At 43.9% G+C, this 144,179-nt stretch overlaps 2 protein-coding genes across 2 annotated transcripts; one reads left to right on the plus strand and one right to left on the minus strand.

The window, feature by feature from the left end:
* Window positions 1-39,399: 39,399 nt before the first annotated feature.
* On the minus strand, window positions 39,400-94,631 carry NOD2 (nucleotide binding oligomerization domain containing 2). Its single transcript, XM_069738467.1, has 12 exons — window positions 94,517-94,631; window positions 82,253-82,766; window positions 80,966-81,074; window positions 69,605-71,402; window positions 63,848-63,931; window positions 60,959-61,042; window positions 59,831-59,914; window positions 59,665-59,748; window positions 44,169-44,252; window positions 40,921-41,004; window positions 40,598-40,681; window positions 39,400-39,666 (listed from the first exon to the last, which is right to left on the minus strand). Exons 2-12 carry the CDS (start codon window positions 82,709-82,711, stop codon window positions 39,591-39,593), a joined length of 3,030 nt encoding a protein of 1,009 aa, XP_069594568.1. The 5' UTR covers window positions 82,712-82,766; window positions 94,517-94,631; the 3' UTR covers window positions 39,400-39,590.
* Window positions 94,632-97,860: 3,229 nt separating this feature from the next.
* On the plus strand, window positions 97,861-109,735 carry SNX20 (sorting nexin 20). The gene is made up of 4 exons (XM_069738468.1): window positions 97,861-97,985; window positions 100,078-100,390; window positions 102,223-102,371; window positions 107,046-109,735. The coding sequence occupies exons 2-4, from the start codon at window positions 100,084-100,086 to the stop codon at window positions 107,724-107,726; spliced, it is 1,137 nt and encodes a 378-aa protein (XP_069594569.1). The 5' UTR covers window positions 97,861-97,985; window positions 100,078-100,083; the 3' UTR covers window positions 107,727-109,735.
* Window positions 109,736-144,179: the final 34,444 nt, after the last annotated feature.

Genomic DNA, 144,179 nt, shown 5'->3' on the forward strand with positions numbered 1-144,179 from the left:
CTTTTTTTAGAGAGAGAAAAAATGGACAAAGCAGATCCAGGAGGAGGGGCCGTAGAGGCGGCCGGAAGCATAGAAAATCGAAGTATGCACAGGGAACAACGAGCAACGAGGAAGAACACGATGAAAATGAGGAACATGAAAGACAGTTAATTGACAATAGGAGCTTGGTGGTAAATATTTCTTCTGTTACGCTATCTGATATTGAACTTAAAGTATTGTCTAAAGGTCTGTCATTTTGCCCGTCCAGTAACCCTGATTGGTTTGCGTTGGAAGTTGATTTACATGCCTATTTTAGGAGACTGAGACTATCTGCATTTTTTGCTGATAAATGTAATGATATGTCATGCAACACGAGTATACCATCACAGGGCTTTGCCCTGCGTGAATTGGGGTTGTATACTAAAAGTAATTTCCAGCCGCCCAACAGGGATCATTTTGTGGAATCTTATATTGAATTGGTACAGAGAGATATTGATAAATTGAAAAAGACATTCAAATCTCCGGGTCATCATAATATGACATCAGTTGAGAAGAAGGTTTTGAGGGCCTTGGCAGACAATGCTTTGATAACCGTTAAACAGGCCGATAAGGGTGGGGCGGTTGTCGTGATGGATAGTGTAAAATACAAAGCGGAGATTTTGCGACAACTGGGAGACCAGTGTGTCTATGAGAAACTACCAAGTAATCCAACTAATCGTTTTCAGAAGGAATTGCAACTTGCGGTCAGTGACTCCCTAGCCATGGGACTCATTGACCACAAGTTGTCAGAATATTTGATTGTTGACGCACCAGTAATACCGGTTATTTACATACTACCGAAAATTCATAAGGACTTGCTTAACCCCCCCCGGGAGACCCATTGTGTCGGGGAGGGGTTCTCTCTTTAACAAAACAGCAATTTTTTTGGATAAAGTATTGCGCACGTATGCCATATCTGCTAAATCCTACATTCGTGACACCAATGACTTTCTTAACAAACTTGAAGGCATCACTGTATCTGAGACTACCCTGCTTGCATCGTTCGACGTGGTATCTTTATACACGTCGATCGAGCATGATAAGGGGCTCGATGCGGTTTCATGTGCGCTCTCCGGCTCTGACGTGGCCCCAGAGAGTGCACGACTTGTCCTCACACTGTTGGAGCTCATCCTCAGGAGGAATTATTTTCTCTTTGGGGATGAGTTCTTTTTACAGTTGAGGGGTACCGCCATGGGGTCCAATGTGGCCCCCACTTATGCTAATATCTACATGGCGGTATTCGAGGACAGGTTCGTGTACTGTTCTATCCTCTGGCGCCACGTCAGAGCTTGGTGGCGTTACATTGATGATATTTTTCTAATTTGGGATGGTAATGAGACATAGCTTAATGAATTCCATCAATATCTTAATGGAATATACGTGGAATTACAATTCACCTTGACATTCTCTACTTCTCAGCTCCAGTTCCTGGATACCCTTGTGTATAGAGAGGGAGATAGACTAAAGACAGACATCTTTGTGAAAGAGACTGACAGGAATGGCCTGTTGCTTTTTGATAGCAACCATCCTCGGAGAATGGTTAACTCCTTACCATGGAGCCAACTCCTGAGGGTGCGGAGAATTGTGTCGGATGACACTGTGGTTGATCGGAGGCTGGATGAGATGTGTCTTAAATTCTCCAACAGGGGTTATCCTAAGAAGGAGCTGAGTAGATTTAATCATAAGGTTCGTAACTTACCACGGGAATCCACTCGTGAGTCAGGTTCTTTTAAGCAGACTGGGGAGCGTATCCCTTTTGTATCCACATACACTTCAGCTAGTGGTCAAATTGACAGGATTTTGAGAAAACATTGGTTGGGCCTACAACGCGGTTTACCATTAATACCGGCGTTTAACAGTTATCCAATCATGTCTTACAGAAGGGGACGCAATCTGGGTGATAGTCTAGTAAGATCGGACATTGGGTCCTTTAAGAGCTCCTCAATTCAAACAACTCTGAGCACACCCAGACTTGGAAACTTTCCATGCCTGGGTTGTGCAAGCTGTAACAACATGCTTAAAGGAGAGTTTTTTTATCACCCCCATACGGGGAAGAAAATTTATCTAAAAGAACGCTATACTTGCTCTTCGAGCTTTGTTATTTACATGATTACGTGTCCGTGCGGGTTAGCCTACGTGGGGGAGACCACGATGGAGGTTCGGACGCGAATCAGTAAGCATAAAAGCACGATACGTACAGGACTTACAGATTTGCCAGTCCCCAAGCACTTTTTGGATAATAAGCATTCGGTCAATCAATTACGCTTTAGAGTAATAGACAGTGTGCCGGCTCTGAGGAGAGGAGGGGATAGACTATCATTGCTTAGGAAAAAGGAAATGAGATGGATTTACTCTTTGGGGACCTTACAACCTGGGGGTCTTAATTTAGATTTCAATTTACAGGTCTGTATTCCTAAATAGTTCTCTCTTCTCCCAGTTATGGCTTCTTTATCAGTATTTTGTTTTTAAGGTGTCTTCATTCATTTTTTAATGTTTTTTTTATTAAGGATTGAATATACAATGCCGGTTTTGTTGTCCTCCATTAGTGGAACTCTGTAGATTTGTATAACCAGTATGGATGCCTGTTTGCATTATATATTTGAGCTGTACTGCCTAGAGCTGGTTTATCCAATCTATTTTTGTTTTTTAGGTTACCGTGACAACCCACTGTGGCCGTGGCTACGTAGATCCTGTGACGGTTCGGGCGCCTGCGCATTGACATCTAGCTCGCCGGCTCCGTGACGTCGGGTTTGGGGCGTTCTGGCTGTGGCGCGTCGGCGGCCTCCCTGGGTGGGAGGAGTCGGGGGGTGTGGCATACGCGGTGCCGCTGGACCGGTTTGCATCGTGTTATGCGGTGCTGCGGTCTCCGGCGGTATCGCGCCTGCGCGTGCCCGCGGCTTCTCCTTTACTGGGGGGGAGTTTCGCGCCGCAGCGGGGCGGACCGTGCTCTGTGGTCATGTGAGATGGGCGGGCTGTTGCCATGGCGCGCAGCTACAGCCATCCGGGCGCTTCTAAGTCTGCTGCGGTCCTGTGGCTTGCCGGGATAGGACGTGGGATTGTGATGTAGCTATTATGTAAGTTGTAAGTGGCTGCCTGATTTGTTATTTAGGGCTCTTTGGAAGCGTGATGAACTCGGATAGGCTGGCTGAATTTTGGCGCCTAACATAGAGAGGACCTGGATTGGACATGAGGACTGTGATGATTATTGGACATTTGTAGCCTTGGTTACGGATATGCCGGAACCTAACTGGTTGGAGGATATATAAACACTGCAACAATGTTATGTGATATAAGCTCTTTTGCTTTGTTTTTTTTCTTTTTTGTGTTTTTCATGCTGCTGACATTGTATGTATCCATTTTAATGGGTGGGGTATTATTTGATTGATGTTATTTGTTATATGTATTTATGTAATTAGTGGCTAACTGGTGATTGGTGCCCTGTGTGGTATCCACACCATTTAAGCCGACACCTTGTATTATGTTACATGCTTGAAAAAGATCAGGATACTGGTCGAAACGTCGCTTTTACATGGATTAATAAAGACCTTTTTGTTACCACGACACCCGGCTGGAGCGCTGTTCATCCCTTCTTTTGCGCCATTCTGCTTCGTCCACCCTCAATTCTGCCTCCGTCCGTCCTCCATTCTGCCTCCGTCCACCCTCAATTCTGCCTCCATCCATCCTCCATTCTGCTTCGTCCACCCTCAATTCTGCCTCCGTCCGTCCTCCATTCTGCCTCCACCTTCAATTCTGCCTCCGTCCGTCCTCCATTCTGCTTCGTCCACCCTCAATTCTGCCTCCGTCCTTCCTCCTTTCTGCTTACGTCCACCTTCAATTCTGCCTCCGTCCATCCTCTATTCTGCTTACGTCCACCTTCAATTCTGCCTCTGTCCGTCCTCCATTCTGCTTACGTCCACCTTCAATTCTGCCTCCGTCCGTCCTCCATTCTGCTTCGTCCACCCTCAATTCTGCCTCCTTCCTTCCTCCTTTCTGCTTACGTCCACCTTCAATTCTGCCTCCGTCCATCCTCTATTCTGCTTACGTCCACCTTCAATTCTGCCTCCGTCCGTCCTCCATTCTGCTTACGTCCACCTTCAATTCTGCCTCCGTCCGTCCTCCATTCTGCTTCGTCCACCCTCAATTCTGCCTCCGTCCGTCCTCCATTCTGCTTACGTCCACTCTCAATTCTGCCTCCGTCCATCCTCCATTCTGCTTACGTCCACCTTCAATTCTGCCTCCGTCCGTCCTCCATTCTGCTTCGTCCACCCTCAATTCTGCCTACGTCCGTCCTCCATTCTGCTTACGTCCACTCTCAATTCTGCCTCCGTCCATCCTCCATTCTGCTTACGTCCACTCTCAATTCTGCCTCCGTACATCCTCCATTCTGCTTCGTCCACCCTCAATTCTGCCTCCGTCCGTCCTCCATTCTGCTTACGTCCACCCTCAGTTCTGCCTCCGTCCATTCTCCATTCTGCTTCGTCCACCCTCAATTCTGCCTCCGTCCATCCTCCATTCTGCTTACGTCCAGCCTCAATTCTGCCTCCGTCCGTCCTCCATTTTGCTTCATCCACCCTCAGTTCTGCCTCCGTCCATCCTCCATTCTGCTTAAGTCCACCCTCAATTCTGCCTCTGTCCTTCCTCCATTCTGCTTCGTCCACCCTCAATTCTGCCTCCATCCATCCTCCATTCTGCTTACGTCCACCCTCAATTCTGCCTCCGTCCGTCCTCCATTCTGCTTATGTCCACCCTCAATTCTGCCTCCGTCCGTCCTCCATTCTGCTTACGTCCACCCTCAATTCTGCCTCCATCCATCCTCCATTCTGCTTACGTCCACCCTCAATTCTGCCTCCGTCCGTCCTCCATTTTGCTTCATCCACCCTCAGTTCTGCCTCCGTCCATCCTCCATTCTGCTTCGTCCACCCTCAATTCTGCCTCCGTCCGTCCTCCATTTTGCTTCATCCACCCTCAGTTCTGCCTCCGTCCATCCTCCATTCTGCTTACGTCCACCCTCAATTCTGCCTCTGTCCTTCCTCCATTCTGCTTCGTCCACCCTCAATTCTGCCTCCATCCATCCTCCATTCTGCTTACGTCCACCCTCAATTCTGCCTCCATCCGTCCTCCATTCTGCTTACGTCCACCCTCAATTCTGCCTCCGTCCTTCCTCCATTCTGCTTACGTCCACCCTCAATTCTGCCTCCGTCCGTCCTCCATTCTGCTTCGTCCACCCTCAATTCTGCCTCCGTCCTTCCTCCATTCTGCTTACATCCACCCTCAATTCTGCCTCCGTCCGTCCTCCATTCTGCTTACGTCCACCCTCAATTCTGCCTCCGTCCGTCCTCCATTCTGCTTATGTCCACCCTCAATTCTGCCTCCGTCCGTCCTCCATTCTACTTATGTCCACCCTCAATTCTGCCTCCGTCCTTCCTCCATTCTGCTTACGTCCACCCTCAATTCTGCCTCCGTCCGTCCTCCATTCTGCTTACGTCCACCCTCAATTCTGCCTCCGTCCGTCCTCCATTCTGCTTACGTCCACCCTCAATTCTGCCTCCATCCATCCTCCATTCTGCTTACGTCCACCCTCAATTCTGCCTCCGTCCGTCCTCCATTCTGCTTACATCCACCCTCAATTCTGCCTCCGTCCTTCCTCCATTCTGCTTACATCCACCCTCAATTCTGCCTCCGTCCGTCCTCCATTTTGCTTCATCCACCCTCAGTTTTGCCTCCGTCCATCCTCCATTCTGCTTACGTCCACCCTCAATTCTGCCTCTGTCCTTCCTCCATTCTGCTTCGTCCATCCTCAATTCTGCCTCCATCCATCCTCCATTCTGCTTACGTCCACCCTCAATTCTGCCTCCGTCCTTCCTCCATTCTTCTTACGTCCACCCTCAATTCTGCCTCCGTCCGTCCTCCATTCTGCTTCGTCCACCCTCAATACTGCCTTTGTCCGTCCTCCATTCTGCTTACGTCCACCCTCAATTCTGCCTCCGTCCTTCCTCCATTCTGCTTACGTCCACCCTCAATTCTGCCTTCGTCCGTCCTCTATTCTGCTTACGTCCACCCTCAATTCTGCCTCCATCCTTCCTCCATTCTGCTTACGTCCACCCTCAATTCTGCCTCCGTCCGTCCTCCATTCTGCTTACGTCCACCCTCAATTCTGCCTCCGTCCGTCCTCCATTCTGCTTACGTCCACCCTCAATTCTGCCTCCGTCCTTCCTCCATTCTGCTTGCGTCCACCCTCAATTTTGCCTCCGTCCGTCCTCCATTCTGCTTACGTCCACCCTCAATTCTGCCTCTGTCCTTCCTCCATTCTGCTTCGTCCACCCTCAATTCTGCCTCTGTCCGTCCTCCATTCTGCTTACGTCCACCCTCAATTCTGCCTCCGTCCTTCCTCCTTTGTGCTTACGTCCATCTTCAGTTCTGCCTCCGTCCATCCTCCATTCTGCTTACGTCCACCCTCAATTCTGCCTCCATCCTTCCTCCATTCTGCTTACGTCCACCCTCAATTCTGCCTCCGTCCGTCCTCCATTCTGCTTACGTCCACCCTCAATTCTGCCTCCATCCATCCTCCATTCTGCTTACATCCACCCTCAATTCTGCCTCCGTCCGTCCTCCATTCTGCTTCGTCCACCCTCAATTCTGCCTCCATCCTTCCTCCATTCTGCTTACGTCCACCCTCAATTCTGCCTCCTTCCTTCCTCCATTCTGCTTACGTCCACCCTCAATTCTGCCTCCGTCCGTCCTCCATTCTGCTTACGTCCACTCTCAATTCTGCCTCCGTCCTTCCTCCTTTGTGCTTACGTCCACCCTCAATTCTGCCTCCGTCCGTCCTCCATTCTGCTTCATCCACCCTCAATTCTGCCTCCGTCCTTCCTCCTTTGTGCTTACGTCCATCTTCAGTTCTGCCTCCGTCCATCCTCCATTCTGCTTACGTCCACCCTCAATTCTGCCTCCGTCCTTCCTCCTTTGTGCTTACGTCCACCCTCAATTTTGCCTCCGTCCTTCCTCCATTCTGCTTACGTCCACCCTCAATTCTGCCTCCGTCCTTCCTCCTTTGTGCTTACGTCCACCCTCAATTTTGCCTCCGTCCTTCCTCCATTCTGCTTACGTCCACCCTCAATTCTGCCTCCGTCCGTCCTCCATTCTGCTTACGTCCACCCTTAATTCTGCCTCCGTCCGTCCTCCATTCTGCTTACGTCCACCCTCAATTCTGCCTCCATCCGTCCTCCATTCTGCCTACGTCCACCCTCAATTCTGCCTCCATCCGTCCTCCGTTCTGCATCTGTTCTCCCTCTATTCTGCCCCATTCTGCTTTCATCCACACTCCATTATGCCTCCGTCTGCCCTTTGCTCTGCCTCCGTCCATCCCCATTTTTGCCTCCGTCCGCCCTCTATTCTGCTTCAATCCGTCCTCCGTTCTGCCTCTGTCCGTCCTCTGTTTTGCCTCCATCTGCTCTTCATTCGCCTTCCATTCTGCCTCCATCTGACTTCTGTTCTGCCTCTGTCCATCCTGTGTTCTTCCTCCATTCACCCTCCATTCTGCCTCCGTCCATCCTCTGTTCTTCCGCCTGCCCTCAGTGTTGCATCCGTCCACCCTCTGTTCTTCCTCCGTTCCCCTCCATTCTGCCTCCGTCCACCCTCTGTTCTGCTTCCACCCACCCTCAGTTTTGCATCCGTCCACCCTCGGTTCTGCCCTCATTCTTCCTCCGTTCTGCTTCTGTCCACCCTCTGTTCTTCTTCCGTTCACCCTCCATTCTGCCTCCGTCCACCCTCTGTTCTTCTTCCGCCTGCCCTCAGTGTTGCATCCGTCCACCCTCTGTTCTTCCTCCATTCCCCTCAATTCTGCCTCCGTCCACCCTCTGTTCTGCTTCCACCCGCCCTCAGTTTTGCATCCGTCCACCCTCTGTTTTGCCTTCGTTCTTCCACCGTTCTGCCTCCGTCCACCCTCTGTTCTTCCTCCGTTCTTCGTCCGTTCTGCCTCCATCCGCCCTCTGTTCTGCTTCTGTCCGTCTTCTATTCTGCTTCCCTCCGCCCTCAGTTTTGCCTCTGTCGTCCCTCTGTTCTGCCTTCATTCTGCCCCCATTCTGCCCCCCTCCAACCCTCCATTTTGCCTCAATTCTACAACTTTTATGTTCAACCACAATATTGTGTCCACCTAAGGAATTCGGACACCGCCATAGCGGAGGCAAACAGAGAACATAATAACGCCATCCGTCTCAGTCGGGGCAAATCTGAATCTTATTATTCAGACGATCACATGAAAGTCGCAAACGTGCGACCCAAACATGGTGTTAACATGGCTTTACGCGATGGGCAGCCCCAAACAGCTCACATGTTGTTGGCAGTAGCTCCTCATTGCTCATCAGCCAATTGGATCATTAATGTGGACCCCAAAAATCATTGCTGTCAGATTTTTACCCTCCTCCTAGGATTTTGAGGAAAAGAAAAAATAAAAACCTCTTGAGGATTCAACAAACCTGAAAATCTGCACCAAACTCCCAAATCAAATCTAATTTGCTGCTTTCAGGTTTTTTTTGTGGATGGTGATGATTATTTGGTTATGGTTTTATTAAGTGCATGGCAATAGATAGGGCATGTGCCGATTAAAAGAGATAGCCACTTGAAGGATGTTTATTTTCATTTTAAAGGGAACCTGTCACCTTGGAACACACTTTACCTTGTGAGGCAGTAACAGGTGGTATATTCGAGGGTCACTATGCCCCCCAGGATGCGCATAGAAGTGTATTGAGACCACTGGAGTGTAGTGCAGTCACAGACATAGCTGTGGTTGCAATGCAAAATAAAAGTACGGTAAGTGTGGTCTCGGACAAGTTATATGCCCAAGGCAGATTTAACAATACTCAGCATGGGTTTTTATTTTTGGAGTGAACTACAGGATGGTAGTGGGGCAGTTCACTCCCTCCAGCCGGGTCTTACAAGTGGCCCGTGGCCACAGATCCTATTTAAAAACCCTGCAGCAAAGGGATGGGAGTGTCAGTGTTGGTTTGCAAACTGCAGAGCAGGTGACTCTGCAACATCCGGCTTAGGTGTGCAGTAACAGAGCCAAGGGAAATGAATAACTGGAGCCATCTCAGCGTTACACGGTGGTGCAGTCGCCCACTGCAAACGGTCTCTTATACGGACTGTCTGTGTAGTGAGCAGTGCTGTGAGTGGTGACTGAATCTGCTCCGTGCACGCCTTGATGACAGGTGACAGCTCCCAGGAGGAAAGAAGTTTGTTTTATCCCAGTAGCTGCCCTTTCAGTAAGGAAGTCAGGCAGCATTTTAACGGTGTTTACCTGCAGACTAGCCCTACATCTGCAGGCAAATAGCATTTTCAAAACTGACAGTTTCCCCTTTAATGCATGTATTTGTGGATCAAAATCATTTTTTAAACTGTGCTTCATTAAAACTTTTGCACCATTTTGCTTTTCCAGGCTTTTGTTTTCGTGCACATACAACATTGAACTGGTCATTAATCCGCTTAGAGGAAATCATAAAAAGACCAATGAAAGAGTTCCAAAATCTCTGATAGACCATCACACTCGGCTCACTGACAGATTTTCACTTAACTCATTCTACAGCTAGGAATAGTCAGTGCAACACAGAGGTTATAGAAGGCAAATGGTGCAAATATTTTAGCAAAACATAATTGAAAAAACATTTTTTTACCCCAAATACATGAATTTAATGAAAAATTAAACAAAAAATGTCTCGAAATTTGGACAACAACCTTTATATGACTGTGGTTGAGCTGCAATACTACACACAGCCTGTGGACAGCTGTGGCACTGTTTGCAGAAGAAATCAGCCATGATTTCCTAATCTTGGGGAATTCCTTTAAAGGTGGAATCATGATGGGTGGATATTGGATAAACTGTGAGTCTGTATGCCCAGGCATCTCAGAACATTTGGTGTGTAGTGCAGCGGTATCCACACTGTGCAGTGATGAGGCAGTGACCCAGCGAAGTTCAACGCAAAACGTGTTTTAATGTCCAACTCACAGAAAAATACACAGCACACGATATCCTCCGGATCGCAGCCGGGAAACAAGACAGTCCACATCCGAGACCTGGTTACCGTGGGCGACTGCACCACCGTGTACGCTGTTAGTGCCAGGCGTTTTGGCTCTGCTTGCCTGTATTGCCTCACACAGGGGGAGCTTTGCAGAGTCTTCTGCTTTGTACTTTTGCAAGAGCCAGACAGACACACACCTAACCCTCTGCTTCAGGGGTTTTAATAAGGAACCTGTGGCCTATGCCTGGGAAGGAACAGACCGCCCCACTACCATCCTGTATTCCGTTTCAAAAATAAAAGCCCAGAGCAGGTTTTCTTAAATCTGCCTTCGACAAATAGCTTTCCCAAGACCAACACCTTTATTGTGCATTGCAATCACAGCTATGCCTGTTACTGCAATGCACTCCCACAGCCTCAATACACCTCAGTGCGCATCCTGGGGGAAACACATAGCGACCCTCGAATGTGACACCAGTCACTGCCTCACAGGTGTGATAGATGCGAATAAATAGATGGTGCAGCACCCACGGATGACGGCTGAACGTTCAGATGCGTGTTTTACCAAAAACTGATGACTTGGTATAAGGAAAGGAGGCCACGCACCATCTCCGCTCATAGTGTCTCTGCTGTCAGCCTTATAACAATGACTCCATTCTCATGAAAAAAGCTAGTTATTATCAGAGCCATAATTACTATGTCACGGTCAGCATGTGCCTGTAGCAGCACCCACCCGTGTATCAGACGGCTTGATTAAAGTAGCATACGGCATCTGTTTAACCCACTCAGGAAAATGGAAACCCGATATCTCAAAAATCCCACAAAACGTTCACTAAAAGCAACATGGTGACCATAGAAAACAGTTCAATTTCTTCAGGTCTGTGTTATAAGGACATAACATCTGCCCATGGTCATAGGCCCATATGCTACTAATTGTAGGCTATAAATTACGGAAGCAGGTGCAGATGACTGTTTTCTCTCCATCCGAAAAAAAATCGGTCCGTTTATGCTAATCAGACTCTGATCAGAGGGGGATCTGATTTTCTTGGATGGGGAGAGAAGAAAAAAAGTTTCTCCTCCTTCCCCATTGTATCAGTCAAGTTGGTCTACACATGAATGGGCAAGGGTCAGCCAACTCACGGAGGCAAATCGTGCATCCAGTTGGTCCGTGATTTGGCCCCATATAATATCATAGGTATTGAGTGCTACCCATCAAAACCATGGATAGCATTTGTCTGATTAAAATGGTTGTTGGCACGAGCTCTTATGGGAAGCCATTGAGAATACTTCTAACATTGTAGGTCTAAGAAGTGAAGTTCCTACTTGTGAATAGCACATGATTTTTTTCTTATTGAAAGCATGCAATCGTGCTTTGCTTCACCCAAGTGCTCTGTAAAAAGTGATGGTGCCATTAGAATAAAGTGTACACTAGGACCCGGTCTATCACAGTCCACTCTTAAAGGAAAAGGCTCCCAACAAGTTACTTTCTATCCCTCAAGACCAGAAGGTCACTTCGAGGGACTAGGACAACTGATTCCCTTTTGCCAAAGAATAGGGAAATCCCTAGTCTTTCTCCCAACATCCACCTGCCACCCCAGTGAAACCAGGAGCTCAATCTAGATGGCTCATCTTCCAAAGGAGAGGAGCAGAACCTAATAGCCACACGCTTCCTTAAAAAGACCAAGCAAAGGGGAACCCATAAGGCAACCACATCCCAAAAAGTCCTTGTCAGAAGCTCCTGTTAAAAGCTTCTCACTTAGCCAAACCAGTTCTCGTGCTTTGCACTGATTAGAGGCAAACACCCAACTGTTGAACACTGTGCTGCAATGGGGCTGGAATGCTGGGGGACAGAGGATCCCACTACCCCGACCGGAAGAGTAACAGACAATACAGTATGTAGTACAAGGACAAATGTCCCGTACTAGATGGGACACCTCAGCGACTATGAACCAGTATCTGCAGACAGTCTGGGTAGAGGGCGTGTAGGCTGCGGGGCTCTGTGTCTCCGGAACATCAGTCACATTGATCAAAGAACATTTAGTACCATAGCAATGTATTGTATTCACCAGCAGTATGTTAGTCAATATAGCCAGAGAAGAATCTCTGAACATTTGAAGGGCCCGTCTACTTTTAGACTGGCATCACAGTCATGGAATGGTGGATGTAGGAGTAGTTCGGCACCTACTGGTAGATGCGTTGCTCGGAAACAACCTAGAAGCAGGGTTGGTGTGCCACTGGGCTAATGTCGTAACCTGAAGCCAAGAACATATTCGCACTGCATCAGCAGAGAGGGAACAGAGCGTTCTCAACATGTTGACTAATCCACCGCCAGTAGTAAGTAATGACCAAAATACAATATCTGTTTCCATGAAGGAACGTGACCTGTGGGAAGTAGATGACATCAGAAAGGAATCAGAGGGACTTCGGGACACTGAGTCTTCCATCACTCTAGCCAGCCCAGCTATTGTCCCACCAGTACACTATTTACCAGCCCGCCAAGTGACCATTCCACTAGCTGGGGGTCAGCGCTTTGGGGATTGGCTCATTTATGTGGGCAATTTACCAGCTGATGAACTGAAGAAGGACCTGGAGGAGTTGTTTAAATGGTGTAAATTTCTTTGGGTAGTGCAGGGGTTAATCTACTCTGTTGAGAGTTCTTGGTGCTAAGACTCTCAGCTGTGCACTGTTAGCCACTCGCATTCCCTAAATAATCTGGGTCCTGACAAACATACATTGTCAGAGCTAGCTTCTGCTGCATGGCTTGGATGATAGTTGGTGGTTATTGGAAAAGGCGGTTGGTGGTTTTATCTGTGACTGTTGCTTGGTTTTGTGAGTATGATAATTCCCTTTCTTCCCCTACTTTGGTTTAACGCCATCCTTCACTCTTCAGTGTATACCTCTGTTATATGTGAGTGTATATTATATGTATGTTTGGTATTTTCCGTTACCCCTATTCATATTACCTTGTTAGTCTGGTTGGTGTACTACGGTGCAATACTACTCCCTTCTTCCCTGGGTGGGATAAGGTACAGACTGAGTGTGGATTCAGGAGATAAGGCAAGGTATGTGGCCCTGGCGCCTTCACCTTCAGAAGTAACCCAGAGAACAGGGCGAGCTAGGGTGCCACCTAGCATTAAGGACAGGGAAGGAGCCCCTGGACACCTGACAACAGAGTTGTGACAATGCTGTGTATGGACTCAATGGATACAAGTTCAGTTATCAATAGTTACGTGTGGAGCTCCACAGGTCAAACCGATGATCGGGGGGTGGATATAAAGGACAGCGGAGGAACACCCCCTTCCTGGGGCACTGAATACAGAGCCCTCTATCCAGGACTCTCCCCATCGGGATCTGAAAGATCATATGAGAGAAGCTGGAGATGTCAGTGATGCTAAAGTACACAAGGATGGAGTAGGGATTGTAAAGTTTATATGCATGAGGAAGAGATAGAATATGCTTTGAGGAAATTGGATGATACAAAGTTTTGTTCTCAAGCAGGTGAAACCTCTTACATCTGTGTATGGTGTCTGTGCTGAAAAAGGGGGCATGAGATCCCTGAAACGCGTAGAATAAAACCACTGTGAATCAACTATACTCTCCTGAAATTCATCTTAGCGGCAGCGCGGAACTTTAACTACAAATCTCCCTTTGAAGACATTATTTTCTCTGGCCGGTGAAGACCTGTGGATCTGCAGCAGCCGCTATCTATATGCTCTAATCTCATCCTAACCAGGTGAGCAAATTTGTTGTATATTCTCCTCTGTGTAACGTGGATAAGACCCTATTGCGCTCTTTGTCTCCCCATTGTTTTGCAATAGTTACCTACTTTGCATTTAATAATGTCCCAAGTCTGCCCCCTTGTATAGCTCCCCTATACAGTATAATGACCCCTCACTGTATAGTACCATCCACACAGTATACTGACCCCTTAGCAGCCCCCAAACTGTTTGATGGCTCAAACACTGTATGATGGCCCCGTCACTGTAATCTCCACACTGTATGATGGCCCACTAGATGGCCTCCATATAGTATAATGCACCAGATCACCCTAAATATAGTATAATGCACCAGATCACCCTAAATATAGTATAATGCACTCCCCATAAGCCCCTATATAGTATAATGCACTCCCCATAGGACTCTATATAGTATAATGCACTCCCCATAGGACTCATTATAGTATAATGCATTATCTATAGGCCTACTCTATAGCACAAGGCAGCACTCATAGGAAGACTCTATAGCACAAGACAGCACCCCCATAGGCAGACCCTGTAGTATAAGACAGCACCCCATAGGCAGACCTTGTAGTATTAGGCAGCTCCCCATAGGCAGATCCTGCAGTATAAGGCAGCACCCCATAGGCAGATTCTAATGTATAAGGCAGCACCCATATAGGCAGACCCTGTAGTATAAGGCAGCCCCCCATAGGCAGACTCTAGTAAAAGGCAGCACCCCATAGGCAGACCCTGTAGTATAAGGCAGTAGCCCATAGGCAGACGCTAGTAAAAGGCAGCACCCAATAGGCAGACCCTGTAGTAAAAGGCAGTACCCCCATAGGCAGATCCTGAAGTATAAGGCAGCCCCCTGTTATGGACCTGGTGGTTAGGAGCACCCGAAATGACCTGATGGTTAAACTCATACAGGACAAGCTCTGGGAAGTGGGAACTCTGCTGACCGCAACCCCTAATCCTATCACACAACTAGAAATAGCCGTGGAGCGTACCTAACAGGACCTAGATGCCTCTTCACAGCCTAAGAGCTAACTAGCCCTAAAGATAGGAAATAAAGCCTACCTTGCCTCAGAGAAATTCCCCAAAGGAAAAGGCAGCCCCCCACATATATTGACTGTGAGTAAAGATTAAAGTCACAAACACAGAAATGAAACAGGTTTCAGCAAAGGGAGGCCAGACTTACTAAACAGACTGAGGATAGGAAAGGTATCTTTGCGGTCAGCACAAAAACTACAAAAGACCATGCAGAGTGTGCAAAAAGACCTCCGCACCGACTCACGGTGCGGAGGTGCCACTCTGCATCCCAGAGTTTCCAGCTAGCAAGGCAAAATCATGATAGCCAACTGGACAAGGAAACAAAGAACAAATAATTAACTAGCAGGGACTTAGCTTCTGCTGGAGTAGACAGGTCACCAGAAAGATCCAAGAGCGAACTAAACCAGTACAAGAACATTGACAGCTGGCATGGAGTTACGATCTGAGTGGAGTTAAATAGAACAGCCAACCAAAGAATAAACTACGTCACCTGTGGAAGGAATCTCAGAAGCAGCAGCTCCACTCACAGCCACCAGAGGGAGTCCATGGACAGAACTCGCTGAAGTACCATTCATGACCACAGGAGGGAGATCGAAAACAGAATTCACAACAGTACCCCCCCTCCTTGAGGAGGGGTCACCGAACCCTCACCAGAGCCCCCAGGCCGATCAGGACGAGCCAAATGAAAGGCACGAACTAGATCGACAGCATGAACATCAGAGGCAAAAACCCAGGAATTATCTTCCTGACCATAACCCTTCCACTTGACCAGGTACTGGAGTTTCCGTCTCGAAATACGAGAATCCAAAATCTTCTCCACCACATACTCCAACTCCCCCTCGACTAACACCGGGGCAGGAGGATCAACGGAGGGAACCATAGGCGCCACGTATCTCCGCAATAACGACCTATGGAACACATTATGGATGGCAAAAGAAGCTGGAAGGTCCAAACGAAATGACACAGGATTAAGAACTTCAGAAATCTTATACGGACCAATGAAACGAGGCTTAAACTTAGGAGAGGAAACCTTCATAGGAACATGACGAGATGACAACCAAACCAAATCCCCAACACGAAGTCGGGGACCAACACAGCGCCGGCGGTTAGCGAAACGTTGAGCCTTCTCCTGGGACAATGTCAAATTGTCCACCACATGAGTCCAAATCTGCTGCAACCTGTCCACCACCGTATCCACACCAGGACAGTCTGAAGGCTCAACCTGCCTTGAAGAGAAACGAGGATGGAAACCAGAATTACAGAAAAAAGGCGAAACCAAAGTAGCCGAGCTGGCCCGATTATTAAAGGGAACCTGTCACCTGAATTTGGCGGGACCAGTTTTGGGTCATATGGGCGGAGTTTTCGGGTGTTTGATTCACCCTTTCCTTACCTGCTGGCTGCATGCTGGCCGAAATATTGGATTGAAGTTCATTCTCTGTCTTCCATAGTACACGCCTGCGCAAGGTAAGATTACTTTGCGCAGGCATGTACTACGGAGGACAGAAAACGAACTTCAATCCAATATTTCGGCCAGTATGCAGCCAGCAGGTAAGGAAAGGGTGAATCAAACACCCGAAAACTCCGCCCATGTGACCCAAAACCAGTCCCGCCAAATTCAGGTGACAGGTTCCCTTTAAGGGCGAACCCAGCCAAAGGCAAGAAGGACACCCAATCATCCTGATCAGCAGAAACAAAGCATCTCAGATATGTCTCCAAAGTCTGATTAGTTCGTTCGGTTTGGCCATTTGTCTGAGGATGGAAAGCCGAAGAAAAAGACAAATCAATGCCCATCTTAGCACAAAAGGACCGCCAAAACCTCGAAACAAACTGAGAACCTCTGTCCGAGACGATGCTCTCCGGAATGCCATGCAAACGAACCACATGCTGGAAAAACAATGGCACCAAATCAGAGGAGGAAGGCAATTTAGACAAGGGTACCAAATGGACCATCTTAGAGAAGTGATCACAAACCACCCAAATGACCGACATCCTTTGAGAGACAGGGAGATCTGAAATAAAATCCATGGAAATATGCGTCCAGGGCCTCTTCGGGACCGGCAAGGGCAAAAGCAACCCACTGGCACGAGAACAGCAGGGCTTAGCCCGAGCACAAGTCCCACAGGACTGCACAAAAGAACGCACATCCCGTGACAAAGAAGGCCACCAAAAGGATCTAGCCACCAAATCTCTGGTACCAAAGATTCCAGGATGACCCGCCAACACCGAACAATGAACCTCAGAGATAACTCTACTAGTCCATCTATCAGGGACAAACAGTTTCTCCGCTGGACAACGGTCAGGTCTATCAGCCTGAAACTTCTGCAGCATGCGCCGCAAATCAGGGGAGACGGCAGACAAAATTACCCCCTCTTTGAGAATACCCGCCGGCTAAGGAACACCCGGAGAGTCAGGCACAAAACTCCTTGACAGGGCATCAGCCTTCACATTCTTAGAGCCCGGAAGGTACAAAACCACAAAATCAAAACGGGAGAAAAACAGCGACCATCGAGCCTGTCTAGGATTCAACCGTTTGGCAGACTCGAGATAAGTCAAATTCTTGTGATCCGTCAAGACCACCACGCGATGCTTGGCTCCTTGAAGCCAATGTCGCCACTCCTCGAATGCCCACTTCATGGCCAACAACTCTCGATTGCCAACATCATAATTGCGCTCAGCAGGCGAGAATTTTCTAGAAAAGAAGGCACATGGTTTCATCACCGAGCCATCAGAACTTCTTTGCGACAAAACAGCCCCTGATCCAATCTCAGAAGCATCAACCTCAACCTGAAACGGGAGCGAAACATCTGGCTGGCACAACACAGGGGCAGAAGAAAAATGACGCTTCAACTCCTGAAAAGCCTCTACAGCCGCCGAGGACCAATTGACCACATCAGCACCTTTCTTGGTCAAATCAGTCAACGGTTTAGCAACACTAGAAAAATTAGCGATGAAGCGACGGTAAAAATTAGCAAAGCCCAGGAACTTCTGCAGGCTCTTCACAGATGTCGGCTGAGTCCAATCATAAATGGCCTGAACTTTAACAGGGTCCATCTCGATAGTAGAAGGGGAAAAAATGAAACCCAAAAATGAAACCTTCTGAACCCCAAAGAGACATTTCGACCCCTTCACAAACAAGGAATTCGCACGAAGGACCTGGAACACCATTCTGACCTGCCTCACATGAGCCTCCCAATCATCCGAAAAGACCAAAATATCATCCAAATATACAATCATGAATCTGTCCAGGTACTCTCGGAAGATGTCATGCATAAAGGACTGAAACACAGATGGAGCATTAGAAAGCCCGAATGGCATAACGAGGTACTCAAAATGGCCCTCGGGCGTATTAAATGCTGTTTTCCATTCATCGCCCTGTTTAATTCGCACAAGATTAGAAATAGCCGTGGAGCGTACTTAACACGACCTAGATGCCTCTTCACAGCCTAAGAGCTAACTAGCCCTAAAGATAGGAAATAAAGCCTACCTTGCCTCAGAGAAATTCCCCAAAGGAAAAGGCAGCCCCCCACATATATTGACTGTGAGTAAAGATTAAAGTCACAAACACAGAAATGAAACAGGTTTCAGCAAAGGGAGGCCAGACTTACTAAACAGACTGAGGATAGGAAAGGTATCTTTGCGGTCAGCACAAAAACTACAAAAGACCATGCAGAGTGTGCAAAAAGACCTCCGCACCGACTCACGGTGCGGAGGTGCCACTCTGCATCCCAGAGTTTCCAGCTAGCAAGGCAAAATCATGATAGCCAACTGGACAAGGAAACAAAGAACAAATAATTAACTAGCAGGGACTTAGCTTCTGCTGGAGTAGACAGGTCACCAGAAAGATCCAAGAGCGAACTAAACCAGTACAAGAACATTGACAGCTGGCATGGAGTAACAATCTGAGTGGAGTTAAATAGAACAGCCAGCCAAAGAATAAACTACGTCACCTGTGGAAGGAACCTCAGAAGCAGCAGCTCCACTCACAGCCACCAGAGGGAGTCCATGGACAGAACTCGCTGAAGTACCATTCATGACCACAGGAGGGAGATCGAAAACAGAATTCACAACAGTACCCCCCCTCCTTGAGGAGGGGTCACCGAACCCTCACCAGAGCCCCCAGGCTGATCAGGACGAGCCAAATGAAAGGCACGAACTAGATCGACAGCATGAACATCAGAGGCAAAAACCCAGGAATTATCTTCCTGACCATAACCCTTCCACTTGACCAGGTACTGGAGTTTCCGTCTCGAAATACGAGAATCCAAAATTTTCTCCACCACATACTCTAACTCCCCCTCGACTAACACCGGGGCAGGAGGATCAACGGAGGGAACCATAGGCGCCACGTATCTCCGCAATAACGACCTATGGAACACATTATGGATGGCAAAAGAAGCTGGAAGGTCCAAACGAAATGACACAGGATTAAGAACTTCAGAAATCTTATACGGACCAATGAAACGAGGCTTAAACTTAGGAGAGGAAACCTTCATAGGAACATGACGAGATGACAACCAAACCAAATCCCCAACACGAAGTCGGGGACCAACACAGCGCCGGCGGTTAGCGAAACGTTGAGCCTTCTCCTGGGACAATGTCAAATTGTCCACCACATGAGTCCAAATCTGCTGCAACCTGTTCACCACCGTATCCACACCAGGACAGTCTGAAGGCTCAACCTGCCTTGAAGAGAAACGAGGATGGAAACCAGAATTACAGAAAAAAGGCGAAACCAAAGTAGCCGAGCTGGCCCGATTATTAAAGGGAACCTGTCACCTGAATTTGGCGGGACCAGTTTTGGGTCATATGGGCGGAGTTTTCGGGTGTTTGATTCACCCTTTCCTTACCTGCTGGCTGCATGCTGGCCGAAATATTGGATTGAAGTTCATTCTCTGTCTTCCATAGTACACGCCTGCGCAAGGTAAGATTACTTTGCGCAGGCATGTACTACGGAGGACAGAGAACGAACTTCAATCCAATATTTCGGCCAGTATGCAGCCAGCAGGTAAGGAAAGGGTGAATCAAACACCCGAAAACTCCGCCCATGTGACCCAAAACCAGTCCCGCCAAATTCAGGTGACAGGTTCCCTTTAAGGGCGAACCCAGCCAAAGGCAAGAAGGACACCCAATCATCCTGATCAGCAGAAACAAAGCATCTCAGATATGTCTCCAAAGTCTGATTAGTTCGTTCGGTTTGGCCATTTGTCTGAGGATGGAAAGCCGAAGAAAAAGACAAATCAATGCCCATCTTAGCACAAAAGGACCGCCAAAACCTCGAAACAAACTGAGAACCTCTGTCCGAGACGATGCTCTCCGGAATGCCATGCAAACGAACCACATGCTGGAAAAACAATGGCACCAAATCAGAGGAGGAAGGCAATTTAGACAAGGGTACCAAATGGACCATCTTGGAGAAGCGATCACAAACCACCCAAATGACCGACATCCTTTGAGAGACAGGGAGATCTGAAATAAAATCCATGGAAATATGCGTCCAGGGCCTCTTCGGGACCGGCAAGGGCAAAAGCAACCCACTGGCACGAGAACAGCAGGGCTTAGCCCGAGCACAAGTCCCACAGGACTGCACAAAAGAATGCACATCCCGTGACAAAGAAGGCCACCAAAAGGATCTAGCCACCAAATCTCTGGTACCAAAGATTCCAGGATGACCCGCCAACACCGAACAATGAACCTCAGAGATAACTCTACTAGTCCATCTATCAGGGACAAACAGTTTCTCCGCTGGACAACGGTCAGGTCTATCAGCCTGAAACTTCTGCAGCATGCGCCGCAAATCAGGGGAGACGGCAGACAAAATTACCCCCTCTTTGAGAATACCCGCCGGCTAAGGAACACCCGGAGAGTCAGGCACAAAACTCCTTGACAGGGCATCAGCCTTCACATTCTTAGAGCCCGGAAGGTACAAAACCACAAAATCAAAACGGGAGAAAAACAGCGACCATCGAGCCTGTCTAGGATTCAACCGTTTGGCAGACTCGAGATAAGTCAAATTCTTGTGATCCGTCAAGACCACCACGCGATGCTTGGCTCCTTGAAGCCAATGTCGCCACTCCTCGAATGCCCACTTCATGGCCAACAACTCTCGATTGCCAACATCATAATTGCGCTCAGCAGGCGAGAATTTTCTAGAAAAGAAGGCACATGGTTTCATCACCGAGCCATCAGAACTTCTTTGCGACAAAACAGCCCCTGATCCAATCTCAGAAGCATCAACCTCAACCTGAAACGGGAGCGAAACATCTGGCTGGCACAACACAGGGGCAGAAGAAAAATGACGCTTCAACTCCTGAAAAGCCTCTACAGCCGCCGAGGACCAATTGACCACATCAGCACCTTTCTTGGTCAAATCAGTCAACGGTTTAGCAACACTAGAAAAATTAGCGATGAAGCGACGGTAAAAATTAGCAAAGCCCAGGAACTTCTGCAGGCTCTTCACAGATGTCGGCTGAGTCCAATCATAAATGGCCTGAACTTTAACAGGGTCCATCTCGATAGTAGAAGGGGAAAAAATGAAACCCAAAAATGAAACCTTCTGAACCCCAAAGAGACATTTCGACCCCTTCACAAACAAGGAATTTGCACGAAGGACCTGGAACACCATTCTGACCTGCCTCACATGAGCCTCCCAATCATCCGAAAAGACCAAAATATCATCCAAATATACAATCATGAATCTGTCCAGGTACTCTCGGAAGATGTCATGCATAAAGGACTGAAACACAGATGGAGCATTAGAAAGCCCGAATGGCATAACCAGGTACTCAAAATGGCCCTCGGGCGTATTAAATGCTGTTTTCCATTCATCGCCCTGTTTAATTCGCACAAGATTATACGCCCCTCGAAGATCTATCTTGGTGAACCAACTAGCCCCCTTAATCCGAGCAAACAAATCAGACAGCAGCGGCAAAGGGTACTGAAATTTGACTGTGATCTTATTAAGAAGGCGGTAATCAATACAAGGTCTCAAAGAGCCATCCTTCTTGGCCACAAAAAAGAACCCTGCTCCCAACGGTGATGACGATGGGCGAATATGACCTTTCTCCAAGGATTCCTTTATATAACTCCGCATAGCGGCGTGCTCTGGCACAGATAAATTAAACAGTCGGCCCTTAGGAAACTTACTACCAGGAATCAAATTAATAGCACAATCGCAATCCCTATGAGGAGGTAAGGCACCGGACTTGGGCTCTTCAAATACATCCCGGTAATCTGACAAAAACTCAGGGACTTCAGAAGGAGTGGAAGGCGAAATTGACAGCAATGGAACATCACCATGTACCCCCTGACAACCCCAGCCGGACACAGACATAGATTTCCAATCCAATACTGGATTATGGACCTGTAGCCATGGCAACCCCAAAACGACCACATCATGCAGATTATGCAACACCAAAAAGCGAATATCCTCCTGATGTGCAGGAGCCATGCACATGGTCAATTGAGTCCAGTACTGAGGCTTATTCTTGGCCAAAGGTGTAGCATCAATTCCTCTCAATGGAATAGGATACTGCAAGGGCTCCAAGAAAAACCCCCAGCGCCTGGCAAACTCCAAGTCCATCAAATTCAGGGCAGCGCCTGAAGCCACAAATGCCATAACAGAATAGGACGACAGAGAGCAAATCAGAGTAACGGACAAAAAAAATTTAGACTGTACCGTACCAATGGTGGCAGACCTAGCGAACCGCTTAGTGCGCTTAGGACAATCGGAGATAGCATGAGTGGAATCACCACAGTAAAAACACAGCCCATTCCGACGTCTGTGTTCTTGCCGTTCAGCTCTGGTCAAAGTCCTATCACATTGCATAGGCTCAGGCCTATGCTCAGAGAATACCGCCAAATGGTGCACAGCTTTGCGCTCACGCAAGCGCCGATCGATCTGAATGGCCAAGGACATAGACTCATTCAGACCAGCAGGCGTGGGAAATCCCACCATGACATCCTTAAGGGCTTCAGAAAGACCCTTTCTGAAAATTGCCGCCAGGGCACACTCATTCCACTGAGTAAGCACAGACCACTTTCTAAACTTCTGACAGTACACCTCCGCTTCATCCTGACCCTGACACAAAGCCAGCAAGATTTTCTCTGCCTGATCCACTGAATTTGGTTCATCATAAAGCAATCCAAGCGCCAGAAAAAACGCATCTACATCACGCAATGCAGGATCTCCTGGCGCAAGGGAAAATGCCCAGTCTTGAGCGTCACCACGCAACAAAGAAATAATGATTTTACTTGTTGAACGGGGTCACCAGAGGAGCGGGGTTTCAAAGCTAGAAACAGTTTACAATTATTTTTGAAATTCAGGAATTTAGATCTATCCCCAGAAAACAAATCAGGAATTGGAATTTTAGGCTCTAACATCGGATTCTGAACCACAAAAAATTTTGAATGTTTTGTACCCTTGCAGTGAGATGATCCACACAAGAGGACAGACCTTGAATGTCCATATCTACACCTGTGTCCTGAACCACCCAGAGGTTAAGGGGAAAAGAAAGACAAAAAACACTGCAGAAAAAAAAAATGGTCTCAGAACTTCTCTTATCCCTCTATTGAGATGCATTAATACTTTGGGCCAGCTGTACTGTTATGGACCTGGTGGTTAGGAGCACCCGAAATGACCTGATGGTTAAACTCACACAGGACAAGCTCTGGGAAGTGGGAACTCTGCTGACCGCAACCCCTAATCCTATCACACAACTAGAAATAGCCGTGGAGCGTACCTAACACGACCTAGACGCCTCTTCACAGCCTAAGAGCTAACTAGCCCTAAAGATAGAAAATAAAGCCTACCTTGCCTCAGAGAAATTCCCCAAAGGAAAAAGCAGCCCCACACATATATTGACTGTGAGTAAAGATGAAAGTCACAAACACAGAAATGAAACAGGTTTCAGCAAAGGGAGGCCAGACTTACTAAACAGACTGAGGATAGGAAAGGTATCTTTGCGGTCAGCACAAAAACTACAAAAGACCACGCAGAGTGTGCAAAAAGACCTCCGCACCGACTCACGGTGCGGAGGTGCCACTCTGCATCCCAGAGCTTCCAGCTAGCAAGGCAAAATCATGATAGCCAACTGGACAAGGAAACAAAGAACAAATAATTAACTAGCAGGGACTTAGCTTCTGCTGGAGTAGACAGGTCACCAGAAAGATCCAAGAGCGAACTGAACCAGTACAAGAACATTGACAGCTGGCAAGGAGTAACGATCTGAGTGGAGTTAAATAGAACAGCCAGCCAAAGAATAAACTACGTCACCTGTGGAAGGAACCTCAGAAGCAGCAGCTCCACTCACAGCCACCAGAGGGAGTCCATGGACAGAACTCGCTGAAGTACCATTCATGACCACAGGAGGAAGTTTGAAAACAGAATTCACAACAGCCCCCCTATAGGCAGATCCTGAAGTATAAGGCAGCCCCCCTATAGGCAGATCCTGAAGTATAAGGCAGCCCCCTATAGGCAGATCCTGAAGTATAAGGCAGCCCCCGTATAGGCAGATTATGAAGTATAAGGCAGCCCCCCTATAGGCAGATTCTGAAGTATATGGCAGCAGCCCCCCTATAGGCAGATTCTGAAGTATAAGGCAGCCCCCCTACAGGCAGATCCTGAAGTATAAGGCAGCCCCCCTATAGGCAGATCCTTAAGTATAAGGCAGCCCCCTATAGGCAGATCCTGAAGTATAAGGCAGCCCCTGTTACGCCATCCTATACTTACCTTTCCGGCCGGCGCGCTCCCGACGCTCCTCCTCGCTCCTCTGTCTCTGCTTTCCGGGGTGCTCGTCCCTTTGCCGGTCCGCGCATGCGCAGACGAGCTTCTCGTACCGCTGGGGCTCCTGGGAGTTCGTGACCTGTTGGCTCCGCCCCCAATATGGCGGCGCCCATCGGGTATTTCACTCCTGCAGTGGCCCTGGTTAGACGCCTTTGCGTCTATCGTGTTTGTCGGCACCTTGCCGGCATCCCTTTCGTTTCCTTGGCTCCACCAGCGTTTTCTCTGTTTTGGTCCTTGTCTCATTGTCGCCTTCCTTGCCAGCCCTGTGTTCCTGCCTCCGTGCCAGTCCTGTGTTCCTATAAAGGCACAGATGATTGGCCTCGGGGAGACCAAAACATCCAACACCGCGGAGACACCATCACGTGTTTCTCAACGCAGTGATTCCAGAACACTGCCCCCATCCCTTATGGGAAATATGCAGATGCATGTAAAGAAGCTGTGGAGACACCATCACGTGTTTCTCGACGCAAGCAGTGAATAGCCAGGCCTTTCCCCGGGAAGGAACAACCATGGGAAGGGCAGCATCCTATGAAGGAAAGCCACCTATGCCAAGCATGGTATCCATCCACAGACAGCTGTTTCAAGGTTTTTGCCCCTCATCAGTGTGGAGTAGGAATCTGGCTATTAGGAGCAGTGCCTAGTAAAAAGGCTATAAAGGCACAGATGATTGGCCTCGGGGAGACCAAAACATCCAACACCGCGGAGACACCATCACGTGTTTCTCAACGCAGTGATTCCAGAACACTGCTCCCATCCCTTATTAGAAATATGCAGATGCATGTAAAGAAGCTGCGGAGACACCATCACGTGTTTCTCGACGCAAGCAGTGAATAGCCAGGCCTGTCCCCGGGAAGGAACAACCACGGGAAGGGCAGCATCCTATGAAGGAAAGCCACCTATGCCAAGCATGGTATCCATCCACAGACGGCTGTTTCGGGGTTTTGCCCCTCATCAGTGTGGAGTAGGAATCTGGCTATTAGGAGCAGTGCCTAGTAAAAAGGCTATAAAGGCACAGATAATTGGCCTCGGGGAGATCAAAACATCCAACACCGCGGAGACACCATCACGTGTTTCTCAACGCAGTGATTCCAGAACACTGCCCCCATCCCTTATGGGAAATATGCAGATGCATGTAAAGAAGCTGCGGAGACACCATCACGTGTTTCTCGACGCAAGCAGTGAATAGCCAGGCCTTTCCCCGGGAAGGAACAACCATGGGAAGGGCAGCATCCTATGAAGGAAAGCCACCTATGCCAAGCATGGTATCCATCCACAGACAGCTGTTTCGGGGTTTTTGCCCCTCATCAGTGTGGAGTAGGAATCTGGCTATTAGGAGCAGTGCCTAGTAAAAAGGCTATAAAGGCACAGATGATTGGCCTCGGGAAGACCAAAACATCCAACACCGCGGAGACACCATCACGTGTTTCTCAACGCAGTGATTCCAGAACACTGCCCCCATCCCTTATGGGAAATATGCAGATGCATGTAAAGAAGCTGCGGAGACACCATCACGTGTTTCTCGACGCAAGCAGTGAACAGCCAGGCCTTTCCCCAAGAAGGAACAACCACGGGAAGGGCAGCATCCTATGAAGGAAAGCCACCTATGCCAAGCATGGTATCCATCCACAGACAGCTGTTTCGGGGTTTTTGCCCCTCATCAGTGTGGAGTAGGAATCTAGCTATTAGGAGCAGTGCCTAGTAAAAAGGCTATAAAGGCACAGATGATTGGCCTCGGGGAGACAAAAACATCCAACACCGCGGAGACACCATCACGTGTTTCTCAACGCAGTGATTCCAGAACACTGCCCCCATCCCTTATGGGAAATATGCAGATGCATGTAAAGAAGCTGCGGAGACACCATCACGTGTTTCTCGACGCAAGCAGTGAATAGCCAGGCCTTTCCCCGGGAAGGAACAACCACGGGAAGGGCAGCATCCTATGAAGGAAAGCCACCTATGCCAAGCATGGTATCCATCCACAGACAGCTGTTTCGGGGTTTTTGCCCCTCATCAGTGTGGAGTAGGAATCTAGCTATTAGGAGCAGTGCCTAGTAAAAAGGCTATAAAGGCACAGATGATTGGCCTCGGGGAGACAAAAACATCCAACACCGCGGAGACACCATCACGTGTTTCTCAACGTGTTCCTGTCTCCGTGCCAGTCCTGTGTTCCTGCTGTCTCGCCAGTCCTGTGTTTCTGCCTCTGTGCCAGTCCTGTGTTCCTGTCTCCGTGCCAGTCCTGTGTTCCTGCTGTCTCTCCAGTCCTGTGTTCCTGCCGCCTTGCCAATCCTGTGTTCCTGCCGTCTTGCCAGTCCCGTGTTCCTGCCGTCTTGCCAGTCCTGTGTTCCAGCCATCCTTGCCGGTCCTGTGTTTCTGACGTTCCCCACCTATCGTGTGTCTCCTTCATACCGGTCAGTACATTTCCCTACATACTCTGCTCGTCCTGTGACTCCTCTGATCGGTTTGCCTCTGTGACACCACCTCTCCCTTGTCCTCTGACCCATCTCTGGTTCTTATATCAGTCGTCCCTTTGGCTCCGGCAGTCGCGGCTTCACCCTCCTTGGGCCTGTCCCAAATGCTCTCTGTATAGGGGATGGCTCCATCTGGTCCGCTCGCCTTCGGGGGCTCTGTAGCCGTGACCCAGAGGGTCCACTTCTTGGGTCGTAATAGCCCCCTATAGGCAGATTCTGAAGTATGAGGCAGCCCCCCTATAGGCAGATCCTGAAGTATAAGGCAGACCCCCTATAGGCAGATCCTGAAGTATAAGGCAGCACCCCTATAGGCAGATCCTGAAGTATAAGGCAGCACCCCTATAGGCAGATCCTGAAGTATAAGGCAGCACCCCTATAGGCAGATCCTAAAGTATAAGGCAGCCCCCATATAGGTAGATCCTGAAGTATAAGGCAGCCCCCCTATAGGCAGATCCTGAAGTATAAGGCAGCTCCCCTATAGGCAGATCCTGAAGTATAAGGCAGCCCCCCTATAGGCAGTTCCTGAAGTATAAGGCAGCCCCCATAAAAAACAATAAATAAATACTCACCTCTCTTCCTCCTTTTTCCAGCGGTGTTCCAACCTACCGCTCATCTTCTGACAGCGGGCGCCATGTGGTGAGACACTGACAGGGGGATGATGGGAGAAGGAGCGCTCTTCCCTCATCAGTGTGGGGATGGCCAGGAGGCCCACTACTGGCACCGGGCCCCCCGGCCTGCTCAGGGGCGCCATAGCGGGCGGCAGAGCAGGGAGATTGATTCTCCCTGCTCTGCGCAGAAGGTAACTGTATCAGGGCTCTGCGCACGCTGATACAGTTAAGGTACCTTCACACATAACGATATTGTTAACGATATCGTTGCTATTTGTGACGTAGCAACGATATCGTTAATGAAATCGTTATGTGTGACAGCGACCAACGATCAGGCCCCTGCTGGGAGATCGTTGGTCGCTGAATAAAGTCCAGAACTTTATTTCGTCGCTGGACTCCTGCTGACATCGCTGGATCGGCGTGTGTGACACCGATCCAGCGATGTCTTCACTGGTAACCAGGGTAAACATCGGGTAACTAAGCGCAGGGCCGCGCTTAGTAACCCGATGTTTACCCTGGTTACCATGCTAAAAGTAAAAAAAAACAAACACTAGATACTTACCTAACGCTGTCTGTCCTCCAGCGCTGTGCTCTGCACTCCTCCTGTACTGGCTGTGAGCCGGAAAGCAGAGCGGTGACGTCACCGCTCTGCTTTCCGGCTCACAGCCAGTACAGGAGGAGAGCAGAGAAGCAGAGCGCAGCGCTGGAGGACAGACAGCGGTAGGTAAGTATCTAGTGTTTGTTTTTTTTTACTTTTAGCATGGTAACCAGGGTAAACATCGGGTTACTAAGCGCGGCCCTGCGCTTAGTTACCCGATATTTACCCTGGTTACCGGCATCGTTGGTCGCTGGAGAGCGGTCTGTGTGACAGCTCTCCAGCGACCAAACAGCGACGCTGCAGCGATCCGGATCGTTGTCGGTATCGCTGCAGCGTCGCTTAATGTGAAGGGGCCTTTACAGTAGTGTAGCTCCGGGTGGGCCCCCTCCGAGCACCTGGCCCGGGGCGATGGCTCCCTCTGCCCCCCCCCCGGTAGCTACGCTACTGCTAGGTGATTATTGCAACCCACAACCTCAGATCTTCACCAACCTGTTACCCAAAACCGACGTAAACAAAGATAATAGAACTAAAACACCAAAAGAAGGGGTGCATCAGTTGTCGCTCAGCGGAAAGAGACAAAGACCATAGAAGAACAGGATCAAGGGTTCGAATCCAGAAACATGACACACACTTATCAGATAGAGCCGGACAACTCTAGAAAGGCTGTCTTCCTTCTTTTAGAACCAAGAAATTGGTTCTGCATTGTTCTATACTTTATTTTTTACTTAAATGCATATAATTTATATTAAAAAAATCCTTTTCGCAATTATTTTTTTAGTAAAAATTTTGCCCTGTTGGCCTTCTATAGCCTCTGTGTTGCCCAGTGTATTGCTGGCTGCAGAATGAGTTATCTGTATCTGAGCTCCTATCAGCTGATTTATGACCACAGACCACATCAAAGCTGTCTGTGCTGAAAAACAAAGAGGCTGTAAATTACAAACAGTGCAAACTTTGTAATGAAACCTAATTGCAAAAATAATTTTTATTTCCAAATATATGCATTTATGTGGAAACAATATCCCCAAAGGAAGACAATCCTTTTAATGGCGTTGTCCTCTACTGCACAATGCATTCTTAAAAACTACAATAGACCAGATGAAAAAGAAAATGTGGAAGGGGTCTTGGACAGCTGATTGTCAGGGGAGATGTTGATCAAACATGTCAGGTAGCGTCTTTCTCATAGTGAACACAGGAGTACACGGCTGAATGAATGTTCCAGTGTATGGGAGAGATGTCCGTGGTGGCTGCTGGCCAAATGAGCGTCAGAACCAACATTTGACCGACAGGCATCTTATGTGTATGGTGGTCTTTAGCCATGATTGTTATATATTGTAGAGTACCATGGGATTAAATGGAATCTGTCAGCCAGTTGAATCCCTTTAACCGTTTTTATGCTGGTGCATATCATTGAAAGATAAATATTATTTTTCAATATATAAATGAGGCATCCCGCACCTAATGGAAGTTTGTCTCCCAAGGTCATTTACATCCCAGCCCGTGTCATTTTTTTTTATTGATAGCTGAGATTAAGCACCAGGCAGGAAATCTCTCAACGACTCTATATACCCAGAGGTGTAAGCTGATGAGAGCAGGTTCCAGACTTCCTGGCAAGAAGACTTTCAGTTGGTGCTCTGGGTGGCATGAAGCATCTACCACCTCATTTCCATGTTGATATGATCTTGGATTTGTCCGGAATAACGCAATAGACAGCAAATAGAAGGGTATCTCTGCTTATCCAATGCATCTTTCAATGACCTATATAAGCATCTAAATGATTAATGGGGTGTAAATCCTTTCAAAGGGCACCTATTTTTGTCAGTATATGGAGCTCCCTTACTGTCAAATTCATCTTTTGCTCATACAGTCATGGCCAAAAGTTTTGGCACCCTTGAAATTGTTCCAGAAAATAAAGTATTTCTCCCAGAAAATCATTGCAATTACACATGTTTTCTTACACACATGTTTGTTTCCTTTGTGTGTATTGGAGCAACACAAACACCAGTGAAAAAAAAGGCAAATTGAACATAATTGCACTTATGGAGTATGAGAGTAAACAACTTTGTTTCAAGCATGTGATGCTCGTTCAAACTTACCTGTGGAAAGTAACAGGTGTGGGCAATATGAAAATCAATGTTAAAAAGGGGAGACGTTGACTCAATATTTGCACTGTGTGCCTGTGTGTGCCGCAGTAAGCATGGAGAGCAGAAAGAGGTGAAGAGATCTGTCTGAGGACTTGAGAACCCAATGTGTTAAAAGTTATCAACAGTCTGAAGGTTACAAGTCAATCCCCACAGATGTTGATGTTCATTTGTCCATGACGCGATGCGCAACATGATCAACAAGTTTACAACCCATGGCACTGTATCTAATCTCCCGGGATATGGATGGCAGAGAAACATTGAAGAAAGGATAGCCCAGATAGTAAATAAGCAGCCCCAATCAAGTTCCAAAGAAATTCAAACTGTCCTACAGGCTCAGTATACATCAGTGTAAACTATCCATCAACTTTTGAATGAAATGAGACGCTATGGCAGGAGATCCAGGGGGATCCCACTGCTGACATAGAGACATAAAGCTAGACTGCAGATTACCAAAATGTATCAGAGTAAGCCAAAATCCTTGTGGATAGATAAGACCAAGCTAAAGCTGTTTAGTAAAGCACATAATTCTACTATTTAATGAAAACGGAATGAGGCCTACAAAGACAAGGACACCATACCTACAGTCAAATATGGTGGAGGTTCAAAGACATTTTGGGGTTGTTCAGCTGCCTCGGGCTCTGGGTGCCTTCAATTTGTGCAAGGCATCATGAAATTTGAAGAATTCCAAAGAATTTTGGGTCGCAATGTAGTGCCCAGTGTCAGAAAGCAGGGTTTGCTTCCTAGGTCATGCGCCTTCCAGCAGGACAATTAAACCAAACATATTTCAAGAAGCACCAAAAAATGGATGGAAAAAAGCCTTGGAGAGTTCAGAACACCTGGGAGAGATCTTAGCATTGCTGTTGGGAGAAGTCACCTGCAAATACTGTATGAGAGACCTGTAGCAGTTTGCAAAAGAAGAGTGGTCCAAAATTCCAGTTGAGAGATGTAAGGAGCTTGCTGATGGTTATAGGAAGTGACTGACTGCATTTATTTATTCCAAAGTGCAACCAAATATTAAGTTGAGGGGGCCAACAATTTTGTCTGGCCCATTTTTGAGGTTTTGTGTGACACTATATCCAATTTACCTTTTTTTCTCTTTTTTTTTATGTGTATAACAGAACGTGTAATTGTGATAATTTTCTGGGAGAAATACTTCATTTTCTGGAACAATTTCAGTCGTGCGAACACTTTCGACCATGACTGTATAAAAATTATCAAATTAGCCCCTCGAGTGCATTAAAGGCCATATCAGTGCCCTTGCATTCTCCATTCCTCTTGGTTCCTCCCCACCGGCCCCCCTTCTGGATTGACAATGATGACAGAGGTTCTGCTGCGCAAATTCACTTCTGCTCTCGACTGTCAATCAAAAAGTACAGGATGTCTCCGACAAGGAGAAGTGAAGAGGAGCTGAGGTCTGCAAGTGCACTCGTAGGCCATGGTGAACTTGCAGTCCTAATTTGCATATGAATACAAATTTCCCAACAAGGGAACTCCAGATAGTGACAAAACAGGTATCAGTGGAAGGTTTTACACTGCCCTCACCTGCAGTATCTTTTCTAGCTTACAACAGATGCTACTCTTGGATTCCCTTGAAGGGTTTTTATGAAATAAATAATATTAATACCAGAAGAGTGCCCATAAGCAGAAGCAGCTACATTTAGGAACATTTGGTTAATGAGTATTTCTCATCCACTATCACATGTCAGTCGTCTTAATAAGAAAATTCTGCTACCACATTGGAATTCTTATGACATTTCTGAACCGGTGATGTCAGCATGTAAACAATTCCTGAACAAATGTCTGGAATCACTTCTGAGATCGCAGGTTATTGCTGTATATGGGATTTTAGGGAGGCATCAAGTGACTAAGGACGATGTCACCGGCTAACTAACAATACATATGGCCGCACCTACTGTATAATCCGCCCCATCGGAGACCGAGCTGTTCTCTTTTGGCATGTTAAGTATTTTGTGCATCATGGATTGAATTCCATATATACCGAGGAACAAATATGTTACAAACAGAACGAATCACATCTCTCAGAATCAAAATATTCCAAAATGAACAAGAGGTTCTTAGTTAACATTTTGATAACGATTACATAATCCCACTGCTGTTGTTTATTTAGTTTTACAATTCATATCAGAGATGATCTGATTCTTTGAACTGAACATTCTGCAGATTTGGCACATTTTTTTCAACAAAAATTGATTTATGGCACATTTTTCTAAGTGTCCTGAAAATCTGGATAATACTCTCCGGTCTCTTAGGACTTTATCCTTCCCCATTCAAGTTCTTTATCACAAATGCTTAGTAATGGCAAAGTGATTTCAACATATATATGGTCACTTGATATTCAGAGTTTTGGGTCCTTTTCTCCCTATTTCTATTGCTAAGCTGTGAAGTGTGATATCCTCACATTAAACAGATTCCCCCCAAAATGATTGCTGCACTGCATTCCCTGCCTTGGCTTTTATACAGGCTATGATAGGCAGTGCTATACCATTTATTGAGCTATACTATGTGATTTTCAAATGGTTCTGCAAGGCATTATGGGGAAGCCCATCCAGTCGCACCCAAGGTCTGGCTCATGCAATCTGCATTATGTAAAATGGGCACTAGCATTTTTGGTGAATGACAAATCAAAGCACAAATAGTTCAAATTCCTAAAAACAAGGTTTGGGGTAAAGGTGTTTAAAGAGATTATGATAAAATAAAATACATGTCCTCCATGAATCTGTTATTTTACACTTTTCCATTCAGTTTTTTTTTTTTAAATATACTTCAAAGTTTAAAATAAATTATGATATAATATTCCTATTTTCTACAAATTCTGTAATAAATTCTGTAACAAATTCTATAAAAATTCCAGCAAAGATAAAGAATACTTTGGTGATCAAGAAAAGAGCCGAAAATCATTCTCAAGTGACAGTAGAGGTACAATCACTACAAATGCCTGTGTCCCATGAATGATTCATGGTCTATTTCTTTTCTTCTAGGATCTCTGGTTTCACTGACTAATGAAATATAAATGGCAATGACCGTGTCCAGATCTAAATATGACATTAGCGGCTTCATCTCGGCCGAGGCCAGGGCAGTATAACATAACGTTCTGCATGTCTGAGTCTGCCGAGAGATATTAGTTGCTAGCCAATTGTATTTCTTTTTTTGTGAGATCATTGAAGCAAACAAATAATTGTCGTTAGGCAGAAATTATGATTATTAGAATTTTTCTAAGGTTTTGAATTTTCTAGCGATTAAGTAGAGATAGGCAATTTTTTTGCAGTCCGAATTCACCAGCAAATTCAAAATTGTCCACAATTTTTGACAAAAAATTGGAGTTTTACAGGGAAAAAAATGTTAAGAAACATTCTTTCCTGTATAATGTCTTGTATAGAAGTCAAAATTTAAAAAGGATTTAAAACAATTATAATTTAGGTAAACCAAAATTTCAGTGTAATTTATGAAGGAAACAAGAAGTGCCAAAAATTAGCGACTCAGAGGCACTCAGATATACCCTGTATTAGACATAAAGGAGGGTCTCACACACATTCTGTTCAAATTATAATGTAGTGATACTCTAAGACTCATAAAGGCTATGCATTAAGTGCAAATCCTACCAAAAAATTATAAGCAGGGTCATCCATACACCCTTGAAGGCACCAAAAAAATTATAAGTGGGGTTATCCAGTCATCCATAGACCCAACTGGAGTGCCTTATTCAAATATTAAACATTAAAAACACTTTATGTGCTGCTGTCAACTAGTATTGAGGAAAATTAGGGTCGAATCCAGGCTTTGTTCATTGTTATTTGAGTGAGCCTGCCAGCACTTTCTGTTGAGAGGCTATTGCGCTTGTCTGTTATGACCCATCCCACCCCGGTGGCATTATAATCCTGCTCAGACAAGATGCTAGAGGCAGGGCAGCACAACACCTCAAAGGCATAGAGGGACAGCTCATGCCAGGTGTCCAGCTTTGAGACCCAATAGCTTAAGGTAGCAGAGTAATTAGGGAGTACACTGTTTTTGTGGCCAGGTATTGCTTGACCGTCTTTAAAAACTTTTCCCTCATTACGGCATGGACGTTGGAAAGGTGTCATGAACTTGGCCCAGACCTTTGACAGTACTACTCACTTGTGAACGATCTGAGGTATCACAGAAATCATTTTTTTTAAAGTCCGGCTGGTTTATTTAAGCCCTCACTAACCACATCACAAGAAACCTTAAATATAACCTTTGCTTGGCACAGTAAAACATCAAGTAATATGTCCATACAATATTGCTGGTTAGCTCGCCTGGCTTAGAGTCCAGCTTCTTAGTCCTTTAGCAAAGGCACTCAATCCAGGAGATCTGCATACCTCTGTACACACAGCCATGTGTGAGACAAACAGGTCTCATTTTATCAATTGAACCACACCCAGGGGTGGAAATAGGTTGATTATGAGCAACTGACAGCTGCTCACCATACCATGGCCGATTAAACCCTTTTAGTCCTATATGTACTAAAGCATTACTCACGGTTTATCTTCCATCCACTAAGCAATGTGGATGTGAATCAAGATCTGATTGGAGTTAAAAGACTTGTTAGCACTCTCAGCAACATCTCCTTGCCTCTCCTCCTGCCTGTTTCTGCTCCCTGCTCCTCACTCCTCTTCTTACCTCCCCTCTTCATAGAGTAAAATGGGCTCTGTAACCTGCCACCTCACTGTGATGACAGTAAGTAAAATTTTAGCTGTTTTTTTTTCAGAGTGGATAATAAGTTCAGGGGGAAGGGAAGAAGTGGCTTATAAGTGGAGAAGGAAACAGATTTCTCTGAGAAGTTTGTTACAGTCACTTACTGATTAATTTATGGCAATTTTGTTGAAAGGACAGTTCCCATGTGAACTAGTACAGGGAAGAACTATGATAAAAGAGCAACTGCAGGGCTAGAAGAAAAGAAGAAATGACACATGTTCAGTATACAGCAAAGCAGAACAATGGGCATATTATTGTGTTTCCAAATATACCACTATATGTGGGTGTATATGTCATGCAAAGAGCAGGAAAAACAACAATTCAAACAATATTATCTCTCTCAATTGGCCATTAGCAGAACATATAAAAAAACCTTCAAAATGTAGAACCTTAAAAATGAAATTTTTATAGTTGGCCAGAGCTAATTTGTATATATAATATATTTACTGTAGTTGTTTTGGTCTCACACAATAAATAAATGAGGCAAACTATAAAGATTTAATAAGGTTGTTTTTTTTTAAATGTTATAACATGGACAAATGGGGGACAGAAAGTTTGAACTGTTGTGTCGTCTGCTCTATGCATGAAAGTGTATCATTTAACTTTCACAATAACCTCTCATGTTTGCTCTTGAGGAATAACATTGTCATTGGTCGTTATCTGTGTTGCATCCTGAATTCCTAGCAGATTTCACCTCAACGGGCTCTAACTCTAGTTTCACCTGTCTCTGAAATAGTAAGTATGGACTAAGGTACCCTGATGCTTCCCATAAACTCCATGGGACATGACGATGTCTGCTATCCTGTTTACATGTCACAGATGTTCAGCAGCAGACTGGAGAACATTATATAGCAGTACTGAGCATTGCAGCTGTGATTCCAGCACTGGGGTGAAGTGAAACACATAAATGTTTTTCCATTTATAATTTTTAAATGCGTATTTGATTGTTTGTAATACAAATAATAAATTCAGAATTGCAACCCTTTCTCCCGCCAGTGATCCCACTCTGTGGCTGCGCTGTGTCGCTGTTTGACAGGCTTCAGCGGTGATGTCATAACAACAGCGTATGATCATTGCAGCCAGTCACTGGATTAAGTAGCTCCATTGATGAAAATGGTATGAGTTGCTGAGTCCAGTGATTGGCTGCATGGATCACAAATGCAGTTGTTATGGAGGTTAACTCATTCAGAATGCAGATAGTCAGTAAGGAGTGAGGCCGTGCTGATACATGAGAGCTAGTGAGGATAGCAGCCTGCTTACTGGACATGCAGACGTCACATCCAGCATGTATTACTAGGAGGGACATGCCCACAAGAGAAAATCTGAAATGAGGAGAAGGTTGCAAACTGCTTATTAGGGAGTCTGAAAAGGAATATAGGGATGAACATTGCAAACTGAAAGATAATAGGTAGCTTTAGTTAAAACGTATGTAGATAAAGTATCATGGCTTCTATGTCAAATCTGTCCATAGCTAAAGTGGTTTTCCACCTGAAGCAAACTTTTGATAAACAGTGTAGCTGTCACTCTGTGGTGGTATTTGGTAAGGAAGGAAAGACCTCAAACTGTCCCTATTACTGGGACCCTAACTATCCCTGTTGCGGTGGTACTCTTAAAAGGCAGAGAGACCTGAGTCTCTGACCTTAGTATGCTCCTGTTAATGTCCTAAGCTGTCCTCTCCCTCAGGAGACCTGGGACAGATGTATTAGTGTATACACGTAAGACAAACAGGGGTAACAAAAAGCAATTTACATACAAAAACACTCAGCAAGGGTTGAGAGGAATAAAGGGAAGGATAGGAAGGTACAAACCAAAGAGGAAGGAATAAGATAATGGAGAACGCATACACCAAAATACAGCAGACAGCAACTATGAACTCCAACTTCAGCACACCAACTCCAGCAAACCAGGAAGTAAACTTTCACAGGCAGGGATGAGAAGATTTGGCCAGGTTTTATAGAGAGAAAAAATGAGTAGATCAGGAGCAGCTGAGTTGGAGTTGGAGCTGCATGTCTCTAACCAGCATGCAAAGAGTCATTAACCTTTTCAGTGCCAAATGAATAAAAAGTCCAATTATTATGAGGAACAGAGCACACAGGCTAAATGGAAGACCTGTGATTTACAGTACGTAAAGATCACCTAACCCCCATGAAAATTTGCCTCATGGTGAAAAATTTTAATCTTTTATATAATAGTATTGGAGGTTACAAAATGACTATTGGCACCATGCACCAAGACCCTCATATCCCTTTTAAAGTTTGTGTGTAAAGTAAATGATTTCATATTTAGAAAGTTTCTTAATACACATTCCATTGCAAATATGTATGATTCATGGATACAATGGATGGATTGCAATTTGGAGTCACGATATAAACCCATACTGCCGCTCATGTGATGCCTTCATGTTTTCTCTAAAAAGCAATGATTTTATTTCCATCAAACGACATAAAGGCAAAGCATCTGCGAGAAATACAGAGATGTAATACATAGATTATTATGAAGGGCCTATTGTGTATACATGCAACATACACAAGTTTCACCATATGTAGTCTGTAAAAAAGAAACATAAGCCCTCCATACACATGAGATGGCTTTCAGTCGAACGATGCTTTGACAGATCGACAGCCATCTCCATAAACAGGAGTGCTCATTCGGCTGAGCGCCCTTATGTTCTCTGTGAGAAAGCCACTAACTGATGTCTTTGCCAGTAGCTTATCTCCAGGAGAACAAAGCAATTGTATCTCTAAAATTGGGCATCACCAAATGGAGAACTCTCCCAACGATTTGTTGGCCGGAGCACCGTTGCACATTAGAGCGTTGGCTGAACACATTGAAATTGGCAGGTTAATCTAATGTGCATAAGGGGCCTTAAATTACAGCAAGGGTAAAATAGCAAATCACCTGTACAGTAACTTTACCATCATACATGCAACATACAATGTGTAAAACCCAACCAGACCATTGTCTAACATTCACACATTTTTCAGTGTAAGAAATTGTCTTCCTTTTGCCAATGCGAATTACTCATAGAGAAAACATTGGTTCTTCAATTTATACTTTACACTAAAAAAGTCTGCATATTTTGTTTTAGTATGTTCCTTAAAGGGAACCTGTCACCCCGTTTTTTCAGATTGAACTATAAATACTGTTAAATAGGGCCTGCGCTGTGCGTTACTATAGTGTATGTAGTGTACCCTGATTCCCCATGTATGCTGAGAAATACATTACCAAAGTCGCCGTTTTCGCCTGTCAATCAGGCTGGTCTGGTCAGGTGGGCGTGTTCACAGCGCTCTTTTCTTCCCCAGTTTTCCGTTGGTGGCGTAGTGGTGTGCGCATGTCCAGAGTTCCGACTTCCCTGCGCCCACGTGAAGACACAGCGCGCGATCTGCGCTGTAATCCCTTGCATCGGTGGGGGCGGCCATCTTCCTGGGGCCGCGCGTGCGCAGATGGAGTGCTCTGCTGCACGGGGCTTCAGGAAAATGGCCGCGGGATGCCGCGCGTGCGCATTAGAGATCGCGGCGGCCATTTTCCCAAAGCCTTCCCGAACTCGGCTTTGGGAAAATGGCCGCCGCGATCTCTAATGCGCACGCGCGGCATCCCGCGGCCATTTTCCTGAAGCCCCGTGCAGCAGAGCACTCCATCTGCGCACGCGCGGCCCCAGGAAGATGGCCGCCCCCACCGATGCAAGGGATTACAGCGCAGATCGCGCGCTGTGTCTTCACGTGGGCGCAGGGAAGTCGGAACTCTGGACATGCGCACACCACTACGCCACCAACGGAAAGCTGGGGAAGAAAAGAGCGCTGTGAACACGCCCACCTGACCAGACCAGCCTGATTGACAGGCGAAAACGGCGACTTTGGTAATGTATTTCTCAGCATACATGGGGAATCAGGGTACACTACATACACTATAGTAACGCACAGCGCAGGCCCTATTTAACAGTATTTATAGCTCAATCTGAAAAAACGGGGTGACAGGTTCCCTTTAAGACTTAACCGGGTCAGTTCACCAGGCTTTGATGGCATATTGGTAGGATATTCCACCATCTTACTACTTCGTTCTAGTGATCACTCGCATCACAGCGGTCAGACCCCCTCCTACAGTCTGTATCCAAACTCTTGGGCCAACAAACTTCTCTAAGTGCCTAACTACTTTATTTCTTTTTAGGCCTACTAACAATATGTTCCTAAATTGGCATGTGCCACCAAATTCTCAATTCCAAAATTACTAAATACTGTAATTCTCATGTTTCAAAGTACTTCCAAGTAAGGCATATTATTGCATTTTTTATTTTAATTTTTGTTTTAATGTCAGTAATCATTATTTCAGAAATTCCCAACTTTGAGACCTCTAGTACAATGAAGGTCTAATCCTAGTCATAGCATCTGAGGGAGTCACCACAATAGGCACATCAAGGAGCCCAAGAAAGTCACAATATATCTGCTCGTAGATTTTCGATAGGTTGATTATCCTTTAACAAATAGTCTCTCCAGCTGTTCAAATGTTTCCTGTTCTTCAGTTGTGAGTTTATTTCCTTTCATCCTAGCGAGAACAAAAAGACGAAATCACCGATTGATAAATTCAAAGCATTAGCAGAATTATTAGCTTTCGAAGCCAGAGTCAGATCATGCTTATATACTGTCTTGCTTCAGGGAAGCATAAAGAACTGGTTTATGACCAGTCACTCCAAAATTATATTCTTTAGTGTCTTTTATCCAAGGAAGACGCAGGGAGAATTATTGTTTGCCATTCGGGATAATCCCTAGTGATGAGCGAGCATGGGATGGTTGGATATGCTCGTCACTAGATTGAGTATCATTGGTGATTGACCGTCAAGCTCGAGTTCCCGCCCCGCCAATAAATATGAAGGGATTGCCTGCCACACGCGGTAATGTCGTAGCTATGTTGGCTACTGGCATTACTGCGTTTTGTCAGCACCATCGCTTGACTGGGTCACGCGATGCTCGGCACACTCTGCTGTAGAAGTAGCTCATAGAGAGTTGATTAGATTAGAGCAGGCATATAGGCAGGGTTTAATTTCTATTGCAGTATTTGTATACCACTGCCGCACCATTAAAAGAAAAGTCATTTTCAGGGCTACATACTGTCAGTTCTCTAGAAAAATTGTTGGTACCTGCATTCAGTCCTTTTCAGGGCTACATACTTTCTTTTCCCTATTACTGCAGGAAAGTTTGCTATCGTACCCAATTTAAAAGGCGCAAGGCGTGCGGTAAGGGACGGGGAAGTGGACGTGCTGCTGATGGTGCACGCAGAGGCCAAGGTTAAACTGTGCCTGCCGCGGTTTTGTATGTTTCATTGTCAGTCCATAAAAGTGCAGTAATACTCTGAAAACATTGTTCCCAGCAGCAAACTGGGAGTCAGAGACGCGTGCAGGCGTCTTCCCCATGCTGTTCCCAGTCATTTAATGCCACTAATCGGGTGATGTAAATGCACCTTCAGGTACCCAACTAACCAGATGGCAGTGATAATATTGTTGGACTTCAGTGCTTCAGCTAGGGCAGACACACCAGTTTTACTGAATCCATTGTTAGAAAATCTAAAAGAACAAAAACAGAAATTGTATCAGTTATGTGAAAGCGGACATGAATATTTGTATAATACTTTCATGCAATCTTTGACCTAAGGCATCCAATTATCCCAATTTCTATATAATATACAGTATATAAGTGTTTATTTAGCAGTCTCTCTTCTACTGCACGCATGAGAAATCTACATAGAGAACGGAGACTTTAACTACACATTTATTATGACTTCATATACTGAACATTTTCTTACTTTAAAACCTTCAAGGTGTGGTTTTTCTTAAGACTCTCTGCTATCAGAATGGCGTCACTATCCTGCAGTTTGTTGTCATCCAGCCTGCAAAATAAAACAGCAAGCACTAAAAATGTTTCGTATATAGGTTGTTAAAGAGGACTTGTCACCAGGTCTCGCTTTTATTTAATTCCTGCTGCTCCCCTGAGTATTGTTTTTTTTTTATCCAAAAATATGGGCTCACAGGATCCTCTGGGGCGTGTCGTTAGGTTGCTTTGTATAATTACCTATTGAGCACCACCCCTTTATAAAAATTTTAAAAAAAGTCACACCAAATAAAAAGGTTCATATCTCCGGAACCGTATGGAGGAAGGAAGCAGGAGGAATAAAATAAAAACAAAAACTGATCACTTTTGACCGGTGGCAGATCCTCTTTCAAGGAAACTTCTTAGGTCAGAATTCCCTATGTAAGTAAAAGTAGAGTTGAGTAGGGGTTATAATTAGTGATGAGCGAATATACTCGTTGCTCGGGTTTTCCCGAGCATGCTCGGGTGGTCTCCAAGTATTTGTGACTGCTCGGAGATTTATTTTTTGTTGACGCAGCTGCATGATTTACGGCTGCTAGCCAGCCTGAGTACATGTGGGAGTTGCCTGGTTGCTAGGGAATCCCCACATGTAATCAAGCTGTCAAAGAATACTAACTCACCGAGCAGTGCAAATACTCAGAGACCACCCGAGCGTGCTCGGGAAAACCCGAGCAACGAGTATATTCGCTCATCACTAGTTATGATTAGTGCGCAGATCATTTCAGTGTAATTGGTATCAGTTAGTGGTGGAACCAAAAAATAAGATTAAAATCATACATACTGTACCCTACCCCAATGAATGAAATGGAGAGGCGCAGGGATTTATTTGATGATAATAAATTCTGGTTCCACCTCTGAGCATTACCTAATAGACTGAAATCATTGGGCTGGTAAGTATAGCCCCCCATTCTGCTCTGTCGAGCAGGGCGCTTCCGAGGGTGAGTATATTCCTATTAGGTATATACTCACCCTCGGAAGCGCCCTGCTTCCTTCCGACAGCCTTCCTTCCTAAGAATCAGCGCTTGAAGGACCTTCGGTGACGTCACGGCTTCTGATTGGTCGTGCGAGCGGTCACATGGGCGGCCGCGCGGCCAATCACAAGCCGCGACGTCACCGCGACGTCACCGCCAGGTCCTGGAAGGCTGATTCTAAGGAAGGAAGACTGCCGGTTAGTACCAGGGCGCGTCAGAGGGTAAGTATTGCGATATTTTTTATTTTAATTCTTTATTTTACACTAAAATATGGATCGCAGGGCCTGAAGGAGAGTTTCCGCTCCTTCAGACCCTGGGAACCATGGAAACCCAATGCACTGCATTGGGTTTCGAGTTTCGGAAGACCCCGACCCCGACTTTTTTATAGGATCGGCCGATTTCACTCGACCCGACTTTTGAAAAAGTCGGGTTTCGTGAAACCCGACCCGATCCTATAAAAGTAAAGGTCGCTCATCCCTAGTCAAAACGATATTCATATTGGGGATACAGAGGTAATAATCACACTCAAGGCCTTGGTGCCTGAGGGCTCCATGCTGCTACAGTTGGGTGAAAGTGTTTGCCCCCTCCCTGATTTCCTATTCATTTGCATGTTTGTCACTTAAATGCTTCAGATCACCAAACAAATTTAAATATTAGACAAAGATAACACAAGTAATCACACAATGCAGTTAAGGGGCCTTATTCCTCAGCGCCGCTTTTTAACGACGCTGAGAAATAAGGGTAGAGCGTCCCCCAGCGTCAGAAAATCTCTGGGGTCTCAGCTACTGGGGGTAGGTGAGACCCCGGGGAACATGATTCGGGTCGGTTTTTTAAGCCTGCAGTGCATTTCTTTAAAAAAAGATTCCATATCTAATTCGTAGTCTGACTCTCCAGAATTAATAACCACTGAAAAAAAAGTTTAGATGTGGCATCAAAATGTTGTCCTGTAAAATAAGAATTCTAGCAGTATTTTTAATCTCTGTTTCTTATGACCTGAAGGTGGTAAAACCTTTTTTTTCATGCTGGCTCTTGTATGGAAGTGTAGGCACTCGGTGACATTTCATATGGTGTCTTAGTAGGGTGCTGTATTATGGAGGTATTCTCTGCAAACAGCGCTATCACTCAACTTTACGACATCTGATGGGATCAAACATGACTTATATGAAATATAGAGTTATATCTGGAACCCCAAGACTTCCATAAGTGCCGTACTTTAGCACCATAGAGATGTGATATGGGGAACTTACTATAATGATTATAATTATCTTTTCTCCATCTCGCACATCTTCCCTACCTGATCTATCTATCACAATAAATGAATTCACACTTTTCCACGTCCCGGTAATCCGCTGCCTCGGAGTAACCCTGGACTCTGTCCTGTCCTTTAAACCGCACATCCAAGCTCTCGCCATCTCCTGTCGCCTCCAGCTCAAAAATATCTCCAGAATCCGTCCTTTCCTCAACCGTCAATCTACCAAAATGCTTGTGCATGCCCTCATCATCTCCCGCCTCGACTACTGCAACATCCTCCTCTGTGGCCTACCTTCTAACACTCTCACACCCCTCCAGTCCGTCCTTAACTCTGCTGACCGACTAAATAATCTCTCTCCTCGCTACTCTCCTGCTTCCCCTCTTTGCAAATCCCTTCACTGGCTCCCAATTTCCCAGCATATCCAGTTTAAACTACTAACACTGACCTACAAAGCCATCCATAACCTTTCTCCTCCATATATTTCCACACTAATCTCTCAATATCTTCCCTCACATAATCTTCGATCCTCCCAAGACCTCCTTCTCTCCTCCACACTTATTCGCTCCTCACCCAATCGCCTCCAAGACCTCTCCCGAATATCCCCCATCCTCTGGAATTCAGTCCCCCAACACATCCGGTTATCCACCACATTTGGATCCTTCAAAAGAAACCTGAAAACCCACCTCTTCAAAGAAGCTTACAGCCTGTAAAGACCACACGGCCAACTCAAACCCATCGGAGCTACTGCAACCCTCGCCCTACTGTCTCCTTCCCCACAATCCTGTAGAATATAAGCCCGCAAGGGCAGGGTCCTCGCCCCTCTGTACCAGTCCGTCATTGTTAGTTCGTTTACTGTAAGTGATATTTGTATTTTGATGTAACCCCTTCTCATGTACAGCACCATGGAATTAATGGTGCTATATAAATAAATAATAATAAAATAATAATGATGACACTTACCATAGTTCCTCCAGAGCTGTGTTCCTCTCCAGCATGCCAGCCAGGGCTTCTCCACCAACACTTCCTATGTTGTTTCCCACCAAGCTGAAAATTAAAAGAAATAACTGGTTAGAAATAGAATAAAATAGATCTTAGAATTGTCATGGGATATTTATGTATGATTAATTTATTGATCTGTAATGACTAGAAAAGATTAGACCTTCAGACTTGTCTACCCACATTCCAGCGCCAGTCATTTGTCAGGCACTGAGATATTGGCTGCCACCTGTGCAATGTGCCCGGCATGGTCAGGACGAGGGGTAGGAAAGGTAGGCACCTGCTTAGGGCGCTACCTCCTGCCTACCCGAGGAGGGCGCAGTTAAAAAAAAAACACATGACCTTGCTGAATGCCTGCGGCCGACCATTACCTCCCTCTGGCAGCAGGCATTCAGAACAGCAACAGGCACACAGAGGAGCACTGACACCGCTAACCCTTGTGCCCTGGACAGAGTTACCTCCCAGCACACAATTGAATTTGCATCTGTCAGATGTAAATACAATTGCTGTGAGTGCCACCGTCACAGAAGCAGAGGAGCTGTAATCACCCACCTGCTCCCCCGTGATCTCCAGCAGAACGCAGGACTGCGTCCTGTTGGATTTGGCAGGCGGCATCGGATGGCGGGATGCAGTGGCGTCATCGCATGGTTCAGTGTCCACTGCTGTACCAGAGAGAGGGAGAGATGAAACTGCACTGGATGAGGGGCCTGGATTAGGTGACTATAAGCTTTTTTTTATTTTTCTTATATTGTATTAACACTGGAGGAATATTCCTGGAGAAGAACAATATTGTATCATACAATTATTAGGTTCTGTAGAAGGACGTAGATCTGGGGATTTATTATGATGGAATATAGGCTGAACTGGATGGACAAATGTCTTTTTTCGGCCTTACTAACTATTACTATGTTATTATGAATGCAGACAATCAAAAGATTGGCTGGCTGTAGGGATTGTAATACTGGGTGCTCCTGGCTGTGGAAACATTATACTGGGGGCTGCTGGCTGTTGAAGACATCGTACTGGTGGCTGCTGACTGTTGGGGACATAATAATGGGAGCTACTGACTGGGGGGGACATAATACTTGGGGCTGCTGTCTGTTGGGGACAATACTGGGGCTCCTGGCTGTGGGGGACATAATACTGGGGGCTGCTGACTGTGGGGGCATTATACTGGGGGCCGCTGGCTGTAGGGGACATTATACTGGGGCCTGGCTGTGGGGGACATTAAGGCACTGGCTATGTAGAACATCATACTGTGGGCATGCTGTGGGGGACTATCACACTAGGGGCTGGCTGTGAGGGACATTATACTGGGGCTGGCTGTGGAGACATTACACTGGGCACTGGCTGTTAAAACATCATACTGTATAGGGGAATGGGGAGATCATACTATTTAGGGGATGTGGGGGTATCATACTTTATAGGTGGCTGTGGGGAACATAATAATGGGAGCTGTGATGACCATGCTGTGTTAGGGGCTGTAGAGGACATACTGGGGTCTGTGGTGATGATACTTTAGTGGGGGCTGTTGTGACTAATCTGCATAGGTTGTTGTGGGGAACATTGTTCTGCATAGGTGGCTGTGGTGACCATATCGTATAGGGGGCTTTGGTGGACATAAAACTGTATATTGAGGTGGTTGTGGTGGATATTGTCCCTTGTGGGGTGCTGTGGGGGACATTATACTGTGTATAAGGGGCTGTGAGGGGCCATTACACTATATCAGTGCCTTGGAGCCCATAGTCCTGTATGGGGAGCTGTGGGGCCATCATTCTATATATGGGGCTGTGGTGATGACGACACTATATAATTGGGGGCTGTGGTGGACATCTTACAGCATGGGGGGCTGTCGTGGACATATACCATAAGAAGCTTACTGAGGGCATAGTATGCACAGATATAACACTCTTATTAAGGGCACCGTGTTGGGATGTGCTGCAGGAGACCGGAGAAGAGAGGAGTCTGCAGACACGGGATGTAGATGTCAAAAGTCATAAGGGAATCTAGACTAGACGGAGATGATAACAACATCAATCAGATAAGATGTCACTTAAAGGGTACCTGGATGTTTACTCGTTGATACTGACTTCGTCTAATCAGTAATGTGGTTCCTGTATCGTCTGATAATGACTGATAACAGCAACTCTCAGCATCTTCTTTTATTGTAAGGACTCACTGGAAGTTGTAGGTTCATGTGATACAAATATATATAGGGATTATGTGACATTATATATGATTGCTGTACTAAACTTGGTGATGTAGTCATTTACTGATGGTGGTTCTGGTGATGTCTTTGTGTACTGACAGTGGTTCTTGTGATGTATTAATACTCATTATGCTTCGCTTTGATGGTGGTTCTGGTGATGTATTTATGTACTGATGGTGGTTCTAATGAACTATTTATTTACTGATGATGGTTCTCATGCCATGTATAGGCACTTTTGATGGCTGTGGTGTTCAATTTATGTTCTGTTATTTTGGTTTCATAATCATGTACTGATGATCATTCTGCTGATCAATACAGCACCATAACCTTCATCACTACATGAATACATCACCAGAGTAACCAGTAGTACATGAAAACAGCATCAGAACCATCATCTGAACATAAAAAACCACCATCACTACATGAATACGCTAACAAAACCACTATCCGTTCAAGATTATGACACCAGAACCACCATCAGTTTTGTTGAAAACTGTATTTGTCCCGTGACGGATGCAAGAGCATCATACGTATCCTTTTATCTAAAATAGGGTCTGTTTAGTTTTCACTATATCATCTGCCAAATGCTGAACACCTTAATTGAAGCAAACCACCTCATTATACAGTAGTTAAAGGGAACCTGTCACCTCCAAAATCGAAGGTGAGCTAAGCCCACCAGCATCAGGGGCTTATCTACAGCATTCCGGAATGATGCTATAGATATGCCCCTGATGTATCCTGAAAGATCAGAAAAAGAGGTTAGATTATACTCACCCAGGGGCGGTCCCAGTCAGATGGGCGTCACGGTCCGGGGCCTCCCATCTTCTTATGATGACGTCCTCTTCTTGTCTTCACACTGCGGCTCCGGCACAGGCGTACTTTGCCCTGTTGAGGGCAGAGCAAAGTACTGCAGTGCGCAGGCGCCGGGCCTCTCTGACCTTTCCCGGAGCCTGCGCACTGCAGTACTTTGCACTCAACAGGGCAGACAAAGTACGCCTGCGCCCGAGCCGCAGTGCGAATACAAGAAGAGGATGTCATCGTAAGAAGATGGGAGGCCCCGGACCAGACCGTGACGCCTATTGTACCGGGACCGCCCCTGGGTGAGTATAATCTAACCTCTTTTTCTCATCTTTCAGGATACATTGGGGGCTTATCTACAGCATTACAGAATGCTGTAGATAAGCCCATGATGCTGGTGGGCTTAGCTCACCTTCGATTTTGGGGGTGACAGGTTCCCTTTAAGGCGTACTAGTTTCCATGCCCGTTCTTGTGTCTTACATATAAAATATAGTTTGTCAGCAATGACTTTCACTATTCATCCTTGGTGTTCTGTAAATCATACACAAACAATAAATGTTTTTATATCTAACTTTGAAATGTCACTCCCTGTTGAGCCTCCCAACTAAAGTACACGACTTTTTTTTTTTGCTCTTGCTGGTCTACTGTAGTGGAAGTGGTCATCAGAGCTTGTTATCTGACCAAATGTAGAAATCTGCAGGCCCAAGCAAAAATAAGGAGGAGCCACTGTTCCTGGATAAATATACAATGTAAACCTACTGCCAGCAATCCCAAACCATCCATCTTTTTGCAATATCTAGGAGAAACACTATTTAATAAAAGAAACTCTGACAATTGTTGTTTCATGAAGCCACATTTTTTTTTACAATTATCTCCCATATTAAATAGAATTTTTATATTAACCTATGAATTCAAATTTGTACAGTTAACATATGAATATGAAAATATTGAAAATATTAATATGAAGCCTAATTCATTATAGGTGAACTCCCTTTAATGAGTTTGGCGCATCTTATTTGTGGTGTGCTCCTCCATGAGCTGTGCCAGAAAAGTTCAGCAGAACCTGGAGTAACATTTCTGGTGTAAGATACGCCGCCACATTTAGTGAATTTGTTGGGAGATCATAGCCATGCTTTGTTCCTCCCCAACTAATTTATTTTGGCTGAAGTTGGTGTGAAAATGGCGAGTAAGAAATTTTTTTTGCCAATCTCTGTGTTGTGCAAATATTTTTTGATATTTAAGCAGTTTTACACCAGAAATCTGATTGGTGACTCAGAGCCTGTTTTATATTATTTATCTTTCATTTATACCAAGTGTAATACAGCAAATTTCTTGACACTGCGGTAAAGAGGCAGTAACCAAGGCTAGTTCAACTTAACCCCTTAAGCCCCATTGGTCGTTTGCACGTTAATGACCGAGCCAATTTTTACAATTCTGACCACTGTCCCTTTATGAGGTTATAACTCTGGAACGCTTCAACGGATCCTGATGATTCAGATAATGTTTTCTTGTGACATATTGTACTTCATGATAGTGGTAAAATTTATTCGATAAGACTTTTGGCGAAAATTTCGCAATTTTCCAACTTTGAATTTTATGCCCTTAAATCACAGAGATATGTCACAAAAAATACTTAATAAGTAACATATCCCACATGTCTACTTTACATCACAATTTTGGAACCAAACATTTTTTTTTGTTAGAGAGTTATAAGGGTTAAAAGTTGACCAGCAATTTCTCATTTTTACAACACCATTTTTTTTTTAGGGACCACATCTCATTTGAAGTCATTTTGAGGGGTCTATATGATAGAAAATAACCAAGTGTGACACCATTCTAAAAACTGCACCCCTCCAGGTGCTCAAAACCACATTCAAGAAGTTTATTAACCCTTCAGGTGTTTCACAGGAATTTTTGGAATGTTAAAATAAAAATGAACATTTAACTTTTTTTCACACAAAATTTACTTCAGCTCCAATTTGTTTTATTTTACCAAGGGTAACAGGAGAAATAGGACCCCAAGCTGTTGTACAATTTGTCCTGAGTACGCCGATACCCCACATGTGGGGGTAAACCACTGTTTGGGCGCAAGGCAGAGCTCAGAAGAGAAGGAGCGCCATTTGACTTTTCAATGCAAAATTGACTGGAACTGAGATAGGACGCCATGTTGCATTTGGAGAGCCCCTGATGTGCCTAAACATTGAAACCCCCCACAAGTGACACCATTTTGGAAAGTAGACCCTCTAAGGAACTTATCTAGAGGTGTAGTGAGCACTTTGCCCACCAAGTGCTTCATAGAAGTTTATAATGCAGAGCCGTAAAAATAAAAAATATTTTTTCACAAAAATGATCTTTTCGCCCTCAATTTTTGACACAGCAGTCACCCAAAGCACACCATCCGAGCAATCCCGGTTGGAGAAGTCACCAGACTAAAACACAACTGCAACAACGAAGCCGTCTTGCAACAAGATGTAGTTAAATCTTGTAATAGATTCAAACGTCGCGGCTATCCAAATTGGATGTTAAATCGTGCACTCAATATTGTGTCCCAGAAAAAACACGAGGATCTAATAAAATCTCCATTGGGTAGTAGAACTTCAGCAAAGAAAAATAAAGAGCAATATGCAGAGAGACCTTTTATATGTCTACAGTACAGTCCACAATTTAATTTAATTAAAAATATAATTCATAAGTCTCTACCAATCTTGTATGAGGATCCGATTCTTGCTGAAATTCTACACAGCGGCTGTAATGTTGTGGCAAGAAAAGCACCCACTTTGGGTAACATCCTGTCACCAAGTATTTTCATTTCAGATTGACTACAATCCACATGGCTTAAAAGTAAAGGCAATTTCAAATGCAACATAACTAATTGTTCTACATGTAGGCACATACTTACCAATAAGTCCTTTCAAAATCATATTAGATCAAATTCATTTAAGATAAATGACTTTATTAATTGTAACACCCGAAATGTTGTTTACAAGAACGATTGTGCTGCATGTGACAAATCATATGTGGGTTGCACCGGACGCAAACTAAAAAACCGCATCACAGAACATTTGTACGATATTTCCAATGTTAAAAACACCAACCGCAACATTTCATCTGCGGCCAGGCACTTTATTGACTATCACACACGTGACACAACATGTTTGCGGGTAATGGGTCTGGAAAAAATAAAACCACCGGGGTGGAGATATCCACAGAATGTTACTGACCCGGGAGGCGTACTGGATTTTTGTCTTGGGCACACGCTTTCCGAGCGGCTTTAATCGTAAAAATGAGATCATGTTCCATTATTAATTCTTGCCTAATGTTCAGCAATCATTATTATTAAGATTTTATGTGTTTTTGTTTACATGTTTATTTGTGTATACTTGTATATAGCATTTTAGGACCTGCACGTCATGTGACATGATATCCTTTTCTGATTGGTGTACGGTACCTTATATGTCCGTCATTACCTTGGATAGAGGAGCTTGGATAAAGACTGCGGCTGCAGTCGAAACGCATCACTTTCCTCCCGGGGCTATTGTGAGATCCGTGGAGCATGCACATATTTAAAATTTTTTCAATAAAAACTGCCATTTTATCTTCATGAAGCTGGAACATGTGTTTTTTCGTTGTGAATTTTTTATTTTCCCAAGGGTAAGAGAAGAAATTGGACCCCAAATGTTGTTGTGCAATTTGTCCTGAGTACGCTGATACCCCATATGTGGGGTAAACCACTGTTTGGGAGCATGGCAGAGCTCGGAAGGGAAGGAGCCCCGTTTGACTTTTCAATGCAAAATTGACAGGAATTGAGATGAGATGCCATGTTGCGTTTGGTGTTATGGCTGGCAATCAGGCAACACAGCGTGCAGTAATCAGCGCACATACAGAGATCGGGCAGTAACCAAAAACAATAGGACGAGCTCTGAGACGTGGAATCTCTGTAGACTGCAGTACCTGATCTATCCTCACACAACTATAAGCAGCAGTGGATTGCGCCTATCACTACCTATGCAACTCGGCACTGCCTGAGGAGCTGACTAGCCTGAAGATAGAAATACAAGCCTGACTTACCTCAGAGAAATACCCCAAAGGAATAGGCAGCCCCCCACATATAATGACTGTTAGCAAGATGAAAAGACAAACGTAGGAATGAAATAGATTCAGCAAAGTGAGGCCCGATATTCTAGACAGAGCGAGGATAGCAAAGAGAACTATGCAGTCTACAAAAAACCCTAAAACGAAAACCACGCAAAGGGGCAAAAAGACCCACCGTGCCGAACTAACAGCACGGCGGTGCACCCCTTTGCTTCTCAGAGCTTCCAGCAAAAGTTAATAGCAAGCTGGACAGAAAAAACAGAAAACAAACTAGAAGCACTTATCTAGCAGAGCAGCAGGCCCAAGGAAAGATGCAGAAGCTCAGATCCAACACTGGAACATTGACAAGGAGCAAGGAAGACAGACTCAGGTGGAGCTAAATAGCAAGGCAGCCAACGAGCTCACCAAAACACCTGAGGGAGGAAGCCCAGAGACTGCAATACCACTTGTGACCACAGAAGTGAACTCAGCCACAGAATTCACAACAGTACCCCCCCCTTGAGGAGGGGTCACCGAACCCTCACCAGAACCCCCAGGCCGACCAGGATGAGCCACATGAAAGGCACGAACAAGATCTGGGGCATGGACATCAGAGGCAAAAACCCAGGAATTATCTTCCTGAGCATAACCCTTCCATTTGACCAGATACTGGAGTTTCCGTCTAGAGACACGAGAATCCAAAATCTTCTCCACAATATACTCCAATTCCCCCTCCACCAAAACAGGGGCAGGAGGCTCCACAGATGGAACCATAGGTGCCACGTATCTCCTCAACAACGACCTATGGAATACATTATGTATGGAAAAGGAGTCTGGGAGGGTCAGACGAAAAGACACCGGATTGAGAATCTCAGAAATCCTATACGGACCAATAAAACGAGGTTTAAATTTAGGAGAGGAAACCTTCATAGGAATATGACGAGAAGATAACCAAACCAGATCCCCAACACGAAGTCGGGGTCCCACACGGCGTCTGCGATTAGCGAAAAGCTGAGCCTTCTCCTGGGACAAGGTCAAATTGTCCACTACCTGAGTCCAGATCTGCTGCAACCTGTCCACCACAGAATCCACACCAGGACAGTCCGAAGACTCAACCTGTCCTGAAGAGAAACGAGGATGGAACCCAGAATTGCAGAAAAATGGAGAGACCAAGGTAGCCGAGCTGGCCCGATTATTAAGGGCGAACTCAGCCAACGGCAAAAATGACACCCAATCATCCTGGTCAGCGGAAACAAAACATCTCAGATATGCTTCCAAGGTCTGATTGGTTCGTTCGGTCTGGCCATTAGTCTGAGGATGGAAGGCCGAGGAGAAAGATAGGTCAATGCCCATCCTACCACAAAAGGCTCGCCAGAACCTCGAGACAAACTGGGAACCTCTGTCAGAAACAATATTTTCAGGAATGCCATGTAAACGAACCACATGCTGGAAGAACAAAGGCACCAAATCAGAGGAGGAAGGCAATTTAACCAAGGGCACCAGATGGACCATTTTAGAAAAGCGATCACAGACCACCCAAATGACCGACATTTTTTGAGAAACGGGAAGGTCAGAAATGAAATCCATCGAAATATGTGTCCAAGGCCTCTTCGGGACCGGGCAAGGGCAAAAGCAACCCACTGGCACGTGAACAGCAGGGCTTAGCCCTAGCACAAATTCCACAGGACTGCACAAAAGCACGCACATCCCATGACAGAGATGGCCACCAGAAGGATCTAGCAACCAACTCCCTGGTACCAAAGATTCCTGGATGACCGGCCAGCACCGAACAATGAAGTTCAGAGATAACTTTACTCGTCCACCTATCAGGGACGAACAGTTTCTCGGCCGGACAACGATCAGGTTTATTAGCCTGAAATTTCTGCAACACTCTCCGCAAATCAGGGGAGATGGCAGACACAATGACTCCTTCCTTGAGGATACTCGCCGGCTCAGATAACCCCGGAGAGTCGGGCACAAAACTCCTAGACAGAGCATCCGCCTTCACATTTTTAGAGCCCGGAAGGTATGAAATCACAAAATCAAAACGAGCAAAAAATAACGACCAACGGGCCTGTCTAGGATTCAAGCGCTTGGCAGACTCAAGATAAGTAAGGTTCTTATGATCAGTCAAAACCACCACGCGATGCTTAGCACCCTCAAGCCAATGACGCCACTCCTCGAATGCCCACTTCATGGCCAGCAACTCTCGGTTGCCCACATCATAATTACGCTCAGCAGCAGAAAATTTCCTGGAAAAGAAAGCACATGGTTTGAGCACTGAGCAACCAGAACCTCTCTGTGACAAAACCGCCCCTGCACCAATCTCAGAAGCATCAACCTCGACCTGGAACGGAAGAGAAACATCAGGTTGACACAACACAGGGGCACAGCAAAAACGACGCTTCAACTCCTGAAAAGCTTCCACGGCAGCAGAAGACCAATTAACCAAATCAGCACCCTTCTTGGTCAAATCGGTCAATGGTCTGGCAATGCTAGAAAAATTACAGATGAAGCGACGATAAAAATTAGCAAAGCCCAGGAATTTCTGCAGACTTTTTAGAGATGTCGGCTGAGTCCAATCCTGGATGGCCTGAACCTTAACCGGATCCATCTCGATAGTAGAAGGGGAAAAGATGAACCCCAAAAATGAAACTTTCTGCACACCGAAGAGACACTTTGATCCCTTCACGAACAAGGAATTAGCACGCAGTACCTGGAAAACCATTCTGACTTGCTTCACATGAGACTCCCAATCATCTGAGAAGATCAAAATGTCATCCAAGTAAACAATCAAGAATTTATCCAGATACTCACGGAAAATGTCATGCATTAAAGACTGAAAAACAGATGGAGCATTGGCAAGTCCGAACGGCATCACCAGATACTCAAAATGACCCTCGGGCGTATTAAATGCCGTTTTCCATTCATCTCCCTGCCTGATTCTCACCAGATTATACGCACCACGAAGATCAATCTTTGTAAACCAACTAGCCCCCTTAATCCGAGCAAACAAGTCAGAAATCAATGGCAAGGGATACTGAAACTTAACAGTGATCTTATTAAGAAGGCGGTAATCAATACACGGTCTTAGCGAACCATCCTTCTTGGCTACAAAAAAGAACCCTGCTCCCAATGGTGACGACGATGGGCGAATATGTCCCTTTTCCAGGGACTCCTTCACATAACTGCGCATAGCGGTGTGTTCAGGTACGGACAAATTAAATAAACGACCCTTAGGGAATTTACTACCAGGAATCAAATCGATAGCACAATCACAATTCCTATGCGGAGGTAGGGCATCAGACTTGGACTCTTCAAATACATCCTGAAAGTCCGACAAGAACTCTGGGATGTCAGAAGGAATGGATGACGAAATAGACAAAAATGGAACATCACCATGTACTCCCTGACAACCCCAGCTGGTTACCGACATAGAGTTCCAATCCAATACTGGATTATGGGTTTGTAGCCATGGCAACCCCAACACGACCACATCATGCAAATTATGCAGTACCAGAAAGCGAATAACTTCCTGATGTGCAGGAGCCATGCACATGGTCAGCTGGGCCCAGTACTGAGGCTTATTCTTGGCCAAAGGTGTAGCATCAATTCCTCTCAACGGAATAGGACACCGCAAAGGCTCCAAGAAAAATCCACAACGTTTAGCATAATCCAAATCCATCAGATTCAGGGCAGCGCCTGAATCCACAAACGCCATGACAGAATACGATGACAAAGAGCACATTAAGGTAATGGACAAAAGGAATTTGGACTGTACAGTACCAATAACGGCAGAGCTATCGAACCGCCTAGTGCGTTTAGGACAATTAGAAATAGCATGAGTAGAATCACCACAATAGAAACACAGTCTGTTCAGACTTCTGTGTTCTTGCCGTTCTACTTTAGTCATAGTCCTGTCGCACTGCATAGGCTCAGGTTTACTCTCAGACAATACCGCCAGATGGTGCACAGATTTACGCTCGCGCAAGCGACGACCGATCTGAATGGCCAAGGACATAGACTCATTCAAACCAGCAGGCATAGGAAATCCCACCATTACATCCTTAAGAGCTTCAGAGAGACCCTTTCTGAACAAAGCCGCTAATGCAGATTCATTCCACAGAGTGAGTACTGACCACTTCCTAAATTTCTGACAATATACTTCTACATCATCCTGACCCTGGCATAAAGCCAGCAGATTTTTCTCAGCCTGATCCACTGAATTAGGCTCATCGTAAAGCAATCCCAGCGCCTGGAAAAATGCATCAACATTACTCAATGCAGAATCTCCTGGTGCAAGAGAAAACGCCCAGTCCTGTGGGTCGCCGCGCAAAAAAGAAATAATAATCAAAACCTGTTGAATAGGATTACCAGAAGAATGAGGTTTCAAGGCCAAAAATAGCTTACAATTATTTCTGAAGCTCAAGAACTTAGTTCTGTCACCAAAAAACAAATCAGGAATCGGAATTCTTGGTTCTAGCATCGATTTCTGATCAATAGTATCTTGAATCTTTTGTACATTTACAACGAGATTATCCATTGAGGAGCACAGAGCCTGAATATCCATGTCCACAGCTGTGTCCTGAAGCACTCTAATGTCTAGGGGAAAAAAAAGACTGAAGACAGAGCTAAGAAAAAAAAATGATGTCAGGATTTCTTTTTTCCCTCTATTGGGAATCATTGGTGTGGCTCCTTGTACTGTTATGGCTGGCAATCAGGCAACACAGCGTGCAGTAATCAGCGCACATACAGAGATCTGGCAGTAACCAAAAACAATAGGACGAGCTCTGAGACGTGGAATCTCTGTAGACTGCAGTACCTGATCTATCCTCACACAACTATAAGCAGCAGTGGATTGCGCCTATCACTACCTATGCAACTCGGCACTGCCTGAGGAGCTGACTAGCCTGAAGATAGAAATACAAGCCTGACTTACCTCAGAGAAATACCCCAAAGGAATAGGCAGCCCCCCACATATAATGACTGTTAGCAAGATGAAAAGACAAACGTAGGAATGAAATAGATTCAGCAAAGTGAGGCCCGATATTCTAGACAGAGCGAGGATAGCAAAGAGAACTATGCAGTCTACAAAAAACCCTAAAACGAAAACCACGCAAAGGGGCAAAAAGACCCACCGTGCCGAACTAACAGCACGGCGGTGCACCCCTTTGCTTCTCAGAGCTTCCAGCAAAAGTTAATAGCAAGCTGGACAGAAAAAACAGAAAACAAACTAGAAGCACTTATCTAGCAGAGCAGCAGGCCCAAGGAAAGATGCAGAAGCTCAGATCCAACACTGGAACATTGACAAGGAGCAAGGAAGACAGACTCAGGTGGAGCTAAATAGCAAGGCAGCCAACGAGCTCACCAAAACACCTGAGGGAGGAAGCCCAGAGACTGCAATACCACTTGTGACCACAGAAGTGAACTCAGCCACAGAATTCACAACAGTTTGGAGAGCCACTGATGTGAATAAACATTGAAACCCCCCAGAAGTGACACCAATTTGGAAAGTAGACCCCCTAAGGAACTTATCTAGATGTGTGGTGAGCACTTTGACCCACCAAGAGCTTCACAGTCGTTTATAATGCAGAGCCGTAAAAATAAAAAATCATAACAAGATCATCACAAAGATGATCTTTTCGCCCCCAATTTTTCATTTTCCCAAGGGTAAGAGAAGAAATTGGACCCCAAAAGTTGTACTGAGTACGCTGATACCCCATATCTGGGGGGGGGGGACCACCATTTGGGTGCATGGCAGAGCTCAGAAGGGAAGGAGCGCCATTTGGAATGCAGACGTCACGTTGCATTTGCAGAGCCCCTGATGTAACTAAACAGTAGAAACGCCCCAGAAGTGACCCCATATTGGAAGCTAGACCTCCCCAAGGAACTTATCTAGATGTGTTGTGAGAACTTTGAACCCCCAAGTGTTTCACTACAGTTTATAACGCAGAGCCGTGAAAATAAAAAATAATTTTTTCCCACAAAAATGTTTTTTTAGTCCCCCAAATTTTTATTTTCCCAAGGGTAACAAGAGAAATTGAACCCCAAAAGTTGTTGTCCAATTTGTCCTGAGTACGCTGATACCCCATATGTTGGGGTAAACCCCTATTTGGGCGCACGGGAGAGCTCGGAAGGGAAGGAGCACTGTTTTACTTTTTCAACGCAGAATTGGCTGGAATTGAGATCGGACGCCATGTCGCGTTTGGAGAGCCCCTGATGTGACTAAACAGTGGAAACCCCCCAATTCTAACTGAAACCCTAGCCCCAACCCTAACCCTAGCCCCAACCCTAGCCCTAACCCTAGCCCTAACCCTAACCCTAGCCCTAACCCTAACCCTAGCCTTAACCCTACCCTTATCCCTACCCTTAACCCTAGCCCTAACCCTAGCCCTAACCCTAGCCCTAATCCTAACCCTAGCCCTAACCCTAGCCCTAACTCTAATGGGAAAATGGAAATAAATACATTTTTTTAATTTTATTATTTTTCCCTAACTAAGGGGGTGATGAAGGGGGGTTTGAGCTACTTTTATAGCGTTTTTTTGCTGGATTTTTAGGGTTGGCAGCTGTCACACACTAAAAGACGCTTTTTATTGCAAAAAATAGTTTTTGCATCACCACATTTTGAGAGCTATAATTTATCCATATTTTGGCCCACAGAGTCATGTGAGATCTTGTTTTTTGCAGGACGAGTTGAAGTTTTTATTGGTACCATTTTCGGGCAGATGACATTTTGTGATCGCTTTTTATTCTGATTTTTGTGAGGCAGAATGACCAAAAACCAGCTATTCATGAAATTCTTTTTTTTTGGGGGGGGGGGGAAAGGGGGCGTTTATACCGTTCCACGTTTGGTAAACTTGATAAAGCAGTTTTATTCTTTGGGTCAGTACGATTACAGCGACACCTCATTTATATCATTTTTTATGTTTTGGCGCTTTTATATGATAAAAACTATTCTATAGAAAAAATAATTATTTTTGCATTGCTTTATTCTGAGGACTATAACTTTTTTATTTTTTTGCTGACGATGTTGTATGGCGGCTCGTTTTTTGCGGGACAAGATGATGTTTTCAGCGGTACCATGATTATTTATATCCGTCTTTTTAATCGCATGTTATTCCACTTTTTGTTCGGCGGTATGATAATAAAGCGTTGTTTTTTGCCTCGTTTTTTTTTTACCGCGTTCACTGAAGGGGTTAACTAGTGGGACAGTTTTAGTTTTATAGGTGGGGTTGTTATGGACGCGGTGATACTAAATATGTGTACTTTTATTGTTTTTTTATTATTTAGATAAAGAAATGTATTTATGGAAACAATATTTTTTTTTTCCGTTATGTAGGAATTTTATTTTTTTTTACACATGTGAATGTTTTTTTTTCCTTTATAACATTGTCCCGGGGGGGAACATCTTATTATGCGCAATGCTTCCCTGTACAGCCGGAACGCTGCGATCATGTTTGATCGCAGTGTTCCGGGGTTAATATGCCAGGGGCGGTCCGTGACCGCTCCTGGCACATAGTGCCGGATGTCAGCTGCGATAGTAGCGCGGCTGATCGCATATGAAGTACTATCCCGTCACGGGTCATACAGGTCTACCCCACCTCGATGGGATAGTATGTCATATGGGATTAAGGGGTTAAACATCTTTATTTTTTCACCTCCTACAAAAATAACTCAAACTTTATCCCGCAGCCAGATCGTCAATAACTGTCCGGATCAAATTAGTTGCTGTAGACAACTGCATCGCCATATCACTCGTGGGTGAGTCAATGGCTTTGCTTTCTCTGGCTCTATGTTCAGTCTCACACAGACTTGTCCTGCACAGAGCCTCCTGCTCTGATGCTTCCAAACCAAAAACGGACACATCTAAACATTAATTGAAAGTTTAAATGAGAATCGTGGACATGGGAACTCCCATGACCTAGAGTAGAGGGAGAGATCCGCCCCACTACCATCCTGCAGATCTCTCCAAAAATAAAAGCCCATGTCAGGCTTTCCTTAATCTTAATTGGTCAAATAGCTTAACCAAATCCACACTCTGCTTTATTTTTCATTGTAACCACAGTGTCCATGGCCCTTGCACAGAGCCCTGATCTCAACATCATAGAGGCTATCTGGGATTACATGAAGAGACAGAAGGATTTGCACAAATGACATCCACAGAAGATCTGTGGTTTGTTCTCCAAGATGTTTGGAACAACCTCCCTGACAAGTTCCTTCAGAAACTGTCTGCTAGTATCCCTAGAATATATACTGTTTTGAAGGTTGATTACACCAAATATGGATTGGATTTTTTTCTGTTCATTTATTTTGCATTTTGTTCAATGATAAAATGATCAAAAAATCTATGATTTTTTGGAACATAGAATATGCAATAATTACCTGAGCCATATCAAGCTTTTGTTTTCCTGTAGGGCATCTGCAATTGCTTTTGCCCCAGTATCGCCCACCTGATTCCCCCAGAGTCTGAAAAACAAAACATTTGATTATCTTAGTGATGTTTGAGAAAAAAAAAGCCAAACCTATCAATGATGATGTCTTTACTCACCCTAGAAATTGAATGGATTTATTTTCGCGTAGGCCATCTGCTAATATCTGTCCACCAATAGCAGTAATTAAGTTATTTCCAAGCCTATGGGAAAAATTGTACATGATTTTGTGGTTCAATTTCTGAAGCTTTTGTGGAAGTAGCACAGAAATAGCTCAAAGCTCCTGTACCCCAGTGCAAAACTTGGCTCTTTCCTACCATGTAAGAACAATGCATTCCCAATTTGTTTTTTTCCCATGGTTTTCTAAAAACACAGTAAAATCGCCACATTTCTGCTGCGTTTTTGGAAAATAGATTCCAAATAGAATGCAAATGGGTGAAAATGGGTTAATACCTGATTCAAAAGGGTGCGTTTCACGATCCAAATATGGACTGCAATGATTATACTGACCGCGCTCGAATTTACAGTCTCTTATTTGTCCATTAGGCTGTAAGTTCAGGTCAGGAGACCCGTGGTCATCCAGACCCTTTTGGTCAATATATGGACCATGAAATGCACCTGCCTAAACCTGGCCTCATGCTGTTGTCTTCTTCTCTTTTGGAAAAGTGCTAAACTCCTTCTGAGGCACCTGAGCCATGGTGTGACTGCTCCTGTACACCCCCTATATCTATGCCCTTTACTATATGAAAATGGACCTACAATAAAAATACCATTTCAGTGGAAATGTAATATTACTTATTGACCATTAAAAGGACTGGTTCCACCTAACAGAGCTACTACTCTCTGCTCAGGCTCATAATAGTGTATCTCGAACCACCCAACGAGGCAAATGTAGAAGACTTCTTTTCGAATATCCCTGACTCCTCTGACTTTATTCACCTAAGGAGAAGGCCAATCTAAAACTATGAGTGTTTTTTAAATGGATCTTGATTGGGCACTGCCAGGTACCGTAGTGAATTTTAGCAACGTTCAAGTTAATTTATTGGGTGCGAAATGTCTCTAAAGGTTTCACATGCAAAACCTTGGCCACCCAAGAAATATGTGACATGACACTCAAACCTTCTCCGACTGAAAAGAATAGAACATATTAAATTCATTCTGCAAAACATCTGCTGCCGAGAAGTAGGAGGAGAGTCACCAAGTTACATTTCATACTTTTCTTATTGCAGCATGATTTTTTCCGTTACCTTAAGGCCAGAAAGTTCTGCTTGCGCTTCAACATGTAAGCAATGGAATCCATGCATTCATCCGTCAGTCTGTTGTTGAATAGCCTAGTACAAGGGCATACAACCTTGGTCAGGCAGAGATGTACTCTAGTAAGACATGACATAAGTTACTAGATATCTTAAGTTTTCACAAATAAGAGAAGCGGCCACATATTCAACCACCGTCTACTGTGTGGCCACCTCTGGTATCTCCATATATTAGTAGCTTTGGATTTTTTTGACTACTTTCAAGTAGAGACTGGTAAAAGTAGAAGTAGTGGAGAAGTGGCCATGTAAGTGCTAAGGGAGTAGTAACACTCTGGCTTTTCAGTAACTCCTATTAACAGCAATGGAGAAAACTGCATGTGATTACGGTCTTATCATTACTCGAATTCGAATTATGCAGAATGGAGCTCTAGATCCGGAGTGGATCCAATACCTATCATACTTTTATGTCTTTTAATTTTTGGGGGCTCATGGGATTAGTTCAAGATTACAGTGGGCCCCTTAGACAAGAAAAGGTTGGGTGTAGCTATCTAGTGTACAGCCAATTTATGACATTGTGATCTATTAGTATGCACTGATCTAGTGATTGACTAGAGCGTAAAACAATCTTGGACTATCAGCTAAAGCACCACTCCAGCGGGTTTTTTTATTACTTGCTGGTGGGATTCAGGGGGTTCTGTAGAACCGCTTGTTAAAATAGCAGGCGTTCCATGAAGCGGGTCAGGAGTTCTGACTGATCCATTTTGGTGCCTCTTCAAGCATCACTCGGAATGCCTCATTGGGCCTCGATGGTGCCTTGTTACCAATTATGTGCCTTTTTGGTGGCACTGCCTCACACTTAATGCCTTTGTGGTCCTAGTGTTGCCTCTCTAAGAGGACTATTACTCCTTTGTCTTGCCTAAACCCTTTCTTGAAGATCTTAAAAGCTTTGGAAATTTACCCGAAGGGCAATGAGTATCCTATAAACCAAAATGAGCATCACCCATTAAGCTCCCTGCCTCTCCAGCAGCATTGCTCTGGTTGTCTGTAATGCTAAAAAGGGCTGCCCATGATTGGATAACCCCTTTCAATGTTCCTAATCTGTCTATTAAAAAAGGCATACTTACCTCCTAAGGGGGCACCACTCCGACTGCTGTAGCGCTGTAGCGTACCAGCATCCATCGATTAGCTGCAGCGCTTGGAGCAGTGCAGGACCAGGAGGTAAGTATGCTTTATTTTACCAGACACATTAGGAACATTGCAAGGGGTTGTCCAGGAGTGAACAACCTTTTTCAGTGTGTGTGATGACATCCTGACTGCTTCAGTCCACCACTCAATGGTCACTTACGCATATTTGGCCTGTGACTTCTGAAGCCATAGGTTAGGTGCAGTAGATAGTTGAGGTGACAGATGGACGGGAGCTCATCCTTTCTAATTTGAGCAAGTTTCTTTAGTACTAATTTTTAAAACTTGTCAGAAGTCTTTAAGACTGTACTCCATACTAAGAAGTGACTGACAGTGACTGGAACGTGCACTTGACATGAGGCAATGAGACCAGTGAAGGTATAGGTGGGTAAGAAGGGGGAAGCGCCTTTACTTTTAGTAACCATTAGTTGTATTTTGACAGTGAGTAACGTGTGTGTGAAATGGGTGGGGCTAACAAAATGGGCATGGTATCCAAATGGGGTGTGGTTTCAAAATTGGCATGGTTTCCAAACACAAACGGTGAACCTAACATTAAAATTTTGAATCCCACCCCTGGGTGCAACTAATCTAAATTTCTCTACCCTTGTATAATGATTACTAGATGCCGTCTTTATCTGTTATCAGTACCACTCCGGTCAGTCTTCTGCAGGTTGAGACCTACTGGATCACTCCAGTGTTTGCTGGGTGCGCTGGAAGTCACAACGCCATGTGGGTCTATGAGAGCCAGGATGAGGCCAGAATGAGGTTGTCATAGACTTACTTTGAAGGCTTGTGACCATTACCTCTGACTTCTGGTCAATCACAAGTTGTGATAACAAGATCACTGTGTAGGCCCAGAGCAGCTCTGATGCCAGAAGAAGATCCCAGGTGGAGTGGCGCTTTAGTTGAGCTAAACAACATGGTTTGCCTATGTTCACATCAAGCTCATGTTCTGTCAGGAACCATTCAGATGGTTTATTCACAGTTCAATTCAAGAGCTCGGCCAAACATAGGACATAGGTGACTAATGGCTATGTAATGCTTTACAGATGCAAATAGAGATGTTCTGTGATGAGGTCTGCAGAGACATACTAGACTTCAGATAGACATGTAAACAGATCCCCGATGGATGATAACTGCAGCTTAGAAAAAGAGTGATCTTCTTTATTTAATTAATGTAAAATGTAAAGTCTCAATATACAACGCGTTTCGGATACAGAGACAACTTGAGTAGACTGATGTTGGGTTCCCTTTAAATACATATCAGTCAATATTAATTCTATGTTGCCAGCCATAAGATACCAAGGCAGGACCGATCGTGTTATATTTGCATGTAAATCAAAATATTGTTTGCTTTTTTTATGAACCTTGCGAAAAAGAATGATGATGATGAATGTTTTGTGTTTATCTTTTTTTCATGAACGTCAACAGTAATTTGACCTCGAAAAAGCCAGTAACAGAAATGGTTCTCTATTTTTTCCTATGAAAAAATGAGACTGAAAAGCAAAAAAATAGCATTGGAAAAAACAATTGCGTAAAAGCCCAAAGCCTATTGTGATGTAGGGAAATTCCATTCTATCTACATGTCCATACATAGCAATTATCGTAACGAGGATCTCCATGCCCATCTATAGCCCATTGTCCATTAGTTGTCTCAGCCGTTCAGGGTGATGTTAGTCACATCCCTTCATGTGTACATACGCAATCTTCTGGAAGTTCGGCCAGTGTGGAACTTGCTCCATTAGTCTGCAGAGCCCTTTGTCTGTAATGTTGTTGTCTCTCAAACTATAAGAGTAAAATATTGATTTTTAGCCAAAAATTACATTTACCATACTTTATTTTTTAACGGCGACCCACTGGCTTTAAAAACCATGTCCTCTAAAGTACCACATGTAAGAAATTTGCATTAGTAATCTTCACTGATCTCTACATAAAACGTATCTCGAGGTCTTCCTTACTTAATCCCTTGGTGACGGAGCCAAATTTTGACCTTAATGACCAAGCCAAATTTTACAATTCTGACCGTACTTCACAATAGTGGTAACATTTCTTCACTATGACTTGCGTTTATTTATGGGGGAAAAAAAAAAACAAATTTGGCACAAATTTGGAAAATTTTGCAATTTTTCAAACTTTTCCTTTGTATGCCCTTAAATCAGAGAGATATGTCACACAAAACAGTTAATAAATTACATTTCTCACATGTCTTCTTCACATCATCACAATTTGTGAAGCATCTTTTTTTCTGTTAAGCTAGAAGGGTTAAAAGTCACTAAAATAACGCTTATTAACTAGTGTTGAGCGATACCGTCCGATACTTGAAAGTATCGGTATCGGATAGTATCGGCCGATACCCGAAAAATATCTGATATCGCCGATACCGATATCCGATACCAATACAAGTCAATGGGACATCAAGTATCGGAAGGTATTCTCATGGTTCCCAGGGTCTGAAGGAGAGGAAACTCTCCTTCAGGCCCTGTGATCCATAGGGATGTGTAAAATAAAGAATTAAAATAAAAAATATTGATATGCTCACCTCTCCGGCGGCCCCTGGACTTCACACTGCTAACCGAGAGGCTTCTTTGTTTAAAAAGCGCGCCTTTCGGACCTGTGAATGACGTCCCGGCTTCTGATTGGTCGCGTGCCGCCCATGTGACCGGCACGCGACCATTCAGAGGCCGCGACGTCATTCGCAGGTCCTCAATTCCTATAATTAGCAGTTTTGTGAATGAGAATGACGTCGCGGCTTCTGATTGGCCGCGTGCCGGTCACATGGGCGGCACGCGGCCAATCAGAAGCCGCGACGTCATTCTCATTCACAAAACTGCTAATTCTAGGAATTGAGGACCTGCGAATGACGTCGCGGCCTCTGATTGGTCGCGTGCCGGTCACATGGGCGGCACGCGACCAATCAGAAGCCGGGACGTCATTCACCGGTCCGAAAGGCGTGCTTTTTAAACAAAGAAGCCTCCCGGATAGCAGCGTGAAGTCCAGGGGCCGCCGGAGAGGTGAGCATATCAATATTTTTTATTTTAATTCTTTATTTTCCACATCCCTATTGATTCGATACCGATACCCGATATCACAAAAATATCGGATCTCGGTATCGGAATTCCGATACCGCAAATATCGGCCGATACCCGATACTTGCGGTATCGGAATGCTCAACACTATTATTAACCCTTCACTTGCTTCGCAGGAACTGAAGCAACGTGGAAAGAAAAATTGAACATTTAATTTTTTTCACAAAATAATTAGCTTAAGACTCAAACTTTTTTTATTTTTACAAGGGGAAAATTTACCACAAAATTTATTGTGCAATTTCTCCTGATTACGATGATACCCCATTTGTGGGGGAAGTCCACTGTTTAGGCGCATGGCAGGGCTTGGAAGGGAAGGAGCGCCGTTTGACTTTTTGAATGTAAAATTTGCTGGAATCATTAGTGGACGCCATGTCGTGTTTGGAGAGCCCTTGATTTGCCTAAACAGTGGAAACTCCCCACAAGTGAAACCATTTTCAAACCACATTCCTCAAGGATTTTATCCAGGGGTGTAGTGAGCATTTTGAACCCACAGCTACGACACAATTTGATAACATTAGGTCGTCATATTGAATAGTTCGTCATTAGTGTTGAGCGCAAGTGTCTCGCTACTACAGTTTTCATCGGGTGCTCGGATATGCACCGAATATCGTGGGTGCTTGAGTGACATGATCGAGCCCCCGCCCGCATGATTCGTGGCTGCTAGATGCTCAAAAAAACATGCGGGGATCCACGATACTCTGTGCATACCCGAGCACCTGATGCACTTGCGCTCAATGCTAGCTGTTATGTCATCATTTTTTTTACCTTTTGAAAAAAACAAAACAATTGTAGCTCCAACCCTAACACAACCCTAATTCTAAAACAACCCCAACAATAACCGCAACAGCAAAGAATGTAACAATTTTTTTTTTTAAATGCTATTTTATAATTTTTATCTAACTAATGCAGTGACGAAAGGGGATTTGATTTAATATTTTTTTTATTTTGATCACTGTGATAGACCCTATCACAGTGATCAAAAGGAACTAATAAGAAAAATTCCCTATTCCTGCTGGGTAAAAGCCGGCTTATCCCGACAGGCGCACTGCGCTTGCGCTCACCATTTTTTTTTCCCCAGGAATATGACGCAGGGGGCCCGATTTTGACAGCGGGCACAGGTTTTTTTCCATGATTGCCATTATTCAGTTAATAACGACGATCCCATGATAGGGGACCGGAAAATCCTGCCCTGATCATGTTCTCCAGGGTCTCAACTACCGAGTGTAGGTGAAACCTCAGAGATTTTCCAACTCTGGGGGGCGCTACAGCCTTTTTCCCAATCGCCATTTTAAAATGGCAGTGAGGGAATAAGGCCCCTTTCAATTTCAATAATCAATAAAACACATGAAAAGATGAAACTTTATAATGTGCCTTATGAGAGAAATGTCCTTTTTTTTTCTCCACCAGGACTAATCATAAATTCTTAAAATTCTCAATTTACAGGTAAAATTGTTACATTACAGATATAGGAAACAAGGTTCTATATAGAGGGCAACGGAAAGAAGAATAGAATCTTGGCGAATTAATGAGTTCTCTGATCTTTTTCTGCAGCAGTCCTAGTGTATGGAGAATGAATGGAGTTTGCCCCTCCGGTTCATTCATGACGGCCTTCGCGGGTCCCGGTTTCCGAGTTTACAATCTAGCTTCACTACTTTTGGCATGCTCAGAGACAAACGCATGCTAGGACCACTAAGAAAAGAGGCCAATTCTAACCTATCATTAGGCTCTTGGATTAAAAGACAGATGCAACCCCTGTAATTACAGACAGAATATAAAGAAACTCTATTTTGCCTAAACAGGTTTAAAGGGAATGTATTGTTGGAAAATTGCCTATTGATTAAATCAGTTTTTTTATGGTAAATATATAGTTTTTACATTTTCTTTGGTGATTTTTTTTTCAAATTTTTTATCTTATCTATATTTAAAATAATCCAGTAACTGTGTAGCTTTTGCACTAGCCACCTAACCCTGTGACTGATACTGTTCTGTAGAGGTCCCTTCTCAGCAGTCTTCTCACTGTCAATACATGACTGTAGTAAAAGGTAACACATCTATTAAAATGCAGGGTACGTAATCAGTTATGGACGCAGCTGCCAGACCGCAAAGCATGACCACAACGCTATCCCGTTGAAGCTATCTCCAGACGACTATTGTGACATGTCCATGTGCCTGCTGTGAAGCTGAGCATTGAATTGCTATTCATAGAGGAGAGCAGCAACTTTGGCTAAATGGCTACCTCTAAGATCCTGTACAGAAAAAAAATACAAAAATAGAAAATATAAATAGGATAGAAAAATGGGTGTACAATACTGTGCAAAAATGCTGAGAAACATAAGCGGATATTTATCCACCATGTAATACTATCAGGAAGGCGTCTGATTGGCTCCGAATTATTCTGCAGCAGGACAACGACCTCAAACATGCAACCAATGCAATTAAGAACTATCGTCAGCGTGAAGAAGAGCAAAGAATCCTGGAAGTGATGATATGGCGCCACAGAGCCCTGATCTTAATATTTTCAAGTGTGTTTTGGTTTACATGATGAGACAGAAGGATTTGCACAAACCTTCATCTGTGATCAATTTTCCAAGATGTTTGGAACAACATCTTTGCCAAGTTCCTTCAAAAACTGTTTCAAGTGTACCAAGAAGAACTGATACGTTGATGCTCTTCTGTAGGTAAAAAGCTGCCTCACCAAATATTGATTTTAGAATTTCTTTTCTATGTATTCACTTCGCATTTTATTAATTTATAAAAATAAACTATTAACACTTCTATTTTATAAAACAGTACCGTTTGTCATTGATTGGTTTTGCACAGTACCTATCACAGGTTTACCATGACAGAGAGGAGCCAGAAGTCCCCCACATCTAATTTCTCCTACTCCTGCACTGATTAGAAGCTCTTCATATTAAACAGTGTAAGTTTCTTTTAGCAGTGCACGGGTTAATCTGCTCCTGGAGTGTTAAGGCTCTTGGCCGTGCACTGTTAGCCACTCCCATCCCCTATATAATCTGGGACCTGGCTAGCACTCATTGTCAGAGCTAGCTTATGCTGCATGATTGGAGGTTGTTGTTGGTTATTATTGCAGAAGACTTTTGGTAGATTTACAGTATCTGTGACTGTTGCTAGGTTTTGAGTGTGTGATAATTCCTTTTCTTCTCCTACTCTGGTTTTACCCCATCCTCCACTCCCCGTTGCATTCCTCTTTTGTCTATATTGATATGTTTGGTATTTTTCTTTATCCCTGATCATAATATCTTGTTAGCCTGGTTGGTATATTCCGGTACACTATGGCTCCCCTCTTCCCTTGGTGGGGGAAGGGTACAGACTGAGGGCGGATTCAGGAGTGAAGGCAAGGTACGTGGCCCCGGCATCTTCACTATCAGAAGTAATCTGGAAACAGGGCGAGCTATCCCCATTTAGGGATGGGGAAGGAGCCCCTGGTCCTGGGACACCTGACAACAGAGTCGTGACAGAACCATATGTCATTGGTTGGTCTTGGGTAATAAGACTGGTTTTGCACAGTACCGTGTGTCATTGTTTGGTTTTGCACAGTACTGTATGTCATTTATTGGTCTTGGGTAATAAGACTTGTTTTGCACACTACCATATATCATTGTTTGGTTTTGCACAGTACCATATATCATTGTTTGGTTTTGCACAGTACCGTATGTTATTGATTAGTCTTGGGTAATAAGATTGGTTTTGCACAGTACCGTATGTCATTGTTTGGTTTTGCCCAATACCATGTGTCATTAATTAGTTTTAGGTAATAAAAAAAAATTACTGATAATAAATTCCCTTTAGATCTCTTTTTTCATATGTGTATTTACAGATAAGTACCACATTTTGTAAGATCTGAGTAAGTGCGGAACATTGATGGTGGAGAGGGCAGTAGTTATACACTCCTTGTGGAAAGGGACATGCCAACAATGCCAGTGTAAGGAAACTTATAACGCATTAAATGCTCCTCTGGGAAATAAATATGCAAATTTCCTCTCAAAGAAGAAGAGGACTTGAACTCTAGCACCACCTTTTGAAATTAGCAATCCTACAATTTAATATTGACCCTATAACAATCCTTGACAAATGATTTAGAATAAAAATCAAACTAGAATCTCTATTTGCAGACACATGTTTCAGGGTGTTGCCCTTCATCAGTGCATAGAAAGCGGCTTAGACATTCAGCTTTATCTTTATCGTAAGTTATATGGTAAGAATCGTTAAAGGGTTGATATTGACTTGTAGGATTGCTTCATCAATACATGGCACTAGAGTTCAAGTCCTCATTTTCTCTGGAGAGGCAATTTTCATACACTAGGAAATTGCAATGAATATATTAAGCAAACATGACTGTAACATAACTTACTATAGAGCACGGCACTTCTGAAGGCAGGGCATCAACTGCTCAATTCCGATGTCACCGACTGAATTGTGATCCAACTGGATGCCGACTGCTCTCTTTAGATGTTTCAGCACATATGCCAATGCAGTGCATTCTGCAGGACCAATCCCACAATAGGTCAACTTCAAGTGATCAACATCTAGATCTTGCACGGCCTTCACAGACAATGTCATGTCTTGTAATTCATAAATGCACTTTATGAGCCAGACAAAGTCTGGCATGGCATGCATGCTTTTCTTCTCGTCCTTCAAAGCAGGTGGTATAGAATCAAAGTGTTTCTGGATAGCTTTGGCCAAACATCCTTTAATAACTTGACATTTCCTGGGAAGTTTTCTTGGTTGCCATGAATCAACCAGATTGTTGTAAAGTGCATTCGAGAACAGACCTGCTGCAAATGTTGCAGTGATCTGGAGATTTCTCATTTCTATATTGCACAGGGGAGGTTTCCATTGTCTATGTAGGAATGGCTGTAAGCAAATTTGAGAAACTCTCTGTAGACTTCTACAGGATTCACTTTTTGGCTTTCTTTTCCATTTAAACAACTGTTGGAGTGAGGATGAGTCCACATCATCATTCATTATCATATATAGTGCTGCAAAAAAGCACTGTAACGTAATATGAAGAAATTCATAATATTGAGATGAAGCTTGGTTTTCATCTGAAAAGTTCCTTGAAAGAACAAGAAACCCTAAGGATAAGTCCTCCTCGGTAAGCCCTTCCTTTGAAACATCACTATAAGAAAATACATATAATTGTTGGCAGAGTCCATTAAGTGCCAGTTTTCCAAGGTGTCTGATGGAATCGATATCTTTAGAGAGAATATTCTCTGCTCCTTTCAAGTTTGCTGATGAATGGAGGAGGAAATGTTTAAGCGTTAGGACATACATATCAGTCATGGTCTGTGGAGTTTTGCTACCACAACCTATCAGTTGCTTATGACACTTTGAAGCAATCCAGCAGAACACAGGAATATTGCATAGTCCATGCAGTGAAGAATTGGCTTTCACCAAACTGATGATGTCTCCTGCTGTATCTGTGTTTCTGTGGTGTTTCTTAATGAAAAGTTCAATCCCTTCTTCAGAAAACCCTTTTACGTGCAGCTCTTTCCTAACATATTTCCTTAGACTTACATTCACAACATCGGGTCTGCTGGTGACCATTTTTATACAATCTTTCATCAGATTTCCTTGAATGAGGTTGAAGACAAGATCTGCTATACTTGTTGGCTCAGTAGGAGAGCAGTGTTTACTGTCATCCGTGAAAACAAACCTGAACTCGTCGAATCCATCAAAAGTGATGAGGACCTGCCTTGGATTGTCCAAAATGTACTGGAAGATTTCATCCTGAAGTTGATCTGGTGGCCAGCAGCACTGCTCATAGAGAAGTGTTTTTAAAGACATTGGCTTGGCAATACGGCACAGCCTTCTACATGTGAACGGAAAAATGAAGCAGAAGTTGTGGAATGCTTGACCATCGGCCCAGAGATGTTGGATTTGTTGGTGCAATGTACTTTTACCGCTTCCAGCATCTCCAAGTATGAGAACTGTATCTGCATTCTCATTAACAAGGCCATGGGCATTAAATATGCTCAGGAGATCCTGGTTTTGGAACCCCTGAATATTGTCTGAATTTTTTGGTATTTCCAGAATGTTCTCTGTGTAAATGTCCTCCAAATGCATGTTCTCCGAGCCATCATACGTGCTAAGGAACTTTGACTGGGCAGATATCGTGTTCTTCAGTTTTGCTTGATATGCTAAACAAACTGAAACAAAACAGAACACGTTAACTTTTTTTTTTGGTAATACTGAATTGTTCTTGTTTCTCCTTTATTTAAGGGGATGACCTTAAAGGGGTTAACTGATTTTACACTTTAAAACATCAAAGGATTACTTTTCTTAAAAACCAAAAGAGCGTTATTACTTAGACCCTGCTGCTCCACCACCAACTCTGTCTGCTGCTCGCCTCCTGCATTTGTTGACATGGCTGTAGTGGAGATGTCACGATGACAACATACGACCACTGCATCCAATCACTGGACTAAGCTAATCAGTGTTGTATATGCTAACATCACCACTGAGTCCAGTTATTAGCTCATGTGTTGTAAATAGGACCTGTCACTGGTGAAGCCATGTCAACAATGACCAGCGGTAAGCAGCAGAGAGGCAACCTTAGAGCGCCAGGGTGTAAGTAATGATACTTTTGTTATTTTTAAAGGGAACTTGTCAGAAAATTCTGTTTTCCTAAACTATTTTTGTGACTGTGTAGCCATTTAGGAGATAAACAAGTTGATCCCTTTTTATGATCCCAAAGTGATGTGCCAGCAATGAGAAATTGCAATTGAAGTTCTGTACGTATATGTTTGGAAGTGCCTTGGGGTGTGGTCCTGCACTTACAGCTCATCAGCCTCATGCTTTTTTTTCCTGCCCTGTATCAGAGCTAACAACTCTTGACCAAACAGAGGAGGGTGGTGCTAGGTAGGAAATACAGCTCGAGACTGAGAATTCGTAAGTGCATGGAATCTTACGGAAATAAATTTACATGTTCCATTGGATGCCATGCAAACCAGCTCTATTTTAAAGGTAAACTTTCATTAGCAAATGACCTATTGTTTAAATCAGACTCTTTTTGTAAATGTATTTTTTTAATTAACAGTCTTCTTTTTTATTTATTTTTTTTAACACTACAATCTGTACTAAAAATAAGTAATAGAAACCTTGCAATTTTTATACCACTGAGGCTTTTTTAGACTCTAGCTGTTAGGGGTCCAGTTCCCGCTTCTGCACAGGGGTAATCTCGAGCCACCTCCGCTGCGGTCTCCCATTCTCATCCAGCCGCAGTGGAGTCTGCTCAGCAAAGACGTCAGTCTCAGCGTCTTGCTCATTCTCACTCTGTTCTGAGAGTTACTGCTGCTTCTTCAGCTTCTGCCATTAAAGTCAGTGCTGGTCAGCAGCGAGCGGACTTCTCTGGGACGTGACTGCACGTACTGAGCATGCCCAGGGTAAGATCTCCCGTTGGAGATCGAGGGTCATGTGCTCAGGCTCTGCAGCACATTCCATTGGTCCTCTTGGCAGGTCTTGGAAGGGCAAAGGTACTGTGGCCACTTCCTGTGCTGCAGCTATATAAACTGCGCATGACCGCACGGCCATGCGCTAGTATTGTCTTACAATTACTAATGTGTATATGTTGTGAGTGCAAGTCGTCCTTGGATACCCCTACCCTATTGAATGTCTGTTCGCGGAAGGTGTATGGTTGCTATCTAGCGCCCGACTTATCCTACAGCACTAATCACACATTACAGCGTCCAGTTGCTGTGACCGCCAGTACGGCGCCGTGCACTTCCTCTGTGCTTTCCTTACCCAAGCCTGGGTGGTTAGTGGCGTTCGTCAGTGCGGCACCGCATGCACTCTTGTGCCCTAATATTGGTATTCAGCTTCTTTACACACCCAGTTGCGGTGTTGTGCCAGCAAGGGTCTAATCGGACTTCAATCCTAGTTGGGGTTGAGTTCGCTGACTACTTGCTCGCGCTTTAGGTGCGGTACCGCGGTCCTGTGACTCAACAGGATTGCTTCTTTCACGCTGGGTGGGGTTAACCCACGCGTGTATACTTTAGTGTACCGCCATATGGTCTGCAAATTGCTAGCAGCAGGTTTTCACCTGCACGGTGGACCCCGGACTGCAGACGCATCTATATCATCTGTCTTGGTGCGTTCCGCCAGTCCTAACAGAATACTAGCGCCAGGGTCTGGCTAGTAAAATGGCGGACGACCAGCGTTTACAGCGGTACATCCAGCAGCTGGAGGGAAGGTTGGCGGCTCTTGAGCGTACAACCTCAGCTGTGGATGTCACTGCTGTAGCTGTGCAGGCTGCAAGTGTAGCCGCAGCCAGTTTGTCCGCTGCCACCCCTGCTCCGACTTTATCCCGTCTCCCGCTTCCTGACAAGTTTGCTGGTGACAGTAAACATTGTCGCGGATTCGTGAGCCAGTGCTCTATACATCTCGAGCTCCTGGCATCACGTTTTCCTACGGAGCGGGCGAGAGTGGGATTTATCCTATCTCTCTTGTCGGGCAGGGCGTTGGAGTGGGCAACGCCACTCTGGGAGCGAGATGATCGTGTGGTACAGAGTGCTCCTCTCTTCTTGGACACTCTGAAGCAGGTCTTTTTAGGGCCTCGGGTTACCCACGACACCGCACTCCAATTGTTGTCTATTACACAGGGTACGTCCGTGGTCAGCCAGTTTGCCATCCAGTTCCGGACTCTAGCTTCAGAGTTAGAGTGGCCAGACAAAGTTCTTATTCCGGTGTTCTGGAGGGGACTGGCAGACCATGTGAAGGACGCCTTGGCCACTAGGGAGATAACGGCCACACTGGAGGAAGTTATTTCTGTGTCTACCCGCATCGACCTCCGTTTTCACGAGCGGAGGCTGGAGCGGACCCAGTGTAGGCAGAGGTTTTGGCTGGCTCCAACTTTCGCCAGACCTCTGGAGTCCCCTGTCTTGGCGTCAGATTCCCATGAGGCCATGGAGGTTTCTCGAGCGGGACCTAAATCTCTAGCCGCTCGAGTACCCGTGGTTTGTAATAACTGTCAACAACATGGACATTACGCCAATAAATGTCCGCGGCAGTCGGGAAACGATCGCGTCTAGTAACCATTGGGGGAGGTTCACTAGACACAGCAGCATTCTCCTCCAAACTGTCCTTTAAAGGGACAATCCTGTTAGGCTCCTCCACTCTAACAGTCGAGCTTTGTGTGGATTCAGGAGCAGAGGGAAACTTCATGTCCTCTGCTTTTGCTACACGTCATGCTATACCACTAGTCATGCTCGCCAAACCAATAACGGTTAGAGTTGTGAATGGGGCGACACTCCCACTGCAAATCACACACCAGACAGTTCCGTTCTCGCTGTCCATATCTCCTTCCCACCAGGAGATTATTTCCCTTCTTGTCCTTCCTGAGGGAATGGATGAGATTTTGCTGGGAATACCCTGGCTCCGTTTCCACTCCCCACATATTGAGTGGTCCTCAGGGAGAATATTGGGTTGGAGTAAGTCTTGTTTGGGCAGGTGTATGAGTGAGTGTGTACAGGTCTCTACTACCGAGGTACCCGCAGATCTTTCATCACTTCCCAGGTATTATTGGTGTTATGCAGACGTGTTCTCCAAAAAGGCTGCTGAGACTCTACCGCCCCATCGCCCTTACGACTGTCCTATCGACCTCTTGCCGGGAGCCGAACCTCCTCGGGGAAGGGTATATCCCCTCTCTCTCCCTGAGACGGAGGCTATGTCTCAATACATTCAGGAGAATTTGGCAAGAGGGTTTATAAGGAAGTCAGTGTCTCCGGCAGGGGCGGGATTCTTCTTCGTGCAAAAGAAGAACGGGGAGTTACGTCCTTGCATCAATTACAGGGGTCTCAATGCTATCACTATTAAGAACAAATACCCGTTGCCCCTGATATCGGAGCTCTTTGACAGATTAAGGGGAGCTAAAATATTCACCAAATTAGATCTGCGGGGTGCCTACAATCTGATTCGCATCCGTGAGGGGGACGAGTGGAAAACGGCTTTCAATACCAGGGATGGGCACTATGAGTACCTGGTGATGCCTTTCGGGCTCTGTAATGCCCCAGCCGTTTTTCAGGACTTTGTCAACGATATCTTCCGGGATATGCTTTCTACCTCGGTCGTAGTCTATCTGGATGATATTCTCATCTTCTCTCCAGATATTGACTCCCACCGGAGAGATGTTGGCAGAGTCTTCGAACTCTTACGGGCGAATTCCTTATATGCAAAGTTGGAGAAGTGTGTGTTTGAACAGGAGTCCTTGCCTTTCCTGGGCTATATCATCTCGGCCCAGGGATTGGCTATGGATCCTGCCAAACTACAAGCAGTGATGGACTGGCAGGAACCCCATTCTCTTAAAGCGGTGCAGCGCTTTATGGGGTTCATAAATTACTATCGCCAGTTCATTCCCCACTTCTCAACTTTGGTAGCTCCCTTGGTATCCCTCACCAAGAAGGGAGCGAATCCCAAATCATGGTCCGAAAGGGTTTTCCAAGGCCTTCACTTCTATAAAGTCCCATTTTGCTAGCGCTCCTATCTTACATCGTCCCGATGTGGGTAAGCCATTCCTTTTAGAAGTGGATGCCTCATCCGTTGGTGCTGGAGCAGTCCTCTATCAAAAGGATGCTCAGGGTCGGAAGCACCCATGCTTCTTTTTCTCAAAGACCTTCACACCAACGGAGAGAAATTACTCCATCGGGGATAGAGAGTTGCTGGCAATGAAGTTGGCCTTTTCGGAGTGGAGACATCTCTTGGAGGGTGCTCGGTTCCCATTCCAAGTTTTCACGGATCACAAGAATTTGGTCTATTTACAAACAGCCCAGCGGCTGAATTCTCGTCAGGCCAGATGGTCCTTGTTTTTCTCCCGGTTCCACTTTACCCTACATTATCTCGCTGGGGAGAAGAACATTCGTGCTGACGCTCTCTCTCGCTCCTTCGTGTCAGCTGAGGAGGAGGAGGACGAGCCTCGGCTCATTGTCCCTTCGGAGAGTCTGAGAACTGTAGCTCCGGTTTCGCTGGAGTCTGTGCCCCCGGGCAAGACTTTTGTTCCCATCAATTTGCATCCGGAGGTTCTCTCTTGGGCTCATTCGTCCAGAGTGGGTGGACACTTTGGGGCAAAAAGGACATCTGAGTTACTGGCGAGAATGTACTGGTGGCCACATATGGTTCGTGACATCGGAGACTATGTTCAGGCATGTGTCTCTTGTGCCAAGAATAAGTCTTCCCGACAATGGCCAGCTGGTTTGTTATACCCTCTGCCGGTGGCAGACAGGCCCTGGGAGATGGTCGGGATGGATTTTGTTGTGGGTCTGCCCAAGTCTCGTGGCTGTACCATTATTTGGGTAATCACCGACCATTTTTCTAAAATGGTGCATTTGGTGCCGCTTCCCTGGTTACCTTCTGCACGGGCCTTGGCAGCGTTGTTTGTCAAACACATCTTTCGTCTTCACGGTATGCCAGACAAAATTGTCAGTGACCGAGGTCCCCAGTTTGCGTCTCGGTTCTGGAGAGAGCTTTGTCGTCTTCTCAGTATCGAGTTGAATCTCTCTTCGGCTTATCATCCCGAGACGAATGGGTTGGTAGAGAGAGCCAACCAGACCTCGGTCACATATCTGCGACATTTTGTTTCTGCTAAGCAGGATGACTGGGCATCTTTGCTACCGTGGGCGGAGTTTGCTCTTAACAATGCTGTCGCTGATTCCACTGGACAGACTCCATTCCTCCTTAACTATGGTCAGCATCCGCGGGTACCTGTGCCCATGCCCGTGTCTTCCGCCGATTCCAGGGTGGCAGACTGGGCTGTGGAGGCACGGGACATTTGGGATCGCACTCAGGATGCCATTCAGGCTTCCAAGGAGAGAATGAGGTCCTCCGCCGACGCACATCGGCGCCCCGCTCCAACCTTTGTTCCTGGCGACTTAGTGTGGCTCTCCGCCCGTAACATCAGGCTGCGAGTTGAGTCTACCAAGTTTGCACCTCGCTACTTAGGTCCTTTTAAGGTCCTCGAACAGGTTAATCCTGTGGTTTACCGTCTGGCCGTTCCTCCATGCCTAGGTATCACCGACACCTTTCATGTGTCCCTCCTTAAGCCCGTCTACATGTCCCGGTTTTCTGAGTCATCTACTGGGACGTCGGGTTCGTCTACGGACGATTACGAGGTGAACGCTATCTTGGGGTACAAGGTGGTTCGTGGCAAAAAATTTTATTTGGTGGACTGGAGGGGTTACGGTCCTGAGGATAGATCCTGGGAGCCTGCTGAGCACATTCGGGCTCCGCAGCTCATTGCTGCCTTCGAACGTAGCGAGGCCCAAGAGGGGGGGGGCCCTGGGGGGGGGTTAATGTTAGGGGTCGAGTTCCCGCTTCTGCACAGGGGGAATCTCGAGCCACCTCCGCTGCGGTCTCCCATTCTTGTCCAGCCGCAGTGGAGTCTGCTCAGCAAAGACGTCGGTCCCAGCGTCTTGCTCATTCTCACCCTGTTCTGAGAGTTACTGCTGCTTCTCCAGTCTCTGCCATTAAAGTCAGTGCTGGTCAGCAGCGAGCGGACTTCTCTGGGACTAAGTCCTTGTCTGCACGTACTGAGCATGCCCAGGGTAAGATCTCCCGTTGGAGATCGAGGGTCATGTGCTCAGGCTCTGCAGCACATTCCATTGGTCCTCTTGGCAGGTCTTGGAAGGGCAAAGGTGCTGTGGCCACTTCCTGTGCTGCAGCTATATAAACTGCGCATGACCGCACGGCCATGCGCTAGTATTGTCTTACAATTGCTAATGTGTGTATGTTGTGAGTGCAAGTCGTCCTTGGATACCCCTACCCTATTGAATGTCTGTTCGCGGAAGGTGTATGGTTGCTATCTAGCGCCCGACTTATCCTACAGCACTAATCACACATTACTGCGTCCAGTTGCTGTGACCGCCAGTACGGCGCCGTGCACTTCCTCTGTGCTTTCCTTACCCAAGCCTGGGTGGTTAGTGGCGTTCGTCAGTGCGGCACCGCATGCATTCTTGTGCCTTAATATTGTTGTTCAGTTTCCTTACACACCCAGTTGCGGTGTTGTGCCAGCAAGGGTCTAATCGGACTTCAATCCTAGTTGGGGTTGAGTTCGCTGACTACTTGCTCGCGCTTTAGGTGCGGTACCGCGGTCCTGTGACTCAACAGGATTGCTTCTTTCACGCTGGGTGAGGTTAACCCACGCGTGTATACTTTAGTGTACCGCCATATAGTCTGCAAATTGCTAGCAGCAGGTTTTCACCTGCACGGTGGACCCTGGACTGCGAACGCATCTATATCATCTGTCTTGGTGCGTTCCGCCAGTCCTAACACTAGCTTTCTGCTGTTTCAGGAAACAACAAATGTACACAATTGCCAGATCCCAACAATGAAGTGTGGTATGAGCCTGTTCAAACATCATTGTTAATGTCAAGTGTGACATCAACTATTATGATTGATGGATTCTGTGTTATCAGCTGTGAATAGAGCTGTTACCTGTCATTGTAATTATGTCTGATGATAAGGATCTGATTGATAATGCTTCCTTAAAGGACAGGAAGTTTGGCTCTAAAAATGGCCACTGTGAAAATTACAAGATTACTATTTTTTTATTTATTTTTTAATAAAGATCATTATATAAAAACAAAAAACATTAGCAATTTCTGTTTTTCTATTAATACACATAACACAAAAAGATGATTTAAACAATAGGCCATTTTCTGTTTAATAAGAAAAAAAGAAGAAAACTGTCTTACTAGTGCAACCTATTGATAGCGATCATGAAAGTCTATGCTTACCTAATTAAAGGGAATTTGTCAAAATAACTCTACTAATAAAACTAGTGGTACAGGTCCTAGTAAAAATAATAAACAAATGTTTACCTGTCTTATAGTAATTTGATGTGCTCATGATGAAAAATCAAGCTTTGTCATGCCGGTGACTTGCATGATTTGTAGGCACCATCCTACTCACTGGGTGCACTGCTCTGCCCATCCCAGTTTCAAACCATCTCACTGAGCTGCCTTGTACACCACTTCCATCACTGTCACATTCTCCTGTTGCTGGAGAGTCTCCACCCAGCTATAGGGAAGTGCAATCAGACTCCTCAGAAATTTAAAACCACTGTGTCCTGAAGAGTTTTGCTTCCCTGGCCTATCCCTTCTCAGCAGTGGATATATTAGACAGCTCCTACCTCCAAACCTTGCCTGAGCTTAAGTCCTAGTTGCAGTACATTACTAGCTCCCTGTCAAGGTGCTTTATTGATTAGACTCTCCTGTTACTGACCCGGCTTGTTTACTCATTTTGCCTGATCTCTCCACTCCTGGCCTGGCTTTGTATTTTGAACCTGTACTGCCAGTCCTGACCTCGGGCTTTACAACCACATCCCTGTCTTTGCCCTCTGTGCCTTGTATTTTACCTTTGACCCATTAGCCAGCTCCTGCAGGTCCGGGGACTGCTCTGGAGTGACACCTGCTGACTACACTAACAGCCCAAACCTATCCTCACTATGAGAAGCTCTAGTGAACACCAGGTAGGCACATAGCTACGCCCCTCTAGGGTAAGCCCAACCAGTAACATAGTGGGTCGACACCAGTTGCCATCACACTTATAAACCAGATGTGAATTAGACTGGAAATGTATTAGGAGCATCATGGTCACAGCTTCAAATCTTGATTTCTTAGTATTCTTACATTACTACTAGTGATGAGCGAGTATACTCGTTGCTCGGGTTTTCCCGAGCACGCTCGGGTGGTCTCCGAGTATTTGTGACTGCTCGGAGATTTAGTTTTCCTTGCCACAGCTGCATGATTTACGGCTGCTAGCCAGCTTGATTACATGTGGGGATTCCCTAGCAACCAGGCAACTCCCACATGTATTCAGGCTGGCTAGCAGCTGTAAATCATGCAGCTGAGTCAACAAAAACTAAATCTCCGAGCAGTCACAAATACTCGCAGACCAACCAAACGTACTCGGGAAAACCCGAGCAATGAGTATACTCACTCATCAATAATTACTACAAGGCATTTATTTATTTTTTGGTGTCCTAGTACCATATAATTAATTTCATTAGTAAAATTGTCCAGACAGATTCCCTTTGAAGAGACTTAAACAACTATGGCTGTATTATTGTATTGTATTATTGAAAACTGTAAGAAAATCCAGATAATGAGAATTTTTTGGTGCACTAACAGGGCAGGTTCTATTTGAATGCTTGGTTCTCTAAATGCATAGGGGTCAAGGTTCAGAATTTTGTGCATACACAAACTCTCACAGACTGGTTTACGGCACAGTTTACATTACAAAATTTGAAAAAAAAAATATTCATGGACTTTTAACCTTTAAATAAAATTCCCCTATCATAGGTCTTAGCCAACCGATATAACATGGGCTATCACTTAACACGAATTAATACACAACAGATTCATAATTCGTGATACAGAAGAGGAAGTCAATTTCTGTGAAACACTAATCATGTGGATTCATAAGAAAGTCTGGCAGATGTGGTAAAAAATTCAAGGAAGTCTAAACATCGGTTAAAAATAGTGAGTTGTTATATTGTGACACCGGAATTGTAGGAAAAAAAGGTAAAAAGCTTGACAGGGGTTTTTTATTCCTCTTAGTTATGAAGAATAGAAGGATTTTTCCATTTTCTTTACTGTTAGCCCCAATGGCTTACAATTAGCCAAGCATGTCTGGAAAATAATATTATGATAAACATTGCTGTTCAGTTTTACTCTGATGACCAACATAAAGTCATAATACAAAAAAAGTGACCTTCACTTACTATCAGCAACTTGTCCGACTAACCCTTGGCCCAAATTGTGAATGAATTCTATTAAGTATCTTGCGGGTTCATTTCCCTTCATCCGGAGGAGATCGAGGAGTCTTCTTGCCTTGATAAACCAAAAACACAATGGGACCCATTATAATATAAGAAAGGCAAAAGGTCAAACAGTAGTGAAATTATGTTGAAAGAAATCTTTCTCCTCCTCAAAGGTTAAAGTTGTTTGCTTTTGACAATCTCTTCTTGATAGGTAGAAAACTATGCTGATCACAAGGTGTCCCATGGTGGTGCCTCCATGCGATCAGTTGTGGTTTACAGGAGAGACGTTCAGCATGTGATTACTTCTTCTGCAGCACCACCACAGGAGAAATGAAGAAGAAAGACATTTGTCTAATTCCACATGGAATCTACCTAAAAAGCACAGCAAAAACGCTTCAAAAAACTAACGCAATGTCAAAACGATATTCCCATATACATGTTCTGTCTTTTGTCACTTCTTCTAAAGGCTTCAGGGTCAGGAAACCTTGAAAAGAAGTAAAATGTTCATTTTACTCTATATACTTGAAGCTACAGAAAAAAGATGGTGGAGGTGGAGCAACCTAAAAAACATCTCTAAGGACCATGGCAAATTTGAATGCCGGCATTTTCCTAAAGCAAATTTTGTTGTAAACTTTGGTGGCTCCACCTACATCTTAAAGACGCTATGTGCACATGCCCTAAAGTTATGTGCTCAAAGTTTGTTTTTGAGAACTTTCTGGAACAGAAACTGAATGTCAGCTCTCTAAAGCCTCCTCAAAGTCTCAAAACTTCTCGAAAACTTAGTGTTTCTTCTCAATTTCTAATTCAAAAATTCATCAAAAGGACTTAGTGGCCTCACATGGTGAGCGTTTGTGTTAGTTTTTTGTTTTTGTTTAATGAGTAGACATTTTTAATTATTCCATTTTATGGTACATATAGTAGGTTGATTGTTTTGATTGCATTGTCCCAAACAATAAGCGGGACACTAGGGCGTATGCACGGCCATTGCTCCATTTAAACAGGACACGTCACAGCCTACTGTAAATAGCTTTGCACCCGTCTGTCCATCACACGACCTGGACACATTTTCAGCCATTTTTAAAGAATAACGGTTCCATATGAATGACCGCAAAGAGATCTTAGAAACTGTGATTAAGGTTGAAAAAGTTGTACTATTTCATATGATGTAAGGCAGGATAAGATTTATATAATCATAAAATAATCTATAAATAAATTATTTTACAGGTAAATTTGCATTTATCAAGTCACCTTCTGTGATGTGGAATATATAGGCAGCTGTATATGCTCAATTTCCATCTGCGTGACATAGCGATGCGCCAAAAGTTGTTGCAAAAGTGAATTTATATAGTTATGGATTAATCTAATAATTTTTGGTCGCTCCCTTTGTAGATACTGAGAAGCTTTAGAGAGGTCCTCAGGAGGCTGCAGAACGAGGTGGTCTTCTGGAGGAGAATTCTCAATTTTATGTAAAACATCCAAAAACTGTTTACATGCGATTTCGCCTTTGCATGTGACGGCGTCCAGGAGGCTCCTAACCAGAGCAGACAGTGGTTGACTGAGAAGACTCAGTTCTTCATAGTCTTCCCAATCAAGGACATTTTGAGAAAGAAGATGGTCAAGCACAAATTCATATTTCTCCACTGACTCTCCAGCCAAGCTAGACACCAAGTGACCTCTGTTAGTCTGAACAGTCTGCAGTGAGCTCATCCCACATTCTGATTATGGAGGAGTATTCTATGTCCAGTAGAGAAGAGATAGACTCCTAAAAAGACAGAAAAAGAGGCATAAACGTCATCTGTCAACAACGATCATGAATTATTGTATCAGGTATGTAAAGCTTGGTAGACATAATTGGTACTCTTTGTACTACGGCTTTCCAATTTGTCTCATTTATTTGTTGTAATGTTTTTCTCTATTTCTTTGCCCAAATTATCTTATCTCTTTTTTTTTTTTTACAGAAATTGATGGATTCAGTTTTTGGGCTTATTTTTATTCTTTGACTTCAATAGGTAGCAAATGCTACGGTAACAATGTCAGATAAGAGATTTTGTTGCTACAGTCAGTTGAAAAGTTTACGTACTCAACTCATAAATTACTCAGCAGGTTTGGACATTCTCTTTCGTCAATAGTGTCCCTCAACTCCCACTCTGTCACCATGTAGAACGTTTCATACCAACTTTTTTTTTTAAAGCTATACTGGTTCAACTGGTTTTCTCCTCTGCTCTACCTTCCAGCTCATTCCTGGGATCTTCAGCAGAAATCTTATAAGAACCTTATGAGCAGTGCCACTGCCATTTATTACTCTTTTATGCCTTTTTCGCTACATGACTCAGTCGAGAGTTGAACATCAACTCTATGTTTTTGTTTCCAGCTGTTTATTACGGTACTCCTGTATGGCATATGCAATTATTATATAGATCTTCTCATGAGCGTCCTGTCACCTGTGATTTATGATCCGTATCTGTGACCACTGTGCACATTACACAGCCATAAACTGCAGTACGGCAATGCTACATTGCAGCATAATGAAAGTGAATGTGAACTTATTGTCACCTCTCAAGTTGCCACAAGTGAAATACACAACTGCTGAATTTATTGCAAAACCTGTTGTGACTACATTTGCTTTTATTTTGTTGCAATGTAAGTTTTCATACTGTGATGTGCAGAATGGTCAAAGTCACCATGTAACCCTAACCTTGTCCATTTGATTGATGCCAATTGTAGCTTTGCTCATGAGGTGTGTTTGCTTTGCGCTCCTTGTCTGGTATTCTGATCTTTGCCGCTGAACCTTGGATTTGCCTTGACCATCCCTTTGCCTAGCCCTTTTTTTGTGATGCGCTACCTTCTTGGAGTATCGGCCTTGGAGTGTTTCCTGACCACGCCTTCATCTCACCCTAGTGTATATGATGTACCCTCTTGGCTTTTGACCTCAGACCTCTTGACTACCCAGCCTCACAGCTTGTCTTTGAGTAGTGAGACGTGCCAATAGACAGCAAGAGACGTACGAACAAAATGAAAACCCCGTGTGCTGCACCATTGTATATTTCTCTAGATGTAAGTGACCATTTACAGTTACATGCTCTTCTACTACAACCCCTGGCAAAAATTATGGAATCACTGGCCTTGGAGGATGTTGATTCAGTTGTTTAATTTTGTAGAAAAAAAGCAGATCATATACATGGCACAAAACTAAAGTATTTTCAAATGGCAACTTTCTGACTTTAAGAAACACTAATAGAAATCAAGATCAAAAAATGTGGTAGTCAGTAATGGTCACTTTTTTTAACCAAGCATAGGGCATAGGGGAAAAATAATGGAATCACTCAATTCTGAGGAAAAAAATATGGAATCGCCCTGTAAATTTTCATACCCAAAAACAACACCTGCATCAAATTAGATCTGCTCGCTAGTCTGCATCTAAAAAGGATGGAGAGCTGTTGCATCAAGTGGACTTACATGAACCATGACTCCCACACAAGAGATGTCAAGTGAAACAAAGGAGAGGATTATCAAACTCTTAACAGAGGGTAAATTATCACGCAATGTTGCAAAAGATGTTGGTTGTTCACAGTCCGCTGTGTCTAAAATCTGGACCAAATACAAACAACATGGGAAGGTTGTTAAAGGCAAACATACTGGTAGACCAAGAAAGACATCAAAGCATCTAGACCGGAAACTTAAAGCAATATGTCTCCAAAACAGGGAATGCATAACAAAACAAATGAGGAATGAATGGGTGGAAACTGGAGTCAACGTCTGTGACCGAACTGTAAGAAACCGCCTAAAGGAAATGGGATTTACATACAGAAAAGCTAAATGAAAGCCATCATTAACACCTAAACAGAAAAAAAACAAGGTTACAATGGGCTAAGGAAAAGTAATCGTGGACTGTGGATGACTGGATAAAAGTCATATTTAATGATGAATCGCGAATCTGCATTGGGCAAGGTGATGATGCTGGAACTTTTGTTTGGTGCCGTTCCAATGAGATTTGTAAAGATGACTGCCTGACAAGAACATGCAAATTTCCACAGTCATTGGTGATATGGGGCTGCATGTCAGGTAAAGGCACTGGGAGATGGCTGTCATTACATCTTCAAAAAATGCACAAGTTTGTTGATATTTTGGACACTTTATTATTATTATTATTTTTATTATTATAGCGCCATTTGTTCCGTGGCGCTTTACATGTGAGGAGGGGTATACATAATAAAAACAGGTACAATAATCTTGAGCAATACAAGTTACAACTGGTACAGTAGGAGAGAGGACCCTGTCCGCGAGGGCTCATAATCTACAAGGGATGGGTGAGGATACAGTAGGTGAATCAATTGAAAGGATGTTTGTGGATGATGAAATCATTTTTTAAGATGATAATGCATTCTGTCATAGAGCAAAAACTGTGAAAACATTCCTTGAAAAAAGACACATAAGGTCAATGTCATGGCCAGCAAATAGTCCGGATCTCAATCCAATTGAAAATCTTTGGTGGAAGTTGAAGAAAATGGTCCATGACAAGGCTCCAACCTGCAAAGCTGATCTGGCAACAGCAATCAGAGAAAGTTGGAGGCAGTTGGATAAAGAGTACTGTTTAACACTCATTAAGTCCATGACTTGGAGACTGCAAGCTGTTATAAAAGCCAGAGGTGATGCAACAAAATACTAGTGATGTGTTGGAGTGTTTTTTGTTTGCTTGTTTTTCATGATTCCATAATTTTTTCCTCAGAATTGAGTGATTCCATAATTTTTTCCCTATGCTTGGTTAAAAAAGTAACCATTACTGACTACCACATTTTTTGTTCTTGATCTCTTTTAGTGTTTCTTAAAGCCAGAAAGTTGCCATTTGAAATGACTTTAATTTTGTGCCATGTCTGTGATCTGCTTTTTTATACAACATTAAATAACTGAATGAACATCCTCCAAGGCCGGTGATTCCATAATTTTTACCAGGGGTTGTAGAAGTGATCTATTGAGCTTCCAAAGCAAAAACCATAGGAGAAAACTGGGATACAGTGGCCCTCATTCATCATTGCTTTTGTGCCTTTTTTTCTGGCGTAAAATAGTCCTAAAGATACATTGACACGATCGAGTGCTGACCATTAAAAATACTGCCTACGCACGACGAATGTTATGCAACTTTTTGCTGTAACTCATCACGAAAAGAATAAAACGCAACTTTTATTTTGCGCAGAATTCATCTTCCCATATGTGCCATTTTGAAGAGTATTTGAAGTTAAGGGCTTCTGCTCAGTCCTGCACACCTTCTTCACGGTATGTAATTCTACATAGGTCTCATATTTCCGAATGAGATGGGTGTGTAAAACTTCCAAACCAGCAATACAAGCTCTGTATTTCCAATACATGAGATATAATAGAGCTGGAAACTTTGTATAATTCAGTCCTTTTAATTATAATCATTATCAAGGGGGTGGAATAGCTTATAATTGTTCACGATGAACTGAAGAATTTAAGACGATTGTCCAGTGAAAATAAGTTGAAAAGATCGGTGGAGTGCCGACCGTTGGGATTTGCATCGATTGGCAGAACGGGGGACGTTTAGCCCTGTAAGAATGGCGTGGAAGTGCACATGCTCGACCTCCACTCCATTCATTTCCTATTTTTCTGGTCTACCCAATAAAGAATAAGAGGAGCGGAAGTCTGGCATCCAACTTGTATCCCTTTCTGCCAATCGGTATGAATCCCATCGGTGGGACACCCATCGACCAGCAAGTTATTACCTGTCTACTCGAAATTCTCCAATACCTATAACATATTATAGGTACAGATCCGCCATGCTTAAATCCCAAATAGAAACCTGCTGGCTGTATCGTGCACAGATAATCTCAGAAAAACCCTCAGTGTAAAGGGAGATTGTGAGTACGTGTAACTTAGTAGTAGTTCGCGAATGTTCCCTTCAGTTCCTCAGACACTCTGGGCCGATTCATAATTGCATTCTTGTTAAGTCACTTTTGTTTTATGGTCTCATGGTATTCATTGACTTGTTTTGCACCAAATTCTTCAAAACAGTACGCGTGGTTCATGAATTTTGCTCAAAATAAAAAATGATCTTTGTTTTTGTCTTTTACCTTTTTTTGCTGCTCCTTTTTGAAGCAAAAAGTCACATGTTTCACTTAAATATTGTAAAATTAGTGCAAAAATCACCTGCATACATACTCTGGAAGGGAGGACTGGAGTACAGTTACGTAAAGATTTAGCAACTTTTTGAAAAGTCGCAAATAATATCTGGAAACTCCAAACTATGGACACTTGACGCTAGTCACTACTCATGGACAGGCTATGACGAAAAGTAGTCAGATATTTGAAGGTCAGTACCAAAACAGCAAGTAGTAAACTAAGGTAAAAGATAAGGGTGTAAGTCAGTCCACAGTTCGGGGTCAGAAAACCAGAGAAATAGCGGATCTAAGCAAAGGGGAAAACAAACGGGTAGTCAGAACAAGGTCCAAAGGTCAGGTAATAGTAGGTCAGAACTCACAGCACAGGAATCAGGCAAACACGCACCAAAGAGCAGAAGCTTTGACTGGGAGTGATCTGGACTAGACAGTTCACATAAATAGAAGTGCAATTACTAAGAACAGGGAGCAACTGTGGAAATCTCTACACCTCCCAGTCTCAGATAGGTCATCTGAGCTGTCAATCAAGGCACCGACAGTTCAGCGCACCCCAGAACAGAATAGGATGACAGAGTTGTCCATTAATGAGTCCCAGACACTGAATGGAGGAATCGTGACAACAAAATAATAAATATTTAAAAGAAAACCCTCACAAACACATATATAAATAGTCCTTAAAAAGATAAAAAATTGTAGAATAATAAAGTGAAACTAAAAAAACATAAAAAATGCCAAAAACTAATCAACAATGGTACAAATGCAATAATGAATCAGGCCCTCTGTCCACATTTTAGGGCAATTTTCAGACAGATTTGTTATGCAGCATATACTGTAGATGAAATTGGGCAAAATCAAATCAATTTAGTTAATACTGTAATATCAATATTAATTTTGTTTTTCTGCCTGCAAGATCTAGAAGGAAGATCTGCATCGTATCGTATCGCCCTAATAAACATGTTCACATTGAAAATTAAAATGGGGAATTTAATAAGTCTGGCATTTTATACTCCCTTCTTGATCCACTGTGTTATAGATATAACAATAAGTTTCATAATTAACCCAGAGCTTGCCATCTAACCATACCAGTTACCTTCACATGGCACCATTTCCAGCTGAATGCCCCTTTGGAAACAGGTACGGTAATTAAGGATAATCCTAAAGGCTAGCAGATGTGAGGACAATCTAGCTTCAGCAGCGGAGATATCGTAAAGTTGAGAATCTCACAATTTCTTAAGACTAAAACACATCTTATAGTTATATTAAGTCCAGCCCTGTTATGAGTCACCAGAGGGGAGATGTGTTAGTGTAACGTGTGCTGATAAAAAGCTAAGGCCAATTATGATCCTTGTTCAATGCCAAGAAGATACATAGCTGTGTAGGCTTGACCCACGTTTTCACTAGGCGTTCTTCCCTCCATAAATCTGCACCATATCCATGACCAACTTGAGTAAGTTTCTATCATTATTCCTTTTTATTTTATGTAAGTGTATATGCTGTTTTGTTTTGTCCTCTGTAAAATATTTTGTATTTTTTATAAACACTGCCTATCTTTCTGGATTAAATATAAAATGCAATAGTCCTGTTCCTCTTGCTCCGTAAACCGCACTTCTTTATGAATTTGGTGCATCTTTTAAAAACTTGACCAAGACTGCTATAAAAATGCCAAATGTCACAATATTTCTTTCTCAACTATGCATTGCACAAAAATCTTACGACATTTCAAACAGTTTTTTACCAAAATTATGGAAAAAAACTGTTTCATGATGTGGGGCCTCAGTGTCTAAACAGAATATGCAATATGAAAAAATTAAATGTTAGTTGTAATGTAAGTGTTACTTTCTCCAAGTTAATTTTAACAGTACTCATCTGATCTGGGGATCTCCTGCTCTCTTTTACTTTGCAATGGGATTTTTTTTTTAAATGGTAAAGGGATGGATAAAACATGTACATCTCTTCTGGGCTGGGGTGCTTCTAGTAAAGCATACATCAATAGATACATCATCTGATGAAACATCAGACGCCCCCTGAAGAAGTGTGGACGAAACACGTGTCCAGGGCTATGTAGCCTACTTCTTTTTTCTACCGTCATGTATTTTAAAGCAATATTTGTTCTCATTGGATTTCTGTTGGAGTACTATTATTTTCACTGAAATGGGAGTCTCACTATAGCTTATCCCTTTTCCGACATCGTTCAGAATAGTATGTAGAAAAGCCGCGGAGACACCATCACGTGTTTCTCAACACAAGCAATAAATAGCCAGGTCTTTCACCGGGAAGGAAATACCACGGGAAGGGCAGCATCCAAAAAGGAAAACCACCTATGCCAAAACATGGTATCCATCCACAGACAGCTGTTTCGGGGTATTTGCCCCTCATCAGTGTGGAGTAGGGAACTGGCTATCGTTCAGAATATTATGCCAATGTCGATATTGCTCCCTTTGATGTGGGCTCCGGCGGTGAGGCCACATCTTTCCGGGGACATGTCAGCTGTTTTGAACAGCTGACATGTGCCTACAACAGGTGCGGGTGGAATCGCTATCCACCCACGGCTATTAACTATTTAAATGCCACTGTCAAATGCTGACACTGGCATTTTAATGGTGCTTCCGGCAATCGTGCTGGAAATATGCACACCGGTGACCTGCATCACGTGATCTCGGGTCATCGGTGTTTCGACACGACAACCCAAGATCTCCTGGAGACCTCTATGGTTGTCATTGTCGGATTGCTGTGAGCACCACCCAGTGATCGCCGCTCATAGCAAGCCAGCAATTCTACTACATTGAGGCGATCTGACCATCGCTTCTATGTAGCAGAGCCAATCGAGCTGTGCCAGCTTCTAGTCTCCCATGGAGACTATTGAGGCATGGCAAAAGGAAAAAAAAGTGTTTAAAAATATAAAAAAATAAAAATCACCCCCCCTTTTGCCCCATGCAAAATAAAACAATAAAAATAAAATCAAACCTACACATGTTTAGTATCGTCGCGTTCAGAATCACCCGATCTGTCAGTACAAAAAAAGGATTAACCTGATCGCTAAACGGCGTAGTGATGAAAAAAGGTCAAAACGCCAGAATTACGTTGTTTTGGTCGCCAAAAATGCAATAACGGGCGATCAAAAGATCGTATCAGCACTAAAATGGTATGATTAAAAAGGTCACCTCAGCACACAAAAAAAGAGCCCTCACCCAACCCAAGATCACTAAAAATGGAGACGCCATGGGTATCAGAAAATATCGCAATTTGTTTTTTTTAGTAAAGTTTGGATTTTTTTTTACCACATAAAAAACCTAAACATGTTTGGTGTCTATGAACTCATAATGACCTGGAGAATCATAACAGCAGGTCAGTTTTAGTATTTATTGAACCTAGCAAAAAGCCAATCAAAAAAACAAGTGTGGGGTTGCACTTTTTTTTGCATTTTCACCACAGTTGGATATTTTTCCCAGTTTCTAGTACACAACATGGTAAAACCGATGGTGTAGTTCAAAAGTACAACTCGTCCCGCAAAAAATAAGCCCTCATATGGCCATATTGATGGAAAAATAAAAAAGTTATGGCTCTGGGAAGGAGGGGAGCGAAAAACGAAAATGCAAAACAGAAAGAAGCTCTGGTCATGAAGGGGTTAATATTAGTGATGAGCGAGTATACTCCTTGCTCTGGTTTTTCTGAGCACGCGAGTATTTGTTAGTGTTCGGAGATTTAGTTTTCATTGCCTCAGCTGAATGATTTACAGCTACTAGCCAGCCTGAGTACATGTGGGGGTTGCCTGGTTGCTAGGGAATCCCCATATGTAATCGGGCTTGCTAGTAGCTGTAAATCATTCTGCTGAGGCAATGAAAACTAAATCTCCGAGCAGTCATAAATACTCGTAGATCACCCGAGCGTGCTCAGGAAAACCCAAGCAGCGAGTATACTCGCTCATCACTAGTCAATATAGCAGGTGGTCACCCCAATCCTGTCTTTTTACCTAGGCAGCCATCTTTCCTACCTCAGCACATGCACTTTAATGGTACTCTTTATCCCTTTTTTCATTGGTAGTATTGTTACAGGCATTTGTATTCCCTGGTCTATATGAGAACCTTTTTTCTATCATTTTTGACATACTTATAGCCTATGATTAAAGGTGTCCGTAGCCGCTCAGCGTCCCTCACATTTGAGGCATTTGTTTTTATTTCATTATTGATTTGATTATTTGTGTTGTATATTTAATAAAAATTGCAATTTATTTCATTTAGAATTTTTTTTGTGTGCTTTTTCTGTTCACCTCTCTGATAATATTGAGAATTTGATGTTACAGACGGAATGAATCTGATGAAACATGCCACAAGATGTTTCATTTCTACAGAATCCATTCTTCATATATAGTAAAGTTCGCGTTCTCCGCCATGGCAGCCCAATGAAAGCAGATGTTGTCTTCTGTTTGATATGTGACGCATGACCTTACCTAATGTTTACTGTGCGAATTTTAAGAATTCTTCTGTTTTTCAGTAGGTGGAAACTTTGATTAACTTGAATTCTAGACTAAAGGGATATTTTGTTGAAATAGTCTCTTGGTTTCTATAAGACAATATTTTTATTTTACATGATTTTACAACTGTTATTGACACAAACTAATCTTTACCTTTTTTAAAAAAAAAAAGCAAAATACATTTATAGACTAATACCATTGTTACCATATTAGCTTACAATAAAATGTATATCAGCTGTACGTCAATACACAGACGTAGTAAAAGGCCATAGATGAGAGGCGCTGGCGGACACAGACAGAAAAGGGCACCTGTGCATGTATATATGGACACTTTGCAGCCCGAGAGCTTCTAAAAATGCAAAATTGTACCTGCTTTGTCATGACCCAGGTCATGGTTTGCTTCTTGCTTTTTTTTCCCCGGCCTGGTTATGGTGGGGTTAACCTTTCCTCCTGCTCTCTGTCGCTGTTTCTATGTTTCCCGCCTGGCTTTGACTCTTTGGCACGTACCCCGACTACGTCTTCTGTCTCACGCTTTGGATCCCTCGCTCCGGTCTGGTTATAATTTCTGGCTTGTCTCTGACCACGTGCATTGCTGTGACCTCTGATACTTTGTCTTCCTGTTTGTTGCTGATCGGCCTGTCTGACTTCTCTGCCGCCTCCTAGTGGCGCTTCGCGCTTTGCACTGTGGTGCTATATGGTGAGTGCTACCTTTTTCCCCTTACCTGCTTCCCCTGGTGGAGGTTGCATGCTACTGCCTTGCAGTTGCATTTCACTTTGGAGGTAGAAATGGGCCCTCTTACCTCTTGGACCCCAGTGCATCCGCACAGGTCACACCAATGATATGTCCACCCATGCTGGAAGAGACAGGTGGGTTTTCCAATCCTGTATATAAATCACTTCCGGTTATCTAAGGTGACTTGGTCCTCAAGATGAACCTCTTACAGAAGAGTTGAGGATTGTGTCCATTTGGTTTAGAAGACTAGATTTTCACAAAAGGAAAAAGTTTACAAATCTCAGGAATGTAAAAAAAAAAAAGCAATAACTAAAGAATAGCACTGCCAGATTCAGGAGAACAGCGACATTTACACCAGATAAAAAAGTACACATTCAAATACACATACCTGGCAAGTGACAGGTCCTCAATTTGTGTTTACAAATGCATCAACATTGAAATTACAACACCAGCAAGAAATAATCATGGAATTATGGAAATCACAGTATAAACAGACATGTTAATAATATGCAAGTGATGTAAAAGTGGAAACCAAATTATTCAAATGTTTCAATTGGCTCAGCATTGAGTACCGTTGGCAGAAATAGCCTTGGATGTTATCAACGAGATTATTAATGGTTGTCTGAGGAGTGTTCTGCCACGCTAAATGCACTTGGGTAAATCATCAAGATCCACTGCTGGCAGCTCCCTTTGCAATTGCCGACCAATGACATCCCACATGTGCTCAATGGGAGACAAATGTTGAGACACTGCAGGCCATGGTAGAACATTTAGGCCATGCAGGCTTCTCACAGTGGCATGAGCTACATAGATCACTATTAAGAAATGGCCGTATCCCTGCATGTATGATTGATTCTGTACTAAAAGTCAAATACATGTCATGTACAAAGCCTAAGGGGTCAAACAGTCTCTTCAAAGCCCAAACAGAAGATGTTTGAGCTATGAGCTAGACGTCCAGCTACACCTGTTCATTGACCTCACGTTACAGCTCTCAAAAGCTATCATGGTGCAGAGCAAGACAGCAATGGAGGCTGTAATGAAGATCTGTCCTCTTTAGCGATGAGCCCTGCTTTTGTTTTGGATGCAATGATAGCTAAAGATTGTTCAGAAGACCATGTGGGCCATGCTATGAAAAGGCAATGTCGAGGGAATGTCTCAGCAGTCCTGCTCCTTAGATTGTAGCATGGGATGGCAAAATGTATGGGAGCTGGACCCCTTTAGTCTTCCCACCAGGTACCCTAACAGCTCAATGTTACATTGATTTGATGGTGCAACCAGTGGCACAGCCTTTTCTCCAAAGTTTCCCAAGAGTCTGTGAAACAATCTGTGACGCTGAGTAACTTCTCACGGACAAGCCGTGAGTCAGGGTAGTCACGGAGTCCGAGGTCAAGAGCCAGCAGAGTACATCATAAACAGAGGGAAGAGACAAAGGTATAGTCAGATCACAGTCCAGAATCAGAATTCCAAGTTCAGCATGCATCAAGCAAAAGGGGTAATTCAAACGGGTAGTCAAGAGGCAAATGCAGGATGCGGCAACAGAAGATCAGAATGTCTGAATTCGGAGAACAAAGCACACCCCACACAGAGCTGAAAGCTATGAATGACAACTCTCTGGGACTGACAGCTCACTTAAGTAGCTGGGTAATCACTTGGAACAGGGAACTTTCCAGTCTCAGATTGAACGGCTGAGCTGTCAATCAAAACACCGACAGCCCAGCACACCTCTGCACTAGATTGGATGACTGAGCTGCCAATCAATATACAGACAGCTTAGCATGCACCTGTACGAGATTAGACGATTGAGCTGTCAGTCATTGCGTTCAAGACACACTGAGAGGAAGAATCGTAACAGAGCCATTTTAAAACATGACAACACCAGGTTGCATTGCTGTGAGCATCCTATGTGGTCTATATGTGTTAGTATTATCTGCAGCATCTCTGGACTTATCTCCCATTAATTACATGTATTATTGTAATTACACACACTATAATGCTTTTATGATATAGCAAGAACAAAAATGGAGAAGTACCGTGGTCTGATACAAGTGACATTTCAGCCCAACAGACAGAATACGGTAAATTCCTGGTATCTCGGGACGTTTGCTGTAACAACAACTATCACACACATTACAGTGTAGATAATCTGATCTCACAGTGACATAATACATCTCACATACCAGCGCACGTCCAGAAGGCTCCAACGTTCTCTGTAAAGACGCTGATCGGCTCCTGTGCGACTTTCCATCCGAGTGTAAACGAAGCGAATAGTTACCAGGACGGAGTGGCAATGTGTCTGGCTCCTCCTAGGTCTATACACGCTTCCTTTGTTACATACTTCTACATACTTTACCTCTCATGTTCTGCTGAATCACCTCCTCGCTGTGATCACTACAATTGCTTTCATTTGTTGTTTGGGAAAAACCTTTCTGTTCCCCAAATTCTTACCCAGATTTAAAATAACAAGTTGAGCTGTGACTCACCTCCCCGTCTCCAGCCATGCTGAACTTTCTGCATCAGATAAGCAGCGTGTACACTTACTCTTGTATTGCGAAGGATGAAATCCGCACTGGTATGCTGATGATTTTAAAACCGAAAAAAAAAATAATTTTTCTCTGCTGATTTTTTTGCGCACCGTGTGGATTACGTTTTTTTAAATCTCATATGACGTATCCCTTTTGGAATTTTTTCGCAGCGTAAAAACCACAGTTAAATTGGCCGTCCTACATTCTGCTGAAAAACGTTCAAATATTGACCAGATGCATCAGATCTGTCATGCCAGAACTTTGTCGTAAAAGCTTTGAAAAGTTGCAAAATTTAGGTACCTAAATTTGGTGACTTCTGGTGGTTTTATGACAGTTGCTCCCAAAGTCAGCAGAGCAGGGATGTGGTGGGGCGTGATACCACAACTCGTCTAATTCATGATCAGCTATGGCGTTCCAGAGCCTGACTGGGGTGAGATTTCTGGTGCAGCACAGCATTCGTCAGACGCTCCAGGTTCATAGAGCTGCATGAATCGGGAGTTCTTGACTCCAGCATGCCACTGGCAGTGGAAAGTCTCAGTTACGCTATGTGGGTACATAGCCGTGTCTGATGATTGGTTGGTAAAAAAAAAATGTAGAAACAAAACCACAATTGATATGCAATGTGTGCCTAGGATCTTGAGGCTCAAGGACTTGGCAAATGAACCGGTAAGTAACCACATATAGTTCTGTAATACACACAGATTTTGTCGCTCCATAAATAAAGCTGTTGGGGGCAGATATTTGCACAATCTGGCATCCAACACAATAGGTGTGCTGTGTATTTAGTCACTTAAGGGTATCTACACACAGTATTTCGAGTTTTTTGAGGCGGTCAAAAATACCGAGCTTTCTAGTAGAAAACGCTTGTGGATACTCTTTCTTTGGGGATTTTTTGAAGGATTTTCCCATTTCCTGGAGGGCTTTTGAAGTGTTTTTCAATTAATTTTGAAGATTTTTTTTTCAGTGTTGTGATTGGACAGTGCCTAGTTTGGAGCATTTTGCCCTGTTAGGCTACTTTCACACTTGCGTTTTTCAGCTTCCGTCACAATCCGTCATTTTTTGAGAATGCAGGAGCCTGCCAAAAAATTATTTTCCCATAGACTTGTATTAGCGATGGATTGTGACGGATGGCCATCTGTCGCGCACTGGATGCATCATGTTTTGGCGGACCGTCATCACGAAAAAACGTTCAATATAATGTTTTTTCATACGTCGGGCCCGCCATTTCCTACCGCGCATGCGCTGCCGGAACTCCGCCCCCTCCTCCCCAGGACTTTGCAATGGGCAGCGGATGCGTTGAAAAACTGCATCCGCTGCCCACATTGTGCCAAATTTTCACAACGTGCGTCGGTACGTCACGCCGACGCTTAGCAACGGACCCTTACCGACGCAAGTGTGAAAGTAGCCTAATAGGGAATTCAAAAGACTTAACTTGCACTTTCTTTTTTTTCCCCGCCAGCTGTAAGTGCATAAAGAAAAACTTTCAAAAGACTGACTATATGGCCATATATAAGACCATCGAAATGTTTTCAAATAGGAAAAAGTGTTTCAAACAATTTTGAGCAATTTTTCAAGTGTGTTTTGGAGAGGACTTGCATGATAAGACTCCTTAAAAATAGTCAGTGTGCACATAGTGTTAGCCTGTGCTTCAATTCTTCTGTCTGCTATCTCCCATACTCTCTTTGTGTTGGATCATTTCCAACATGTCTATTTATTACTTAACCTTTATGGAGAAGTAAAAGAGCATTAAAGAGCTTAACGAGAAGATCTATACTGCGATGACTTATAACCATCATCTATGGCAATAATTCAGCCATCCCCGTAATAGAAGTCGTTTTTTGACAATCCCGTATCTGCATGGGAGTCTTGTTTTCCCATCAAGGACCGTTCTATCGAACATTTGGATTTTTATTGCCACATGTATCAGAATTTCAGTATATACAGTAGATCGCAGTGAAGATGTTTTGTAGGAGCCATAAAAATACTAATTTATTATTTTAGACCCTGTACATGTTGGTGTTCATCATTGTACAAAAATGATGGCCGTGCCAGAGTACAGTATGTGATGATTGACACTAAAATGGGCAGTGGCGTAGCTTGAAAGGCAACATGCCACATGGCGCAACGACAGTATCTGGCATCTGACCACTACTTCTGACATTGGCTGTACATGTAGGGCAATTTGTATGGAGCGGGCTCATCTACTGAGCCTGTCTCATATCTAGTGCGTACATGCTGATTTATACAGTAAAAACTTGCCAGTAACAGTTGCAATTGGAGCTAATGCTGGTCGCATTGGTTTAACCCAATGGATGCCATGGTGATCAGTGACATTGACATCTAAGGGGTTTAGCAGGGGGCAACCATATTGGACCTTTTTCACATAAAAAGTCCTAATAAACCGCCTTCCATTGGAACTCAATGGGTTGATTGATGGCAAGTGAGGTCTCATGGAGAGGTCCAATTTGGATCATGGCTTTAGGGCATTGGCCTTTCTTTTTTCCGTGGCTCAGTGGTTAGCACTGCAGCCTTGGTCCTGGGTTCATATCCCACCAAGGACAACATCTGCAAGGAGTTTGTATGTTCTCCCTGTATTTTTGCGGGTTTCCTCCACATTCTCCTAAACTCCAAAGACATACTGATAAAATTGTGAGCCCCAATGATGATGATGTCTGTAAAGCGCTGCGGCATAAGATAGCGCTATATAATTAAAGCACAATAAAATAAATACATGACTGTATCTGGGGGCAATAATGGGGTCCATCCATTTTTGTTATAGTGATCGCCATTTTGCTGGACAAATATTGCCGATGAAGGCTCCGAAATCTTCGAATGATCCTTTGCGTATACTGCTGCAATTTCCTATAATTGTTGCATTTCACAGCTTCACACAATGGACCTGTCCTTGGCTTGTGGCAGCTGGCAGGCAGCACTTCTGTGAGACGTAGCTGCTGGGTAAACACCCAGGCGAAACAAAAGGGAACAACAACTCTCACTTCCTCCTTTGTAGAGTTTAAGTCGGCAGCCGAAATACTCTCTGGCCTGTTCCCTCCCAGAGGTGACACACCGAGCGATGTGACATTGGAGATTTGGTGATATTTCTGTGCATTTTCCATAACTAAAGGTATGTGCAATAATAACTGTCACTGTATATGTCCCACTAACCTGTGTCGTAGTCTAGCGTGCTGTACTGGTGGTGAGCATAGCCCTATACTTCCAGTACTAGGTTACTGCATGACTCCACCGGAGGACCTCAGAGCAAGAACAGTCCAAAAGCTCATCATGATGCACAATTCCGCCTACTTTGGAGGTGGTAGTGGCCCCTTACCTCTTGGACCCATGGTTGCCCCAATAGTATGGCCCCCCTGGCCTGATTCATAAGTCCATACAATTAAATAATCATCTTCTCAATTTGCTTAATAGCTTTCAAATCATGGGCGCAAATACCATATATTGTGGTCGCCCCTATTTTGGGGGTCCAAAGGCCACTTTGGCTGATACTATTTTAACAACCACAATTAAACGATGACACAATGCGCATCCATTGTTTATTTTGCAAAAATAAAAAATAAAAAAAATTAATAAATAAATCCTTTTTTTATTTAAAAAATGTTGTGATACTGTTGTAGAATGGCTCAATGTGGCTGCATCATCTCTCAGCATCATTAGGTTAAGTTCACACTCGGGTTTGCGGTGAGTTTTTTTTTTTTGCTGTGAATTTTTGCTGAGCAAAAAATCCGCAGGTAATAAATGCAGATACCATTTTTAGTGTGTTACTGCTGTAGACACGTATTGAAAAAAGATGTAATCCGCACATAAAGTTTGGACAAATACCCCAAAGTATCAAAAACAAAAGTTTTATTTATCACATAACATCAAAAAGAGACAACCTGCAGCATTAAAAACTAAATAAAAACACATTTCATCTAATTTACGTAATACGTGCCGAAAATCTGCAACATGAAATATTCACCAAATATTCAGGGTTGGGGGTTTACCTGTCTGCTGTGAGGGAGGGACTGATCAAACTGCTGCCTGCTGTCGCCTGCTCTGCTAAATGCTGCTTCTAAAAAAAAATTGGGGTATTTGGCGAGGACAAGGAGATAGAACACTTGTTGTCGCGACCCCCCCAAACATCTCCTTCACTGTGCCCTTTGCACTATTGGCAACATTCTGTTGACGGGAATCAATCACATTGTTTTTGGTACCGCATTTGAGAGCAGCATGATGCAGGAGCAGAGAGCCTGATTCCAGCGATGTATCACTTACTAGGCTAATTGCTGTAGTTTAAAAAAAAAAAAATCACTGTTGGAGATCTAGCAGTTCTCTGAATACTGAGCTGTGCATAACCCCGCCCACACCAGTGATTGGCTGCTTTCTGGTTGCACTGTGCATAAGCAGAAATCAGCCAATCAGAGATGGGGACGGGGTTATACAGAGCTCATCAGTATGCAGGACTACCTGGTAGCAAGTTTACTAGTCATCTCATGATAATTACCTGTTGTTGTAACAGTGATTTTATCAAAACTAAATCAAGCAGCCCGGTAAATAACAAATTCATCATATGGATCACCATAGTCATTAGCTCTGTATAACCCCGCACCCACCACTGATTGGCAGCTTTCTGCCTATGCACAGTGTACACAGAAAACTGCCAATCAGTGGTGTTGGTGGAGTTATTCAGAGAGACACAGAAAGTGAGGCATCACTGGAATCAGGGTCTCTGCCTCTACATTTTCCTGCTCTCAGATGGGGTAGCAAAAACCTGTTGACAAATTCTCTTTAAGGTCCCAGAGTTTTACATCAGTATGTCAGTATATTATACCGAGTGAAAGGTGGGGGAAGGGTAAGTCAATAAAACGCCTGAGGAAGCAACAAAGGTGGCAAAACCAGTGATAAAGGTTACAGATCATAAATCTCACACAATTAACAATTGTTTCGTCTATTTTCCTTGTATTGATTGGTGATTCAGGACCTTTAAAATAAAACTAAATAGTGAGCACAGTTGAAAATACACAGCATTTGCTGACCCTGCTCAGAGGCGGACACGTGTCCACCTGCGATTCTCGCAGCTTATTGTATAACTCAGCACTGGGATCGTTCCACGTCCCGGACATCAGTCATCATTACTGGTGGTACAACCCAGACGTTTGCTTTCTGATGGATATGGAAAGATACTATTAGCCATTCCATGTTTAAAACCATTTTGTCTTAAGGAAAATATGAATGAACGATCCCAGGAAAATGTTGGAATATGTGGTCTATCAACCTTACCAGAAGTAGAAGAACATTTCGAGAAGGAAGCAAGTCTACCGGATAAGAGCAGAAGACCACAAAGCAGAAGTCCTTCAGATATGAGGGATTCATCCAGGGACAACATGAATGCTGAAAGCTCCTGGGAGGATATCCATGTAATAAGTGACTCTCCGACCTTGCCAGAAGAAGCTGAATGTTCTCAAGAAGCTGAATGTTCTCAGACCAACAGAAATGGAGCAGACCAGGAAAATCCACCAAGTGACAACCCCTCAGGTGAATGATTTTATCTAGCAACCTTCTCTATTATTAGAATACTGCTTTTGTTTCTCTATAGTCGATTCATCTAGTATTTTCTAACATTTGTTTACTGATTTTACAAAATTTACAAAATTTACACTATTAGTGATGAGCGAGTGTATTCGTTGCACGGGTTTTCCCGAGCACGCTTCGGTGGTCTTCGAGTATTTGTGACCGCTCGGAGATTTAGTTTTCATCTCGGCAGCTGAATGATTTACAGCTGCTAGCCAGCTTGATTACATGTGGGGGTTCCCTAGCAACCAGGCAACCCCCACATGTACTCAGCCTGGCTAGTAGCTGTAAATCATCCAGCTGAGGCGATGAAAACTAAATCTCTGAGCAGTCATAAATACTCGGAGATCACCCAAGCGTGATCGGGAAAACCCGAGCAACGAGTACACTCACTCATCACTAACAACTATATAAAATCTACAAATTGAGTACAGTTATCAAATCAAATAAGATCTTTATTGGATCAACACAAAAAGGGTTAAAAACACATGATTAATAGAACAATACCTGCTACATAGGAATGACATGAAGTGTTCAATAATCCTACTAAATGGGGCGTAACCAAGTTAATACAACAAAAATCGATATAAGTGTATAAACATCAATTGAGATAGAATTGCCCAACAACACGAGTATCCAACCCATAATGCTCTAGGCTTAGTATATATACAGAACAAATAGAGGCCGTGTAACCCACAACAGGGAAGCTAGAAATGAAATAAAATGGAGAATAACATGTGGTCAGGGTGTACCAAACGTGTCAAAGAAACATAAAAGTCTGTTGGAATGCACCCCAATGTGCGTTTCGCCTTTAGCTTCCTCAGGGGCTGTTCGGATGCAGCCACTGTCCGGATGTTACTCTCCCTTTTCTTTCATTTTGAGCTATGTGATTGCAAGTTATATTGCCTCCACTTGCTTTGCGATAATTAATTAATGATGAACAGTACAGTTGTAGAGAACACTTTTTTGATGCAATTTTGCACTTTATACACGCATGTTCTTTTACATACTGTACTACAAGAACATACAAACTTACAGGGAATATCTCATGTCCAGAAACGCTTTTTAAATACAGGAATAGTGTTAATCTGCAGGTAATTAGCATTTAAATCCAGTGTAGCTGGCTTCACTGGAGCAGCGGCTGATGGGAGAATATTTCATTTTCATTCTCCCTGCAGCTGCTGACTTCCAGTCATCAGGGCAATGGAGGGATCGGCTACAGTCACTGCTCACTACACATTGAGTGCTATAGCAGGGGTGTCAAACTGCATTCCTCGATTGCTGCAAACAAGTCATGTTTTCAGGATTTCCTTGTACTGCACAGGTGATAATTTAATCACCTACACAAATAATGAGTTGGTGATTAAATTATCACCTGTGCAGTACAAGGAAATCCTGAAAACATGACCTGTTTGCAGCCCTCGAGGAATGCAGTTTGACACCCCTGTGTTATAGTCAGTCCCTGGCACATTGATTGACCGCCTGCTTACACTCGCACACTGCAGTGCAGGCTGTCAATCAAAGTACCAGGGAGGGATTACGGGTGACGGGCAATGAGCGACTGCAGGGAAAATGAAATATCCTGGAAGGGAGTGGCTGCAGGGCTGGCTACACAGAGTTTAATTGATATTTCCCTGCAGATTAACCCTATATGTCTTTCTTCATGTGACAGGGTCCCTTCAAACTGATTTTAATTTGCATTAGCTCAAAATAATGAGTCGATTGTGTTACTCATTACATTGGTAAATAGCAAAATATCTGAGTTAATTTGCCCTATTTTATGTTTTTATCTCTAGGTGACAGATCTACACGTCACCATCACCTTATGACCACACGAGAACTTCAGCTTTACTGGAAGGAAGAGAAATCCAAAGGAAAACCAGTTAAACTCCTTTTTCAGATCCAGTCCACCCGCATAGCTGAGGATTTTCTCTCCAAATTTGTGGTAAGGCAATCTATTGTAATAATTGTGTGATATCCAGGCTGCTTCAGGTGGAAGGCTCTTAAAAGCAACATTTCAAATTTTTTTTTTAAATAATGAACATAATATGTAAAAAATATATTGACAAAATAAAGCAGTGTATATATATCTACTATATAATTGTCTAAGGGTCACTTCCGTCTGTCTGTCTGTCCTTCTGTCTGTCCTTCTTTCTGTCACGGATATTCATTGGTCGCGGCCTCTGTCTGTCATGGAATCCATGTCGTTGATTGGTCACGGCAAAACAACCACAACCAATCAGTGATGGGCACAGTCCGGAAGAAAATGGCCGCTCCTTCCTCCCCGCAGTCACTGCCCGGCGCCCGGATACTCCCCTCCGGTCAGCGCTCACACAGGGTTAATGGCAGCGTTGACCGTGGTGTACCGCACTCCGTTTATGCTGCTATTAACCCTGTGTGACCAACTTTTTACCATTCATGCTGCCTATGCAGTATGAATAGTAAAAAGATCTAATGTCAAAAATAATTAACCCCTTCATGAGATTTTTGGGATTTTTCGTTTTTCCGTGTTCGTTTTTCGCTCCCCTCCTTCCCAGAGCCATAACTTTTTTATTTTTCCATCAATTTGGCCATGTGAGGGCTTATTTTTTGCGGGACTAGTTGTACTTGTGAACGACATAATTGGTTTTAGCATATCCTGTACTAGAAAACGGGAAAAAAATTCCAAGTGCGGTGAAATTGCAAAAAAAGTGCAATCCCACACTTGTTTTTTGTTTGGCTTTTTTGCTAGGTTCACTAAATGCTAAAACTGACCTGACATTATGATTCTCCAGGTCAGTACGAGTTCATAGACACCTAACATGACTAGGTTATTTTTTATCTAAGTGGTGAAAAAAAATTCCAAACTTTGCTAAAAAAAAAAAAAAAAAGAAATTGTGCCATTTTCCGATACTCGTAGCGTCTCCATTTTTCGTGATCTGGGGTCGGTTGAGGGCTTATTTTTTTCGTGCCGAGATGACGTTTTTAATGATAGCATTTTGGTGCAGATATGTTCTTTTGATCGCCCGTTATAGCATTTTAATGCAATGTCGCGGCGACCTAAAAAACGTAATTCTGGTGTTTCGAATTTTTTTCTCGCTACGCCGTTTAGCGATCAGGTTAATGCTTTTTTTTAGTTGATAGATCGAGCGATTCTGAGCGCGGCGATACCAAATATGTGTAGATTTGATTTTTTTTTATTGATTTATTTTGATTGGGGCGAAAGGGGGGTGATTTAAACTTTTATATTTTTTTATTTTTTTCACATTTTTTTTAACTTTTTTTTTTTACTTTTGCCACGCTTCAATAGCCTCCATGGGAGGCTAGAAGCAGGCACAACTCGATCGCCTCTGCTACATAGCAGCGATCTGCTGATCGCTGCTATGTAGCAGAAATGCAGGTGTGCTGTGAGCGCCGACCACAGGGTGGCGCTCACAGCCACCGGTGATCAGTAACCATAGAGGTCTCTAGGACCTCTATGGTTACCATCCTGACGCATCGCCGACCCCGATCATGTGACGGGGGTCGGCGATGACGTCATTTCCGGCCGCCCGGCCGGAAGCGGTAGTTAAATGCCGCTGTCTGCGTTTGACAGCGGCATTTAACTAGTTAATAGGTGCGGGCAGATCCCGATTCTGCCCGCGCCTATTACGGGCACATGTCAGCTGTTCAAAACAGCCGACATGTCCCGGCTTTGATGCGGGCTCACCGCAGAGCCCCGCATCAAAGCAGGGGATCTGACCTCGGACGTACTATCCCGTCCGAGGTCAGAAAGGGGTTAAAAAAATAAAAAATAGTTATATACTCACCCTCCGGTGGCCCACCGGATCAGGAACCGGCCTTTCCCGCTCCTCGCGATGCCCCAGTGACCGCTCCATGCATTGCGGTCTCGCGAGATGATGACGTGCGGTCTCGCGAGACCGCTACGTCGTCATCTCATGAGACCGCAGTGCACTCTTCAGACCGGAGCGCGAGAAGCGTTGGTAACCGCTTCAATCTGGGGGCCGCCGGAATTTGAGTATATAACTATTTTTTATTTTAATTCTTTTTTTAACCGGGATATGATGCCCACATCGCTATATACTACGTGGCTGTGCAATATATTACATGGGCTGTGCAATATACAACGTGGGCTGTGCAATATACAATGTGGGCTGCGCAATATACTACGTGGGCTGGGCAATATAATACATGGGCTGGGCAATATACAACGTGGGCTGCGCAATATACTACGTGGGCTGGGCAATATACTACGTGGGCTGCGCAATATACTACGTGGACTGCGAAATATACAACGTGGGCTGTGCAATATACTACGTGGGCTGCGCAATATACTACATGGGCTGCGCAATATACTACGTGGGCTTTGCAATATAGTGCGTGGGCTGCGCAATATGCTACGTGGGCTGCGCAACTACGTGGGCTGCGTAATATACTATGTGGGCTGGGCAATGTACTATGTGGGCTGCGCAGTGTACTACGTGGGCTGGGCAATGTACTACGTGGGCTGCGCAATGTACTACGTGGGCTGCGCAATGTACTACGTGGGCTGGGCAATGTACTACGTGGGCTGCGCAATGTACTATGTGGGCTGCGCAATGTACTACGTGGGCTGCGTAATGTACTATGTGGGCTGTGCAATGTACTACGTGGGCTGCGCAATGTACTACGTGGGCTGCGTAATGTACTACGTGGGCTGCGCAATGTACTACGTGGGCTGCGTAATGTACTACGTGGGCTGCGCAATGTACTACGTGGGCTGCGTAATGTACTACGTGGGCTGCGCAATGTACTGCGTAGGCTGCGCAATGTACTGCGTGGGCTGTGCAATGTACTGCGTAGGCTGCGCAATGTACTGCGTGGGCTGTGCAATATACTACGTGGGCTGTGCTATACACTACACATACATATTCTAGAACACCCGATGCCTTAGAATCGGGCTACCATCTAGTATATATATATATATATATATAATGCAGCGGTTGTGAGACATAACAGGGGAGAGTTAGTCATATAGAAAGATGCTATGTAGAGGGAATGTTTTATCAGAGACTGATACATAATGTTTAAATCAAGTTTTATATGCTGAGTATACAGTATGTAAATATATGTACATAGTGGGACTACTACTCACTTGGGTGCGTCGTGAAGCAACACAGAAAGCATTTCCATTTAAATGTCCATGCTGGTTTATTGGTGCGTCATAAACCAGCTGCCAGCAAGGAAAAACAAACAGCATTTCAGTGCAGGCAAAACAAAATAAGCAGTTCTTGACTCTTTAGACCCAGTCCTGGTCACACAGTCTGGACAGCATCTAGTATACTGGCTCAGCCTTGGAATAACACGCCAGAAGCCTTCTTCCTTCATACACACAGACCAAGAGTCTGAACCACACGCATAATTGGGGTATGTGTGCATCCAGACCCACCAATCTCTCTGCCTGCCCTTAAAACCTGGCCCAGATGCACCCAACAACCCTCTTAGTACTATGTGCACTAGAGCCATTGTCCAGGTTTACATCACAGATGACAATCACCTCTGTGATACATACCTCCCATTAACTATATGTAGAGTAGCCACCTTACGACATATAGTTAATATTAGCATAATAAACCTGATCTTAATATTGGGTCAGATTCTGATAACACATTCTCTCTAAATGATATGTACTTGTATGAATATGCTATATTTCTATATGACCTCTTTGCCCCTAATACTTCTTACAATCACGTCACTGCAATAAATAACCAGAGACAGAAATACAGAGAAATATCAAATTAACACCTGATCTGTCTCCTGATGTTGCATGCGATGTCGGATGGCAATCTGAAGGTTTGTTCATTGTTGCCTGCTGTTTTGACAGAGTCCTTCAAAATGAATAATGATAGCAATTGTCACTTGCTTATATAAGAGCCCCTGTAAGTACATGGTACAATGCGAAACTTCTTTTTATAGCCACGTCTTAGAGTTCCACACTGTATTTCCACCTTTTTTTTTATTGACAACCTACTCAATCACGCAGCTAATCATGACAATGAAAGAGGAGAGGAGTGTTGGAGAGATTTTAGTAAGTTGGACCAGTTTTAACCCCTTATCAAAATGATTTTTTCTTTCCTAAATGCGTAATTTACTATTATTTAACACATTTTTTATCAATTTTTTGAAAACTTTTTTAGTTCTCTCAAGAGTGATGTGTACAAGAATACAATTTTTTATTTGTAATTTACTCTTCTAACTCTTTAGGGTGGTTTTGGTTACAGGGCGACTTTAACGACAATTATTTTTTTCAACTCATTCACTTTTTATCTGATTGCTTTTATTTTGTAATTTTCCATTGAAACTGAGTAATTCATAGGATCCCTAATCACACAGAGAAACGAGGCATTAGCCACTGACCGAGTTGACCTGGGTCTGCTAAGATTGGGGGAAGACCCAGTGACCATATGAGTCTTTAATTCACTACATAGAGTTTGTTGAACGAAAAGTAGGTTGGAAAAGAAAAGGCAGAAGCATCTAAAAAAAGGCTTCTGTCTTCTCCTCAGGATCCATGCTACATTATAGGATCATTAATGAATTGCCGGATGTTTTTTGTTTCTTAGATTTTCCCTTTTTATTGTTATATTCCGTTTGTTTTTTACAGATGTACCAGATAGTGATAATCAAAACGGGAAGTTTTGATGGAAAGAAAGTCTTCATCGAGAGAAGATATTCTGACTTCGAACGTCTTCACCGGAATTTGCTGAAAGACTTTAAGGAGGAAATGGAGGATGTAGTGTTTCCTAAGAAACTCCTGATGGGAAACCTAAGTGAAGAGATGATCAGGAAGAGGATGATGGCCCTTCAAGACTATCTTGGAGAAATATATCCGATAAGATGTGTCAGAAAGTCCCAGAAATTTATTAAATTTTTCATTGAGCCGGAGCTGGAAGAAGGATACTGCTGCATACGAGGAGGACAGTATGGCGCAGCTATGAGGACCTTTCAGCAAGTTATCTATCTTCAAGAAAAGTTGGTAGAACATTGCCCTACATTAATGGTGCCGTCTTTGTGTGCGTTACTCATATGCCACAGAGATATGAATGAATCACAAATGGCTTATGAGGTTGGCATGAAAGCAGTAGAACTTCTCGAGAAACACACAACACACAGATACTATATGCCATTATTAGACACGTTGATTTCTTTGGCTTTCAAAACAGGCAAGGAATACACGGCTTTACGGGAAAAGGTGCAGATAAATGAGATGAAGGTGAGACGAACTTTTGACTATGAAATCCCTACTCTAAAGGAACTTGTGGTTCAAGAGTATGTTAAGCATTAAATCAATTAATCGATCAATCAAACTCCAAGAAATTGATTAACATCTCTCTTGGCTTTCAAAAAAGCTTCATGACAGACTGACACCTGCTGTTCTGTGGAGATCAATGATCAGTGGTCTCTTCGTTAACATCACAGGCAGAATTGCAATGACGAAATGTAAAACTGGAGGCAGAAAACCCTAGTGGAGCCAGTTCGTCCCCTTTGGGCCTTGTTCACATGATGTTTTGGGTTCTATTAAAGTAAAGTTTATTGGAGTTTGTGATGGATGCCACTTTTGGGAATAGTTATAAGTGGTAACCACAATGGAGTGATGGATCCATCTTGTAATTATGGTCTATCGGGATCCGCTAAAGTGTTTGGGTCATACTCTATGACTGAGACAGATGTGAACATAGACTTATGACTATCACATCTAATGCTTCTTTTTTTCCACGTTGAATAATTGTAAGATTTTTTGACAGTCTTGTCACCTACACGTGTTCCTTTTCGATCTTTCATGAATCATTACAACTGAGAGTCCAAAATTCGTAGTTAAAGAGGATCTGTCAGCGGATCAAAAGTATTTGCTGTTAATTTTATCCCACTGTCCTCCTGAACATAGGTTCCAGAAATATGGGTCTTTTTGATTAGGTTAAAATTTTATGAACTTTACAAAGTGGGTGTGGCTCACAGGGTAATTATGCAGAGCAGCCTGAAGACACGCCCCCAGATAACCCGTGGGCCACGCCCCCTAGGTAAGGACAATTACAATTAACGCTAAGTAAAAAAGCCCATATCTCTTGTACCATATGGTGAATTTAAAAAAAGAAAAAAACGAAATACTCAGGGGAGCAGTGGGAATAAAATAAAAGCAATAACTTGACACTTTTGATCTGATAACAAACCCTCTTTGAGATGTGGTTTACATGGGATTCAGAGAGGGCCAATATTACACCGGGGTAACAGGTTATGTGCTCTCTCTTTTTGTCACTATCAAATTTCTCTTGTATGTAAACCAGCAATATAGTGAAAGGAGTAGTGTCTGGTCCCTTTGATGCATGTTTCTGGCCCCTGACAGCAGTTACAACTGTACTGCCCTGATGGCGGCCCTGGCTGTCAGAATTGGTCCTAAAATGCCTTGGGTGATGGTATCAAAGGTGGTTTTGTGGTCACTACAGTAACCTAGCACAGATTTTCACAAAGGGAACTGGACCTAGGGGAACCAAGCGCAGGCGTCTGAGCCTGGAAGCAAGGCATTTGTCCTGCAGGCCTGGGGGTCACTCATGCAGGGGATGGTTGCATCCTTTCACACTGGGCTCACAATCTAGTAGTGTCATTTCAGCTGCTGGTGCTGCTCTGTAATTATGGCGTGTGTTCAGCTTGTCTAATGTTAGCATTCGATGATCATATTTACTTTTCTATTATGAGTGATAAGCTTGTTTAAATACTACTTGTGAAGTACCTTTTCAGAAAAGACTATACCTTTTGCATACATGTGGAATAACACCATTTGTTGCCAGTACAAGTCTTATATCCTACATTTTTTTATTAGTTTTCTCTAATGTTCAGTTTTCAATGACCTAGTGGATGTCGACTCGCTGCTATGATATCTCACGTAGAGAAAAGTAACAGCAGCAGAGAGGATATTATTCTGCAATATGCAGCTGTGTGGCTGTGAATCCAGCACTGCAATAAAGTAACCCAGTTGATTGTAGGTAAAATTCAATCCGCTTGTGTCTGCCCCTGTCGGTTAGTGTCCCTTCCACTCTCCATAGAGTATATTAGGCGTTGTAACTTGACGCCTCACTGCACTAGTAGTCCATCTTGCTTTGACCAAGATGGATTTGAGCTGGGGTTTTTAAGAATGGATGATGAGTTCAAGAGGCATCGGGGGGCCTCATATATAGAGACACATATGTATGTGATAAGATTAGTTTTTTATATTAGCCTGACTTGCTGAATTTGGCAAAGTTTGTTGAAATGACAATGACCAATAAATGTGTCGCCTTTGTGTGATGTTAGTGTTCTGGAGATTGTATGCTATGCTTATCTGTTGTGTTTCTGATACAGTATGTATGCTGTGCTAGTCAGATGTGTGTGCTATGCTTCCATAACTGCCATTGTCAGCTCTTCCAAAATGTCATCGACGTTGTGCAGGATAGCTTGTGGATTAAGTCCGCGCTGCCACAATAATACAGATTCGGACGTAATGAAGAATTCTGGTGGTTTAATGTCAGCGAGACACATGGAGAAAGGTTGTCACTGCCTATCTTATCTATTCGCCACTTGTGGGGTTGCACCAGCTATTTAGTAAGGATATAGCTCTGCTTTTCTTTCCGTGGAAAGCCATCTTTCAAAGAATCACAGCTGTCCACTGCTGCTGGTGTGCATCATACCGAGTGGCAAATAGTCTCGGTCCAATTGCATTTTGGACAGAGATACTATCTAATGAAATAAATATTCAATTTGGTTTATACAGGAGCAAAACAACAATACAGGTGTCACATCTCCATCTGGACCTTTTCCAGTGATGTCTGCTTCTGTCACAGGGTGCAACTGTATTCATTTAATGAGTGGCTCTTGTGATGTAGGAAACATGGTCAGCAGCTTCGGGTACCACAGGCTCTATTGAGCTATGTAGTCAGGCTGGTTCCACTCAGCTAGGCCACATTCAGGAGTTATCGGAGTTCTTTTTGGAATCCTGGGGAAATCGTACTATTAATTATAATTCTTCAGAGGATAAAGGAGGTAAGTTGATCACAGAGGTTTTATTCAAGCTTCTTTTCATCAAACATAATCACTTTTTCATCAAACATAATCACTGCTCTATACTTCATCAAAATATATTAAAGTCTCTTCACACATAACTTCTATTCACACACATGGTGTCTTAATCTAAGCAGAACTGTACCCTCCTCATGCAGTGAGGTGGCGGGAGGGGATAAGTCTGGTGCTGTAGCTCTCTCACTTCAATCTTGAGGTAATAAAGATGTTTCTGACTGCCCTGACTGCTTCTGTTTTTACATCAATCGGTTCCCTGGAAGAACTGGTCTTTACAACTTGTCAGTATGACAGGAGACTCTCTGAAACACACCTTACTCTTGGATATCCAGCGCACAATAACAATTTTCCCAATGTCCCCTCTATAGTTGCTGGATGATTCTAAATCAGCAGTGCAGCTTCTGTCTGTCACAAAACACTATATAAAATCCTAGCTTACTTCTGAATGTTGCCAGTTATAAGTTTATATTTAGCCTAGTTGGTATTGCTGTAGCTCTGTTCTGAGTCTTCTTGCTGGCTTCTGTAGTACTGACTTTACACTCCATGTCAATTTTGCTTCTTACCCGGTCCTCTTGTTTCTGACCTTGGTTATCTCCTGACCTTGTCACTGATTTCTGATTTTGTCCTATATCTCTAATTTTAAACTGACTTGGCAAACTTCTGCCAGCTCACTTTACTGGACTGGTCGTAAGCCTCTTAATAGATGCAGCCCAGGAGACTGTGTTGTATATCCATGTCAAATAATTTTGGTTCTTGCCTCTGTTTCTGCCTTGGTCACTGGGCAGAGCCGCACCTTCATTGTGTGGTGACTCAATGCTACAACACAGTGGTCCTGTGTAAGTCTCTGAGATTTTAGGTGCCTTCCAGGCTGGGAGCTTGAAGTTAAGGTGTGGTTTGTGGTGGCTCCCTCTTGTTAGCCCGGTGTGGGTTGCTGGTTTTTAAGCTCTAGAACTCATGATCTTCAGTGTGGGACATCAGTCCTTTTTTGGACCACTCTTCTGCCTTACGTTTCTTCTCCAGTTCCAGACCTCCTGGTATTGATGCAGCATCTTGACCATTCGGTCACAAAATTCTCCACTGGCCAGCAGCCTACTTCTTATACCCAACCCATGGGGCTGTTTAAGTCCAGATATCTCTATAGGGGCTAGAGCGCTAGAAGGTAATGGCCTGGACAGCCTATGTAGACAGGGACAGAGTCCCTTGTAGGCAGAGTGCCTAGTGCAAAGCCTGACCGAGGAAGCCATGTTAAGATCTCAAAGGCTACCACGCATATTGCGCCGAGACAATCCCAATCCCTGCATGTGCATTAAAGGGAGAGGACCAGGTTTTTTCTGGGATCTGCTATTGTCGTGATCCAAACCGGGTTTTGGGTCTTTTATCTCCTTTCCCTGTCTGGTCATGTCAGGGGTTAACTTTCACAGCCTCGTTCCCATGTTAGGTCTGCTGCTGCTCCCTGTATTCATTGCCAGTTATATTTCCTGCCTACGACATGTGTAGCCGGCTCTGGAGGTACCCTGATTTGTGCTGCTGCATTTAGCCTTCTTTGCCCTTGTCTATTTATTACTCTCTTCCCACCCCGACTCTGTGTGTTCCTGTGTGTTTGGACTCCCCGGTACTCAACTCTGCTTTGGCTCTGACCTGATTCTGTCTCTTCCCTCCAGTACTTCTTCTACAGACCGTTACTGACCTTTGGCGCTCCTCTGACACTGAGTTTGGGATTTCCCTTGGTACTAAGCTACAGTCTGATATCGACCCAGCTTGTCTGACTTTTCTGCTGCCACCTGGTGGTAGCCTTGCTGCAGTTCTGCTGGTCTGCTCTGAGCAGATCTTTCAGCTCTATTTCCACTCTGCTGCCATCTACTTGAGTTTGCATTTACCTGCAGTACTGCAGCGTGACACCTATTAAGAGCTTCCAGGTTTCACCCTTACAACAAGATGTCATATGTTTGCAAAACACAGTGCAACACTAAAACCATAACTCTGGTGTGCAGAAGGAATAATAATTTGCTAAACTTCAATTTGCCTCTTATCTAGCCGACTAGTTTACCCACTTGATCTCTATGGGTCTGCCACCCATCGATTTGTCTCACAGTGGCTGTACACTTGCCAGATGCACAGCATCACACAGCCTGGGCTCGTAGTGATGCTGAAATACTCCACCAAGTTTGTCACCTAGAACCATTCTCTGACAATAGCAGCAAATAAGCTGGACTGGCAGCAATGCACTCTAAATAAAATGTTTTGGTACGCTCAGCATGCCAAAGGATTATTGACGGTCACTAAATAGCCAACAAGCAATCAATCACGCGGAGGAGCAGCCATAGGTGACCATAGGTTATGTTGGTATTGCAGGTTAGATCCATGCTTATACTTTGAGTTTACATATACTGTTTCCTATGTGAAATGATTTGAAACAAGCTTTAAAATGTTCATCTTTCCATAGAGTAGAGCGGTGGTCAAGCATGTGCACTGATACTTCATTCATCATCTATAGGACAGCAGGATATCTTTGGGGGTCCCAGCAATCAGCAAAATACCGCCTATTCTACTAATAGGCAAGGATCCAAGAAGTCTCGTTTCTCCTTGCGGAGAGTGACATGATAAGCATGTCGAGGTGAGGAGACTTAAATCCATAATGCTTAAATGGGAAATATGCAAATTGTCTCTTCAGAGAGGAAGAGGACTAGAACTCTAATGCCACCTATTGGAAGTAGCTACTTCCAACAGGTGGCACTTCCAACAGGTGCTACTTCCAACAGGTGGCACTAGAGTTCTAGTCCTCTTCCTCTCTGAAGAGACAATTTACTAATAGGCGAGAACATTTATTTTTTTCGCGGACGGTATAATCATGCCACCACTAGGTGGTGACAAACTATAAGGCATTACTAATGAAAACACATTCTAAGAGTAATGTATACTGAAGACTGGTGCAGGAGCCGTAAAAATAGTACCAAAGATGCACTCGACATACTTTCCCGTGTGAAAGCCTTTCCCAGATTAACGCAACAAGACTTAAACTCTCCTAAACTCTTTTAAGGTTTTTGCATGACGTTGTCATGTAAAATATTGAAGTAAATGTGTGACGCTAGTAAAGGTTGCAGTCACAGTTGCTACTACAAAAGCTATGGAAAATCTTGCATTGAGAGACCACATATGTGTATATGCCATCTTGTAATGATTTCCATTGTTCAGAGTCGTCTGCTTTAACCACTTCCCGAAATTGTCATTTTGCAATTTTGTGCATTTGTTTTTTTCTTCCCCTTCTTCTAAGAGTTGTGACTTTTTTCTTTCTCCGTTGATATAGCCTTGTTTTTTTGCGGGATGAATTGTGCTTTGGAATGACACCATTCATTTTATCTGTCATTATGGGGCCCATTTGAAACTTTGCCTATGGCTGGGCTTCAAAGGCGACTGTGATTTCTGCTATATAGAGCGATGCTGAGGTATCGCTGTGAATAGCGCAAGCCATTGGATTATCGCATCTTCAAGTCCCCTAATGGGGCTAACAAGAACAGTAAAAAGTGAAAAAAAAAAAAAGTTTAAAAAATATGAACAAAAAAAAATATAAGTTTAAATCATCCCAGTTTGTCCCCATTGAAAGTAAAGATAATAAAAAGAATACCCATGTTTGGTATCGCCACGTTCAGAAAAGTCCGATCTATCAAAATATAAAAACAATTAACCGATCGGTAAACACCGTAAACGGAAACATTTCATATGTTCCAAAATTCCGTTTTTTGCTTGCCGCAGTTCTCCAAAAAATGCTGTAACAAGCGATCAGAAAGTCACATCTATCCTAAAATGGTATCAATAAAAACATTGTCTTGCCTCACAAAAAATAAGCTATCACACAGCTCCATCGGCTGAAAAATAAATGGGAAAATGGCGACATAACTCCAAAAAATTTTTTTGCAAACTCTTGATTTTTTTCACCACTAAAATATTTAAAAACTGTTCATGTTTGGTATTGCCGTAAGGGAATCATAGAGCATGGTAATTTTTTATCACAAAATGTACACCGTTAAAACAATTCCAAAAAACAAGGCTAGAATTGTGGTTTTTTTACAATTTCACCGTACTTGGAATTTTTTTCTTGTTTCCGAGTGCACTATGTGATAAAATAAATGGGGTCGTCCTGCAAGGAAAAAAAAAACCTCTCATATATCTATGTGGGCAGAAAAATAAAATAGTTATGACTCTGGGAAAAAGGGGAGCAAAAATTGGAAACGCAAAACAAAATTTGACGTGAAGGGGCCAATAGCTTGATTAAGGCCAAAATGTCATATGTAAGGTTTTTGTACAATGCAGACAAACAGCACAACCAAGCAAGACCATTCAAGAACATATACCATTTCTAGTAAAGTGACATCGCTTCAAGTATATCCAGAGTTAAATAGTGATAATAGGGGTAGCCATGTCAAAATATAGTGTGGTCAGTGTGACATATAGTAAAAATGAAAAGCCGATCATATTACCACATGGCATCCACTAAGGCCATGCAAAATGCTTCAATAGTCTCTGTAACACCCCAGCTTCCTGGTTGTTACAGTGGCATTGCTTTCCTCACAGGGAGAGTGATGTCATGCTTGGAAGCGATGAAGGATCTCTTTTATCAGGTAATCACAAACATGCAACATGTTCATACTCCAGGCCAGATGTGGGAGCTCTGATTCAGCTTGTAGGTGGCTCCCCTATATATATAATCTGGTCTGGAGGGGAAGTTAGTTAGTGAGTGCCAGACAGCAGACTGGAGCAGTCCGAGGCAAAGAGGGAAGAGTGGAGCCGTGCAGCCACGAGAGGTGCTGCAGCTCATGGAAAGAGAGAAAGGAAAGCAGAACAGGTTGTAGTGAGCGTGAAGGCGAAAAGAGGCACAGGCGAAGTGAAGAGCTGAGGAGAAGCTGCGACTGAGCTTCTTCCATGCTGAAGCGCATGAAACCGGTAGCCGGAAGACCGAGGTTGTGCAGTACTCTACGTCTCACAGCAAAAGCCGGCGGGACAGCAGATTGCAAGTTACCTGTCTACCATACACCTGAAGACACAGTAACACATAGAGCCCGGGTCATGATGAAGATCCTGTAAAAAGGCTTGAGTTACCTGTCATACAGGTATTGTCCTACCTAAAAGGGGACAGAGAGATGAAAACAGAAAGGAGGTGGAGGGCACAGCACTTTATTAAAAAGTCTGAGGGCTCACCGTAGGCTTGAAAATACATAACAACCAGGAAGAAAAAAACAATTCTTTACCTTATGCAGAATCATAGATGATCTAATAAACAAAAAACTAAAAAACTAAAAATAATACATATACATATATTTTTTATGACATGCTTGTAAAGAAAACAATTCCTAATGGTCGTCGTAGATATTCCATGTGAAGCCCATAACAGCGGAGGCGCATGGCCACTGTGTATTGCTGAGGTAGCCCTTTATAGTGATGATTTGATGAGGGCCAGTACTGCTTACATACCGGGTGTCTCTCTCCTTTCTGCACACTTGCGCAGTAGGGATTTAGAGCAGGAGCTTATGATTCGATCTGCGCATGCGTCTTGTTTGTCTCTGGCTCATCGTGGTGCGCATGCATGTTCCATGGCTTCATTTAGCTTTATTGATACAACGCTAGCCATGCACATGAACAAGATGGCCGCGGCCGCTCTGCTCCATGTGTTGGTTCCCTGTGAGTTCTTCTATGGGTGAATGCTGTTATATTATCGTCAATTTGTGTATATATATCCGCCGGACATTGCACACATTATGCTATTCTTTCCCTAAGGAAGCCGCAACTTTTGGCGGTGATACGCGTGGGAGCCTTGCCCACATCCCTCTTTTTTTGTTTCCCTCATTGCATATATGGCTACAGCTTTAACTCCAGGACTTGGAGAAAAGGGTGATATTGAATCTGGGTATGGGTACTTAATGTTCTGACTATTGGGTCTACTCATTTGAATATCTCCTCTCTTCATTGTTTTGCTGTGTTTTCTCCTTTCCATAATTGTCTTGGTGCATATATTTCATTATTAATGGACCTTATTTATGCCAAACTTGCAGATTGACTCCCTGCAGTATTTTTTTGCAGTAGGTACACATTTTTGTACCCAATAGCACTGGTCCTTTTTTATGGACTCATATGGTACTGTGATACTGTGGTTATATATATATTATATGACCCGTAGAAGCGCCCATCAGGCGCGAAACGGCCGTCATCAGGCTTGCCGCTCTCATTGTACAGCACCCCCGACCGTGAAGATTTTAACCATGTGTGAATAAATTTACCTGTCTCGGATGATCGGTGAGTGCTGCCTTTTTCTTCTTTGCAAATGTACAAGTTATTATATATTTGCTGCTGCATTGATTTGACATGAACATATAATGCCATTATATTGATGATAGGTGCCATATTATGCTGTATTGTATTGTACTACATGATTGTCTATTTTGGGGAATTTTGGATGTGGGACTTCATAGCCCTTATATCAGGGCATGATTTGTGTATAGGTCTGTGTTGTATTTTTTAAGTGCTTTTAATCTTGTGTGTGGCAATTGTCTGTGATTTATACATCGTGTAAACTCTTTTTGATACTTACCAATTAAAATTAAAATAATAATATAAAAATCTTCTTATATATGGGTTGAGGAGCTCCCATTTGTGGGGACAGAGAGATAACGCGAGGACTTTGTGTGAGGCCTAAGGCAGCAAGGGACTACAACACCACAGCATTAGTAGGAAGGCTTCCAACCCCACCTGGTAAGGGGGATTCCAGCTTCGCTTCCAAGCCGGCCGAACCATACCAGCAAATGTGATCCGGTACCCTGGACTGTGGCTGCCTGAACCTTCAGTTAAAAGGTAAAGAGACTGCAACCCTGTGTCCTTTGTTTCTTGCTACACCACCTACCACCTTTATCTATTCACCGGGAGCCCTGGGGACCCAGCTTCACCTATGGGAAGCCATACCATCCCAGCTGCCATAACATCACCCCAGCGGACCCCTTTAAGCAGCGTCGGTCACCCTTGACCGCGTACCACAGGTGGCGTCATGAACAAACTTTTTCAAGCCCCTTTAAAGACCTTCCCTTTTACATGGGCGCCCAGTCCACGGACCGGGTCACCACCGTCGTGACACATCCCTTGAAGTACCAGACCCGGTACCGAGTACCCCACGGCCCTGGCGGTCGCTCCATCTCCGTGGCAGACTAGAAGCTGCTCTTGTCCTTTCACCTCTGCTACTTAGAGCAGGGCTGCAGTTCTGCTTTATATAGCAGATATGCTCACTTGCTATGAGTGCCGACCACGAGGCAGCGCTCATAGCGATCCAGCAATGACAACCACAGGGGTCTGCTGCTGACCCCGCGCTGTCATGCCAACCCATCGGCAACCCACGGTCATATGACACGGGAGCCGATGGGAGGAGGCAATGACGGGCTTCCTGCGCGTGCATGTTAAATGCTGAAAGCGGAATTTAACATAACAGCCACGGGTGAATTGCGATTCCACCCGTGGCTGTTCCGGGCACATGTCAGCTGATCAGATCAGCTGTCATGTCCTGGAAAAGGTGCAGGCTTATCGCCAGAGCCCGCACCAAACGGGGGAAGACGTTCAATGATGGACATAGTCATGGTTAAGGGGTTAATAGCCCCCACACTGTGTGCAGGCCCTCACAGTTGGCTCCACACTGTATGCTGGCCTTCATACTGTATTATTGGCCCCCTTCATAGCTCCCACACTGTATGATGTCCCCCACAGTAACCCCCCACAATGTATGACAGCCTCCTTGGTATTCAACACTTTTTAATGGCCACCTTAATAGCCCCCACACTGTGTGCAGGCCCCCACAGTTGTCTCCACACTGTATGAATAGCTCCCTCTCTGTGTGGCGAGTGCACTGGCAGACAGGTGATATTATTACGCCATGGCATCTACAAGACGTCAGAGTCCTGACACAATTATGTCGCTTTGTCTGAAATCCACAGTTCTGCCATTAGCGCAGGGAGACTGATACACTTAATGGTGACGGTCACTCCTGGTCAGGAGTCCGGGGACATCGCCTCCTCTGCCCCATGATAGCTATGCTACTGGCGTTATCCCATGTTTCTGAATGGAAGAATACTAGTGGTGAGTGGTCACTTAACTGTTCATGGAATTGCTCAATGATGTCTGTGTACATGGCTGTGTTCATATTTTCATCAAAGTATATTGGACCCACAATCCACATTTCCAAGCCGTGCACCAAACACTGGTTTGCAGATAATAACGAGGCTGTTGGTGCAGCTCATCTAAATTGTCAGTGTATCAGTACAGATTGATTTGCAAATTAACACAGTTTGATACAGCCACAATTCATCAGCAATAGCGTACTGCAATGTGCCAAATGTCTATGGTCACATTCTGTAACCAACTGCAATAAACCACACTAAGGGCTGGCTGGTAGAGATGGGAAAATCAATCCGGTCCAGGTCAGTAATCAATGACATTGCACAAAAGCACAACGCTCACAGACACTTAGGGAATGAATGGATCAGTGGTCAAGTCACACATGCCACTCCAGTCTAATGGGGATAAAAGTTCCACATTCTGACAATCGGTGGGGGTAACAGCAGTCAGCCCCCACCAATCAATCTATGCTGTGCATAGTTGATTACTTGATTTCAACAGAGAACCCCTGTAAGTGCATCTTGTTCTAACCATTTCATTATTTATGGAAATAAAGAATCTTATAAGTAATATCAGAGACAACAAATGAAGACCATGCACAACACAATCCACTATTCCAAGACCGATAATAGCACATACAAGGGAGAACTACCGCCACGCCGTGACTATACCACATATTACCAGCATAAAGCAATCTAATAATTCCACATACAAGCTAGAAATACCACCACACTGTGACCAGACCACATGTTACCACCACATAGTGACCGAATTATACAGCACATAGTATAAGTGTACGGTATTACAGTGACTCACCAATGTCAACATACACAGTATATACTATATATAGGGTACAGGTAATACAGGAATAACCAGTCACATTATACACAGGAGATCTGTATATAGTGTACAGGTAATACAGGGATCACCAGTTACATTATACACAAGAGCTCTGTATATAGTGTATAGTGTAAGTGTACAGGAAACACACATACTTAACGGTGACGTTTCTATTTGAAGTCCTTCATATCCGATTTTCTTCTTCATCTGGCACAGACCACCATCACTTCTTCCAGCCAGGACTCATCTCTGCAGAAAATATCACATAGTTATTAGTGATGAGCGAGCATGCTTGGAAGTGCTCGGTGCCCTCCCAAGCATTGCAGTGCTTGCGATGCTTGGTGAGTATTTCCAGGGTTGCTCAGCGCCAACCAACATGCAGGGATTGTCTGCCACATACTGTAATGCTACATCCATTTTGGTTGCGGCATTACAGTGATTGGCTGGCAGCACAGCATCATCATGTCTATATTAGACCTAGCGCCGCCCTGCTCATCACAGTCAGCTCCGGACTTAGGCAGTGTAAGAACAGTTGCTGCAGAGATAGGGACAGATTTGGTGGTGTATAAATTAGTGTAGGTATACCATATTGAATTCACAAATCCATCTAAACCAACAGTCCTTCTGAGGACAAATTACGGTGTACATAACACGCAGAAACATAACGCTGTATTTTCTGCAGCATGTCAATTCTTTGTGCAGATCTGCAGCGTTTCTGCACCCATTGACTTCCATTGTGTCAGGCCAATCCGCAGCAAAACCACAGGTTTAAAAAAGATCTGCAGTTTTGCTGTGGAGTTGGGTGCAAGAAACGCTGCAGATCAGGAGGGGGAAGAGTGTGTGGGCAGAGTGTGGGCGGAGACTGTGTGTGTGGTCGGAGACTGGGTGTGCGGGGAAGATGTGCGTGTCTATGTGCGGGTGTTTTTGTCTGTCTGCGATGGTCTGCGGGGCTGTGTGTGTCTGCATGTGGGGATCACGGGGGTCTGCAGGGATCGCTGGGGTCTGCGGGTATTGTGTGGCTGTGTGGCGATCGCGGGGGTCTGCGGGGATTGCGGGGCTGTGTGTGTATGTGCGTGGGTGTGTGCGGGTCTGTGTGTGTGTGTGGGTCTGTATGTAGGCAGGCATGTAATCCCATCATCCTGCTACTTTGTTCAAGTGTACAAAAAAAACAAATACACACATACAGAACATACAGTACATACAGAACATACAACATATAGAACATACAACATTTAACATACAGTACATACAACATACAGAACATACAACATACAGAACATGCAACATACAACTTACAGTACATACAACTAACAGAACATACAACATACAGAACATAGTACATACAGTACATACTACATACAGTACATACAACATACATAACATACAGAACATACAACATACAGTACATACAACATACAGTACATACAACTTACAGTACATACAACATAGAGTGCATACAACATACAGAACATACAGAGCATACAACATACAACATACAGAACATACAACATACAGAACATACAACATACAGTACATACAACATAGAGTACGTACAACATACAGAACATACAACATATAGAACATACAACATACAGAACATACAACATACAGTACATACAACATACAGTACATACAGTACATACGACTTACAGTACATACAACATACAACATGCAGTACATAAAACTTACAGTACGTACAGTACATACAACATACAGTACGTACAGTACATACAACATACAGTACATACAGTACATACAGTATGTACAACATACAGTACATACAAATACAGTACAAACAGTACATACAACACACATTACATACAGTACATACAACATACAGTACATACAGTACACACAGACATACAGTACATACAACATAGAGTACATACCAAGACCCTGATCCCCAAAGCCATTGATCACCTGTAAAAAATATTAAAATAATAAACAAACAATATACTCCCTGATCCACAGAAATCTAATTAATACGAGCGTCCCACGACGATTTCCCATTGTCTCTGGGATACAATGAAGGAAGGTATCCTTCTGCACTGTATCCCTCCGCCGCTGTGAGAAATAATTCCTACTCTCACTTGCTGCACTGATGTGTGGGAAATTTCCCACTCAGCTTTGCCATAAAGTGAGAGCCTGAACTACAGTAACCTCTTCAGTGATGCACTGCAGGAACCATTGTCTCCTGTCAGTTCATCACTGGGAGGTCCTATAGAGCAGTGACATCACCCGATGTCACTGTTCTATAGGGGAGATCATCATGGGACACTCGTCATTAATAGGACTGCGTCGGACAGGGAGTATACGGTTAGTTTATTATTTTTTATTTTTTGCAGGCGATCGAGTATGGTAAGTATGGTGAAATTAAGAATATTTAAACACTTTTTTCTGGCTGTGTCTTTTTTTAACTCTTTCACTACTATAGGATTAATAATGGATAGGTGTCTTATTGACGCCTCTCCATTGATAACCGGGCTTAATGTCACCTTACAATACAAAGGTGACATTAACCCCTTATTACCCCATATCCCACCGCTACACGGGAATGGGAAGAGAGGGGCTAAGTGCTGGAATTGGCGCATCTTCTCTGAACTAATCTCCCGATATCTTCCCTCATGAAATCTCCGGTCCTCCCAAGACCTCCTTCTCTCCTCCACACTTACTTGCTCCTCACCCAACCGCCTCCAAGACTTCTCCCGAATATCCCCCATCCTCTGGAATTCTTTGCCCGAACACGTCCGACTATTAACCACATTCGGATCCTTCAGATGGAACTTGAAAACCCATCTCTTCAGGAAAGCCTACAGCCTGCACTGACTCCTCATCACTACCGAAGCTACCGCCTCACCTACATCGGAACTCCTGCAACCCTCAACCTACTGTCTCCTTCCCCATAATCCTGCAGAATGTAAGCCCGCAAGGGCAGGGTCCTCACCCTTCTGTATCAGTCCGTCATTGTTAGTTTGTTTACTGTAAGTGATATCTGTAACTTGTATGTAACTCCTTCTCATGTACAGCACCATGGAATCAATGGTGCTATATAAATAAACAATAATAATAATCTTACAGATGCACCATTTCTGGGGCGGCTGGGTGCTGGTATTTGTAGCCAGGGGGGCCAATATCCATGGCCCCTCTCTAGGCTATGAATATCAGCCCACAGCTGTCTGTGTAGCCTTTCTGGCCATAAAATATAGGGGGACCCCATGTCATTTTTTTTTGGTCCCCCTATTTTAATAGCCAGTAAAGGCTATTCAGACAGCTGCGGGCTGATATTCATAGCCTGGGAAGGGGCCATGGGTATTACCCCATTCCCAGGCTACAAATTTTGACCCCGGCCATCGGCTTTCCCCCTCTGGTGCAGAAATTTGCATGGGAGCCCACGCCATTTTTTTCCCGTTTTTAATGAAAATTAAACATTGTTCATTAATAAACATCAGCCTTGCTATTATATATCTATGGATATATCTATGGATATATCTATAGATGGTATATTTGGATATATCTATGGATATGTCTACAGATATATCTATATATCTATAGATGATATCTATGGATATATCTATAGATGGATATCTCTGGATATATCTCTGGATACATCTATGGATATTTCTATCTATAGATCTATCTATCTACAGATATATTTATAGAGATTAAAAATAAAGCTTCATGTGAATAACATTTTTTAATTTCACTGTGAATAATAGAGGACAATCAATGGTTCTACACCACAACACTGAAATCGTATAGACTAAAAGGTGTACCATGAACACAAATACTAAAAACTCATCATAAAATGTAGAATTTTATTAAATGACAAAAGATATGTAAAATAAAATATAAAATATGTCAAATACAAAAAGTTGGCCAGAAGGTGTGGTACTCCGCTCTCAGGTAAGGAGGGGGCACTACCATAGACCCAAACTAGCATCCAAAACCACACCACTCCGGGCCAGGGGATCTGGGTGGACCCTATTGAGGGAGGGCTCCATCTCAGGCTGGGGGGGACTAGGTAGATGGTGTGGGTGGAGAGAGTGACAGTTAGAGGGAGGAGTTAGTTAGTTAGTTAGTATGTGAAGAGTTAGTGGGGAGGAGTGGAGGAGAGCAGACGTAAAGAGAGAAGCGGGAAGAAGCGGGGAGAAGAGGGAAGTGAGGAATCCACCCTGAGCGCCTGAATCCATGCCAACCGTAATCAGGTGGAAGGACCAAGTCGCAGTGGGGGAACCGGCCCCCAGACTAGTGGTAAACTGCAAGACTCAGCTAGCAAGCCAGAGGCTATGGTATCTTTATGTGCCACAGCCACATCCACACGCAAATGCTGAAAAGGCAGCCACTTAGGATCAAGGGGACAAGAGGACATCGTTCGACAGGATCCGAGGCTGCTGGCATGGGACACTGTGTGTGAGGCCCAGGGCAGGAGGGCGAAGCCAGCGCTGAGAGACAGCCAGGGAAGGAACATAAGAAAGTGAGTGTTAGGGCTAGCGGAATGCACCAAATAATTAGAGAAAAAGAATAAGGTGCGTTCGCAGCCCGGGATCCACCGTGTAGAGATGGAACCTGCTGCTAAGCAATGACGGACTATATGGCAGTACAATGAGGATGCACACGGGTTAGCTTCACCCTGTGCGAAAGAAGCGAACCCTCTTGCATCACAGGGCCGCAGTACCGCACGTAACAGAAATAATAATAAAGTAGCACGAGAGTGCATGCGATGCCGCACTGGCGGAAGCCACTAACCACCCAGACTTGGGTTTGGAAAGCGCGGTGATAGCACACGGTGCCGCACTGGTGGTCACAGCAATAGACGCTGTTTGTGCACCAGTGTTGGTGACAAACTGGGCGCTAGATTACAATCATCCTCCTTATGCAAGCATTAAAATACAAGGGAGGGGATGATTATAGAGTGACTTTCACTCGCAACACACACACATACAAGTGTATACTAGCGGATGGCCTTGCGGCCTTGCGAACCTTTTATAGCTGCAGCAAGTTCAGGACCTTCCTAGAGGACCAATGAGAACTGCTACAGTAACTGAGCAGCTTCAGGACCTTCCTAGAGGACTAATAGGAGCAACTGCAGTACCTGAGCATGTGACCCCTGACCTCCACTGAGAGGTCTTCCTTTGGGCATGCTCAGAAGGGGAAAAGCAGGACTTAGTCCCAGAGACGTCTGCTCGCCACTGATCAGTACAGGCTACAATGGCAGAGCCTGGAAAGGCAGCAGTAACCCTTTGCACAGAATCAGACTGAGCGAGACGCTGGGACCGACGTCTCCACTGAGCAGGCTCCACCGTGGCTGATGCAGAATGAGAGACCACAGCAGATATGGTTCGAGATTCCCCCTGTGCAGCGGCGGGAACTCAACTCCTAACAGGGAGTCTCGTGGAAAGTAAACCCCAAATTACCTGAAAGCTGGCTGGACCACAGACCCGGAGGACACAGCACCCGGCTGGGGACTGTACCTAAGAACTGTGGTAAACCAATATAGAGTACAATACACAGCGTGTTATAAATAGTACACCTGTGCCCATACAGGGGATTACTGAAACAGAAATCCCATGCAGTTATAATAGATAAACCGATACACAAATACTGCACTAAAGAGGATCTTAATCAAAAAACATCTTTATTAAATACATAAATTATTATAAAAAATGCATAGACCAGATGGGAAATTCAAAGAGGTGACAACTACACGGGGGGCCGCAGGTAAGAGGAAAACAACATTGCCTTAGTAACGAATACAAATCCTTGTAGCAAACATGGTGTGCTGTGTGATTCCAATATATGGAGTAAATACTACTACGCTGGTGAAAGACATCCAGCGCCACAACCAAGCTAACATCAGGACAAGAGATGCAGATTAATATGGCATAGTTACCTCAGACCTGCGGCACCAACACCCCGCAGGTCTGGGGTGTTGGTGCCGCAGGTCTGAGGTAACTATGCCATATTAATCTGCATCTCTTGTCCTGATGTTAGCTTGGTTGTGGCGCTGGATGTCTTTCACCAGCGTAGTAGTATTTACTCCATATATTGGAATCACACAGCACACCATGTTTGCTACAAGGATTTGTATTCGTTACTAAGGCAATGTTGTTTTCCTCTTACCTGCGGCCCCCAGTGTAGTTGTCACCTCTTTGAATTTCCCATCTGGTCTATGCATTTTTTATAATAATGTATGTATTTAATAAAGATGTTTTTTGATTAAGATCCTCTTTAGTGCAGTATTTGTGTATCGGTTTATCTAAGAACTGTGGGTAAAGTGTGAAAACTGCACCTTGCTGTGTCATCAGAATTATTTACTGCATCTCGTGCCCTGCACTACAATATTCACTATCATTGGCTTTAACTTTTTAACTGCCCGGGGCCTAGCTCTACCCATGGAGAGCTGTAACATCTCTGCTGTATCACCAACTGCCCCAGTGGACCTGAACCGCAGTGTCGGCCATTTTCCTAATACTGAGCACCACGGGTGGTGTCACGAACAAATCCCCTATAAACTTTATTCCCCTATATCATAATTTTATTGGATGCCGTCTTTTTGATCACATGTTATTCGACATTTTGTTCGGCGGTATGATAATAAAGCGTTGTTTTGCCTCTTTTTTTTTACGGTGTTCACTGAAGGGGTTAACTAGTGGGACAGTTTTATAGGTCGGGTCGTTACGGACGCGGCAATACTAAATATGTGTACTTTTATTGTTTTTTTATTTTTATTTAGATAAAGGAATGTATTTATTGGAACAATATACCGTATATATTATTTTAATTATTTATTTAGGATTTTTTTTTTTTTACACATGTAATTTTTTTAAACTTTTTTACTTTGCCCCAGGGGGGGACATCACAGTAAAGTGAAAGATCGCTGATCTCACACTTTGCTGTGCACTGTGTCAGATCAGCGATCTGACGTGCACAGCTCCAGACTTACAGGTGCCTGCTCTGAGCAGGCGCTGTGAAGCCACCTCCCTGCAGGACCCAGATGCAGCCCCGTGGCCATTTTGGATCCGGGCCCGTTGCTCCGAGGGTCTCAAGGAACTCGCAGGGAGCCCTCTCACTGCGCGATGCTTCCCTATACCACCGGAACACTGCGATCATGTTTGATCGCAGTATGCCGGGGGTTAATGTGCCGGGGGCGGTCCGTGACCGCTCCTGGCACATAGCGCCGGATGTCAACTGCGATAGTCAGCTGACACCCGGCCGCGATCGGCGGCGCTCCCCCCGTGAGCGCTGCTGACTGTGCTGGACGTACTATTCCGTCCTTGGGAAGTAGGGCCCACCGCACATGGACGGAATAGTACGTCCAATGGCAGAAAGGGGTTATAATTAACCTACCTTTAAAATTATTGACTGTTCATGTCTTTGTCAGTGGACAAACTTACCAAATCAGCAAGGGATCAAATACTTATTTCTTTCACTTTACACTCTGAACTTTCAAGCAGAACTTGGAAATCCATGTCTTCTGAACAGCTTATAGCCTGCAATGACCCCGTTGCCACAATACCAACACCAGAGTCGCTGAAATCCCCGAACGTATGGCCACAAGGGTAGGGTCCTCTCCCTTCTGTACCTGTCTGTCACTATTAGTTTGTTCATTGTAAATTCTATTTGTGTTTTGTATGTATCCCCTCCTCATGTTCAGCAACATGGAATCAGTGGTGCTCTAAAAAGAAGTAATAATAATAATCCCCTGCATGATGTTCCTCTCAGTCTTCACCCCTGCACTCTTTGCTAGTGTACGCACAGCAGAAAGCTGCAGCAGTTGGCACTTGTTTTATCATCTGCATCAGCAGAGGTGTGCTGCAGTGGTCCACTGACCATTTTCGCTAATCCTCCCACGTACTAATTGTCCAACAGAACAAATGGCTGGCATCAGTGCACTCAATCTCTTCCACTTATGGGGCAGGTCGAGGTGGATGGCCCATGGAACCACAGCAAGCAGAGTCATCAAAAAGCAGAAGTGACTGCTGCATGACTGCTTACTTAATTAACAAGGTGGTGAGGAGGAACAAAGATGCCCATGGGACGCAGGTACAAAATCTGCACTTTAAACAGGCGACCGAGTGGAAGACAAAGCAAAAGGACTGAAGCCCTCTCAGCCGACCAATCTAAACCCACCTCTACTTGTTCTGTCCTCACCATTCATCCAACGGTACTTAGACCTGCGAAACTACACAGAACATCCTGTTGCCTACTTACACCAGAGGAAGGTGTTTTATTTGGGAGCATAGCAGGCACAGATCGACCATGCCCGATCTCTCCCTGAAGCAGCTTCATCACCATCTCCAGAAACATGGCCACACCTCATATTTTTATGCTTTCCTTACTGTTTTCAAAAACAAAAAATTGCAGAGTATCACATGACCTGTATACAGAGAAAGAGTGGCCAGCAGATTATTACACTGCCTGCTTTCAGAGTACCCCCAAAAAATCAATAGAAAAAAAAACACAAAAACCAGTGTTGGCTACCTCCTCCTTGTACACTTCTTGCATCCACACCATCACCTCCACCTCCTCCTTAACCTCCTCCTCCACTTGGACCTCCGCCTCCTGGTTCACTATTATAATGTATTCTTTTTTTTCATTCTCTGTAATTGTAAGTGATTTCTCTATCTGCATTTGTTTGCAGGACATTTAGCTTCCTTTTGCTGACCCCTAACCCTTACTTCGACCATTTTACAGCACTTCCCCATTGAGTTGAATTGGCTTCAGGGTCAAGTTCAGGTCCCAAATTGGACTTTTTAAAAGTCCGCCCAAACATTCACGGGTTCGCTCATCACTACTAGAGAACAACAGGTTGAGAAGAAAAGCCAAGACTGTGTATTATAGGATGAAACTTTTTTGCATTGAGCAACTGATTTGACTCCATTTCATATATCTCTTTGTCTTCGTTCTTTTCTTCCCACAGAAGGCGGTAGGTTTGATAGTACTTTGAGATTCTTTTCTACAGGGTTCATGAAAGAAGCTGGAGGCATTTCTCATTAGTTTCCCTGACATCTTTTATCACTTATCAGAGGAACAAGCAAACGGAGAGCAGTTGCTTTGATCATGGCAAAAGTAAAATGAGCACTAAAAACCCTATGAAGATTCAGAAAGTGGGATAGACTTTCTGTGGCCTGTTTCAAAGAACTAACATGATTTAAACTTGCCAGAATTGCATCTATTAGGAATTGTTAATGACACACGGTTTTTATCATTTTTTTCTGCGAGTTCCTTTAAAGTCGCAGATACTTTCAGCTTGTCCAAGTCTATTGCATGCTATTCTCAGACCTCTTCATTTGAGTTAGGCACTGTGTAGACTGCATTTGAGCAATGCATTACAGTGGAAATCCCACCGTGCACATCAATTAGAGGTATCTAATGGTATCTAATGGCTTCATTCACCAGAAGGAGGCTCAGAGGGTGTGCTGTTAGCCTCTGTAAGGCTGGAGTCGCACTACTGTAGAATACGGCCGAGTGCTATGTGAGAAAACATCGCATAGCACTCGGACAGTGTTAATCTATGGGGCAGCTCACATCAGCATTTTTTTTCTCAGGCGTATTCGACGTGCGTGTAAAATAGCAGCATGCTGCAACTGTATGCGTATATCGCCCGAGACTCACCAATGCATGCCTATGGGTGTGAGAAAAATTCGGACGCCGCTCGGACCATGGGAGTGCTGTCCGATTTTTATGCAACCATGACCTTTGAAAAGCTGGCATTCATCTATTCAATACAGTAAAACCAGAACGTGACAGGTTAGAATAAAATAGATAGAATAGTTATATACACATAGAATACATAGATATATAGATGTCAGTGACACATATATTTATATATATATATATATATATTGTAGCGTTTCACCCGCTACGGGTCTTGGGGATACTCGCTTGGCAGCAGGATAAACACTTCAGGCACGATATCTCACACATATCAGTCCATATGGTTTATTTAAACTCCGCATAAACCAGACAGGGTACAGTCCATTTCATTACAGCCATGAAAAATTTGACAGTTCACGTAGCAGATAGGCTTCTCTGCTGTATATTATAATCCCGTTGTCCGGGGTTACCTCTCAGAAGTTCCACTCCTTACACTGACTTCAGGTCAGTCCCAGGTCCTCAACACAGACCGTCCAGGTCTACGGTCTCCAGGTGCTTCCAGGACAACTCCACTCCCAGGAGTCTCCAACACCAACCGTCCAGGTCTACGGTCTCCAGGTGCTTCCAGGACAACTCCACTCCCAGGAGCCTCCAACACCGACCGTCCGTGCTATGTCCAGCACGCAGGCTCTCCAGCCTGGAATGGTCTCTGTGTGCTTCCAGGACATCCCCACTTGGAACCGTCCATCACACAGGCCATTCTGCAGTGTCCTGCCAGGACACACAGAAGTGTGTCCACCCTGACAGACACTCACTCAATCTCTCTCCTATGTGCTACACACACCTCCTTTACATAGTTGTAACCACACCCAGGTACCTGTCACATGGCTAGTCAGGTGAGCGTGACATCACCACAGGTCCTTACACACAAAACCATCTTACGTGTTCAGACACGCCTCTTAGGGTGGGTTTGTAGGTGACTGAACCCACCCATCTCTCCAATCACCTGGAAGCCTTCCCAATGTAAACAAACCCCTAAGCAGTAGATCTGCTTGAGCAAAACATACCCAGGCTTCCTTCACAGGGCCACCCACCTCTGCGATACATACCATCCATCATTCACATGACCAGTCGCTATGCTACAATATATATATATAGTATTTATATTGCGTAAAGATAGAAGAAAAGCCATCAATTCAGCAGCCACATAGTGTAAAGTCAGAGTAGGAACTGACAGGGTAGGATAGATGGATTGCTTACAGTATATACACATAGAATAGATAAATATATAGATGTCAATGACATATATAATTAGTACAGTGTGTGCAGCTTACTGTACATATATTTAATGAATAAAAGATTACTTTTCTGAAAAAAATGGCGCTGGCTCTCGTGTAATTTTCTTAACCAGCAGAGTGAAAGCCGACGGTTGGGAGCAGATGTTTATAGCCTGGGAAGGGGCTCATACCCATGGAGTTTCCCAGGCTATTACTTTCAGCTCACAGCTGTATACTTAGCCTTTACTGGCTATTAAAATAGGGGACCCTAAAAAAAATGACATAGGTTCCTGCTATAATTAATAACCAGCAATGGCCTTGCTGTGCAAGCTGCAGGGCAGGACAAGAGGGCATCATCTTCAGAGGCCATAGTAGGAAGATATGGGGTCCATCACCTGTGACTGGAAATATTCAGAGACTGATTATTGCCATTGTGGCCTGTTGTCCCTATTCAGAACCCATCCAGTTTAAGAGACTTTAACCATGCACTTCCTATTTTTCCTTATTTCCTATGTCTCCAGCAGTTTTCCTGATCTCCAGTAAGTAAAGCGTTGTTGAACTATCCAGCCTCAATGTCATTGTCGTCTATCCACTTGCATCTCACAAGTCTTTTATCTCTTCATATATATGAACTTTATTGCATATATTGTGCACTACAATACTCCTGTATCACAGTGCATTTTGCATGTTGGCATAACGATGACAGGTAATTTGTCTCTGGCAAGGCCTGAGAGGTGTACTAAGATAGCAGACCTGTTATTATTCTGTCTTAGGGTTTAAGGCAGGGGTGGGGAACCTCAAGCACAGGGGCACTCAATGACCTTTTATCAGGCCCCCAAGCAGATTTCCGAATCCCAGTGACCACAGTGCATGGGCTGGCAGCAGTATTTTGTCAGCAACCAGCCCTTTAATTTTTTCTTGCTCTGTGTGCATGTGCACGCAGTGTTCACAACTGAACATTGAGATGCATGCAATGAAAGATTACGTCCTGACACCAGTGCCATCGTCAGTACGTATCATGGGGGCAGAGTTAGCATGCAATTTGTTCGGCCCCCGAAGGATGGTAAACTTCTTAAATTGCTCTCTGTAGAAAAATGGATCCCCACCCTTGGTCAAAGGGGTAAAATTTCTCCTTGTTGAGAGTTTCATGTCAGCATAAGGAGACTTATAGGCCATGTCAAGCTTCACTGGGAATTTAAGTATGTAAATATCCTATTCAGAGAAGGAGACAGGAGCTCTGGCGTTACCTATTGGGGGTAGCAATCATAAAAGTCAATATACCTGTTAAAGGCCATGCCACATGACTAAGGATAGGAAGCTAAACCAGAAACTCCATTTGTAGACAAATGTTTCAGTGTAGACACTGCTTCCAAAGCTGGCAGAGACCTCTGAAACGGTCTGCTCTTGATCCGCGGCGTGCTTGAAGGGGAACATGCCTCAGTTTATTATTTCTAATCAATCCTTGCCTAAAAACAAAATTCTACTTTCGAAAAACGCCTTAAAATTCAACATGTGCAGTTATGTGTTTTCTTACATTTTTATCTCTTAGACATGAAGATTCTCTATCATACAAATATAACATTTAGAAGTCCAAGTCCAGCATTTAAAACTAATGTTGGCAGGTAAAGTAGCATCACAAGGGCTGCAAAAGCTCGCAACAGCATGTATGGCAGGACCATGTACATGTAACCCATGTTGGTCATAAAGATAGAACCTGTAGCACTAAGCCATAATGATTTGAAGCTGAAGAAATCTTTTATTATTCTGCAGCAAAACAAAGATTGGTTTACGTGTGAATTTTGTGGCTGATTGTGATACAGATTTGCAGTGGATATAACCATGTAAACATGGGGTGAAAATCATTTTGAAAATGCATTTCAACTCTTTGACAGAATTGCAAAAATTGTTGTTTTCAAAATTTTTATTTTCTGCAGATACGGCGTCTTGAAAAAGTATTCATACCCTGTGAACTTTCCCACATTTTTTCATGTTACACCCACAAACTTAAATGTAATTATCAGGATTTTATGTAATATACTAACACAAGGTAGCACGTTTTCATGAAGTGTAAAGGAAATGATTTAAGGTTTTCTAAATCTGAAAATTGTGATGTTCATTTCTATTTAGCCCCCTATTGTCTAATATCCCTAAATAAAACTCTGAGTTGCCAATTTCATGCAGAAGCCACATAATTAGTAAACTGAGTCCATCTGCTGTGTGTAATTTATTCTCAGTTTAACTACAGCTGTTCTGTGAAGGCCTCAGAGGTTTGTTTGAGAACATTATGGATCAAACAGCATCATGAAAACCAAGGAACACCCCAGACAGGTCGAGGATAAAGTTGTGGAGAAGAATAAAGAAGGATTAGGATATAAAAATTAGCCCAAGGTCTGAACATCTCAATGAGCAATGTTCAATCCATTATCCAAAACTGCTCATTTAAGTCCTGTTGTTGTGCTGTTGATGTTTGTGTAAATCTAGTCTTCCCAACTTATGAAAACAGATCAGAAAATTGCTGAGAACTGAACTGTGGAGCTGTTGCCATTTTGTAATATGCTACTCTACAAGTAACCGTTTCTCCTTAACACTTTAACGAACCCCGATACGCCTTTTAATGGCAGCAGTTAAGGGTACTTATTCCTCAGTACTGCTTTTTAGAGGTGCTGAGAAATAAGTCTATAGCACTCTACCAGCATCAGAAAATCTCTGGGGGTATCTGAGACCCCGGAGATCATGGTTTGTACCGTTCCCAGTCACGTATCTGCCATTATTCACTGAATAACAGTGATCACAAAAAAAGTCAGATTTTCCATTCATTTCTCTCTCCTCTGATATGATTTAGTTTATCATAGGAGAGAGAAATTGGGTTCCCTGAGCCCCCTGGTACCTCTGGCATCCCAGGACCTTCCTGCTCCATCCCCATCTTCTGCTTCATCATCTTGGAAGAAAATGGCAGGCGCATGTGCTGTGAGCCCACCGAGATCTGCCGGCTGGTACCCGGCAACATTAGGAGTTTTTCTTATTGATTCATTTTGATCACTATGATAGACCCTACCACAGTGATCAAAATAAAAAAAAGTTAATCAAACTCCACTTTGTCACCCCCTTAGTTAGATAAAAATAACATTTTTTTTAATATATTCTATTCTTTGCAGTTAAGGTTAGGGTTGGAGATAGGGTTAGGGTTGGGGTTAGAGCTGTGTTTAGGGTTCGGGGTAAGGTTAGAGTTGGGGCTAGAGTTAGGGTTGGGGATTGAGTTGTATTGGAGTTAGTGTTGTTTTGGGGTTACAGTTGTGCTGGGGGTAAGTGGTTAGGGTTGGGGGTTAAGGTTATGTTGGGGTTACGGTTGTGGTGTTGGGGTTAGGATTGTGTTATGGTTAGGGTTGGGGTTAGGGCTGTGTTAGGGTTGGAGTTAGAATTGGGGGGTTTCCACTATTTAGGCACATCAGTGACTCTCCAAATGTGACATTATACCTGCCATCGATTCCAGTCAACAATCAAATGGTGCTTCCTCCCTTCTGAGCCCTGCCGTTTACCAAAAAAGTGGCTTTGCCCCACAAACGGGGTATCGGCGTACTCAGAAGAAATTACACAACAAATTTTTTGGTCCATTTTCTCTTGATACCCTTGAGAAAATAAAAAAGTTTGGGTCTAAAGTAAATTTTTTGTGGCAAAAGCTAAATGTTAATTTTGTCTACCACATTGCTATAGTTCTTGTGAAGCACCTGAAGAGTAAATAAGCTTCTTGAATGTGGTTTTGCGCACCTTGAGGGGTGTAGTTTTTATAATGGCATCACTTTGGGATATTTTCGGTCATATTGACCCCCCCTATAGTCACTTCAAATGTGAAGTGGTCCCCCCAAAAAAATTGGTTTTGTAAATTTTGTTGTAAAAATGAGAAATCGCTGGTCAGCTTTTCACGTCCTAACAAAAATAATGTTTCCAAAATTGTGCTGTTGTAAAGTTGACAGGTGGGAAATGTTGCAAGTTTCCATTTTTTCATAAATAAAAACAAGTCATATCAAAGGAATTTTACCACTATCATGAAGTATAATATGTCACGAATAAAAACAATCTTAGAATCAGTGGAATCCGTTGAAGCGTTCCAGAGCTATAACCTCAAAAAATGACAGTGGTCAGAATTGTAAATATTGGCTTGGTCATTAAGGAGGTCAAAATTGGCTTGGTCACTAAGGAGTTAAAAGTGTCTTTTTTATTTGCATCCATTCTGTGTATAAGGTGGGTATAAAGTAATATTTCCCATTTTGCCCCAAATTTGTTACTTCCGAATTTTGCACAAAAAAAACTAGATTTGACAGAAAAATAACTTCAAAAATAGTGCAATTGATGAATCGGCCCTGTAATGTGGCTGCATTCAGCCTAAATTTAGTCACAGAGCTACAGTGGCAGAGGGTTCAAGAACGAGTCATTCTCGCTGCATTGATCCCTTAAGTTCATAATAGAAGTTAAAATAATAGAAAGTATAGCTGGATTCAGCTATTCATCAATATTGTGTGGCTTAGACCAGAGTGTCTATTTTACCACACGGTGGCAATCTTTCCTGATAAATAGCTGCACTTTTCATTATTTTCGTTGCATGTTATTTCCACACTGATTCTTTTTTATATTCTGTATTTGGTAAAGAACCGAGATATCATTATTACAGACAATGAGAGGTTCAAACTCGTTAGGCGAAAGAATAGGTATTTGGCTTTCATTATGTTTTATAAAGTGTAAATAATTGGCACTGCAGTTGTCCCTCAAATTACGATAATGATTTCATCAAAAAAGTTACAAATAATGCTAAAAGTTAAAAACATTGTAACTTTAGACCAATTAGTTCCAAAGACAGATAAATTTAATAGTAAAATAAGACAAATAGAGGGATAAATAAGCAAATGATTATTAGAAATAAAGTCCTTATGTGAAAAAAAAAAAAAAGAGAAAGCAGGAAAAGCAGCTAGAAGCAGTAATCATTGTCAGGTCTGGATAGTAAACTTTTTTTTCAACTAGTGTCCCCTTTGTTATTATCTTGGTAGTATCAGGCAATTAGGATGCTGACCTCCCTCTTCGCCTTGTTCCTTCTATTCTTCTATGATGTCCTTCTTCAGTGATTTCTCTCTTCGAATGATATATCCAAAGTAGGCACGTTGTAGCTTGGTGATCCTGGCCTTCAGTGATATCTCTGGCTTGGTTTGTTATAAATTTGAATTATTTGTTCTTCTTGTCATCCATGGTATTGATAACATCCTTCTTCAACACCACATTTCAAAAAGGCGTCATCAGCTCTCTTCTTCTACCTTGTTTCTTTGTCATCCAGGTTTCACATCCATATGTTACCACATAAAACACCAGACTATGTATGAGCCGGGTCTTTGTCACCAGCGAAATGTTCCTCAATTTGAAGACCTTGTCTGGTGACTTCATGGATGATTTGCACATAGCTTCCAGTTCATCATACCTGGCAGTAGTCAACCTCTTTTTTTTTTTGTACTGAGTAGCAGTCTTATGTTCGAGCTTTCCATCTTGGCACTCTGCAATAAGTCCATCATTCCGTCTATGCTTGCGGCTATCAAAGTTGTATCGCGTGCATATTTAAGGTTGTTGATGATGCCAAACTGAGTGTACGTACACACGCCATGTTCGAAATGGGTTCAGTTCTTCTATAGCCACCCTTCATCCGGTTAATTCCAACAGAGTATGTCATAGCAGCTATTTTGCATTTTAATGGATACAAATAAAAGTTTTGTTTTTATTTAAAGAAGCTGCATCTCTTCTTCTGCAAGCAATCACCCCAGCATCTGACAGATCCTGTGCTTCTTCTTCCAAGTTCATAAGGAACCAAGTAAGGGTAGGATGAATCACATTTTTTCTTCCATGTATCAATGTTGTATCGCCTGCATATTCAAGATTGCTGATGATTTGCCCATTTACTATTCCAGAAAAAAAGAAAAGAGCTTACCTCTCCTGTTGTCCAAAGGAGCTGCATATCCTGGCAGATGTAAAGAACAGTACAGGTTACGTCATTGGCTACTGCATATTGGCAATCATTTTACATGCTTCTGAAATAAAGGTGAATTACGCATATTGACTTCCCGTTTCTTCCAGCTAATCACGTACTCTGATCACAGACAGTCTGGGACCACTGAGACCATTGTATCTAGATAAACCCTTCTATAAGGAAGGCGTCTACTGTAATAGAAAGTGGAATCATTAGAAAGAGAATGTCCTACTCTGGAGATATGGTAACCATGTATTAGTTTCCTACTAAATACTAATTGTCACGATGATGCCAAAAATTGTGAGTATAGTTCTAGAGAGTACCATGTCACAGGCACAAAGGTAGATGCAACCCCCCTGCTTTCTCCCCCCTGTGTTTCACTCCTACCCGAAACAACAGCCTACGGCAGAGACTGAGCAACCTGATACTAGTGGTGAGCAGGGTGTGGCTTTAAACTGCAGGTGACCAATCCTGCAGAGCCACCTGTTGTCCCTCCCCTCTCACTCAGGAATTCTTTTGAGACCTTGGAATAACTTAAAGAACTGGCCATCAGTGCATATCATTAACTAGCCCTTTAGTGATGTCACAAGCTGAGAAGTATAATTGACTATATTCTTAGCCCATCCTTCAGTCTTGGCCTGGGAAGCAGCTAACAACAGCTCTTCAAGCTGTTTCCATGCATCTGGATGTGTTTATCCTCTTAAGCCACAGGCCAGCCAAGGTGATACCATGACATAACCTGTAAGTTCTCTTTTCAACGTTAACCCTATTTTATTTTGTAATCTGTAATGTATATACGAATCGTCACCTTTATCATATCTTTTTAATATTTTTGTAAACACTGCCTAATTTTTGATGGAGTAAAATATTTAATTGCTAGCTTGTCTCTTCTGCTCTATCACGAACTGTGCTTCCCCTGAAGTGAATTACGCTACTGATTTGGGTTGGCTCCGAACCCATTAACCTTTGGTTGAATTGGAGCTGGTGGCAGCATACTTTGTTCTGTGCGATTGGGAATCTTTGCAGCAATGGCAGCGTTGATAATTATTGTTCCTGCCTGTGTGGGAGTAGTTATATTGCCCTTGCTGCAGCGATCCCAATAGCCAGTACATAGCAGGCAGTCTTTCTGGTGACTAATTACCCTAGGTCCTGTACCTAGTCTGACCTGAGGGTAAGGGGCACCAGAGAGCTGCCAGTTCCAAACCAGAACTGGGAAGTGGGATATAGATAAATCCCCTTCAGAAGGAACCAGGGGCAATCAAACAACCCCAGTTCGTGACAAATTGGTGTGAGTAGTGGGGGCGATAAAGATATCCTCCCTGGGATCACTGACATACTGCTGGGATCCGAGACATAGTGTTGGCAGCATGGTAGGAACCGTGACACTAATCGTTTAGCCATTTTTATTTTATGCTAAGCCATTTCCCTATCAAAGTCCATTATACAGTGGCTTGCAAAAGTGTTCACGCCCTTGGCATTTTTTCATGCTTTGGTACCTCACGACCTGGAATTACACTGGGTTTTTTGAGGGTTTGCATCAGTTTATGTAAAGAACATACCTACAACTGTGAACATTTGGTTTTCTTTTTATTGTGAAGCAAATAACACAGGATAAAATAACTGAAAACTTGATTGTGCATAACTATTCAACCCCCAAAAGTAAGTAGTTTCTAGAGCCTCCTTTTGCGGCAAATACAGCTGCAAGTCACTTTAGATACGTTTCTTTGAGCTTTCCACATCTTGCAATTGGGATTTTTGCCCATTTGTTAAAGGGAACCTGTCACCTGAATTTGGCGGGACCAGTTTTCGGTCATATGGGCGGAGTTTTCGGGTGTTTGATTCACCCTTTCCTTACCCGCTGGCTGCATGCTGGCCGCAATATTGGATTGCAGTTCATTTTATGTCCTCCGTAGTACACACCTGCGCAAGGCCAGTGACTTTGTCACATATCCCCCCACTGTTCCCAAAGCAGGGGGTATTGGCTCCTTTTCTCACTAAGCAGGGAAGTCTGGACAGGACATCTGTGTTATGTACGTAGCTTCTCTGGCCTATGCTCCACGTGGAAAAAGAAGTCATGGAGCACCAGAAATCACCTAGTCACCTGGGCATTTTTCCCATTCCTTTCCCTCATCCATCTCAGGGGCGCATAGTATGACACTAACCTGAACTTCAGGCCTAACAGGTAGTACCTCAGCGTGTCAATTGCCCGTTTATGGCCAAGCACTCTTTCTCCACTATGGTGAAACTGAGTGTATGTGTCCAAATCTGCGCTGCTGATAATGATGGATGGCAGATAATATTCTTCAAAGCTTTATTTCAAACCTTAGGTTTTGTCTTGAGGAGGAGGTCCTGCATGACCTTGAAATGCATTGACTATTAACTTGTTTTGAAATAAAGCTTTGAAGAAAATTGTCTGCCATCCATCTTTATCAGCAGCACAACAGCACAGTTGTGGCTAATTTGGGATTGCCTCCACCTTATTTAATAGCAGCTTTATTTTGCCCCTTCCAATGGATGTAGCCCAAGTATTTCTTTCCCCATGGTGCACTTTGTTTTATGTTTATGGTAAACCCTGCCTTCCTCAGTGCATCCAGTACCACCTGGATGTTCTACAAGTGACTTCCCTTATCTGGGCTGAATATCACAATGTCATCCAGGTAGGCTGTGACATAATTTTTGTGAGAAGCTAGGATCCGGTCCATGGCCCTCTGGAACGTAGCTGGGGCTCCCTGTAGACTGAATGACATCCTGGTATACTGAAAACACTCGTCAGTTATAGAGAAGGCCGCCTTCTCCTTGGCACTTGGGGACAGGAGAATTTGCCAGTACCCTTTTGTTAGGTCCAGGGTGGCGATATATCTGGCTGACCCTAGCCTCTCAATGAGCTTATTGACTGAGGGCATTGGATATGCATCAAACTGGGACAACGTATTTAGCTTCCTGTAGTCATTACAGAAATGCCAATCTCCATCCGGTTTTGGCACAAGGATACTTGGGCTGAACCAATCTCTTTTTGACTCCTTGATGATGCACAGGCTCAACATTCTCTTCACCTTCTTGGAGATCACCTTGCGGTGGGCTTTGGGAATCCAATACAGCTTTTAGTTCACCCTCACACGTGGTTCCATTAGGATTTCATGCTCCAAGAGCTGCATGCAACCTGGAAATTCCGACAACAGGTCCCGTTTCCACTGATGTAGCTCTCAGCACTGTTGCTTCTGGGTCAGTGACAGTGTATGTGCTACTGTGACATTCCTGACCCTTGCTTCAGGATTGGCCCTCAGGCACATAGCTTCCACCAATTCCCTGTCTTGACATGGTTTGAGCAGGTTAATGTGGTTCACCTGGTAAGGCTTTCTACTCCCTGGTTGTGGACCTTGTAGTTGATGTCGCTCAACGCGGTAGTACTTGGCGCCCCCGTGAACACAGCAGATGCCTACATGCTTTCCGGGGATCAACTGGTGGGGAAGTATGGCTCTTCCAACATCACCAAACTCCCCAAATCCAAAAGTCCTGACACCAGTACCACATTTATTATCATAGAACATGCATACGGCCCCTCACTTGGCTGTTATTCCATACTGCAGGATGGGTAGGCATAGTACAAACAGCACTTCTCCATGCTACAGTCCATCTGTTCATAGAACATAGGACACCGGGCGGCCATATGACCAGGGCTATGAAATCTCCAGCAGATCAAGTCTTTACCAGTCGTCTTTGGCAACCCCTCAGTGACCCCTTGGGACCTCGGACTCCCTCCAATGGTGGCTCCACTACCCTTCTTTTGGGATTCGGGATCCCTCTGCGTACCCCAGTATCGGTATGCAAGACCACCCGCCTTCTTTAGGGATCTCTTGACCACCTGATACCTTTCTACTAGGCCAACCAGGTCATCCACATTTCGGGGATCCCCCTGGGCAACCTAGGTCTGCACCAGACTTAGAAGGGAGTGGATAATTTGTCCATTACGACCCGCTCAACCATCTGGGCTAGGGTGGAGGACTCCAGCTGCAACCACTTCTGTACCAGATGCAGCAAATTGAATATTTGGGAGCGTGGGGGTTTATCACCACCATATGCCCAGAGGTGGACCCTTTGCACTTGGACAGACATTGTCACCTTTGAGCTTGTCAGTTCTCAGTTTTTAGTTCGGCATATTCCCAGTCATCTTGTAAAGACAGGTCATAATATGCCTTCTGTGGCTCACAAGTTAGATAGGGAGCCATAACCTACACCCACTGGTCTGGTGGTAGTTTCACCCACTCTAATACCCATTCAAAAACAGTAAAAATGCTTCCACATCATCCCCCAGAGTTATCTTTTGCATCGCTTGTCTTACTATCCTCCGGATGTATGGAATCAATGGTGCTATATAAATAAATAATGATAATAATAATTATAATAATAATGTGTCTTCACCTTGACTTGAGGGAGGGGCAGTTTCTCTGCTGCGAATATCCTCAGGAGTTCCATCTGCCATTGCTGCTGTTGGATCAGCTGCATCAAGAGTTTATTTGTCTCCTGCTGTATTTGCTGCAGCTCTTGGTGCTGCTGGTGCTGCTGCTGCTGCGGGCTTAGGATCAGGTGCTTGATTAGCTACTCCATTTTGTCTGACTGCTGTTTCATCCCTATAGCCGCATCCATCCAGGACATGCAGTTTGTGCACAGCTGTCACACTTGCTTCCTGGGCATCTTGTCCGCATTCCCCACCAACTGTGGTAGATAAGCTCACTCAGCTACACATGGCGGTAGACACAGGTATATTGTCTCTTTAAATCTTCCCCTGATTTATTATACATAAACCAACATGAACTGAACATAAACACGGCTCTTTGGGCAAAACAGGAAAACGAAGTAAAATGGTATACAGTCTCTGCAGCTGCGGGGATCTGCCTTTCAGGAAATAACATTGTCAGTATTCCGGGTTTTCCAAGTCACCTTGTGAATGATCTTGCCCTTTGTTAAGATGGAGTTTGCTGTTTTTGTGTGCCCTACTTCCTGTTCATTTGCTTAAAACCCGGCTCAGGTGTCGGCTTCCTTGTTGGAGTATTCTGCTTCCAGTTCCTTCCAGTTCAGCTGCTTTGTTCTTAATGTGGTTCTACCCATGGCTCTGGACATTCTCTGCGTATGTAAGCTACACTCTCTGTGTTATCATTAGTCTGTAGACTTTGGAATTTAACCCTTGGTTCACTCCTCCTGGTAAGAACTGTGTTTCTGAACTGTTTGTTGTGACTTAATCCTGCATTCACTCTCCCTGATGAGAGCTGTTGGAACCATCACCAGAATAATACTATATGTGAACCTGTTTCTGGACTTACCCGTGTTCACGCCACATCTGGGATCAACTTGTGAACTAGTTTTTGGACTTACCTGTGTTCACGCCGCACCTGGGGATTAAACTGTGAACTTGTTTCTGGACTTCCCTGTGTTTATTACATACCTGGATTTGACTCTTACTGTACCACCAGTGTTTGAACTGCGCCACGTCATCAGTGTGTCACACTCATCTTTTGATCACATTTGTTGAGGACTCTGTCTTAAGAACTCTGCCGATTTGCTATATAGGTTTCAAGGACTTGTTTCATTGTGGGTCTCTATGGGTTATCAGTATATTGTTTTGGGTGTTATTGCTGTTGTACAAATACACTATTTGCACTAAAGAAACCCGTCTCTGTCTGTTCATTGCCCCACGCTACCAGAATCCTCGAGTTCCTACAATAGTATTACAAACAGCCAGGTTCAGTACAGTTTAATACAAAGCCAACTCTCTGGAGCTGCTGGCTCCAGACCCACTGAACCCTGAATGTTTCAGGAGGCCGACTATTTAAACTCCAGACCACACTCGGTGGTGGAGATAAGTTGGACAACCTCCCATCTGCTCTATCGTTGTCCACAAAAAACAGTCCTTAAAATGGCTGATTAACCCATCTCAGCACATATTGTGCTTGAGCAAAACTTCTGGGTTTCAAATCACTGAAGCTAATAGCCTCAGTGACACGTATCTCTCCTCGAGCACTTTGCCAGTGACTTTGTCACATGCACTGGCCGAGGTTAGTGTACTGGCTTAATGTAAAATAAAAATTGCTGTTGTGCGCTAACATATGTGTCCCTCTTTCTTTTCATTCAAAGTTGAGAAGTATTCTATAGAGGGATTACCATGGTCTACTAGAACTTCCATCATCCTACCTCAATAGTTTGAGTGCACTCCATGTTGCCTTTGTTGCATGACGTGTCCACACAGTTGGATATGTTTTTCTTGGCCCCCATAGTGCACACCAAAAACAGTAACCTCTTGATACAATATGATGTCTCTGTAGCCCAACATATACAGAATGATGACGTCAGTCACTGCCATTGCACACATTCTGATATACCAGTGCTCCCACACATAAAGTGATGCCTACATTGCCCAGCAACAGTATTATTCTCCCATTACCCCTACACATTATAATGCCTACACTTCCTTGCCCCATAATATAATTGTTCCATATTACCCCAATATACAGGGTAATGCCACCACAGCCTCCCACACAGTAAATTGCCCCTCTTCTTGTGCACAGTGTGATGTCTCCACAGTCACAACATATAGTATAATGCCCCCCCCAGTATCTCCCACAGTATGATGCTCCCACACTACTTCAACATACAATATCATGCTCCTACAGCCCTCTCATGCCCTATAATGCTCCTGCATAACCCCTACACAGAAGTATAATGCATATGCAACTTCTTCAAACATTATTACACAGCCCCTATTATAGTACGATGCTACGACGAACTCTCCCGCATTATGTTGCCAAACACTATACGATGCTCCCATAATTCCTCTTACAAATCATTATGCCTCTAACATCCCATCCACAGAGTATGATGTCCCCACAGTCCCCACGTGCAATATGGTATCCTGACAAACCTCCATTGGGATGATCACCACACACTGTATGATGCCTCGACAGTCCTGCCACATGGTTTAGTTGCACTCCACAGTCATCCAACACGCATTATGATACTCTCTACAGCCCATCACCACGCAGTATACAATAATTCCTCCACAGTCCCTCATACAGTTTAATGCCTCCACATTCGGTTCCCCACATTGCCCCAACACATTGGCTCTCATACACTATAATACACATAAAACCCACACATAATAGAATGCCTCTCCAGCTTCCCCACACATTATATACTCTTAACAAGTCCTCCCGCACTTTATGATTTCCTCACAGTCTTCCTCGCACACACAGAATAATTCCCTCACAGTCCCCTCACACACAGTATGATGCTGCACACCCACAGTATGACGCCCTCATGGCTACACATTGACTTTCGCACACTATGATACCACCATAGTATGAGTTCTCCACAGTTGCCCCCATATATTCTAATGCCCACGTAGTATGAATTACCTTTCAGTGGCCCCGAAACAAGCATCCCAATTCCCTTTGTGTCCTTTCACATCTCTGCACCACTGCGACTGAGCTGCTTCCTGCTCTCCGCTCAATCACATGACCCAAGAATATCACGGAACTTCACACTAGCCATTTTTTCAGTGTTTTTTTTTCTGCAGCAAAACCTGATCTCTAGGCAGGAAAGAAGCATGTGTTTTGCGCGTTTTTTGTTGCAGTTTTGGCAAGCTAGATTTTTCTTCATGTTGAAAAAACCCTGAAAGAAGTGACATGCTCCATTGTGCAAAAAAACACGCAAAGCACAAAATCCTGATGACAAGAAAAACGAGCTGGTACTTTGCTGGTACTGTAAAAAACAACTGAAATTTTTCATTAAAAAATGCATAAAAAAGCTGCAAATACGCCTAGTGTGAACTTAGCTAAAGGTC

This window comes from Ranitomeya imitator, chromosome 9 (assembly GCF_032444005.1).
Source record: "Ranitomeya imitator isolate aRanImi1 chromosome 9, aRanImi1.pri, whole genome shotgun sequence".
NCBI classification, from domain to species: domain Eukaryota; kingdom Metazoa; phylum Chordata; class Amphibia; order Anura; family Dendrobatidae; genus Ranitomeya; species Ranitomeya imitator.

What these genes read in the sequence shown, in the direction of transcription:
- NOD2 (XM_069738467.1), bottom strand. Translation starts at nt 82,711, where the DNA reads ATGAGCTCACTGCAGACTGTTCAGACTAACAGAGGTCACTTGGTGTCT. An exon ending in TATATTCCACATCACAGAAG is followed by an intron (nt 81,075 to 82,252) that starts GTGACTTGATAA and finishes TGGTTTATCAAG; the next exon opens with GCAAGAAGACTCCTCGATCT. An exon ending in ACAGCTCTGGAGGAACTATG is followed by an intron (nt 41,005 to 44,168) that starts GTAAGTGTCATC and finishes TTTATTTTGCAG; the next exon opens with GCTGGATGACAACAAACTGC.
- SNX20 (XM_069738468.1), top strand. Translation starts at nt 100,084, where the DNA reads ATGAATGAACGATCCCAGGAAAATGTTGGAATATGTGGTCTATCAACC. An exon ending in ACCAAGTGACAACCCCTCAG is followed by an intron (nt 100,391 to 102,222) that starts GTGAATGATTTT and finishes TTTTATCTCTAG; the next exon opens with GTGACAGATCTACACGTCAC. An exon ending in ATTTTCTCTCCAAATTTGTG is followed by an intron (nt 102,372 to 107,045) that starts GTAAGGCAATCT and finishes TGTTTTTTACAG; the next exon opens with ATGTACCAGATAGTGATAAT.